This window comes from Physcomitrium patens, chromosome 3, assembly GCF_059467195.1.
Source record: "Physcomitrium patens ecotype Gransden chromosome 3, ASM5946719v1, whole genome shotgun sequence".
Classification (NCBI taxonomy): Eukaryota; Viridiplantae; Streptophyta; class Bryopsida; order Funariales; family Funariaceae; genus Physcomitrium; species Physcomitrium patens.
In genome coordinates this window covers 18,377,234-18,518,661 of record NC_143412.1, presented here as the reverse complement: position 1 = coordinate 18,518,661, position 141,428 = coordinate 18,377,234, and the positions used below count along the sequence as shown (strand labels likewise).

Below are 141,428 nucleotides of genomic sequence, written 5' to 3'. Positions count from 1 at the left end.
TTATGTCTTGCTATATTTAATGCTATCTATATTGTTGTAGATTAACTTACAAAGATGGCATATTTTGTCTCATGTAAAAAGGTAATTTTTAAAGAAGAAATAGTAAGAGGCTTTTTTGATAATATATATCTATATCATGGATTTTTTTATGACATTATGTTTAATTAAGGACCTTAATTTATATCAAAGTTTTTTTTATTTGTTTTTGAGATATTGAAGGTAGATATCAAGCTTTCATCTATCTTCTACCTTCAAACTAATGGTCAAACAAAATAAGTCAGTGAAGTTTTTAAGTAGCATTTACGATATATCATTAATTATCAATAAGATGATTAAACCTTATATTTATCTTTGTTAAAGTTTATTGATAATAATACTCTTTATGATTTAACTCATCAAATACCATTTTATACGAATTATGATTACCATCCAAATCTTCATTTGTTATGTACATTAAAAGATGAAAATCCAACAATTAAAGATCTTGCAAAATAATTATCGCAACTTCAAACAACTTTAAAGCTCCATTTACAAGTAGCTCAAGATTCTTACAAATCATCTTTAAATAAATTTGAAAAAAAATCTTCTACTTTTTAAGTTGAAAATAAAGTCTAGTTTCTTTGATAAAATATTAAGACTAATTGATCTTCAATAAGTTAGACTACTAAAAATTGAGACTATTTTATATTCAAAAGCAACTGAAGAAGATTTGAGAAGAAATCAAATTAGATTCTATTATTAATGCTCTTAAAGCATTGAAGATCAGGATAAAGACTTTATCAAAGCAGAATGAAGAACTATATATGACCATACATAATAGTCAAGGAGCCGGAGTACCTCAACCGCTACATTAAATGGTAATAGAGGTTCCAAATTCTCAAACGACTATGTCTGCTTCAACAAACATGGGAGGTGCATCCACTTAAGATAATGATTTGATAACAATAAGAGTAAAAGAACCAAAGATTAGCCTTTTGAAAAAGATTGATAGCATCCGCTCAAAATTTTACAACTTTGTAAGTCAAGTACGACTAATCACCTTGCTTCAACCTTAACAATATTCCACTGAAGCATCTTATGTTAGTATGGTTAGAACCTTGCTCTGAGGTCAAGCTTTATCTTAGTTTGCTCCATTATTTGAAAAGAATTTTCCTATATTACATAATTTTGAAGCATTTTTGGCAATATTTGCGGAAGCATTTAGTGAATATGATAAGGTTTGTTCTTCAATAATTGAAATTTAAAGTCTTTGATAAAGAACACATTCTGTATGAACATATGCCTCAAATTTTTGACAATTAGTATGTGATATAAATTTTAGAGAAGATGCATTGATGAACCAATTTTATTTGGTACTAAGAGATAATATCAATGACTTATTGTTATCTATGCCAAATCTCCAAATATTCAATAAAGCCATTAATCAAGTTGTAAAGTACAATAATCATTTATTTTAATGACGATAAGATAAACATTCTTCAATTACAGTAAACATATACACCAATTATTCTAAAACTTCTTCTCTTTCTAATTCTAATGAGCATTTGGAAGCAAAAGATATGCAGATTGATGCAATTTATTTCAAACTTCTTTTTGAGCAAAAAAAAAATATATCAAAGGAAACTTGGCCTATGCTTATATTTTGGAAAATCTAGCCATAAGATTGATAATAATTCAAAGAAATACCAACGTATATATTAAATGAAAAGTGAGACTACATCATCAAAAGATTTGTAAGAAAAAAATGGCGTCCAGCCTTAGTAGGGACTGTGCAAGTAGATTCTTTTCTATCACAAATCAAAAAATGTCCTGCACTCTCTATCAGTTCTTTCCATTTTTTTATTATGTCTACATAGTTAAGAGTTACAAAATTAGAGTGTCATATATTATTTAACTCGGGATCCTTTGCATGTTTTATTGACCAAGAATTTTCAGCTTATATAAAATCTGTATGATCAAAAAATCCAAAGCTGTACATATAGAAGTAATAGATGGTCGACATTTATCTTCTAGAGATATCACCTATGAAATGATTCCATTAGAAATAACCTTTGACAACCATAGAAGCCAGATAGTATTCAATGTCATTAGATCACCATCAAGTCCAATCATTTTAGGACTCTCATGGCTTGAAAAATACAATCCACAGATAGATTGGATATCCTAACAAAAAATTTAAAGACATATAAGGATTTTGCAAATGTATTTCAAAAGAAAAATGTGGATATCTTGCCGAAGCATTGCTCTTATGATTATGCAATTGACCTTCAAGAAGGTGCTCAATCTCTGTTTGGACTCATTTATAATTTATTTCAAAATAAGCTTTTAAATCTAAAAAAATACATTGAAAAAAATTTGGCTAAAAATTTTATTCAACATTCTAAGTCGTGAACTAGTGTTTTGATATTATTTATGAAGAAAAAAGATGGATCTTTATAGATGTCTGTTGATTATCACAGACTTAATAAAATCATGGTAAAGAATCAATATCCAATGCCATTGATATCTAGATTTCTTGATCAACTTAGCCAAGCAAAGATCTTTACAAAGATTGATCTACGAGGCTCATATAACTTGTTAGACATTAAAGAGGGAGATGAATCAAAGATAGCATTTTGTATGAGGTATAGACATTTTGAATATAATGTCATGTCTTTTGAACATATCAATGCACTAACCATATTCCAATAATTAATGAATGACATATTTTGCAAGTATCTCCATGAATTTTTTATGATCTATTTAGATGTTATTCTAATATTTTTCAAGAATCCAAAAGACCACAAAAAAATATATTTATCTTGTGTTGGAAAAACTACAAAGTGTTAGACTATATGCAAAACTAGAGAAGTGTATATTTCATGCACCTCAAGTCAAATTTGTTGGATATATTATTTTTAATCAAGGCCTTTTTATGGATCCAAAGAAAGTACAAGCAATCATCAATTGTGCAACGCCAAAAATTATGCATGATGTCCAATGCTTTCTTGAATTTGTAAACTTCTACAAGATTGTTGTTAGGAATTACTTCAAGATTGCTACTCCACTTATGCGGTTGACATGCAAGGATAAATTGGATTGGAGCTCCAAAGCAGAGAAAGCTTTTCAAAGCTTAAAAGATGTTTTTATAATAGCTCTAATTTTGATACATCTAGATTTTAATAAGCTCTACTTTATGGAGATTAATGCCTCAGACTTTGCATTGGAAGTAGTCTTATCACAATATGGAGAAGATGGCAAACTTCATCCAATTGCATTTTATTCTAAAAAATTCTCAGCAATAGAAATTAACTACAAAATCTACAATATAGAATTGCTTGCCATCATTAATTCTTTCCAAGAATGGTGCTACTTTCTTGAAGGCACCTTTCATCAAGTGATTGTATATTCAGATCACAAGAATCTTAAATATTTTATATCAGTCCAAGTTTTAAACTATTGTTAAGTGCATCGAAATATATCTTCATCATGATTTGACTTTTGTATCATGTATTGATCCAAGAGCCAACATAGATTATTAGATATATTATCAAGATATTCCTACCTTGAACCAAAAGAAGGTGAGGCAACATATGATCAAAAATGGACAATCTTATTAAAATGTGAGTAATTTCATCTTCGAGCAACTAATGTATCAATGCCTATGGATTTATCATTTCTTGATTAGGTTTGTAAAGTCTCAACCATAGACACTCTTGTTTTTAATATTAAGTGACTTGCCAACAACCTTTCTAAAAAGTCTTCTAAATTCAAGTATGAAGACAACCTCTTGTTCTTTGAAGTATATTTGTTCATTCCTGAAGGGCCAACTTACCTACACATTCTTCAAACATGTCATGACTTCTATGCAACTAGACATTTTGGATTCAACAAGACCTTAGAACTTTTGTCTAGAGACTTTTGATAGCCTAAAATGTGGAAAAACATTAAAAAATTTGTACTATCATGTGATACTTGCTCAAGGTCAAAGAACCCTCAACATTGGCCATATGGACTTCTTCAACTCTTTCCTATTCTAAGACAACCATGATCATCTATCTCCATGGATTTCATTACAGATCTTCTACCATCAAACTCATTTGATACTATCTTCATAGTTATTGATCAATTGACCAAGATGGCACATTTTATACCTTGTAAGAAGTCAATTACTAGTAAAGAGATAACAAGACTCTTTATTGATAATATCTATCATTACCACGAGTTGTCAAATGACATTATATTGAATCGTGGACCAAAATTTATATCAAGGTTTTGAAAGGCATTCTTCAAGATTCTTAAGGTGGACATCAACCTTTCTTCTACCTCCCACCTTCAAACTCATGGCCAAATGAAGAAGGTTAATCAAATTTTTGAGCAATATTTGAGATGCACCATCAACTATCGAGAAAACGATTGAATTTCCTACTTGTTATTGGTGGAGTTTGTATATAACAACACAATCCATGCATCTACGCAAAAAATATTATTCTACTTAAAGTATGGTCATCATCCAAAGTTGGATATGATAGATCCTTCAAAGTCGACAAATCCAGCAGCAGAAGAGTTTGCTACAAAGATGGCCAAACTTCAAGCAACCATGAAGACTCATCTAGAATGGACTCAATAATGTTATAAGCTATTGGTGGATGAATTGAAGAAGGAACATCTTTTATTCAAAGTTGGTGACAAAGTGTGGCTTCTTTGGTGGAATATAAAAACCAACAAGCCATGTGATAAGTTGGACTATCGAAGCTTGGAACTATTTGTGATTCATAAACAAATCAATAATATAACTTATCACTTATATTTACCTTCATTCGTGTCAGATTCATCCAGTCTTTTATGTTTCACTTTTGAAAAAGTATAAAGAATCGAATATACCAAGTTGAAGACAACCATCACCTCCTATGATTGAAGTCAATAATCATATTGAATTTGAGATAGCACATGTATTAAATTCAAGGATAAGACATAGAAGGCTTGAATATTTTGTCCATTGGCATGGATATGATATCAAAAATCACACATGAGAATTAATTGGCAAACTTGTAAATGTACAAAGAAAGGTTCAAAAGTTCCATCAACGACATCAATCCAGACCAAAAGTGACAAAATGAAGAACAGTAGCTTGGTAAGATGGCTTCACTATGAAGATTCTTAGTTCTTCGCCTCATAAAGAAGGGGAGGAGACAACCTCTAAAGAGACAGTTTTTTCACATGTTTAGAATAGTATAAGTCACTAGTTCGAGTTCACAACCATAGCCTATTTATATTCTTTTAGTCTTGTCTACTTTATGTGATATAGATAGTCAAGAGATAGACACCTTACCAGTCATACCATCTCAACGAAGTAGCTCATAGAGACGATCCCAAAATGAAGAGCCATCTAAACCACAAAGATGTCGAAAGATACCTAGTAATAGGTCATTGGTAATTGTATTTGAGATAGAATCTGCCTATAAAGGACATCTAGAAGGAGTGTTTGCAAGACAATTCTATAACAAAGATACTAAAGTTCATGCTTAGTCACAAGTAGAAGGCTTGGGACACTATCAATGGCTATAGGGGCATATAAACCATTTGCCTCACGAAAAAAAATTAGAATATGTAGCGGACATCATATAACAAATCTTCAATTTCTTGTGCATATACTGATTTGCTGCAACATTGCTTCTTAGAGACCTCAAAGCTAAAAGAGGATGTGATATCACTGACATATAATTGAAGAAGATTTGAGAAGGTTCCAAAAGATTTCAAAAGATTTCAGTCAATTCTAAGAAAGTTCTAAAAGATTCTAAGAAGGTTCTAGAAGGTTCTAATAGATCCTAAGAAAGTTCTAGAATATTATAAGAAAACTTAGAAGGTTTTAGGAGGCTTTAGATGATTTAAGAAATTGCCAAAGAAGGATCTTAGGCTTGCTTTGTTTTCAAGCCTCATGGAAACTTCTCAAGAAGCTTCCTAGAACTTAGTATATATATGAGTCGAGGTTGAGAAGATCCTCAGTCTCGACAACTCACTTCTTATGGTCTAGTTAGGTCCTTCTTGCCTTGTATCCAATTATTGCTCTAATGTCAAATTAACTCCATTTTTTAGTCTAGAATCCTTATCTTGTATATGGTCCTTAATAGTAGATTCTTAAAAAATTTAGAAAGATTAAAAAAGTTGTCCAAGAAGCTTTCTAAGGTTGCTTTGTCTTTAAGCAACATGAAAACTTTTTGAGAAGCTTTGTAAGATTATTTCATCTTTAAGCAACATGGAAATTTCTTGAGAAGCTTCCTAATACCTAATATATATTAGAGTGAAGGCTAAAGGAATCCTAAGTCTCAATAATATATTTCTTGAAATTCTAACTCACCTCTTTTAGTATTGATTTTGTACTCATATGACTTAATCAAATTCTTGTTAATTTTCTTATTGAAAATCCTTTTGTTCAACTTCTTGTTTGATCTCCCATATATTGTATTTGTAACATATATAATAGTAATATAAATGTAAGTAAAATATAATAGAAGAAAGAAGAATAAGTTATATCTTTATACATATATTTTGATCCAATCTTAAAGTAATATATTCTTTTTGAAAGAAATTGAATTAGGTATTTATCTTTGTCTTTTATTAATTCAAGCAAAATATATTATAACATTATGAATTTTTAGGTAGTAGAATAGATAGTATTCTTTTTATACAATTGAAATAATTATAGGATCTTATTCCAAATATATATATGAAATAGTTTAATAAGACAATGTCATAAAATATGTAATTATTTGGTATTTAATCCAAGTACCATAATCCAAGTATTGTAATCTTAGAGATTATTAACTAGTTGTAAATATGAAATTTTGATAAATAATTACATTTGAACATATACATTTGATCAAATAAAGTAATTATAAAAAAATAAGTTTGTCTACTACAACTATCTTACCATCAAATTATTGTTGTGTTAAAAGATATTATTTTGGATTGATAGTCAAATTAGTGGTCAATTTAATAAGTGGTTTTCTAAGTAGATCCATCTTTAAGACTTAGTTTATCTTTTTTGATTTTATAATAGATATGAATAGACCAAACAAAATGTAAAGTAAGAAAGAATGTAACAAAAGTTATCATCTTCTATGTATTATAAAAATTAAAAATAATTAGTTGTAATATAAGTTATTAAAAAAAATCTATAATTCTTATATAATAATAGATATTAATAACAAAGGACACATTAGCATATATTAATTAAAATCAGTAAATAATATATTTTTTTAGTATAATTAAAAATATTCACATGATACATTATTGTTACATTAATGATCATAAACAAGTTCTTTTCTTTTCTTTTCTTTTCTACGAAAGATTTTTTTAAATTGTTAGTTTTTGTATTTATTGTGCATATGCTAATCATTGGAACATTTTATCACAATTGCATAATCTACAACTAGGTATGTCTTTTGGTTGTAGGCAATCAAAATGTCATAGTTTCCAAAGGTGCTACTAATATTCTAATGGAGTATAAGGTAGTTCTTTTTGTGCAACATTTCTTTCTCATGGAGTATAAGATAGTTCTTTAAACTAAAAGTTGGATTAATTAATCAAATTAAAATCTATTATAAATTAATAGTTGCATACATTTTTAAAGACATAAAAATTATTGGCAAACATGAGATATATTGTCATTAAGAACTAATATGAGTCCAAGGAACATTTTCAGACTTCCTCCAAGCTTGTATCTTAGATGGGCTCACATAAAACTCATGTAGAATTACCACAAACCGTGTGGTGAATTTCATAAACCCCATATTGGTCTTGAAGCGATCCACTATGAACATGTGCAGATGGATCAAGAAATTATTAACATTCGCCCAGCTTTTACAGGGCACAAATGTGGGGCATAGGCCCAAACCAAACTAACAATATTTCGACAACCCACTAGATTTGGAAAAGAGGCTACTGAAATCGTCAATAGAATAATTACATGAATAGAAAATTTTATATTTGACATGAAAACTCCCACAGAAACTAAAAGTGTTTATTCGTCAGCGTCAATGGGCATTTCACCGCAGGCATTCACGGAAAAGGGCCTGGAGGCAAGGAATGTCACCCATGAAGAGCAAGCAATACGGGCATAGCATCGCAAATACGGTAGAAGCGAAGAGAAAGAAAAATCACACCATGTGGCTGAAGAGTATGTTAGCTGTTCAAAACAGAGAAGGAAACAGGAAGTGCAGCACATTGTACACGGCTTGGATACCCCCCAATATTCATCACAACGCCGCAGAAGCAGGCATGAAAAAATGTGAAGGAACAGAATCTTAGAAGTCTAAGGCACCCTTTTGCGGTTTCAGAGGTCAGTTCCTGCAGGCTCTCCCAATCCAGCTGCTGGAATGGTGGTGGATGGAAACCGGTTCGCTGGTCCTGCCGGTCTTACAGGAACAGAACCGGGGCCTGGAGGAACTGGCCGACCGGGCGGTACCGCGAGGCTTACATTAGGACGAGGCAAAATTCCAGAAACAGAGCCTAGAACAGATACTCCTACACTCGGAGGCGGAGGGCCTGTCCTGTTACCAAATGAAAGACCAGCTTGGGATGGGGTATATGAATTACTAGATGGATTGTTGGTCTTTGAATGGTTGCCAGGTTGAGACTGTCGCCAAGGTATGTTTGACGCTGCGCCTGGTTGGGGAGGCACATATGCTCTTTGCGTAAAACCAGGTGCGCCTCCAAAAGAAGAATTACTTTGATTGGGATTTCCTGCTGCAGGGGCGACCGTTGATCGCTCCACGACTCTACCAAAAGAAGCAGCTGGTTTTGCAGTAGCATTTGCGCTTAAAGGAGGGCCATGCAAGGGGGGAGCTGAAGATACAGATAAACTGCTCTCTCTTCCGACATTGGCTGTGGTTGTCGGTGGTGTGACCACTACAGCAGGAGCTGGTCCTGTAGAAATATCTGCTTGCTCTGCCCGAGGTGCCTCACCAACTTCCATATTTGATGGTGCCTCAGCCTCGGATCCAGCCTCCACCCTTGGATCCACATCCATTTCAGCGTGCTGTTCAATAAAATAAAATAAAAAGGGGGGATTAATACCAGATCAGGATGGAGTTCTTACACGAGCATAGAAGTACTTCCAAGAATGGATAAGGAAGAATGCTATTGTTTTGGTGCCTTGCTCAAAAACAACACCAGACAAAAATGTAAAAGCCAGCACTACTCACGGTGAGGTCCACTTGAATCAAAATTTGGCATTCCTACAGGATCTCAAAATTGATACAGAGAAGATTCTGAGCTGGTACATGGTTAACACTGACACTAAAGCGCACACCATTTTTTTTCAAAACTGCACTTAAACAAGGGGGGGAAAAAACAAAGAAAACAAAGAAAACAAAAAAAAAAAAGTGACATGGAACAAATTTACTTGATCATAACCATGCTGAGCATTACATTACCTCCTCAGCAGCATCTTTTGAATCCTCGGGACCTTTTCCTGTCTCATCTTCCATTTCAATCTCGTCATCCTGTATGGGGACAAGTAACCAAAACATCTGATTAAAGATAAGGACCAGTGACACAATAAAAGTAAAAGGACTAGTTGACGCTCATAAGATATAAGAGAGGGGATAAGCACTAACCGAAGACATTGCTTCACCAGCATCCTCCTCAGATTTCCCCCTAACTGAACCCAACGGCGGGGGTCTTCTGTGTACAAAGAAAATCAACTTATCAGCCACCTGACTCTTCATGGAAGAGAGTAGAACAACGACGCACCATAGTTTGAGAGTAAAATGATTTTGGACAGCTCGAAATAACTAGGCTTTAACCAAAACAATAATAGTAATGATTGAATGATCTTGACAACCACTATCACTTCACGAGTTATCTAATCAACATGAATGTCAATCATGGAATCAAAAATCCAACATTATCACATAACATGGCTGCGAAGGTGCTGACCTTGCGAATGCTGCCTCACTAGCAACTATACCCTGGCTGCGGCGTCTTAGATCATGCTCTTCAGAGTCAGATTCAGACAGTTCGCCATCCCATGCGCGGCCTTTATCACGAAGCTCCAAATCTTCATCCTCCTGCATTCAATAACGGTTGGTCCATCGATACACAGCGAGTTCTGCAGAGGTCTTAAAAGCTAAAAAAAGCCCATTTTAAACATAAACTGAATCCGAAAGCTACACCTCAGCTAACACACACATACATTTTCAGGGAGTTCAGTATCTGGTGGCCTTTCTGAAAAAGGCACACTCGGAACATGCTGCAATTTGGATAGGTTATCCAATAGTTTCATCCTGCGGACAAAATCACCATGTCAGATTAAAGAAGATTTCCAAATTGTCATAAAAAAAGTCAGCTGCAAGTTAATGATCGCAGAACTTCCGACAACCACAAGCATTACGCTTATACACTGGGTATCAGAGAACGAAAGCTAACCTCAAATTATCAAGATCTTTCTTTGAATTTTGATTAGCCATGTTACTAGGTGCAACATGTAGAGAATAATCAGGCCCAAAGTACTCGTAATATTCATGGTGAGGCAATTTATCGTCCAATTCTTCTCCTACTGCCACAGCTGTCTGTAATGCACCAAACCACGACATTAAATGAAGCAAGAAAAATATTAAGATTCAAGTAAAATAGAGAGACAATACCATTCAGAAGATAACCAACAAACTTGAAAACAAGCTTCTTGTCATTCGAAAGTATGGCCTTTAGTGATTTTAAAACATTTGATTTTATCTTGAACGACCTAGGACTACATGCAGATACAAAAACCCTAGAACAATATAATGGCTTAGATATATTTAAAGCGAATGAAATAGAGAGTTGACAGCGCTCTCAAACAAGTAACAAGTAGAGTTACACTAGCATTAACAGGATCCAGAAGCTAAAATCCAATCTAGGTCATCTCATAGCTCAAATGATCGTTGAAAAAGATATGGGAAATTCCACAGCACCTCGTAGCACCAACAACGAGCAACATTGCGAATCGTGTACCCGCCACCACCCACAAGCAGCAACGGCACGTTGAAAGATCGCATAAATCGAACGCACTCTGCATGGCCTTTCACAGACAAGTTGAAACAGCCAAGTCGATCACCCGACAAAGAGTCGGCCCCACACTGTAGAACCACTGCACCAGGTTGGAATACTTCCATCACCTTCGACATGATGGGCTTAAAAAGCGACTGATAGCTCTCATCATCAATTCCATCGTCCAATGGAACATTCAGCGAATAATACTTTCCCTTCCCATAACCAATGTCTCGAACATCTCCAGTTCCAGGAAAGTAGTCCCCAAACTTGTGAAAAGACACTGTCATCACTCTATCAGTTGTGTAAAACGCCTCCTCCACGCCATCTCCGTGGTGTATGTCGATATCAATATAGAGCACTCGCTGCATGTACAATTTGAGTCCCACCTTATTCAGAACTAGACAGAATAACAACGAGATTGAGTTGGTCTTACAATACTTATATAGAAGACTCAAGCTTCGAGACCCAACTCACCAATACACAACCTAGTTCTCAATAGACCAACCCCTATCAAATAAAATGATTGCCCCCAATAGCCGTAGACACATCTGGTTTTCAAGGAACTTGATATAGTGGACCCAGTAACCTCACTTGGCACCTTGTTTTGTCTGAGAACTTCAAAGGTGCTCCTACTAAGAAAACCTATAAGACTGGAGATCTTGAAAATACATTCATAGGTGGACCATAACAAGTTGCCATAACTGAATTGGAAGGATCGGATGGATAAACACATACTTAATGAGAAAAAAAAAAAAAAAAAAAAAAAAAAAAAAAAAAAAGGGGGGGGGGGTTCGTAACAAGCGCAAAGACAGCAAAAAAAACACTTGAAAATCTCTTAAAGGTAATAACCTAATCCGCGTACAAAACAAGTCAACAACTGAACAGGCAGGAATATAATGCGGAAATGATCAATTTGAACCCAAAGTATACGAATTCGCAATCTTCCACTACTCCAACACCAAAGATGACAGTGAAATATTTTCAGTCTTGCTAAAACTGCTTTGAAAACAGTAAAAACTATACCGCTGACAAGGACACTGCTTGAACTTCACCCAACACACTAACTAGTAAAGATGAACTTCACATCACTGACTTCTTAGAACTAGCACCACAACCTAGACTATAGCACAAGACTTTGATGTTCCGCAATAAATAAATGACAATAACACAAGGTTTTGTGTCAGAATTATTTTTTTGGAAAGAAATTAAAAGGAGAAAGAGCCTAACGTGTAAAATATACTAGCAGGCACCTGGTTGCAATAGTCTATTTTTGCTTGTATATTAAAGAGTAAACTTTAGCAATATGGTGAAAGTTCGCTGGTGACACATCGCTCCTCAAAACCCCAAAAGAACTCATAAGAGTTTGAAAGGAGACTGTAGGTAGAGTCACTGCGATACTTTAGAATCCGGAGCAGGGAAAAATTATACAACAACTCACCCTTTCTGTAACCAAAAAACTATGAACCGTAAAAAAAAATTACGTAGTAGTGCTATGTCGTACCTGATGGTATTTAAGAAGCTCCAAAATAGCCAGCACGATATCGTTAACATAGCAAAACCCGGAAGCCTCGCACTTCTTGGCATGATGCAAGCCTCCCGCCCAGTTGATGGCAATGTCGCTGTGGCCATGGTTCAGCTTCACGGCGCCCCCGACAGAGCCCCCAGCATAGGTTTGGCAGAAATTGTACAGCCCATCAAACACAGGGCAATCTTCGCCCACGTTGAAACGCTTGAGTTGCCTCATCTGGTCGTGCTGCGTCTCCGGCGTAACCTCTTTCAAGAAAGAAACATAATCATCCGCGTGAAAACGACAGAGGTCGCGATCGCGCGCCGGGTAAGGCCGCAGCACCTCCATCCTCGTGTGCAAATTATAGTGCACCAACAGCGAGTGCGCCATCCGAATGCGGTGAGGCTTCATGGGATGTCCCTGTCCATAGTAGTAGTTCCCGACATCAGGATCGTAAAAGTACGACACCCGCCGCTTCCTCCCCTCCGGCCCAGCAACGAGCGAATTACCCCCTTCCATTACTCCACTTTTCTCTCCCCCTCAATCCTAACTCTCGCTCCAACCTCAACCTAGTTCCAGCATCGCCTCCAACATACTCCACACTCTGGCTCCAACTCTGCACAATGTCGTTGCGCCTAAGAAAACGCCTCTGTTTGCACACTTAACAAGGATCAAACAGATACAGAACAGCCTAACAAGCCTCTGACGAGTCTACATCGAAAAATGCAGCCCGACGGAGCTGCAAAACCAAGGAGTAGAGGGTGGCAACAAACTTACGACGCGCTAGACGGGGGGTTTTGCCTCGCGCTGGGAACACTCACAAGAAGAGGGAGGGAGACTGAAGAAGCCGACGACACAAACCCGCTTCGGCCCACCCAGGTCGGTGATTTCCCAGCCCCCTCACAACCGGACTGGACCCATCCATACCCACTCATGACCGGAATGGACCCAATCATACCCGGATCTTATACCCGGTCACCGCCGCTTTCGAACCCATGGTGCTTAAGGTTTTCTGCCCTGGAGTTTCTTTCGTTTACTTCCGGTTATTGTATTTCTTCCACAATGAAATCAACAACGTTGATTACGAGTTTCCTCATCCGTAATGTAGGGTTCTAGTTTCAGTTCCCATCTTTGATTGACGTTTGCACTGCATTCACAACCCCATTGATGCGTGTGTCGTGATTTGAAGGGTGCATAATCCATTTTAGGTCTTCGGAGAATAAGTGCAAGGGATTCGTTTGGGTTATCGAGGGCGTTTAGTGCAATGGAATATCATGAGGAAGCTCTACGGATTTGGGTGGTGACGATAAGGATTAGGTAGGTGTTTAACGTAAGTTGTTTGAATTAATTTGTACGAAAGAAACCCCATCTTGACAGTTTCAAAGGTGGATTTTGGTTGTTCTGGCGAAGTGTTTTTCTAGTGTCAGAGAACATGGCAAGAAAACTAAACCAAATGGTTTGAAACTTGCGACCATTTTTGCATTGTCACTGCATTTTACAAATCCAGCACGGACTACACGACTCGTAAGAAATCGAATTTGTGAAGATTGAAAAAAAAATCGTCATGGCCTACCTGCAAACCAAACCTCTGACCTCAAATACAATACCCTTAATAATATCTGGGCTGTTCTAACTGAATTACCATGGACTTGCGCACATCAGTTTCTTTACTAGTATCACATGGTTAGCTCCGTGGGGTCCTCAATGATTGCTGCAAAGGTTTGCAGAAACACAGCTAGGTCTCCACCATAGATGATTCTGTGGTCAGCGGTCACGTTCACCTGTTCAGTAAACCAAAACAGATCAGACTCTGTTCACCAATTCCGAAACCACATACCCTAATTTTTCAGAAAACATGAATTTTGGTCAATCACAGCACCATCGAAACTTTGTGAACGAGAATGGTTAAGCGCTGGTGGCCCCAACTTCAATAGGAGAAGATGATCACCACAGAAGACATGGAAGGAAAAACGTTACCGTCATTCTATTCTTCACGCCAAATAGCCCATTCCCTGTGGCAACTACCGTGGGAACAGACGCGCCAACTGCCATAATTGCACCCTGTTCAAGGAGAAGTCCGTACTTGGTCAGCTCCACATGAACACGAGTAAATATATTTGACTCTCAACATACTTGAGTAAAGTACACAATGAAGTAACAAAATAGTGCACAAAAAGCTGATTCTGAAAATTTCTAACACAAGTGAAGTATCTTAAAGATATAGAAGCTGCGCAGACAGGAGAGGTTTGACACTGGATAGAGGGCTTCATTTACCATGCCAGGGGGCAATATGGCATCAAACCGGTCTACCCCGAACATTCCAAGGTTCGACAGAACAAATGTGCCTGCAACCGAACATATTGTTATCAGGAACAAGAAGCAAGACATCCATGCTCACTAAGATTGCTACCCTAGAAAAGGGGCATGGAAATGCGCACTATCTGAAGAGAAGATGTCCCAACTCGAACCCACAAAATAGAAGTCATACCTGAATTGTATTCTGCTGGTGAAAGCTGCTTGGCGCGGGCCTTGTCAACAAGATCCTTCCATGAGCGAGACAATGAGTAAATATCCACCTGCAAAATTAGAGCAGCAACTTGTCAAATGCGATGTCCCAATGTTCGTCACGTCACGCTACACCAAGGGACTACATCGCTCAGAGAAGCATTAACTCAAAGCACAAAGACATTGCATAATCCTAGAAAGACCAAATTTAAAACGGAGCTTACGAATACTTCGAATACTCATCAAATACATCGAGTACTGATGACTTGAGGTAATTGATAAGCGTAACATAGCTCATGGCCAATACAGTTTACCTTATCTGCATTCTTCAAGACTGGTGTGAGCAGACCACCGTCCATTGCAACGGCAACGGCAATGTTGATGTCTTCGTTATAAGTGAAACTTTTGCCATCTTTGCAGCAAGCATTGACAACGGGATGCTTCGCCAAGGCAAGGGCAGCAGCCTTAGCAAGAAGTGCAGTCATCGTCACGCCCTTCGACTTGATCTAATGTTCAACAAAACAGCCATACAGAATATTAAATAACAGGATTTTGCAAGAAATAATGCTTTGTGCTTGATGATTGCAAGAAGTCCTAAAATAAAGCCATAACAACAATGTAATCAAAAGTCAACCAGGCAGCACGGTATATACTGACCTTCTTATAGAGGGCGTCAAGCGCATCAGTGGTGATAGTGTAACCAACGCGGAACACAGGGACGGACATGCTGTCCACCATATTACGGGCCACACCAGCCTGCATTGACGTGAATGCTACAGAACCAGCAGGGGCGAGGGCTGCGGCAGGAGTTGGAGCAGCGGAGGGAGCAGCAGCAACCGCAGCCGAAGGTTGGGCCACGGATGGGACGGGAGCAGCAGCAGGGACGGGGGTCTTGCCAGCAGCAGCCTCCACATCCTCGGCAACAATACGACCCGAAGGTCCAGAGCCTGCTATGGTAGCAAGATCAACGCTGTACTGCTTTGCAAGCTTCTTGGCATAAGGGGTTGCTACAATTCTACTCGACCTGGGTTCCTCGGGAGCAGTAGGCTCTGGAGCGACCTGGACAGCTGCTACAGCAGGTGCGGCAGTTGGAGCAGGTGGTGCCACAGCCTTCTCCTCTACAGCTGAGGGTTTCGGAGCAGCAGGAGCTGCTTGCGCGGCTCCTTTGGACTTAGCTTCGGCAATCTCTTCCTCCGTTTCAGCAAGCAGTCCAATGGCAGCTCCAACAGGTGCTGTCTCTCCCTCCCCAATCACAATTTTGGCAAGAAAGCCGTCGTAGAACGTCTCCACATCCATGTCGGCCTTATCAGACTCCACAACCACCACGCTCTCACCTGAAAAAAATAAAATAAAATAAAATAAAAATCCACATCTCCCTACTCCAATCATCAATTCGATCAAGCGTATCACACTCACCAGCCCACCACCCCATAGCTCATCAATCTTAACAACCTATATCAAACATCTCATAAACCCCTGTAAGTCGATAAACCCATTCCGTCATCAAACTGAACACAAGTTTGACTCGACAACAAAAACCATCGCCATTCCACCAATGCGCAAAACAACGAAAAGTCCAAGAAAAGAATTAAACAGAGCAATAAAACGCACGCAATACCTTTGGTAAGCTTCTCGCCCTCGGTCTTATTCCACGTCACAATCTTGCCCTCCGTCATGGTAGAGCTCAGAGCAGGCATAAAAATCTCCCGAATCTTAGCCTCCACTACGAGGTTCGCATTCCTCCTCCCGATCCCGAGCACCACCGATGGGCGACTAAGGCTCCCAGCATTTCCAAAGAACGCCGACGAGCTCCTCAGGGCGGATGCCGGCGCCGAGGCAGCCAACGAAAGATGCAGCGAGGTCGCCATTGCTCAACAGACGCAAAGCCTCGGGGCCTAGCTGAAGCACCACCTCGACAGCAAGCTCACTCACAAGGGGGGGGGGGGGCGCAGTGCAGATGCTGCTGGTGCAAGAGAGAGCTGGTGCTGGTGCTGTGCGAGAATGGCGATGAGGGTGAGAGGAGTCCGATGCTTGTGGAGAGGGCAGGTAGCATTCAACACACACCCCCCCCCCCCCCCCCCCCCCCCCCACGCGAGCGCTTTGGCGGAAGGAAGGGCAGTAGTGATATGCACGAGGTTTGATTGGATCGGTCTAGCCTCGTTTGCATCAATAGACCTTCCTCGTCGTAGGGCTAGAGTAGCGTAGAGTAGAGTAGCCTTGCTTGGACTCGGGTTCGACCAAACTCACCACCTCTCCACCTTTTAGTAAGTTGGTAACTTTTAGTTAACTGCCGCGCTCCCGGGATAGATGCAACGCCCTTTTTATTAGGGTCGGTTTTAGCTCTACCCCTCTCTCACACTGCAACCGAAGATGGATGTAAATGGATGTGGATGGATGTGGAATCGCCTGGTTTCACCCCACGACCGTGTGACTTCTAAAGACAACCGCTGGTGACCCACATCTGAGTCCTTTATTTCAAGCTTACACTAATTTATGGAAAATGTACTACCTGAGACCAAATATCCCCGTACGCTTAGTCTATTCCTTCTATGAATTTTTAGATAATAATTTTGGATGGTTCAACATTAAAATTTACTTAACTCTATTTATAGTTTTTAAAAGAATACATTGGTTGATCAGATAAGAGTTAAGTTATAACCTAATTTTTTCAAAGGTATGTAAAATATAATTGCCAACATGCAAATACTATCTAGATATATTAAGGTGCATTTATGTTTTGTAAATCTAATTTCATTTTCGGGATGAACATACTTGTTACAAGAATTAAACCAAATAAATTCTTATTGCGAATTAAATCATTCATAAACTCGAAATCTCAAACTTTATTTCAGATTTTCTTGCTTTATTAATTCATACCAAAACTTGCCTGCATCAACAATGATTAAATTAAAGGCAATTTTTGAAAAATCCCAAGGTTGAATAAAATTTTGAATGTGTTTAAAGAATATGTACTTAAAACGTATTTTGTTAGTTCTCCAATCATTCAAATTTATTTTGATTTTATTTATATATTTATTGTATATAATTGAATTCATAAAATATTTTAATCAAATATATAATAAATTGGAGCAATTTTTTTAAATCAATATTTACATGTAGATAAACATATATACATGTTTTCAAATAAATACATTCTAAACACGAATTGTACATATTTATTTGAATGTTTGTGACGTCTTCAACTGTTTAGTTTATAAAGAGATAGATATATCTGTAATTATAAATTACTAAATAAAAAATAAAAATTGTGGTTAATCTAATTTGAGTTTATTCTCCCAATTTGTAAGTCTGGTTATCTTCAAAAAAAAATGTAATAGATATCAACTAATAGTTTGAATAGCATAATTTTTTTGAATTCAAATCAACAATTAAATTAATAATTATTGATGTTTGAAATTAGCTAAATAGTTTATTTAGAAGTTTATTAGGATTTATTTAAAGTTTAGGTAGGATTTGATTAGGATTTTTCTAGGATTTACTTAGAATTCAATTAAGATTTGTTTAAGATTTCTTTTAGATTGTCCAGAATTTAGTTAGAATTTCTTTAGGATTTAATTAGAATTGTTATGGATTTTTTGAGATTTATTTTGAGTTGATTAGAATATAATAAGTTATCTCAAGGATTCATTTAAGGTTGATACGATATACTTAGCATGATTAGAAGTTTTCTTAGATTATTCAAGATTGTCACAAATGTGTTTTTTAACACCTTTTGAGTTTTTTTTAGATTATAAATCCAATTTTAAGATAAAATCAAATCCTCTCATAACTAGATATCTAGTGCATTCTTGAGCTAATTTTTACATAACACAACAATGCATTAATGGTGTGTTTTCTTAACTTAGATTGGTTGTTGTTCATTTTCAAGCTCAAGGCTTTTGATGTTTTTGATAGGTTCCACTTTGCACCAAGCTTTTGGCTTTAGGCCTATATATGATGTATTCAAGTATTCATTGAGTACATATTATAAATCATGGGTCCCAATTTTTTCATTGGATGTAATTCATTATGATTGTAATTAAGATGTATATTTATCCTTGAGTTAGAGGCTTAAAAAGGCATAGCCTTAGGGAAGTTTGTTTTACAGATCTTGATTTTGGTTTGTTGCATTTTAACACTAACAATTTTTTTGTAAAAACTACTCAATTGAACTATGTTGTTATACTTAAGGCTTGTTTGTACTATATAATATGTACATATTACACATAAGTGTATTTGTTACAATCAACATTCCTTGCAATATTATTGATATTGAATATATGATATTTTACTATGAAATTTGACTATATGAAATATTACTTTTAGTGGTGCAAATTAGGATCAATAGAACAAATGGATTATAAGCTAAAGTTAATTATAATGAGGTTAAATATAGTAAAGATTGATTAATTATGTATGAATATATATATATATATATAGCAAAAATTTATGATGATCTAAAATAGTTGTAATATTTTAGTTTTTAAATTAAAAATTAACATATTTTAAAGAAATATCAAGTAAATTATATATATAAGTTTATTTTTAATATATATATATATATTAAAAATATAAATATTTATATTTATTTAGTGTTACTGGTAAAGAAAATTTTATTTATTTCAAAAACTAAACGATTTTTTATTTGGAAAAAAGCATTGTAAGAAGGCAAGATACAATTTCAATGATTATTTTAATTATTTGATAAAAAGACTTCTTTGTCTCATTAGCCAATGAGAAGGTTTTATTATTATTATTATTATTATTTTTAGCTTTTTGTCTTATAATTAAGCTTCCTTATTATATGGATGGTATATCTTAATACATAATTATCAGAATTTGTAAGAGTTTATTATTGAAGTTCCAAAACATGTCAAAATAATAATCATCTAAACCAAATAAGTGTTTGCATTGAAAATAGCAAATGCAAAAATAAACTAATGATTAAATCAAAATGTAACCATTTTAACAAAGAAAAAATCATCACTGAATATTGGAATTATTCTTTCAAACAATAATTCAACATTATTCACATCTAAAACCAAACACGACACGTCATGAAGATGGATGGAGATGACTCGGATGAATAGGGGATGGAAGAGCTATGGATGATGACGGTTGATGAATGAAGGCGAGACGAGTCCCATGGATGAAGAGATGCAACGGGAAGGGTGAAGGGGATGCGGGGAACGGGTCCCGGGCGAGGGGAGTGGCGGGGCCGGGTGGGGCGGGGAACGGCAATGGCAGAGGCAGCAGTGGTCCTTCGGAGGAATGAAGATGGGATCTGAGATCTTGATGACGGCCGCTCACGCCGCGCTCACACCTCTGGCCTGGACAGATCCGATCAACGCGAATCGCTCTTCAGGCCTTTCACGCATCGCCAGTTCCTGTTCCAATCACCTGCAAAACGCTCCTCCTCGTGCAGCTTTTCCTCGGGCGGTGACGTAGTTCCAACCGGTAACCGCTGCTTTTCGGGGTGATTTTGAACTACGCGCAAGCAGGGAGAAGAGGGAATAACTTGAAAGGAGCAGTGGGGGCAGAATTGAGAACGAGGTAAAGCGAGAGGACGATTTCGTGGTTGCAGGGAAGAAGCGGAGGATTACCGGCCATTTGGGGGTGAGTGTTCTCGAGAGATCGGAGGCACTGTAGTTGGGTTGGGGATTGCGGAGGAGAATCGTGACCTGAGTGGTGTGGGTTAGGTAAAGCCCTTGTCGGGCTGGAGGTAGTTGGTCATTGTTGTTGACAGGAAGGGAGGAGAAGGAGGAGGAGGAGAAGACGAAGAAGTAGATGGGGAAGAAGGAGATGCTTGGGGAACGAGGACCGACTAGGTATTACCGAATTGCGTATGCTGTTATAATTGGGATGATTATGGGCTTGTTCTGGGCCTATCTTCGACCTAATGGTTTGATGGGGTCTTCAGTGTCATCGACCCGAGGCTTCGAACGCATGCCAGTCGGTGGCTCTGTTAAGAAGGTGGGAAATTCTCACTCGCACGTCAAAAGCTTGTTTGCACTCAATCCTCATATGAATGTAAAAGAAAGAGAGAAAAATAAAAAAAATTCTGCTTGTTTACTAATAGTGATGCTTTCTTGTCGATTATAACTGTGGCTGCTATGAGCTACGTAATTGGTGATCGTTAATTCGATCCTTGGACTGTGGTATGATCGCCGCGTGAACTCGTATAGCCTACATTATTTTAAACTTTAAGAATCAAACAGATGTTGCATGGAAAGCATTAGTGGGTTGCTACTGTTCTTCACAATGAGCTGCGAATATGATTCCATAGTCGGTTTTGACAGGGGGATTGACAGATTGTCACCCATTCAGCTTCTGTAGAGTACCATTTTGGTTGTTTTTAAGTGGTTCTCGTCAGAACAACAGTGAGCCAGGGAAGAAAGTGATTCGTGAATGTTTTGGTTACGTTTCTTCGAACGGTTATGCTCATCATGGTATGCTGTAATGATTTGATGATTGGCCTCTATACGTTTGATTAGAAGGCTGACTTCATGTCCCTGCAAAGTTTTGTCGCATGAGCTCTTCTAGTGGATCCATGACATCCTGAACAGGTATGATGCGTTTGATGGAGATTGAGGCTGGTGTAGTGGTACCATATGATTCTAGGATACTTGATCTTATCTGTATTGGTGAACTTGTCTTAACTGTCATGTAGCTGGACGGAGCCATTTTAAATTTAGAAGCAAAAGTGGCAATGCTCGAAAGAGAGCTCGGGCGACTGGAGAAGGAAAATGCGAAACTAATTAAAATAAAAATAAGGAACGATGTGCTACAGCAAGAGAGAAATGCTGCAATGAAGCAGCTGGAGGCATTATCACCCTCGGGCAAAGTAGGACCTGTTGGTACTGTGAAAAGTGTGCGGACGCAGCAGAAGGTGCAACCGGATGAATCTGTTAATCCCAACCTCGCTGCGCTCCTGAAGAAGATTGCTATCAATGAAGAGTTGATTGTGAGCATCTCCAACAACAATGTCCGAGATATGCTCCAGGTAGTGGTCGGTTAAATCTTTTCGTGACTTTCGCTGCTTCTTAACCTTGCTGCTTTGCACATTTGATGAAAATCAGCTCACAGTCTGCCATGATTTGGCACGTTCGAAGAAGCTGTTGCTGTCTTGATCATGTCTCCGTCACGTGGCTATTGTGTGCATCAGAATACACAAGGTTACGTGATTATCATTTCCTGATTCTTTCTCGTCGCCTAACCTTCTACAGATATGGTTTGAGAGTATCCAACGGGTGGGTGTGACGAATTACTTGGTGGTTGCACTAGACGATGAGATTGCCTCATTTTGTAACGAGCACAATGTGCCTGTCTACAGACGCGACGCAACGATTTCAAAGTCACAGGCTGGAACTGGCTCTAATCATGCTATCTCAGGTCTGCACCTCAATACGTGTATCTCCAGCAGTTTGCGCAATTTAGGTTTGTGCATTCTTATGTTGTCTTTTACCTTTTGATGAGGCTAATCCTAGTTGCCACCGATTTCAGGTTTGAAGTTTCACCTTCTCCGGGAGTTTCTGGTGCTTGGCTACAGTGTGCTGCTCTCTGACGTTGACATTGTTTTCCTCCAAAACCCCTTCAATCATTTGCACAGGGATTGTGATGTGGAGAGTATGTCAGATGGTTTCAATAATATAACAGCCTACGGCTATGATGATGTGTCGGAAGACCCTACTATGGGCTGGTCACGGTTTGCACATACCATGCGGATTTGGGTGTTCAATTCAGGGCTCTTTTATATCCGACCCACGGTTCCCTCAATCGAGTTGCTGGACCGAGTTACTGCAAGATTAAGTAAAGAGAAGGCCTGGGATCAAGCAGTATTCAACGAAGAGTTATTTAACCCTTCACATCCTGGTTATGAGGGGCTTCATGCATCTCGACGAGTCCTTGACTTTTACCTATTTATGAACAGCAAGGTACTGTTCAAACATCTGCGGAAGGAGGCGAATTTCGCTGAGTACAAACCTGTCACTATCCATGTGAATTATCACCCTGACAAATTGGAACGTATGCGTGCCATTGTGGATCACTACGTGAAGGGAAATACAAACGCCTTGCGGCACTTTCCCGATGGTTCTGAACGATGATGAACTTGACTCAGTGTCACCCACCCCACAGGTACTTTTCTGATGTTTCACAGAAGCGGCACAGCAGATTACTAACCAGTTCTAGCTCATGCTCGCTACATTTGGTCAAGCTCTGGAACTGTGAAAACGAAGTAAATCAGTCCGTTTATCTGCGCTTGTTGAAAATCAGTTTGTATCAGTTATCCTCAGTAGGCTGATGGTTATCCCATATCAGGCTTTACTTCTCTAATCTTGTCAAGCAGGTAGAGTCTTGTGGGAAGACGTCATTATGGACCTAGTGTCATCACTAAAGAGATGTCACACTCTTCACGTTTCTTGCTGGTGTAGGCAGGATTTGCAAACAAGCCTGACAATCCTACTGACTCTTAACCTGAATTGTCCTTCCTCTTGCCTTCTGAAAATTCTAACGGATTGAATAGTAACTGCTCCTTGAAAAGAAACATGTTGGTATCCTTATGGTCTGTCTATTATGTACACTGTAATCGAGAGTTAGATGATTTTGTAAGCTCTGTTTGAGTTTGTTGAGGTGTGAATTGTCTCGAATGAGTAGAATAAAATATTATGATTCAATGCAATTCAAGGTTTTTTCTCATGTCTTAAGCCTGTATTTACTTGTTTATTTATTTAATGTATGTGTGCATATTAAAAATGAGAGAATCATTGAAGCTTACGTATGTTGCACTTCGTCCTTCTTTCTATTCAAGTTATTTGATGTATAAGTAGTGCTTGTTGTCTTGTTAATTGAGTGTTGGGAATGTGGAAGATTGAATGTGAAAGATTAAAAAAAATTTGCTCCTAAATTCTAATGTTCACATTATTTTTATGATTCATTATATTACTTTTATTTTGCACAACTACATTTCTTTATTAATCTTGTGTGCATTACCAATAACAGTTATTGTTTTAGACAATAGAAAAAATATAAACAATATTTTGCATAAAATCATATATTTTAAAAATTAGCCTTAAAGCCATTCGACAATATTGTTCATGTTACAATCAAAATCCATAAAACCATTTTTACATAATTTTATTTATACAAATATTTTAGCAAAACATTGTTGGACTAAAATTTTAAAATTTTAATTTATCCTGGAATAGTAAAAGCTAAATTTCACTAATTTCTTTGTTATTAATACCTCAACTTACTGTAGTTCATTTTATTAGAACGAGTGTATCAAATTCTTTTGTAGTGTTGAGAATCTTAAATTCTATCTATTTAATTTAATATTTATTATTTTTATTTAATAAAAAATTATTCATAATTCAATGAGTTTATATAATGTTGTTTATCACAAAATATTTTAGTACTTGCAATATTAACCTGTTTAATTTTAAAATTAAGTTAATTAAATCAAATTGATTAATTGGATTAGCAGCAAAATCATTACTTAAATTTTAATTAACAAAATTGTTGCAATTCCATGTAATATTTAAGTAATAAATACTAAGTAACTTAGTTGTATAGATTTATATTGTATAAAATATCTTTAAGTTTCAATTACAAAACTAAAGTTCTATTTTGCATTTCTTTTTTGTTTATTAAGAATCTTAGATATAATATTCTTACATTAAAATGAATAATATTTAATATTAGATCTTTTATAGAAAATATAAAAGTTAAATTTTATTTATATATATTCATATGCTAGTTGGAAGAATGAAAAGATAATTGTTTGTTTTAATTTTAAAAATATTGTAAATCTTGTAATTTAAGACAAATTTATTTATAATAAAAAAATAATAAAATGAGATATTTTGTGTAAATGTAGAAAAAATGTTAAAATTTTATTAAATTTAACTAATATTAATATAATATTGAATCAAATCTTCATAAAAAAAATAAAGAATATATCAAATTGCATTGCTTTTAAAGTAAGATAGGAATTTTGAGATACATAAATATATACTTTAGCAAAATTGAGAAATTTATATAGAATATTAAAAAATATAGAAAGGAAAAAAAAATATTTGTGATTATTTAGATCTAGTTTGTTATTACATTTTTAGATCATCTTTATTATTCTTTATGATATTACAACAAATAGATATTCTAAATTAAAAATCATAAGTTGTATTTATTGAAGAAAAGAAGTCTAAAAGTTATAAACACATAGCATTAGCAAGGTTTGTATTCTAAGAGAAGTGTGGAGAAAGATATCTCTTACTTCCAACACCTTTTACTTATAGGTGGAGTTTACATCCCAAGTACATAGACTTCATCCAGAGTCACGTTCATCCTTTCAATCTAGATCTAGATTCATCTTAATCTAGCCGCCACCTTAAAACCCTAGCTGCCGCCATAGTAACTTCTTTTAATCCTTTCGTGCCTTTTGACCATTAACAACTTACTATGATTAATCTTCTTGTGGTGGTAACTAAGTAAGAACTTGCTGATCTTCAACAATATTTAATGACATTTAATTCTTTTATTGGCTAGTTTTCAAAAATAAGTTTATTTTTATTCAAATAAAACATTTCTCTAATCTTTTTAAGTTTTAAGATATGACAATAATCCTAAAAAATATTAGTAGAGAATTTATGGATTAATTTCTTCTTAGAACCAATATATAAAAAATTATCATGGTAAAATCTCTAAGGCATTTAACTGTCTTGGATCACTACAGATAGCTTAAAATACATTGAAAAAAAGTTTGAGTAAAATTTTCTTATAATTTATTTTTACTAAAATATAAATCAATTTATCCAAAATTGATGCAATAAGACACTTTTTTCTATGGCAAGTTTCTGCATGGAACGGTCCCAATTTGTTTCTACTCAAGAGCGTGCTAAAAGGTCCTACTTTAAAGGGCTTCTATTACAAAGTTTTCTCAAGTTCTGTACTACTTTGTGTGCTTTACATGAGTGGTTTCCCTATGCTCTTCATGCTTCATGGTAACCTCCTCAAGGCTTTTACTCACCCTAAACCTCCAAACAGACTAAAACCCTTGACAATTCTAATCAATGTTTGCTTGCCTGAGTGGATGGTGATCCTTCTACTGATGATGAACTTCCAACCCATCAGTTGGGTCACGACGTGCAAGCAAATAAAAATGCACCCATTACAGTGCACAATACTTTCAACGCTGAAGAGTTTTTTGTATGTTTCAGAGGAAACTGGAACACTCACACAGGAAACTACACATCAATGATATCAAGCTGCCAGTGTTGGTGCGACCCACCAGCAGTTTCAGCACACATTTGACATGACTGGGTTTTACGTCCTTTGCAACCCTTGCAGATTACAGCTTTGGATTGTCGCTCTCCCTCTCCTTCAACTTTGATGCCGTGGAGTTCCCCTCTCTGAAGCCAACCTGCACTCCAACGTTCCCTATCCTACAAATCCAGACAATTGGTTGAAAAGGAGTCGATATCTCGAACCTCAACAGAGAATTATGGAACTTTGCAAAATGGCCAAACCAGATATTGAAGTGAAATTGAAACAAACACTCTGTTGTTGAAGTTATGGCGTGAAAGGACTCAATAATTATCCTTGTGCTCTTGCCCTAAAATGGATTTGTCTTTTGAAGTAAAGTCGAATGATAAACAAAACAGGAAGTCAAGAGGCCCTATGATTCAAAAGCAACTTTTGAGTAATTTGTGGAGATAGCAACCCTCAGGATTTTCGCATTGATCCAAAGTCGTGTTGTATCATCACATGCTGAGACCATTTCCAGAAACCATTCCTTTCCTGGCCCTCTGCGCTTTGAATATACAAAGAAGTGATGCCGTCCAAGCGTCCTCTCCATCGCAGTCCAGTTAGATCCTTCCCAGATTTAAAATCACATGATTTAAACCTCGTGCCCACCAACTTAAAATCATGAATTGACACACATCTTCAAAGCCATCTGCAATATTCAAGTTCGAGACTGGTGTCCAGAAAGTCGTTCACACCATAAGATAATTGTCTACACTTTGTGCAATCCGCAATTGTGAAAAAGGAGGGACTCACCAACAATTCTAGCTATTGACACCGGATTCCTCCTATGAAAACCCCCTCGTGCAAGACTGCCCTGCCCATCACATATCTCACATTTCACCTCCCCTGAGCCTGAAATCAGTCAACATAGAGTCCATCTCATGATAAATCTTTCACGTAAACATTACAGAGGAACAGTGAGCACTAGAAAGCATTGAAACAAGAGGAAAATCATCTGCAAACTGTCTAATTCAAGAATGGAAAAATAAAAATAGCCCACATGTTTCACAGGTATTTCAATGTAAGAAGGTGGACAACATTGGTCAAGAAAACCTCTAACCTAAACAGAATCTCCCTAGGATCAGTCCAGTATTATGAGAAGTCTGCTCGATACGAACACATATTTCTACCACACACATACCTTTGCAAAACCGGCAAGGAACAACAGAGTAGATATTCGACAGGGGCTTCACAAAGGGGTTATCTTCTTCTTCCCCAATGCGAAGCTCTGATGCACTACTTTCCGACCGCCCAGATGCCCTACAATGCGAAACAACGCACCTTGAGGCACACAATTTCGAATGCATCTCACTCAAGTTGTAGCTCCTGACTTCAAATTCCCCGGTTAGCACATACTTGAAGCTCAGCTTGCCGCATGCCGTCAGTAACGCCATCTTCGACAAACTTTCGCAGAGTTAAAGAAGCATGGCCACTAAGCGACCAAATCTATGAGAAGGATTTACAAAAAAGCAAAATTAACTGACTGAGGAATCTGCCAATCATGAAGCACATTCATAAAAGAATGCGAAACCCACATGGACACTGTAACTAAGTTACTGCACACAACATCTTCAACAGCAAACTTGTCACATTATCTTGCAAAATAGCGATGGAAGTCATCAAGAACCTGTCAACCACACACATGCTATGGCTCACGAGGTCCACCACCCCACTCCGCTCCAGTCAAGAAAATCACCATGTTTCAGCACCAATTCACTGACTACTTGTAAACACAAAAAATTAGGGTCCACCATTTGGCTAGTTGGAATTGATTTGTAATACCGGATTCCCTGTGTTGTTTCTGGAAATATTGTTCACTGAAAACAAACTCGTGGTAAGTTTACATGTGAGGGGAAAGTATACATTAGAAAGAAAGAGAATAACATGCAAGCAAATCATGCACACTTCAGAATAAAATATTCTTCTAACCTCTTTAACATTTGATCTAGTGTATTTTATGTTATTACTCTGAGTTAATGAGAAGCATCACTTTTGTCTTTTTAAATACAAATGTATCTTGGTTGTGCACGTTATGGATTTGCCACAGTGAACACTAGAATTTGATGAGAGTTGCATGTTAGAGAAGAGCTCTTGAATCAAATTTGAAGAACATAGTATAAAAAATTACATATATATATATATATATTTATATATAGTTTATTTACATAGCAGAACCTTGTAATTTATACATTTTAACTAATATTTCTTGTTTATTTGATTATATTTATCAGAATTAGGTTATTTTTAGGTTCTAAACTTATAACAACTTTTTGGACATTTAATAAAAAAAGAGGTAAAATTTTATAATTTGAATGTGGAATTTTTGGCAACAATATGAATTTTCAATACATCTTCTTCCTAGTAAAATCACACAAAACCAAAATCCAAATTATAATTTGATAAAATAAACTAGAATCATGTACATACATGCATAAATTGTTCTAAAGAACTCACTTATCTAAAATTGTGAAGCATCATATTTTACTTTAAGATCTTTTAATATAGTATTTACTTGAATTTTTATTTTTTATTTTTTTATTATTCTTTTATTCAAAGTAAATTATCTTTAACTCATTTCTAATCAAAAGTTGAAATTATTACAAACATCTAATAATTATATTTTAACAATGTCTTAAGAATATTCTATTAATTTAAAAAGAATATAGAAGTTTTTTAGAATATTCTAATAAAAGATTTTAGAAAGTTATCAAAATATTCTAATAGAATATTCTAAAAAATTTCTAAAAGGATCATAAAATATTTTAATAAATTCTAGAAAGTTCTAAAAAAATTAAAGAAGTTGTTCAAGAAGGATTGCTTTGTCTCTAAGCAACATGAAAACTTCTTAAAAAGCTTCTTAATACCTAGTATATATTAGAGTTGAGGCCAAGGAGATCCTTAGTCTTAACAAAAGGTCTCTTGGAATTCTAGCTTGCCTTTCTTAGTATTGATCTTATACTTATTTCATTTAATCAAGTTTATATTAGTTTTTTTTTTGTTGAAATTCATCTATTCAACTTCTTCTTTGGTCTTTTGAGTAGTATATCTATGTTAATTTTTTGAGATTGTGCTCTTATCAATACTGGAGCTTGATCCTTATTGATAGCGAGTATATTATTTCTTTTCTTGAAGGCATCTAAGTACTTTAGATGTTATAGAGTATCTTCCTCTAAATTATTATTGTTTAGAAACTTTAATTTTTTCTTTCAATTTGCCTAGAGGAGAAGATGTTAATATGATTGAGGTTCTTGAGTCTAAGTTAGATGTTATTATGACCATGTTGAATGCTTTATTTTATAGAATTGCTAAAATTGAGGAATTTTGTATAAGATTTCATTATGATACAAGACTTGCACTAGTTCAACATGTAATACAACCACTTTCTAAAGCTACTACATTGAAGTAGGCAATGGCACTTATACCTTAATAAAAAAATTGACCTATTCAACAACATAAAGTTCCTTGAATTAGTCTTTTAGAAAAATTTGATGGGATATGTTCTAAGTTTTGAGGATTTATTAACCAAATTTGATTGATAAATTTTCTACAACTTGAGCACTATCCAATAAATTAGTTGTCAATTGATTTAGTTTGAACATTACTCATAAGACAAGCCTTATCTTTTTTTGATCGTTTATTTAAGAAGAGATGAAATATAACTAGGCTATCTCTAAGATTTAAGATCCTTTGAATCCATAGCAATATAAATCTTATCACAATATAGGACAACATAGATTAGAACAAAATTAAACAAAACTAAATAGAATGGAACATGAAAGGCAAAAAAAAGCAAAAGAAAAAAAAAAAAAAAATTAAACAAAAAAAAATGCAAAACCAATCTTTAGCAAGAGAAAGAAACCAAAGCCATATCTAATCCAGTATCTAAATGGTCTTGGCTAATCTTATTTATACTTTGTGAAACCACCTTAGAACTTTCTATTTTTTTTCTAATTATAGGTCTTATTTAGAAAATAATCATAAGTCCTTTTTAGAATATTCTATGGTGGATCCCACATAAACCACCAACTTAGCTCCAATTCTAAAAACCTCTAAAAACTTCTCAAACATAGCTCCAACTACCTATCTCTATGTATCAATAATACAAATATCTTATCTATATCTCGTTACAATTCATCTCCTTTTATTAATACAAAATATTTTCATTATACTCTCAATACTATCTCCAAATTATTTCTTGATAATAAGTCAGGTTCTGTATAAGTTTCCACATTGCATTGTGAATGGAATAACCTTAACAAAGGACTTTGTACTAAAGTTGTAGATATCCATTATTGCAATAAAGGTAGCAATACTCCAAAATGTTGTCTACTTCATACTTTTATTGGTCATCGACCACAACTAGTAGTGGTGGTGGTGGTAGTAGTTGGTATCAATCCGAAAAGTCCTTTAGCTCAATATAAATTCTTTGAGTTGCAAAACATGGAAGACTAAATGGATCCAAATATATAGTGGAAGCTGAAGATGGTATGCAACATCAAAAATCACTACAGAAATATGAAAAGATCTAAGCTACGAATTTGGATTGAGATAGCAAGTAGAAAGTTGGCATTGGAAAGTAATCATAATCACCCTCTCAAAAGATCTTATATAGCCAGTGATTATTCACATATTACTTCTATTGATTTTGTGCGGTAAGAAGGTAGTGCTGTGTCCCTTCCAAGGCTATTATAAGCTAATATATATATATTCTTCTATTGTCAGATTATTGGTATTAATGATATGATAGAGAATTTTTGCCATAATTGGATGCTAATTAGTATTAAAGAAGAATAGTAAATAACTAATACTTGCTTGAATACTATCATAATAAGTAAATTCCAAGGACATCAAATATTCATCTTAATCAATACTATAAACTGCCACAAATGCATGTAGCATATCTTCCAAGGTTTGATTTGCACATTCCATTTGTCTACCTATTTGAAAATAAAAAGCTATAGACATAGTAAATTATGTGCCAAGTAGCTTGAACAAAGCCTGCCAAAAACTTTTTCTAAAGCATGTATCCCTATCTAAAATGATGACACAAGGTAATTTATGGTGATAAAAGACAGTATTAAAGAAGATCCATGGAAGTACTGGAGCATCAATATTAAAGTGTAAAGCAGCCAAGTGAAGTTGCTTCAAGAGTTGGTCTACAAAGATAGCAACCATGGTGTGATTATGAGGCATTTGTGACAAACACATAATGAGATGCAAAGTGGCTTGCTCCATGTTGGGATTGATTGCAATAATTTAAGAGTAATATGTGAATAACTTGCCATAAGTAGTAGAATTGGTTGCAATAATTTAGAAGATGTTGTATTGCATGCTTTGTTATATTGACATAACTTGTAAGAGTATACAAAGGCTTAAATATTATGATAAAAATCTGTCCAAAATCATGTCATTGAGATTTATTCTAAAATCTTTTGATGGCCTAGATGTTTAGATATTGGAATGTCATGTCTTTCTTGAAGTATATGCATCCAAAGTATAATATCATCAAGTACACAAATTTACTTTTTAAAATAGAGTAAGCCATTATTAAGATCATAATCTTGATATTGCACATTATCTACCTTTAATTGATCAATAATCATCTTGAAATAAGTATTATAATATGTAGCTTTCTTCTATTCCAATCTTTTAGTTAGGTTTGAAATGACACTACTAATGGTAGTAACTTCTGCCTTGTCATTCAATTTGGGCTTCAATTTTGGTCTATATGATAAAGTATCTAACAAGATGTATTGTTGTCTTTATTTATACTTAAGCTAAATGTTGAAGAGCTAAAATTATTCTTCTCAACAATGATGTTGTGATTTCATATTTTTTAGATATAAATCATATAGCACAAGTTGATGATCACTCTAAATAATCATTGGCTTCTCCAACAAATCATTTTGCTACATATTTGTAGCATGTACAATTGTTAGTTACTTTTTATTATGTCCAAAGTAATCTCATTCTATCCTTCTAAGCTTGCATGATTTATATATTGCATATTGAAGGTTCCTACCAAAATTTTGTTGAAAGATCATGCCAATTATAAAGTCAAAAGCATCATTTTCAAGTATACAAAGAAGATTGAGATTATATGATTGAAATATTAAAGGAGTAATGAGTGATTTTATCAACTTATCACATGCCATTTTTTATTCCAGTTTCTATTGAAATGAGGCACTTTTTCTTAATAGGCTTATTAATGAGGCAATAATGTGTACAAATTATTGAAAAAAATGGCAAAAATATCTAGCAAGGCCTACAAATGAACAGACTTCAGAAGCATCTTTGGAGGTTGGCTAATCTTTTACTACTTTCACCTTATCCTACTCTATGTGCATGCCTTTGGAGGACACAATATATTTTAAAAAGGTAACTTTTGACTTCCAAAATTCACACTTTGATTACTTACAATAAAAGCAACTATCTTATAATTTTTACAATACTTTCTATAGATGTTACTCATGCTCCTCAAAGATTATACTATAGACTAAGATTTCATCAATGAAAACAACTACGTACTTGTTCAAAAGGTTCCAAAATAATTTGTTCATGTGATCGATCTATGAAAGAGGTTGGAGCATTCGTGAGACCAAAAGATAAAATAAGCCATTTAAAATGTCCATAGTTTATATAAAATATCATCTTTTTTGTATCCTCTTTTATAATAGATATTTTTCAATAGCTACTTCAAAGATTTAATTTGCTAAAAATGCTTATACCTTAAAATTGGTCAAGAAGATCATCCATTTGTAAAAAAGGATATGTATTTTTGATAGTTTGCTTATTAAGACCTTGATAGTTGATACAAAGCCAAAGTCTACCATTCTTTTTGGATACAAAGAATACAAGTGCTCTTCATAGTAATGAGCTTTTTTGATTGAGATTCTTTTCCAAGAGTTCATCCAATATCTTTCACAATTCTTTGAGTTCATTTGGTACTAGGCAATAAATTAGTCAATTTATGAGTTTGGTCCTACATAATAGTTCTATTTGAAAGGGGGCACCTTAATTAGGTGGCATGCCATTAAGAAAGTCGGTTGAAAAGACATCTTGATATTCACATATAAATTATTTTGCTTGTTTTATTCCTTTGGATGTCTTTTTCACCACTTATACAAGATTTGGAACCACAATATATATTAGTTGCTTATGTTGTATTTTTTTTTTATAAATATAATTCCTACAAATAAGCCTTTAGTCATAGATTGTTTTTCTATTTCATTCAATACAAAGGTACAAAGAATCAACTTCCATCCATCATCTTTGAAAGAGATTGTCCTTGCTAACCAATCAACTTGCTTATTTTCTACCTTAACCATAACATATCAAAGATAATATCATATTCAAGCTTTGTTATTCTAAATTTTTTTAAGGTATAAGTGTCACTCAACCTCAAGGTTTTTTCTTCATATATCTTATTCAATATATTCTTTTGGTTATTTGTTATATATATCTTCTTCCTTTGATGTCTTGATTTTAATTCCAAATCAATAGGCATTCTTAGTTGAAATATAATTTTTTGTGGAATCCAATCTATAAATATTGAATATGTTGTTCCTTAGTTGACATTAGACACACCAATTAATCCTTTTGATTGTTGTCTAAGGCCATGCCATCTATCTCTAAAAGACAACAATTATTTCTAATATTGGCCTTTAATGCCTTTATTAAGAAGCCTTCTTTTTCTACTCCATTTTGTTATCAACTTCATGAATCTTAAGATTGTGAATTCACCTTGATTTGTTGATACTTAAATTTTGATGTTTTGAATAATCTTTGATTTGGTCAGCTAGCTCTCAATAATAGAAACACAATCCCTTTTGTGCTAATATTTGTTATTTTTGTAGTATTAATAATCCTTTTAGGGCATTAATTTCTATCAACATTGGTTGTTGTACCATAGTATTAGATAGCGGCATAAGATTTCACGCTATAGGTCATGCTCATTAGTTTTTGATATCCATAGCATCCACCCTCTCTGCAATCCTAATTGCTTCTTCAAATATTTGTGGATCCCTTAATTCTACCTCTTAGTAGATCATAAGTTTTAATCCTTGTATGAATCAATTTATCAACTTTACCTTTGAAATATTACCAATTTAGAGACATAAAGACTTGAATTGAGAGATATAATCTTGCATTGATTCAAATTGTGTGAAGTTATCTAACTAATCACATGTTATCTTTTTTTCATTGATGGGCCAAAATTGATTCCTAAATTTGGTCTTAAACTCCTAATCACAAAATCTATCTTGAGCTCTTTAGCTTTAAGTTCGAACTCACCACCAAATAGTTGTCGCACCTTTTAAATAGTTGGCTGCATATATAATTCCTTTGGTGGTATTTGTCCCAAATAATTGGAAGTATTTTTGCATGTTGAAGAGCCATTGGCATACATCTTCTTGCTTTGAAGTCTTATAATATGTACCCAACTTACTGAATTTCAACCTAACAGATATCAACTCCCTTGTCTTAGAGACTTTTATTTATCCTTGTAGAGTAGCTATCTAATTTAAAAGATATTGTATTTGAATTTCTATCTAGGATTTTTTTGCTATATATTCTATAATAAAATTTCTTTATTAAACTATGCTAATATTTTACCTTTTTTTCTTCTATTTGACTTCTTAAAAGTAGCTTGTGGTAGTTCCAAAATAATACCTAATGGAACCACAACAATTGATATTTAATTAAACAATGGCTATCAATAGACTATCAAAAAATAGACTAATAGTTGCTCTGATACCAATGAAATGACACTAAACTATTTCTACGATCTAAAATTTATAGCAATGTAAATTTTGTTGTAATATAAGACAATATAGACCAAAACAAAACTGAAAAAAATTAAATACAATAAAACATGAAAGATAAAATAGAGTAATAGAAAATATAAAAAAAATTAAACAAGAAGATGTAAAAGCAATCTTTACCAAATAAAAGGGACCAAAGTTATACTTGATCAAGTACCCAAGTGGCCCCCAACCAATCTTGTTTATACTTTGTAAAATCACACTCGAACTTTCTAAAATTTTTCTAATGGTGGATCCTACCTAATTAACTACTCTAAAGTCCATTTTAAAATATTCTATGGTAGATTCTACATAGACCACCAACTTAGCTTCAATTATAAAAACTTCTAAAAAATTCTCAAATAAGGCTCTAACTACCTATTTCTATCCATTAATAATACAAATATCTTATCCATATCTATGAATCATCAAATCGATTCACTAGTTGTTTTAGAATAAAAAATATATTCAGAGTGCTTTGAACCATAATATATGGTGAATAGTATAGAAATCTTTAGACAAATAGAAAATTAAAAATTTAGTTGTATAATTGGAATCATAATAAGTCTTAGAGGTAATTATCTTGGTTGCTTTAGTATCTTTTATATTTATTATTGAATATTGAAAAATATTTATGAAGGTCAATATTTATATTGGCCTTCTATCTATATATATTATTTATGAAAAAAATTATAAATATTAATTAGTAGTTAGAAGAAGCATGAAAAAGAACCTCATGTCTTTTTGTTTTGTTATATAGAAAGTAGGATTTGTAGTAGATTTAAATTGATTTTATTACTATAAAAATTATCAAGATAGGAAATTATAGTCTTAAATTAATATCAATATTATAGAATTATTATAAAAAAATTTAAAATTTATTTAAAATTTATTTAGAATTTTTTAGAAATTTATAGAGTAATTTCTAAGACTTTGATAAAAATGAGTTTTACCACTTTGAGAGCCATTAGGAAGAAATGGAGGAAGATTTGAAGGCCACAACAAGTTCTTAGGCTAATTGAGTATTTTTAAAGACTATTGTGAAGTCAAAAATATAAAAATATGGATTTCATTAATAAAAAATAGGAGGACCAGCAACTAGTATAGTCTTTGTAAGAAGAGAGGTGCACAAGTCCTATATGGATTGTAGCACCTTGAAGGTAATTAGGAAGATAAGACTTAGGCCTCGTGGCCTCTCTTAGGAACTAATATACACTACTTGTGAGCTTTGTTGAGGCTCGAACTCTTGATCTCTTAAGCAAGTTATCTATGAGGTAAAAATTATTTACTTAACTTTTCATTTATTTACTTGTTATTTTTCAAACCTTCATGACTTATTCATAGTAATTTGGATTTATATATTTCTTACATCTTTGGAAAGATTAAAAAAAATATTCTAAAAAATTATTTTTTATTTTTATCTTTTACTTTTTACTCAATAAAAACTCAATTAACATACTATGATTAGTTTTGTAGTGTACAATTGCTTGATTGCTTTTATTCCACTTATTTTGTGTTTTTTTTCTTTCATTCTTATTCTTTCTACTTTCACTTCATACCACCTATTATAAGAAATTTTTAATTGGGACCATCTTATAATTATGTTGAGAAGTGAGTTTTACACTCACAATACCACATTATAAGAGATCTCTAATCTTAAGTAACTTTGAAGCTTTTTCAATAGTATATGTAGAGGCATTTAATGGGCAACAACAAAGATTTATTTATTATATCAAAGATCATTCTCTACATCAATTTATGCATCTCATTTTAGGCAATTGGCTTTTAACATCAATTGAGATAAGTAAGCTATTATGACTCAATTCTATTCAAAACTAAAAAGTAATATAAAAGATTTATTATTAATATTACTTGATCTTTAATTATTTAGTGAAGCCATTAGCTAAGTTATAAAGTATAATAATCAATTATTTCAAAATCATCAAGATCAATATTTATGGACTTTGATAAAGCAATGCACTAAAAATTTGTACTTCGTTACTTCAACAAATATATTGCTTTCATATTCTAAAGCTGAGGATATACAAATTGATTTAGTATAATTCAAACTTCTTATAATAAAAAAAAAGAAGCATCAATTTGTACAAGATCTATACTTGTATTATAATTAAAGATGCTACAAATCTAAGAATTATCTATCAAGGACATAAATTCTAAAAAAAGAAATCCTCAATATATTCTTATTTCATTCAAAAAGACAAAAAAATCACTCAAAGATGATATAGTATTAAACCAAAATGGTTATTGTAAAGAATAAGAGACTAGAAAGTCTTAAAACAAGACTAAAGAATAGAAAGGTATTGACAAGAGTGAAGAAAGCTTTACTCTTACCTCCATATATACTCTTAATTAGGAGCTACGTAACAACATCCTATAAAAACTTCAAAATGTGTTGACTTTCAAGATACATAACTTAACATATAAAGTAAGTTTTTTATATGTGCACTACATAGTTAGCTTGTTTTGCAAGCTATCAACATGTGGTTAATTTGTTGATCAAATTTCTAGCCTCTCAATCAACTACAAATACATATAAAGTTAAAGCAATATCTATAAAGCTTCTAAAAAGTTTTTTCAAAAAAATATTATGATATAAATTTATTTTTATCTACTTCTAATTAATCATATAGATAAATATTAAAGTAAATATGTATGTCCATAGTATTATCCCTCCTAGGAATAAATTCTACAACGAGTAGTCATCATATGTTGAAGGAATCCAATATGCAACAAATTGTATTTGCTATATACTTTGATCTTTGTTTTCTTTAAAGTTGGTTGATGGATTCTTTCAACTATCAATAATATCTATACCAAGGCAAGTAGACCACCTTATTATTTGATTATTGTTGAAGCTTTTGTAACTCTTTTTAATTAAAATATTTAAAATATTATTAAGAATCTTTTTTATTTTTAATAAAATCATCAAACTTTAAGAGTTCTCTAAATATTTTTTTAATACCAAAAATTTATTATTTTTTATCTTCATTTTAATAGATGTCATTGATAAAAAGCTTCAATTTTCTTTGATGCATTTCTAAGATTCTTTTTTGGCTCCTATGTACATTCACTAATATCATATATATGCTAATAAACAAGATATTCTAATTTGTTTTGGTGCCACCTTAAATTTAAGACTTCTTCTACTTCAAATTCTTGATTATTATCCACTTCTATAGGAGGAGGTGGCATTTGTCTTTTTTCCAAGATATTCATTGTCTTATATGGCTCAAAAAGAGATATATAAAATATGAGATGGATTTTTATAGACTTTAGTAGATATAATTAATAAGCAATAAGATTGACTTATTTATAAATAAAAAAATATCTAAGCTTATAATAGTCCGATTTGTCATAAGATTGAATAGTCTTGATATTACGAAAAAGTAGCCATACCTTATTACTCATGTTGAATTGTGGTTATTTATTGCAATAGGTATCCGCATTAATCTTTTGTTTTTTTGACCTTATTAGGCCTTTATTATTATATGTAACTTTCACAAATGATTTTTTGAATCTTCTATTACGTGATTATTAAATTTTGAAAAGTCAAAAGTATTAAATCATGAATAATAAGCATAATTGGCAAAAAAAGATATTCATTGAATAAAAAAATGTACTAAATTATTGTATGCAAACTTTGCTAATGGCAAAAGAGTTATCTAATCATCTTGATAATAGTTATTGATACACCTAAAATATTGCTCTAGAACTTGATTCATCCATTTTTTTCACCAATTAGTTTTAAGATGGCAAGCCAAAGAAGACTTTATATTCACCTTTAAAATCTTAAAAATGATTCTCTAAAATCTTGATTCATCACAAGCTTAAAGAATATATAATTGTGATTTTTTTTTTTTAGAATATATAATTGTCTTTTAAAATAGAGTAGATTATTCTTAAACTCGAACTTGAAAGTATCATAAGAGTTAAAAGAATTATTCTTGATATCATGAACAAGAAGATCAAAGGACATACTTAATTGAATTTTCTTAATAAAAGGTGAATCAATAATTAATGTTGATTTTATATCTTGAAGATGAAAATACTTTGGCTTTAAGAAAATTAATTTTTGTTGATAAAAAATTACATCTTCTTTTGGTACAAGATGAAAAATTCTAAAAAAGATGTTTAATAAACCTTGTTGTTTTTTGGGTTGATAAATGAACTTCAAATCAAATCCTAATAAAGACATATTCTAAGGGACTTGAAAATAAATCAAAACACATGTCAACATGAAGTACTTGAGGTTCTTGTGAATCATATACATAGTGACTAAATTAGAAGCACCTTCTAAATAATAATACTATTCTAGGAGTTAATCTAAAATTATAAGAAGTTCTCTATTGTAAATCTCATAATTAATCTTGTATCACGGACATAATCATGTAAGCTAGTAATTATATATACAAATAGGTAGAAGTAAGTAAAAATAGATAAAAATAAGTTAATTCTATAATATTTAATATGAAAGCTTCCTAGAAGCTTCATAGACGTTGCTTTGACTTCATAGGTATCTTTAATTGACTTTTTGGATTAGAAACATGGTCAACAAGTTGGCCGTGTGCCACACATGTTGTTAGCTTGAAGATCAAGCTAACTATGTGGTCCTCATGTAGAAAAACTTATCTTGTAAGTCAAGGCATGTGTCCTTCAAAGTCAACACATATTGGAGGTCCTATAGAACGTCGCCACGTAGCACTTAGTTAGATAGTATATATAGAGACAAGAATGAAGGCTTCTTCATTCTTGTCAACTCCTTTCTTGCTTCTAGTTTAGTTTCAAGGGTCTCTAGTTTTCTTGTCTTTTGGCAATAGCCATTCCAGTTTCTCTTTCAATATATATACTTGTTTATATATATTTTGTTACCTCTCTTTGAGTGAAGGCTCACTTGTCTGAATTATTTTTTCATCGAGTTCTTGTCCTTGACAAATTGACAAGACTACACCTACAATATCAGAGCTTTGTCTAATCTTGATTAATAGTGGATTACCCCTTTTTTCTTGATAAGATATAAGCATATTAGAAGTTACGGATTACCCTCTTCTAAACTGATATTGTCCTTATCATTTTCTTTGTTCTCAAGTCCTCTCTTCTATTTGTCTTGAGCGATATTAGACATCTTCTCTCTTCTAAGTGTTATTGTGGCAGAACTTCTTAAAATGAAGAGTGCAATGGCACAAATGCAAGAGCAATTGAGGAAGTTAATGCTTGCGATGCATCAACTCAATTTACCACCACAAGGAGCAACAAGATTGACAGGAAGTAAAGATATAGAAATGGTTGGAACTGCTTCAACATCTGTACCAAACCATATCCTTTCTCATATGGTGAAACGCCCTTCAAATGTTAGAGAACCAAGAATTGCCCTACCCGAGAAGTTTGATGGCACCAGATCTAAGTTTTGAGGATTTATCAATGAAGTGCAACTTGTGATTGAACTTCAATCCCAAAGCTATCCAACTCCAGGATCACAAGTTAGATTCATTGGTACGCTTCATTCAGGTTCAGCACTATCGTGGTTTTCATCTTTTCTTGAATGACAAGATCCAATATTGAATAATCTAGAGGCTTTTTTGGTGGAGTTTCGATCCATGTATGGAAAACATGATGCAATTCATATTGCAACCAATAAGATCCATATTTTACGATAAGGCAATCGATCCGTAACATTATATGCTTCACAATTTTGACAACTTGCAACTGATATCAAGTGGGATGATGCTGCACTTATTAGCCAATTTTTTTACAGATTATAATATGAGGTAAAAAAATTAATGCTCAACTTACCTGATCCTCAAACATTGAGTCAAGCAATTGACTTTGCTATAAAATGCAACAATCGCCTTTTTGAATTTCGATCTAAGAACCATACAAGTGGACCTCAATGTTACTATAATTCAATGGCAACACCAACATCTCTTCAATACATACATTCGGAAGTAGAGGATATGTAAATTGGTGTAGTACGTTTCAAACCTCTTACTGAGCAAGAAAAAACTCGTCGTCGTCAAGAAGGATTATGTTTATATTATGGAGAACCAAAGCACACTGCTCAACATTGTCCAAAGAAACGACGCAATCATAAAATGAGGAGTATGGCTGTGAAAGAAGACTATATGTCGGAAAACGAGTTTGTCCAGCTACAATAGGGACCATGCGGCTGGAACCTTGCACAACTTCTAGTAAAGGTCATATTCTCTCCTCAGAGCCCTCTTCTTGTTTTACATTAAATGTTATTTTAGGACCTAAACATTACAAAGTCTCTACCTTGTTAGATTCAGGAGCCTCAACGTGTTTTTAAGATGATAAATTTACTAAAAGACATAGTATATCTTTAGTAAAGAAAACCAAACCTGTTCATGTAGAAGTCATAGATGGTCGTCCATTGTCTTCTGGAGATATTACTCATGAAACCCTTCCTATAGAAGTAATAATCAATGGTCATAATAGTTTTGTAGTATTTAATATCATTAGATCTCCCTCTAATCCAATCATTTTAGATTTATTGTGGTTAGAAAAATACAACTCTCAAATAGACTGGATTTCCTGAACTCTTACTCTTTCTAAAAGTATAACTAACAGTGTAGTTAAGCAAGTAGAGAGTCATAAGTCCAATTCAATTAATCCCATATTTATAGGTGCAAAAGCTTTCTTGCATGCTGCTATGAAAGAATCACCATACATTATTTATGCTATATCTATTTCTACTGGTGAAAAGACTTCAAGTGGCATTCCAAGCCAATATCAAGAATTTCAAGAAGTATTCGAAAAAAAGAATGCGGATACACTTCCGGAACATCGTCCCTATGATTGCTCAATTGACCTTCAAGAAGGAGCACAACCGCCATTCGGACCAATCTACAGTTTATCACAAAATGAGTTGGCTAAACTCAAGGAGTATATTGAAGAAAATCTAGCCAAGAATTTCATATGCCATTCCAAATCTCTGGCAGGAGCTCCAATTTTATTTGTGAAGAAAAAAGATGGATCATTGCGGATGTGTGTTGATTATCGAGGACTCAACAAGATTACCATCAAAAACATGTATCCACTACCTTTAATATCCGAACTTCTTGATCAGCTGAATCAAGCTAAGATCTATACTAAAATAGAGCTTCGAGGAGCATACAATCTAGTACGCATCAAAGAAGGAGATGAATTGAAGACTACGTTTCGAACTAGGTATGGACATTTTGAATACAACGTCATGCCTTTTGGACTTACAAATGCACCAGCAGCTTTTCAACATCTAATGAATGATATTTTTCGAGAGTTTTTGGACGATTTTGTGGTATGTTATCTAGACGACATCTTGATCTATTCTAAGAATCCAAAAGAACATGAACTTCATGTTCGTCATGTGTTACAAAAATTAAGAGATGTAGGACTCTATGCCAAGATAGAAAAGTATGTGTTTCACACTACTCAAGTCGATTTCTTAGGTTACATCATTTCAAATGATGGACTTATGATGGATCCTAAGAAAGTTCAAACTATTATAGACTGGAAGATCTCAAAAACGGTAAGAGATGTCCAATGTTTTTTGGGATTTGTCAACTACTATCGCATCTTCATCAAAGACTTCTCTCGAGTTGCAGCTCCACTTACACGTTTGACTTGTAAAGACAAACTCCAATGGAATCAAGAAGCAGAAGTTGCTTTTGAATCTTTGAAGACAGCGTTTATTTCTGCACCAATCTTGTATCATGTTGATTTTTTCAAAGCATTCTTTATGGAAACAGATGCATTGGACTTTACTCTAAGTGCGGTTTTATCACAAATGGGAACAAATGACAAACTTCATCTAGTAGCCTTTCATTCAAGAAAATTCTCAACAGCAAAAATCAATTATGAGATCCACGACAAAGAACTTCTTGCAATTGTGGATTCTTTTCAAGAATGGCGTCATTATCTAGAAGGCGCTTCTAGTCCAGTCACCGTGTATACGGATCACAAGAACCACGAATATTTTATGTCAGCACGTGTATTAAATCGTCGCCAAGCTCGTTGGAGCATGTCTTTATCAAGATTCGAATTCATCATCACTTATCGGCCAAAAAAACAACAAGGTTTATCCGATGCCTTGTCTAAACGTTCTTATCTTGCACCAAAAGAAGGAGATGCAGCTTTTGAGCAACAAAGAATGGTTCTCTTGAAGCCAAAATAATTTCACCTTCGAGCAATAAAATCAACATTGACTGTTGATTTAACATTCCTTAAGCAAGTCCAGTTAAGTATGTCTTCAGACCCTCTTGTTCATGATATCAAGAACAATTCTTCTAAATCTCATGATCCATCTAAATTTGAATTCAAGAACAACCTACTCTATTTCGAAGGACGCTTATATGTTCCAGAAGGAGAAGCACGTTTACGTGTTCTTCAAGCTCGTCACGACTTCCCAGCAGCAGGACATTTCGGATATAATAAGACTTTGGAGCTGATATCTAAGGATTATTGGTGGCTTCAAATGTGGAAGGCAATTAAAGACTTTGTACAATCATGTGATGTTTGCTCAAGATCGAAAACTCCTCATCATCGACCTTTTAGACTTCTTCAGCCATTATCCATTCCAAAACAACCATGGTCTTCTGTTTCTATGGACTTCATCACGGATCTTCCAATCTCAGATTCTTATGATTCTATATTCGTGATAGTAGATCGTTTTACCAAGATGGCATATTTTGTATCATGTACAAAATCTATCACAGGTGAAGAAACAGCTAAGCTCTTTCTTGACAATATCTATCGCTATCATGGATTACCTAAGGATATTATATCAGATAGGGGAACTCAATTTGTATCAAGATTTTGGCGGACTCTTTTCAAGATTCTTAAAATAGATATAAAACTATCTTCGGCATTCCATCCTCAAACTGATGGACAAACGGAGCGTGTTAATCAAGTTTTGGAGCAATATTTAAGATGTACCATTAATTACCAACAAGATGATTGGACAACTCTTTTGCCATTGGCAGAGTTTGCTTACAATAACATGGTACACTCTTCTACAAAACAAACCCCTTTCTTTGCTAATTATGGTTATCATCCACAACTTGATACTTTTGAGTTTTCAAAAGTTGATAATCTTTCTGCGAAAGATTTGGCAATTCATTTCTCAGAGCTACATGCAATGATGAAGGCGCAGTTAAAAGAGGCTCAAGAACAACAAAAGGCGAATGTGGATGTCTATCAAAAGGAACAACCATCATTCGTCTTGGGTGATAAGGTATGGCTACTTCATCACAATATCAAGACCACTCGTCTTTGTGACAAGTTGGACTATCGAAAGTTGGAATCATTTTCTATTTCTGCACAAATTAATCCAGTTGGATATCGTTTACATCTACCAGAGTCAATGAAAATCTATCCAGTATTCGACGTGTCTCTTCTTGAACCATAGAAGACAGTGGACATACCAAGAAGATGACAAGCTCCACCTCCTCCTATAGAAGTGGACAATAATGAAGAGTTTGAAGTAGAAGAAGTCTTAGATTCAAGGCGACGCCGAAATAAATTAGAATATCTTGTCCATTGGCGCGGATATGATATTACTGAACGCACATGGGAGCCAATAAAGAATCTTACAAATGCACCAAGGAGGTGGAGGCTTTTCATCGATGACATCCATCAAAATCAAGATGAAAACCTTCTTTATAAAAGAAACAACATCTAGGCAAGATAACATTCTACTTTCAATTCTTGTTCGTAGCTTCGTTGTAGTAGTGGCGCTCAGGAGATGGAGAACCAACAATGAGCGGATTCAACTCAAGAGCCTTCATTTGCTGACCTGCCGGACGAAATATTACGATTGTCATAACCTTCAAGACGACACAATCGAGATGAAGATCTTCAAGAACGATATGTTCTTCCTCGAATAGATGGTGAGATACAACGCGTTTGGTATCACAATTTGGGAAGGGACTCCTGATGTTTGGTGATTTTGCTAGAGGTAGGAATAACTCCTGATGGTGTTTCAAATATTCTATTCGAAGGAAGTTATGAAGGCCTCAACAATGATCAAATAACTGGGTGGTCTTTCCGCCCTGGTATGGGACACTACTGATCGTTGAGAGGCCCTATCAATCATCTTCGAAGAGAACAGAGATCAGAGTATGTGGCGAATACAATTTGTCGCATCATAGATTTTGTCAACATATGATGACTGCTCCTCGTGGAACTCGTCCCTAGAAAGGAGGGTAATGTCACGGCCATAATCATGTAAGCTAATAATTATATATAGAAATAGATAGAAATAAGTAAAAGTAGGTAAAAGTAAGTTAATTCTATAATATTTAATATAGAAGCTTCTTAGAAGCTTCTTAGATGCTGCTTTGACTTCATAGGTGTCTTTAATTGACTTTTTGGATTAGAAACGTGGTCAACAAGTTGGCCATGTGCCACACATGTTGTTAGCTTGAAGATCAAGCTAATTATGTGGCCCACACGTAGAAAAACTTATCTTGTAAGTCAAGGCATGTGTCCTTCAAAGTCAACACATATTGGAGGTCCTATAGAACGTCGCCACGTAGCCCCTAGTTAGATAGTATATATAGAGACAAGAATGAAGGCTTCTTCATTCTTGTCAACTCCTTTCTTGCTTCTAGTTTAGTTTCAAGGGTCTCTAGTTTTCTTGTCTTTTGGCAATAGCCATTCCAGTTTCTCTTTCAATATATATACTTATTTATATATATTTTGTTATCTCTCTTGGAGTGAAGGCTCACTTGTCTGAATTGTTTTTTCATCGAGTTCTTGTCCTTGACACTATTGTAAGCTTGGACCTTTTTCCTATTTATAAATGAATCAATCCAGTTGCTTATTGATTATATCTATTGGAGTCAATGAAGATCCATTTCATATTCCATGTGGCTCTTCTTGAATCTTTTAAGACAATGAACATATTAAAAAGAAAATAAGTACCACCTCTTCTTATAGAAATAAATAATAATAAAGAATTTGAAGTAAAAAAAGTTTTAGATTCAAAGTAGAGCCAAAATATGTTAGAATATCTTATTCATTGATGCAAGTATGATATTAGTGAACAAATATGAGAGCCAATAAAGAATCTTACAAATGCAGCAAAAAAAGTGGAGGCATTTTATCAACATCTATTAAAATCTAGTTGAAGAATAATAAAACTTTGTTATAAAAGAAACAAGATTAAGAGAAGTTATTATTCTATCTTATATCCATGTTTGTAGCTTTTGTATATATTGTAGAACTAAAAACATAGAGAATCAATAAGCAACGGATTCAACTCAAGAACTATTTTTTGTTGACTTATTGAATGAAACATTGCAATTATCTCAACCTTCAAGTCAACATAATCAAAATGAAGATCTTCAAGAATGACATATTCTTCTTCAAATAGATGGCAAGATATAATGTATTTAGTATCACAATCTTCGAAGAAACTCTTAATATTTGATGATTTTATTAGATGTAGATTTATTTACAGTTCTTGATGATATTCCAATAATTTTATTTAAAGGAAGTTATAAAGGCCTCAATAAAAATCAAATAATAAATTAGTCTTTTGAGCCTATTATTAAACATTATCAATAGTTAAAAGGACCTATCGACCAACTTCAAAGAGAACAAAGATTAGAATATATAACAAATATGATTTGTCGCATCTTAAATTTTTACAACATATAATGACTACTCTTCATGGAACTTATTCCTAGAAGAAAAGATAATATGACAAACACATCATCATAAACATACATATTTATTTTATTATTTATCTATATAATTAAAAAAAAAAAGTAGATAAAAATAGATTAATTTTATAATATCTTCTAGACATGATTTTGACTTTACATATATTTATAATTGGCTTTTAGGTTAGAAACTTGGTTAAAAATTTAACTACATATCACACATATGAATAACTTGTGGAACAAGGTAATTATATAGCTTATTCATAAAAAAATTACCTTGTAAGTTAAGACATGTGGCTTACAAAGTTAACATATGTTAGAGGTCCTATAGAGTGTCGCCACATAGCTTTTAAGTGGATAGTATATATAGAAATAAGAGTGAATCTTTCTTCACTCTTGTCAAGTCCTTCTTTATTTTAGTCTAAATTCAAGAGTCTTTAATTTTCTTATTTTTTGGCAATAGCCATTTTAGTTTTTTTTTAATATACATATTTTTTTATTTCTATTTTTTCATATTTCTTTAAAAAAAAGTCTTACTTGATTATTTGCTTTCATTAAGTTCTTATTCTTGACAATATCTTAACTTGAAAGGTAAATTTTTTATATGTATACTATATAATTAGCTTGTTCTACAAGCTACTAATACGTGGTTAATTTTTCTATAAGCTACCAATATGTGGTTAACTTGTTGACCAAGTTTCTAACCTTTTAATCAACTACAAATACGTATAAAGTTGAAGCAACATCTATAAAGCTTCTAAAAAGCTTTTTTTTGAAAATATTATAAATTAAATCTATTTTTACATATTTTTATTTAATAATATATATATATATATATTATAATTATTATATATATTCGTAATCATATCAAAAAAAATATAAAATTAGGACTAAAAATGAAATCACTTAGGAAAATAAAGAGGCTCAACCATAATAAGGATTGTACAACTAGACATTCCAACACCTCAAATTTATTAAGATCTCTTTTTCTCTCTTTATTCAATTTTCTCATTTTTTTACTATACATTTATTTTTTAGCTTCCAAAAACTTTAAAAAAATGTCTTATTAGATTTAAGAGCATTTTCTTATTTTTTGTTTTTGACAAGTTTTTCAAACTTCATAAAATTGCTCTAGAAGTCAAAACTTAAATTTGTAGAAGTAATAGATGGTCGACCTTTATTTTCAAGCAATATTATTTTTGAGACCATATTATTAGAAATATCATATTGATGGCCATAATAGCAAAATAATATTTATTATTATTAGAATTCCATTCAATTATATCATCCTAGAACTTTTGTGGTTAAAAAAATATAATTCATCTATAGATTGGAGGTTTTATAAGATTGAATTTTCTATAGAATTTTTTTAGACATAACTTATCAAAAAGTCGTCAATTACAAAGCTTTTATTTTTTGAAGCAAGGACTTTTACAAAGTCAATTAAAAAAGAAATCTCATTTGTCATTTATACAATTCCAATTTATAAAGAAACAAGCTTGCTAGTAGTTATCTTAAAGCAATATAAGGAGTTTTAAGATGTCTTTAAAAAAAAATATTGACATATTATCAAATCATTAATCATATAATTGATCCATCAATCTTCAAAAAGGGATTCAACTACTATTTGGCCTAATCTACAATCTATTATAAAATAAGATTTTAACATTGAAAGATTACATTGACAAAAATCTTACAAAGAACTTTATTTGATATTTCAAATTTCTAGTCAATGCATCAATACTTTTTGTGAAGAAAAAAGATGGATCTTTGCAAATGTGTATTGATTATTGTGGCTTCAACAAAATATTGGTGAAGAATTGTTATCCATTATTACTGATATGAAGGCTTTTGAAGCAAATTAGTTAAGCTAAGATCTACACCAAAATAGATGTATATTTTATCCCATACAAAAAGATATTTCTTGTAGAAGAAAAAACAAGGCTCTTTTTTGATAATATATATATTGATATCATAGCTTATGTGATGATATTATTTTTGACTAAGGACCTCAATTTCTATTGAAGTTTTGAAAATCCTTTTTTGAAATATTGAAGGTAGATATCAAAATTTTCTCTATCTTTCATCTTAAAACTGATGATTGAATAAAAACTAGTCAATCAAGTTCTAAAGTAGTATTTGTAATATGCCATCAACTATCAACAAGATGATTGGACCTTGTATTTATTTTTAATGAAGTTTGCTTATAATAATATTCTTCATGCTTTGACTCAACAAACACTATTTTATGCCAATTATGATTACTATTCAAAGCTTAATTTATTAGATATATCAAAAGATGAAAATCCAAAAGCTAAAGATCTTGCAAAATAATTGTCACAATTCTAGACAACTTTGAAGCTTCATTTACAAGCAATCCAAGATTTTTATAAAGAATCTTTAGATGAATTAAAAAGAATTCTTTGCTTTTCAAGTTAGAGATAAAATATGACTTTTTCAAATAAATATCAAGATTAATCAACTTTGCTATAAGTTAGACTATTCAAGATTGGAGCCATTTTGTATTCAAAAGCAAATCAATCCAATAGCTTATTAGTTGAAACTATACACATCCATAAAGGTACATACAATCTTTTATGTTTTTTTTCTTAGAGGCTTATATAGAATCAACTATTCCAATAAGAATACAACCATTATTGCCTTGCATTGAAATACATAATCATATGGAATATGAGATAGAAAAAATCCCTGATTCTTGACAAAGAAGAGACAAGTCAAAGTACTTTATTCATTAGCATGGCTACGATATCAATGAATGGTTATGAGAATTAACAAAAAATTAAATTAATGTATTCTAAAAGATATAAGAGTTTCATTGATGCTATCCTCAAAAATCTAAACCTATTTTAGGATGACTTCTCTATTAAGTTTCTACTATGATATATATATATATATATATATATATATATATATATATATATATATATATATAAATAAAAATAAAATAGATATTGGTCATAACAACCTTAGAGTTTAGTATATGTAGTTTATGATCCAATATGTTAAATTAGAGAGTGTTTAGAGAGTCTTTAGATTATGAATCTCAAATAGAGCCAAAGCTAGAGCTTTCCTCATCTCAACTACCAAATTAATCATTCCAACTCTTGCAACCTTCATAAGATCATCCTCAAAATGAAGTTGGACCTTCTCAAGGGAAGAAACGCATATTCTATAATTAACTCAAATAAAATAAAAAATCTAAAATGATGCTTGAGCTTTAATCATTCTATTACAAGTTGATGAATTAGAATCTAATGGAGTTGAAGTCACTTTTTATGGATATTTTGAAGGCCTTAATGCTAACTAAGTTCAATGAATAGGTCTTCCACAAGAAAATAAAGATGGCCATTATTGCTATATGAGTAGACTAGTCTATCTTTTGAGTAGAAATCAATGTGCAACATATATTGCAACTATTATCCAATAAATCCTTAAATTCTTATAGATGTGAAATCGATACTCTTTGTGGAACTCAAAGTTAAAACAAGAGGTGATGTTATGAACATCGAACAAGAAGATTTTAGAAATATTTTTAAAATGTTCTATTGTATTCTTAAAATATTTTAATAAAAGATTCTATAGGTTTTCAAAATGTTTCAATAGAATATTCTAAAAAGATTCTTAGAATACTTTAAAAGATTTAAAAGGATATTAAAATATTCTAGCAAATTCTAAAAAGTTCTAGGAGTATTAAGGAAGTTGTCTAAGAAAGATCCTAAGATTTCTTTGTCTCTAAGCAATATAAAAATTTCTCAAGAAGCTTCCTAATATCTAATATGTATTGGAATAGAGGCTAAGAAGATCTTTCATCTCAATAATACGTATCTTAGAGTTCTAACTTACTTCTCTTGGTGTTGATCTTATACTCATCTAGTTTAATTAAGTTCATGCTAACTTTCTTATTAAAATTCTTCTATTCAATTTCTTGTTTGGTCTTCTATATAGTGTATTGATGAAAAAAATCTCTAATTCAAATTAGAATGGTTTAATTGTCTGTGATGCCAAGTAATTTTTGATTTAGATTCAAGTATTACAATCTTAGATCAATGGCTTCTTTATAATAATTTATGCATATGTATATATATTTTTAATAATTTTTTATTAATTTATATTTTTATTATTAAATTTCAAATGTATATTTAGCTAATTAACATTGATATTGATTATATTTAATAAAATAGAAATCTCATTAAATTTAATTACATATACAAATTTTATTATAAAAAAAAACATAATTAACTTTCTTACATTATTTGGTAATTTTTTCTACAATCTCAATTTAATGCTTTAATTTTTAAATGTCATTTAGCATGTTTATCAATTCAATAGCTTATAACACAAGATTGCTTTTAATGAAAAATACATTTATACTCATTCTTAATTCTTTCTCTTATGTTTGACTTGGATCAATTTAACTAAAGGTACATCTTAATACAATTTTATATGTTGAAATTCCAACTACCATTTATGAACATGATTTTTTTTAACATTTTTGTAGTAAATTCAACAATTTAAATGATATTCTTTCCTATGGCCTTTATTTTTCAAATTATGAAAGAATATATAACTACTTTTTAAGTTCCCAAGCACATTAAATTTTTCAACCATATCTTGTAAACCATTATTTATTTATCTACTACAATTGATAAAAGAAATACTCAATTGTAGTAAAAATTTAACAAATTTTATGTAGTCTTGAAACATGAACAATATTCAAAAGCCATCAGCAACAGAATTGTATTTTTTAAATTTCAATAATTTCCTTTTTTGTTTTGCTTAACACTTTTAAAACCACAACACCGAAGACATTTATAAATAAAATAAATTCTTCTGTTTTGAAGGATCCATAAATGACCAATGAGCTTATAAAAATCAGGCCAAAGATTCTTCAACAATGAAAGAAAGATCCAATGATGTGAAGACCACACCTCATTACTGTTGATAAACATAAAATTCCATATATAGATTTAGAGAGAGAGAGAGAGAGAGAAAGAGCAATGATTCCCACTCATCTTTTATGAATAACCAAGACTAGAATTTGAATACAAAATCACTTCATAAACCATTTATAGTGAAATAAGCCACACATGTTTGCTACTGCAATTGTATCCAAAAGGTTAATTAATTGAAATATAATGGGGGAGAGATAAAGATTCTACCAATGGGAAGATAAAACCACAAACGCCGTTCAACCCTAAATCTAAATCAGGGTTCACACCTGAATTTGAGACAGCGTTTAAGGGTTGGGCAAGAAATTAGGGACTGCACACTCCCAATGCAGCTCCAAACAATATCTTTAGAAAACATTTAATCCCCTGGGTCCACGACTTCATTGTTGAAAAAAGTAGAGTCTTCTCGAGGTTGCCACGCTCATTGAGCTTAAATACAAAGACAAAACCTTCAAGATTTATACTTTAATGACAACGCATGACGACTTAAGTTATATGGTGTACACAAATGTGACTCATATTGATTACGTAACAAAGGACCTCAGGCTTCCCGATATGCCCAGAAAACCGCAATAATCTCAGAATGAGTCGACGTGTATCATATTCGTGAAGCTGAAGAAAATTTTTGCTTTTACTAAAGCCTAAACTGAAGCATATTTATAAAAAAACTCCTTAATAATGTGGCCCAACCTTGGTCGCAGTTTGCCACGTCCACTAGTTTTCCAAGAGGTCAAGCTTCGCCAGGTCAGTCCACTACCACGATAGACCTTTTACATTAACAGCAGAACTACGGGTAGAGTTTAGAAAAGATGGTTGAGCACCGTTGTAAAAGAGATGTGTAATAAGTTGCACCAACTCCTCTGATGTTCTTTTCTCTGCGAACAAAAACAAATGCAACATAGATCTTAGTCTACATAGTAAGGCTATCAATTTCTCTGTGATCTGTAGAAGACTCCTAAGTATTACGCGTTTATTAACAAGTTTTACTTGGGAATATCTGCAATCAGCAAGCTGCTACACACGGGTTGCCTAAAACTGCTACACGTAGTATGTGAAGATGCTTCTTGATTGTAGAGATTTCCAAATCTACAATCAGGAAGAGATCAACTACACAAGCTGACGGAAACGTCTTAAACAGAAAGATCGAACCTTCAGTACAACATCCCCTACGTATTCTATCAAGGGTTTTGAGCATAAAATATACGCAAAGAAGAGTTGAGTGAAAAAAATACCTTCAAGCTTATATAAACCTTTCCCATTCTTGATGAACAAGATTTGTGGACAATCATCTGGTTTAATGTTGAGAGCAGTCCCAAGGTCAACCTCCAAACCAACGTCTATTTTCACAGCCTGCTTGGACATGAACACAACTTTAAGTTAATTAATGAACCAGCAATGACGCACAAAACCAATAACTTCACCTTATATCAAGAAAACACTCTTCCAGCTATAAAAAGCAACAGATGAAGAGAACGGTCATCATAACATTCAGTAGCCTACAACAGCTTGGCCTGCAGGACAGGAAGGTTCCAAATAATCCTTTCAAACATTCCAAATGTTCAAACAAGACATTTTAAACATTACCACCGATTGCAAGTAAAAATGATCTGACAACGAATATCTCTTACTTGGTGTTATGCATTTTGCGACAATAGAAAAACAATAGCTATTTCACTCAAAATATCTGTTTACCACTAAAGGTAAAAGGCCACTTTCCCATAATCGTGTGAATGATAAGTTGTCAAAGCAGGATCAACGAGAATGTACAGAACTTATCCTAAATAATTGACCAACAGAAAACTTCAACGGTTAAAGGAAAGGTTTAGAGGTCACTCACACGGAGAGGAGCTTTGGCCGACTCCCAGATTGACGTCACTGCCTTCTGCAGTTCCGCTAATGTTTTCCAAGAGTCCAGACTCCTAAAAGCCACATAAACTACTTTTTCAATACACTTAAAGAGGCTACAGAGAAGAGAGGGATCATAATAACACTACAATGTCCCACGCTACTATTTGAAAAGCTTAACAGAATACGATGCTCCAGTTTTTACAAGTAAACCTCTGATCAGTTGGCTGCAGAAACTGAACTTGAGCAAGTAATAATAACAAGCTTAAAATAAAGATAAAATAATCTAGTGCATATGCCCATGACAAAAGTGGTCTCCGCGTCCTCAACATCCAATTCTTCCCACTCTCTATATCAAAATAACTTTTAAAACTGAACTCAAAAAGCAGAGGAGAAAGAGATATAACCAACCTGGGGCCATATCTAGCGAACACGTACACTACCAAGGGACTGGGAGTAGCAAAGACATGCATTTCCCACTCAGCGGTAATAATTTCTTTAATAATTCCGTCGTCCATTTCAGCCTCCCAATCAATCTTGTCCTCGTCATCGACGTCGTCATTATCTTCGTCAGTTGAGTTATTCTTAATAGTAACTTTATCAAAAAACTGAGATGTCCTGAAGCCCCATCCATCGTCAGCCTCATCAGGCCATGAAGGATCCTCTTCCTCCATCCACAGTGGTGTTTCTTCGTCATCTTCTTCTGCTTCTGAAAGACCAACCAGTAGTGCATTCAGTCTTGTGTCTTTGATACGAAACTACACCATTCAAACTACACTGCTGTATTTTTATCCCACAAAAGAAGGTTTCATATTTGCAGCCCACATGAGCAAGTGCATATAGACTTCATACTCTGCTCAAGGAAAGATTGCCAGACTTCTTTATGCATCCAGTCTGGTTTCTGCTGATATTTTGGATTGTCCCAATCAATGTCATCGTCGTCTTTGTTTATATCAGCACTCTTGTTCTGTTCTCTTGAATTGCGTTCTTTACTCCCACGTCGACCTCCAATCGAACGGCTAGCTGCCCCTGTCCCCAGAGTAATTCTCGGAGACAATGGGATATTGATGTTGGTACTCCTCATGGTAATGCCCACTGCACAAATATATCATAGAATGTGGCAAAGAAGGATAAAACTCCCATGATCTTCAATTTCGACTGAACACGCAGAATCTTCAATCCCCATGAAACTACGGCTCATAGGTTCACAAACCTCTGTTTTCAAGATGTAACAAAAGCATCTACCTTCGTAATAAGGCAGTGTTAAAGCTACCTCTTTACATTCACTCTATTTCTTGGCTTCATTTCACAAGGCTGGAAATAAAAACCACATGAAATCATCTCCAGAATCTCGTCCACGCCAGTGAAGATAATTAACGAACCTCTGATGTTGTGACCTCATAAATGACCCAACTGTCATAAGATAAATGAAATATATTTGTACATTGTTCAGAAGTAAGTGGTACCTTACCGTCCGAAATGCCTGGCTCAGACATTACTCCCCCAGGTTCATTTAATTCTGGACCACCTTTTGCAATGAGTTCCTCTAGTTCTCCAAAAAAATCCCAGCCCTCCAACTCTTCCTCGTCAGTTCCCTCTTCATGACCACCAGAAGAGCCCTTGCTAATCTTGGCCTTTTTAGAGCGTTTTTTCTTCCGACTAGGTTGGACTGCCGAATCACTTCCATCGGCAGTTGAATCTCCCGATTCCGTGGCCAACGCAACCACAGTCTTCCTTGTGAAGAGAGGCTTTGAAGCCGTCAATTTGAATCCCAAACCATTTCGACAAGGAACTGCTTGAGGTCTCTACGTCCAGGTTTAGGATTACCCAGGTAAGTCAATGTAACAAAACAACTCACATTGTGTCTATAAAGACCCACTTGCCAGTACCAAAGTCAAGCAGGAGAAAAGAAACCCTGAGATTAGAAGACTACCATCAGATGAAATTCAAAAACCTCATTCTCGAAGTATCCAAAACGTTGCACCAAGCATACAGTACGAAAAATCATAGAGCAGAAAATTCGACAGAGAGAATTCAGTTCTGCACGAACTGTAACAAACTTACAAAATCAATTCTTTCGGGACGAGCGGCATGAAAACAAAGGGGATGTCCTCGTGAAACAGCCAAGGATGAGCTGCAGGAAGCCACCGCAGCATCCATAACTCTCACCAACCAATCTACACCACTGCAAAGTACCTAGTGGTATTAGACAATTGTGGTACACAGCGGGAGTAAAACAACAAAAATAAGGTGACCACAGAAGCTCAAAGAGAGACCAGCGGCAGAGTCTCTACTGAAAATGTAGACGTTATAACGAATCGCAAGTGGCAGAGCAATAGTGGGTTCATTGCAATAAAAACAAAAACAAATTTTAAAAAAAAATTAAAAGCGCTGCTACAATGCAAGAATTCCCTCAGGAAAAAACAATGCCAGACTATTCTACAAAGAAAGCAGAATAACTCGGTGTGGAACACTAAATGAAAAAAACCACACAGCAATGTCAAATCGTCAACAAAAGAACAGCAGAAATGCAAAACTGAAATTGAGGCCCTACCAGCTAGAGACGATGACGGTGGATATCAAGCGAAAGCACCACCACCACCACAAACTATGAAGCTGTGTTTCTCTATAAACCCAAAGCAAAGGAACGCTTCACAAGAATCAAAGCTAAACCCATAACGCAAACCCTATTTGCATCAAAAACTGAAACAATGGAAGTGACCAAAATCCACTCCAGCAATCTCAGTAGCGCGAATTCAGCAGGGTTTATGGGGTTTATGGGGCTACGAAAAGGCCTGCTGTTGTTGATAATGGCCGCTGCTTCACGACGGCAGTTAAGCCTGCTGAGGATGTGTTGTGCGTATTCTACGTGTATTTGGGGTGCATCATACTATATGTAATTTATGTATTGTATTTGTATGTATTTGGGTGTAGAGTATTGTATGTAATTTGTAAGTAGTGTTGTGTACATACTTGGGAGGGAGGTGACGATTCTAATGAGATATACCATGAGCTCTTTGTACTTGGAGATGGATGTATAGCATTGATGTACTTTCGTGTGATATTTTTAGGAAATTGTTAAATTGACCCAAGTATTTACTAAATTAATCCAACCATTGTAATAATCATCAAAAAAATCTCCATTGCTAGATTTGCATTGGTTTAAAACCAATGAAAAATGGTTGGATCCTATACCAATGATGATAAGTGCATCAATTTAGTAAATGCCTAGGTTAATCTAACAATTCCTTATTTTTAACAATGTTTTTTATCCCCAAGTTGTGTTGTTTGGTTTGTGCTCTTCAAGTCATGTTTGCCCTAAATCTTAATGACACTTTTTTTTATCATGAGTTAGTGTCTTATTTAAGGATTTTAAAGATTTGGTTTAGGAACTCTTTTGCAATGGATTCCATTTAGCTCTCTCTTTCTCTCACTCTCATGCTTTATTTCTATAGTTTGTTTTTGGAGTTGTGATTCTTTTGTAATAAAAGAGAGAGGGTCTAATTGTGGAGAGGGAGCTAGGAATAGCTAAAGAATATGCATATAGCATAAAATCTTATCTATATATATATATATAATGAAGTAAAGATGATAATCTTTAAAATCTTAAAATATCCAAAATAGCATAAAAAAATAACTCTAAAAAAGTGATAATATCACAATAGAATAATTAAAATAAAATAAAACATATACATAATGACTGACAATTTGGTGTGAATAATATTTTTTGAAAAAATATATTCTTATCATTGTTAGATAATTTTTACTCAAAAAAATATATGTGTATTTATATCAAAATACAAAATCTGTATTTCATTTTAAAATCCATTCTAAATATATAATTTATGGACGTATAAATTCAAGGTTGAACCTGTTTTATAAGAGAATTTTATCAGATTATATTTTGTAAAGCAAAATTTAATCATGTTTCAAGAGTATTACACAAGAAATTTATGTAAACTAAATGTTATTGTATTTTTGAATTATTTTCTTCCCTTTTGATTTTATCTCAAAGTTTTTTACATTCAAACATCAAAGATGTGTTTAGTACATATTATAGATTGTGTATTTTAAATAGAACATTATTATTAGATGATTTTGATTGTTAAATAAAATATATTTTTTAAAAAAACTTACATGTTTTAATTTATTACTTGTAAATAATTTATTAGTTTTTTATGCATAATTTTATATTAGACATATATTTATGTTTTGTTGGAGAAATTATGGTTACTTATATTTTATAGAATTTGGTCAAAATTTTTGTATAAAGACAATCAATAGAAGATAAATCTCTTATCTTTAAGACAATCAAAGTTCTTTTCATGTAAAATTTAATTTATCCTTGGAATAAAAATATTTTTACTATTGTCATTTTTTATTCTTATTATTTTATAATAATGATTTATATGCTGTATTATACTAGCGGATATCCATGCCATTGGGCTCTGTTTTCCATGTCATCTTCTTCACAACCAATTAGAAGATTTCTTTATCTCTTTGTTCTCTTTATCCAAGTTGTCTTATATAATAGATACCATACATATAAATATGCTGAAGAAATAATTTTAAATTTATGTACAATTTTTTTTTTTTTTTTTTTTTTTTTTTGATAGAGACTAGAAGATTGTTTGAAAAAATTATCAATAAACTTCTTGATAAAATTGAAAGATGTCTTTTTAGATTTGCAATTTGACAGTTAGCATTGTACCTTTACATAGTTGAGATAATATACTATCATAATGTATAATAGAGTATAGTTACATGATTAAGCAAAAGATTTAAGAATATGCCAAAATTTTAATTATATTTATTTGTTATTATCATTTTTTGTATATTAGATATCAAGTAATATTAAAAAAAACGAGGTTTCTAACATATGAAAAAGAATATTTTATATAACTGTTTGTTAGTTTGTTTTTTTTGTTTTTATTTAACCAAAAAAAATCTAAATCCAATATTCTTTTACCAAAATATTGATATTAAACGTGATATCTTATTTATTACTAGCACTTGAATTCCATGGCAACATAGTTAAAATAAAAATAAATATTCCCTTATTCCAAAAAAAAAAATCACTTTTAAAACAAACAATCTTATATACTATTCATTCACACTAGTGATTGCTTGCTTGTTAAGATATTTAGGACATTAATACACTTAATTGCTTTGAAAAAGAAAGCAATCACAACAAGCTCTAGTAAACATATATTGATTGCTAAATGCGCCAAGCTTTAGGTACAATGTGAGGCTGTTTTTTTACTTGATAAAATTCGTATGCACAAATATGCACGTGAAATAAAAAAATCATGAACTAAATTTTTTTGCAGAGCAAGTTCGAAAAGGGGCGTGGCAAGCACAGATTCCATGTCGGTGATTTCGTGGTTTCCTTGGCGAATCCGGAAACGATGCGATTCGAGGCACAATCTATGCACAAGTTGAATTTGTGGAATCGTTGTTGGCATTTGCACATTTCCTGTTTGCAACCCATGTTTAGCAAAATCTCATGCACACTCAAAATCCCCTGTTTTGCAGCTTTCTATCATGTCCAAGTTTCTGTCTTGATTCGGTGCAAGCAGAGCCCAACTTGTTAATTTCTGATAAGTTGCGGAGTCGTCTTCGAAGGCCTGTTGTTGTAGTTCATTTCCTTGCGTGATTCAAGAGCCCTTGATGTATACTGTTGGCTGAGAAGAGCTTGTGTTGTTATCCTTATGGATCAGTAAATGTCAATTTGTGAACCTGTTCTGGTTGATAAAGAGGACTTGAGAAACAGGTCGGGCTACCATTTGGAATAGCTTGATAGGATACAGCAATTTTAAAACCCTGAGGAAGGAATCGAGAGAAAGATGCCTTCTGGTGAACCCTTGTCGTCGATCGGCATCAAGGTCCATGTCAGGATACGACCAACTGCAAAGCCCTCTCCAATGTTTCACATCGAAGACCAGACGAATACCGTTCTGATTGATTTGCTGAAGCAGAACGGTGGGGGAGCCCCAGAAAGTTTTGTTGACCAGATTGCTTTCTCTGTAAATAGCATCACTCAGGTCAGGATCTTCATTCCTCCTCCACATTTAGGGTTCTCGTTCAGGGCACAGAATTTTTAGTGGTTATGCTTGTCATGGTAATCCGCCCCCAATTTGACTTACGTCTGTAACTCAAGTCGGGAAGTATCTTCTAAATGACTACAGTAGTCATGTGTAAGGAAATGGGTTTTGTAAACGTCAGAGACATGAAGATTGGTCTTTTACTTGAGATTTAAAACCCATGACCATCTTTGCTGAGATACCTCATGCATAGTGGGACGAGTTTGAGAGGGTTCAACTTTGCTTAGGTATTGACATCACGTATATGTAATTATACTGGAGTCTCGTATTGATGGACTCGAAGGGCTTGGAAGTAGAATAATTAAATGAGCGATCCTACCCGATTAAGCACTCCTGAGTGGGAAGATCCTTTTCACTGATGATCGCAACGCAGAGCGATATGGTGACACACTCGCCACATAATTCGAGAGGAGCGTTCTGATGCTGAAGGATATGAAATCATTGACCTCGGGGACATTATTTCAGACACGGAGTGTTTCGGACCTTTACATGTCCCAAAACGGACCTTAAAGGTGTTCTTTTTGCAGCTCAGTGGTGAGAGTATGCAGCTTATCAATATGACACGCGAGGAGTAGATAGTATTTTAGGAAACAGGTTTAAAATAAGCATCTTGTGGAGATAATTTTTGTTTTGGTGGTGTGGTCTTCAGAGCACAGATCAATCGGAAGTCTACGAGTCATGTGGAAGGGCGCTAGTGAAGGATTTCTTGGAAGGATACAATGCCACGTTTATCGCATATGGTCAAGTTGGGTCTGGGAAGACTTATACAATGGCAGGGGACATGAAGGTAACATCGAAAGTTGATTTGATGCATACTTTGTGTATTCAGGTAGATGTATTGGGGCTCCATTGGTGCTTGTTCACAAAAGCATTTTGATTGAATTTTGTGACACACGGCCAATTTGCATAAATAGGCAGAGAAGTGCTGAATGAAAATTTAATGCCTTTGGCGCAATGTCAGTTGCCGATTACCTTATTCAGTAATTGTTAGAACGTTAGTATGACAAGAGCTTCATTTGTAGTTTGAGGTGAAAAACTCTGCATTTTAGCCCTTGATATGTTTACCATCCGACATCTGGAATGGAAGGTCAATGCACATCGAGGATTCATCGCACGAGCAATTCATCAGATCTTCGAGGAAAAGGAAGCAGATCCTGGTTCTGGCATTGTTTTGTACATAAGTTATTTGGAAATATATCAAGAGGTATATATCTACACGTTCCTGTACTGCTGTTAGGAAACATGAGCATGAAGCCAAAGTCATTAGCCTAGTATTCTAATGGGCAGGTTGAGTCGAGCACTTTGTGTAAACATTATGTCAGAAGTCCGTGCTCGACAAAAGTATAGTGGCTAACCATGAAACAGGAATTGCAAACGTCAGGGCATGTATGACCTTTTGAACCAGAGAAGCAAGGATTTGATGATTATTGAGGAGAGTGGCTATGTATATATCAGAGGTCTTGCTAAAATTCCAGTTGAAACTGAAGCACAGGCACTGATGTGTTTCAGTGAAGGGGAGAAACAAAGGTCTTACGCATGTCACCAAATCAATCAGGTAACTCGGAATTCCAAACTTGTTTTGCTACATTTTGTCTCGTCAAATGTTTGTTGTAGTGGGGGTACAGCACCGAACATCACATAACACTGTGCATAAGACTGCCCAGTTGATGGGAAAAAAACAATGTTCACTCGTTGTTGCATATATTGCGTACCTCATGAAGTTTTGCTTAGAGTTTGTGGTGCTCTTTGTGTGATGTTGTGGACATTATTTCCTCCTCATCGACCCACCGGAAGATTATTTTCGTTCTAGTATTTCATGTTTGATATACAATACTTAATTTTGGACAGGTATCTAGCAGATCTCATACCATATTCACTCTCTGCATGGAGAAAAGAGTGGGAAGATTTAAAACTGAGTACGACACTGTAGTTGCCAAGCTAAATCTGGTGGATTTAGCTGGATTTGAACGCTTGAAGAAGACCAATACAAGCACAGGAGGCCGAATGAGAGTGGAAGCATGTTCCATCAACAAGTCCCTATGTCTCCTCGAGCAGGCATGTATTCATTTTTCCATACTGCACAATGGCACAATTTAACTCCCGGGTCATGCAGTAATTTTCTTTCAACAAGTCGTGTTTGTTCAGAGTTTTTTGTCGCTGACGTCATGAATATCTTGTGGGTTTCAAAATTATTACTTTCAAAGGATCTACTCATGCAATAAGTAGTGAAATTGAAACATTCAGTTTCTGTCACTTGACGCCTGAGTTTGAGCCTGAGTTTTCTCTACAAAAGTTTGAGTTTCCATGTTCAGTCTTCAGTCGAATGGTTCGTTTTGGAAGTCATCAGAGCTCAAAATTGTTTTTCACCTTCATTCAAACGTTTATTTCAAAACTCAGGCAGTGTATGCTATAAAGCAAGGCCAAGAATATGTTCCGTTTCGGCAGAGTAAAATCTCCATAATCCTCAAAGAAGCTTTGAGTGGAAACTGCAGAACAGAGTTGATTCTTTGCTTGTGGCCCGAAGAGTACTTTTTGGATGAGACAGTACGTCGTCAGAACCTTAAAACTCACAGCCGTAAATATTTTGTGCCTCCAATCACCTCCATAGCTTTGAAGAAGATTTCAAGCAATCTTAATTGACAGCCTCTGTAAGCACTTATCACTAAATTGAGATGTTACCCCATCCGTATTCGACTTAAATATCAATGTCGTGGTTGTTGTACAGATCAAAGCATCGAGGTTTGCTCAAAGATTGAAGGTTCTCAGGACATTCTCCATCCACAATAAAAAGATAGATTGTTGTGTTCTAAATGAAAGGTTTTACATCAGAATCCATGGAGATGATGTGCGTCATGCCGTGATTGATGTTCTAATTTTTTCAGTAGCTCAAGTTAGTTCCAGTTTATGTAGCCGAATTTGCACAAATCATGTGGTTACTAACCTTTCTCATTCTGTGCTTGTGCAATTCAACCAGACGGCACGCACAAGAAATTGCCAATCTTCAGCAAGAATTAGCTCTCAAAGATGCTTTGCAGGGACGACCGGGCTTGTCCTTCGATGATCTAACGTAAAGACTTTGTACACTCTCTTGTCCTTCACATCATACTCTTTTCAGTACACTTTGGAAGTATTTAACTTGCATTGGTTGCATGAGTTTTATTTGATGATTTAAGCACATAGTGTCATGTAAGTGGTGCTTTTCAAGACATTTATGTAGAGAATAGGATTCAATTACTCAAACAGGTCAATTGTTGTACATATCACTGCTTATATTATCTACGTTTAATCACAATAAGATTGTACATCATAAAATAAAAACAAAAACAAAACAAAAAAACTTGATATAACATGAGCTTCACCGTGGCCTTATTGGGTTTATTATGAGTAATCTATGTAATCTTGTACGTAATTATCCATAAACAAAGCGATGTAAGGATATAAACATGTGCTATTCCAATTGATAGTCATATCAAGTTTTAATTATTTAACATGATGAGTTTAGGGGAGAAGTGAAGGGTAAACTGAGAGAGACGATTCAAGATTTTTTGCAAAATGATGGAGAACTTGAGAGAATTCCTATTGATAACCAAAAGCAGGTCATTAAATAATATTATAATATACAATATTGTAATGGAACAATTTCAAAGATATCAGCATTGTCATATATACATATGTGTCTACAAACACATACCAACATACAGTTTGTTTACATTTGACTTCATAATCTTTCCTATAACTTGCGTTTTTGTATCAAATATAATTCAGTGTAGTGAATTAACATTCATAAGCAACTTGTGTTGTTTCTTACACAGGTTAGAGAATTATTCTCTCTATTCAAGGAGTCTCAAGTATCTTTGCGAGCTAAAGTAAGTACAGGAAAACATTGTACAATGCAGTTATCCTCAATTGGTCCACTCATCAACTATGTATGTTCAATTCTTTTTCAAACCTGAATACTGTATAATGAATATTAATTGCATGTCTATGTACACGAATATTAAGTAATTACGAAGGCAAAAGCATGCAGCTGGAAAAAGTGCTTAGTGAACATGGATTGGTTGAACCAATTGAAGAACCACAAGAAACAGAATCTGGTGTGGGTGAATTAACTAATCAGGTAAGCAACGCAACTCTCATGGTTTTACAACGAGTGGTCTCTCAAAATCTAGATTCTAAAGATTCAAAACCTTGAAAATTGAACCTTGTAAGGATTTTATAAATTTAAATTTTAAGAATAGTTTTTATAGCTATAATTCTTTTGTTTATTATTATTATTATTATTATTATTATTATTATTATTATTGTTGTTGTTGTTGTTGTATTTATATATATATATATAATCATCAACTGTATGCATTCAAATAATGATATAGCATACAAAATTTAGTATTATGTAATCGAATCTAATAAAGTAATGTATCACAACATCCATACAATAGAATGATAATTTTGTTTAGGGATTTCTACATAATGTACAAATATTGAATCTTGAACAGTTGAAATTATCAAGGATGACACACATATACACACACACCCACCCACACACACACACACATATATATATATATATATATATATATATATATATATATATATATATATATATATATATATATAATTCTTAATTTTTATTTGGTTTGATTTTGATTTTTTAGTTGTGTGTGTGTGTTTGTGTGGATAGGGCTTTCATGTGGGTATTGCACCACCTCATGCAAGGCCTCATAATCCAAGTGCATCAAAGCCAAGTCCTGATGAAATCCACTGCAGTCATTTGATGCTGGATTACAAAGAAGCTGATCCTTCGAATGATGTTTGGGAAACTGGAAGTAGCTTCAGAAACCATGTGAGTTGTAATATTACAATAAGAATAAGTTTTTGTTTATTTATTTGAATTTATTTGAAGCGAAATGATTGTGCATGTATGTATATATATATATATATATATATATATATACATATCATAAACTTAAGTGTGTTTTTTTGTATGTGCATTTATGTATAGTTCTTTTGAAAAACATTACAGAATTTAGGCTTTTTTCTATTAAACCTCAATTTTTTTCATATCATGCATTATATATATATATATACACAGAAGTTTCAGGAATATAAGCATACAACTGTTATGGGCAAACAACAAGACAGCCTAATAAAAAGTAAACAAACAGAATTAAGGTAAATGTTATTATTCAAAGTACCTTTTTTACTTTTTAAGTGCAAAAATAGAATCATTGTGAATTTTCACAGTTTGATAGAATTCCCAGCTATTTTCATTAAAAAATCATTGTATTCATGTGTTCATGTTGATTTTCATATGTTCACAAGCACAAATTTGATGTCCAGGGTGGTCAACTTGATGAAATTATAGTCTAATTGGTAGCATATTTTTATAAAATCATATACACTTACAAAGATAATTCTCTATTAATTCAAAACTTTGCAAGAGTGTTTTATAAACTCATGTATTCTTTTTGCATAAATTACACCAAAATTAGCAAGTGTTGGGGTTCATTGTTCTTACAACAACTACAAACAAGAATAACAATTATAATAAAAAAAGAATTTCTTTGGTCTACTTGATGTATAAAATAGAACTCATTATATATATATATATATATATATATATATATTATTTATAAGCAATGCATATGCCACACTGTGAATTTGTTTCATTGTTAACTTCCAAAAATTGAATTTTGTCATGATAATTGTATAGAACTACAAAATGTCATGTTAAAGATTTATGTGAAATAAGCAACAATTTAAAACAAGATATACACAACATTAAGGTAATCATTGTATTCAAGACTTGATGCTTTATTTTTAAGGTCTTGATAATTTTTATGCAAACATGCATTGTTTGTATACATATGCATATACACACACAGACATGCATTTAAAAAAAACATTTCAAGTTACATTAAAGAGGATGAAATCATTTCTAAATTCCTTGTTACAATATTTAAAATAAAAAAAAAGTTATATTATTTATTCACAAAACCCAGATTTATAACTAAAATTTCAAAATATTACATCATAATATTGAAAAAGGTTCACATGTAAACAAAAATTAAAACTCATGCAAACAGCAACTTAAATTATGTAGTTTTTGGGTCATGTGCATGTTCCTTAAGAAAATATTAAAAGAGCAACATGAAGAGGAATTTGACTCTAATGCAATCAGCAGAAAAGCAGATCTGTATAGCAGGTTTTGTTTTCTTATCCTCAAACTTTCTAACGCTTTTCTTAATTAATCTTCATCAAACCAAACTTATTTGCATTATGTTCATTAGGCCTAATTTTCAATGAAAGCATCAAACATGTATCGTAGGTTTAAAAATAAAAAAAAAAAAAAAAAAAGAAAAAAAAGAAGAAGGTAGACTTACCAACACGAGTTGTTTTTCTATTAAAAAAATGGATACAAATCTCTAGTAAAAGCATAGTTTTATTCATACACCAATATTAAGAATATGATGTTTAAAATAAAGCAATAGAATCTTATTTTAGCATGCATTAAAAATTTAAATAGTATATTATATTAATTTATAAATGAAAAATAAAAGCTTCCGTGTCTTTTTAATTAAATTTTTTGAAAGAGCAGAAAACTGCACAAAACTAAAAATTGCATCATGATATGTAGTTTTACATTTATTGTGGATATACACAAATTTTAAAAGAAAACCGAATGACTAATTGCTTCTTCAGACTAAAATACTTGAAAGTTGATTTTCATAAGAATTATTCACAAATCACTTTTTTCAAAAATGTACTTCAGAAACTCAATCAAGAGGTAATATATTGAAAGATTCCTCGTGAGCAATATAGAAATATTATACTTGTTATGCCCATTAACATGAATATTTTGTTTCTAAGAAATTAAAAAAAAATAAATGTATTATGCACATGTACTAAATGAAATAATTGTGATATTTAGGTTTGACTTAACTTATTTCTATAACTTATTAAATCCCATGTATAGCTTAACTTTTCCAACCAACGGTTCTACTATTACATTTGAATTGTCCTAATAATTTTAGTTTTTGTGTTGATGACATAGAGAATTAATTGTGGAAATTAATGGGTGTAATGGATTAATACAGATTTTTGTTTGTAAAGAAGGCTTTTTAAAATCATTTTATTCTTGGTTTGAAACACATTGTAATCACCCAAACGAAACTTCTGAAGAATACTTGGCTCGCATGGGACAAGTGTAGAATCCTGAAAGGTAGTATGAAAACATGAGAAATAAATGAAATAAAAAGATAAAGAAATAAAACTTTTCAAATATTGTTGAATTTCCAATTATAACATAGTGATTTTGAATCTAGTATAATTTATATGTTATGTTCAATATCTTGGTGATTTTTATAACATTTTTTACAATTATGGAAATTTCAGTTGTGAAATTAAGGCAAAAAATTTGAAAGTAAGTAGAGTTCATTTCGGGATTTAATGCTATTTTTGCTAGTTTTAATCTTTTTTTGTATAACTAGATGAATTGTGAAATGAAAATTTGATACATGTATATTACCTCTTGATTGAGTTTCTCAAGTACATTTTTGAAATTGTGAAATGAAAATTTGATACAATATATTACCTCTTGTACATTTTTGCAACTAAAAATTGACATTGTTTTTTCGGTCAAAAATGTACTTGAAATGAAAACTTGATACAATATATAATTTCAGTAAGAAAATAATATTGATTTAATATCTATAAATAACTGTATTTATATTATATTTTAATATAATAATATTGAATTTCCTTAAATTAACTATTAGATATATATATATATATATATATAAAATCCATCATATATTAAAACTAACAAAATAATGTTATTACAGACTTTAATATTTTGAAAAAATATTATTAAATTTTCAGAAGTTGTGGTGAATTGATAAAATAATAATAACAAAACAGATGTATTGTAGTGAATTTTGACTAATTTTGACCAATAGTGATAAGAGCCACAAATATAATTATAGTCCAAATGGATTTTAAGTAGAAAAGAAGTTGTCACAAATAAGAAATAAGGTGCAAATGCCATATTGATTGAACGGACATACAATGTCTACAATTTTTAATTTTTGAAGATATGAAGAGGAAAAAATTAAGATTTAGTAGTATTATATATGCACCTCCTAGTTTTAAACATATTAATAATATGAATGGGATTAGTTTTTGAACATATTAGTTATATAAAATGTGTATTAGATATTGTCTCAAAATAAACTAGATGATATTATAGAGTGTGTTCTAGTTATTTAATTTAATTTAATTTAGGAAGTTCATTTAATCAATCAAAATATTATAGATGGCATTTAATGCTAATACTATGTGAAAAAATAATTTATTTCTAAAAAAGACCTAAGAAGAAACAAAGACTCTTCCAAAATCTTTATTAATTCTTATATTGTAATTTCCAAAACATTACACTTGCAAAAATACATCATTATTTTTTATTTTGTTGGTGGTATACCAACCATAAAGGTTTTTGAAATGTGTTTACAAATTGTGGAAGTTATAGTAAAGAATTCTACATTAGTAAGTATATTTATCAGAAAAAAAATTCTCTATTTGAGTGCAAATTGGGAAGAAATAATTTGACAAGTCTGACTATTGTCTTTTTATTGATTTTTTTATAGGAATTTGCATGTTTTAAGTATAGAATTGTTTGTTTAAAAAATTAGATGGTAAAATTTATATGGCTCAACATTCACTACAAAAGGAGAGGACTCTAATATACCATTTTTAATTAAAATTATGCATAAACTTAGCTTGGCTTTAGGATTATAGATAAATTAGTCTAGATTTGTAGCTTATTAGCAATGTAAGAAAATAATGAGATTTATATAGATAATGTTTTTAGAATAGACTTGGGCTTCTTCAAATTAATTTGAGTAAATGTTTTGGCACAACTTTTGGCTTATGATTACAAATACATGGTATTGAAAAATTCTTAATTCATGTATTCAAATACAAAACAGACTATTAGTGCCTTATAAAATTTAGTATGGGTAGAAGAGTGATCATTTTTAAAACCATAATTTTTCTTTTGCATCTTTTCTCCTTGTTATATAAATGTGTACCTTAAAAGCCATTTGTGAAATTAAGAGTATGGTAAAAACAATTTCTTAGAGTGAATACACAAACATTGGCATAATCTAAAGTTTTGTAGCTTATGTGTTGCCAAACTAAAGAAAAAAAATGAATTGAAAGTTATAATTTTTGAGGATCCAACTAAATTTTTTTCAGCAAATGAGAATTAAGAAGACTGAAATGTGTATGAAACTTACTTTTTTTAGTAATTTATGGTTTGACTTTAAATAAGTATTGAAAAATAACACCATATAAAACACAAGTTCCAATAATTGGAGCAAAACTAAAAAAATATAGACAACTATGGTATTATTCATTCTACTATTTAATCTAAATTGTTTTTATACTACTTAGAATAGGTTTCTATGGTAGGATCCAATGCTTCTACTTACAAATAAACGTATTGATTGATTTTGCTTTCCTCTACATTCAAAATTGCTAAGAACTGAAAGATTTGTTCAATAAAAAACTTAATCAATAAATTCCATAATTGGCTATTATTAGATGGTGCTTAACAAGCATAAATAATACAGCTTTGTAATATATATTTTTGGATTATCTTTGAATTTAGAAGATATAAAATAATAATTTATATGTTATGTTCAATATCTTTGAGTTTAGAAGATGTTATATTTGCTTATAAAATATATATTTTGGATTATGTTCAGTATAAAGAGGTGGTAGAGAATACATGGTTTTTAAAGTCTAAACCTATCAAAATAAAATTGTGTCAAATAGATGTATAGTTATGAAGATTGTATTATGATAAAATTTATCTATGAACCAAGAACATTCTCATCTAAATAAGCCAAAACATTAAGTAGATGGATTTCAAAAAAATGACTAAAGTAGCTTTAAATTACATTAAGACTACAAAGTCTTAATGTAATTGTAACAAAAATATTAAACTCTTTTTTGGACTTATGAATAAACTTACTTCCAAACCCAATAAATATTATTGGTCCTTAATAACTAAATTTATGACTTATAAAAAAAATATTGATAGATATATGAATAGTAGAAACCAAATTTTTGATTGAGACTTCTCTTTTAATAAATTAGATGTTTGGTTTTTATCTCAAGCATGTATATTAGGTATGTTTCTTTGGATCATATGGCACAAAATTGTAGTTTTAAACAAATAGAAGAGACAAACTAGTCCAAACACGGATGCAAATCTTGTTTTCTTTATTCAACATCAACATGAAACTATTTTCATAGACTTGGAATATGCATATAAGACAAATATATTTAGAAATGGGCTACATTATTCATATATAAACTAATCTCTAGTCTTAAAAAGTAGAGTTCATAGAAAGATTTTATGTAGAAACAAACTATTTTCACACAAGCATTGTCTTTTAGATTTCAAATGTTGTCATTATTAAGAGAATTGTGCATATAGACAATATGCATTTAATAAAAAATATATATTTAAAAATTCAAAATATAGAGTAATTATTATATTAGAATAATAATATAAATGTACAATTTCTACAGAAAATCAAATGTAGTAAGATTAAAATATAACACAAACATAGGGTAATCTTTAAAATAAAATAAAAATAAAATAATACAATTGAGTTTAGATCTTAAATATTTATAAATTGGAAGTCAAGAGTGCCACATAGCGGCTTAATAATGCATGACACAATAGACTACTAATGCAGTTTTTTATTTATTTATACATGCATGATATATTGCTTTCAAATCCACTTGTTAAAAAGTGTTAGGAAGTAAACAATTTTCCTCTACATTCAATCTTCACACAAATCTAAGCATAAAGAAAGGAATCGCACACAGGAATGGAAAGGCAGTCAGTGACATGGCAGTCCACCTCAGCTACAGGCCAAGCCAACATGGCCATGTCACCCCGAGGGACCCCGCCACGTCGGAGCCGCGTGGCCAGGGCGGGAGCGCCCGCGTGGCCCAGTGTCTCCGACAAGCGCCAAGACGAAGCCTGGCCATGGCGGAGTTGCAGAGAGAGCGAGAGTGCGAGGGAGAGAGGCTTCCTTGGAATCAATCTGTGATGGAATCGCCGATCGATGCATGCACACGGACCAGGATACGAAACGTGAGGATTAGGCGATGGTAGCAGGTGAGCCGAAGTTCTTTTCCTCCTTTTTAGGTTTTTAAAATTTTTGTTTTGTTTTTGTTTTTTGTGTTTTTTTGTTTTTCTTTCCGCCATAATTGTTTGTGTATTGCACGTGACGGCCGTGTCCGTTGCTTTTGAGGATCGAGGTCGGCAGCGGACGGACGGATTGTCCGTGTCGCGGGCTTGGCGTCGTCTTCGGGCTTTGTGGCGCCAGTAGTAGCCAGTGGATGCGGGCGTTGAATGTGCTCCATCCACGCGCGGAATGGGGTTTAGTGGTTGGCCCAAGGTTTGGGACGTAGGGGCTGCGTACCTTGCGCGTCGTCGTTCCCGAGTGTTTTAGGGTGATTGTGGACCTTAACACGGGCGGGGAAAGTTGTAGGGTGGACTCTGCCACCACTATCGAAATTGTTTTAGTTGTGCGTTTGGCTTCCCGGCCGATGGAGAGTTGATAGACGAAGGGGCTTCTTGTGGTTTAGGCCGGGCTGGTGCACGGGGGGCATATCGTGTTCTGAGGTATTGTTCGGGTTTTCCCCTGCGATGTTGCTGTGTATGGGGATTCGTCGTCGGACCTTATCACGGTCCTGGTATTTTTAGCTGTGGTGTTTGAGTATGCTGAAGGATGTGCTCTGGCAACGAGATGCATAGTGTGGAAGCGATATCTTTCGGGTGTGAAGGTTTATCATTTCTTTAGTCCAAGGATCGTGTAGCGCTTCTCAAATGTGGACCTGCTGTCGTTCGGTCCGTCGCTTTTGATTGCTGTTGTTTTTATTTCTTTAAATAATCTGTTTTAATTTTAAAAAAGTGATTTAAAGATTAAAAAAAACGATATGGCTTGGTGAATACGACTCGCGTTTGGAAAATTTCTACTCTTCCTTGTTGCTTTCATAGTACAGTCATTTTTCGGATGGGGTGTTGTTGTTAGCAGCCACACAGTTTTTTAGTCGATTGAAATCATTAATTTTAATAGAATGCTCTTGTACAATGCCCCTTAGCAATTTCTAATGTTGGGAATCTTGACCCGAGCTTCCTTTCGAATTTTCTATTTATCAGTTTGCGGACAGTATAGTTTGGTTATGCATGAGGCACGATTTTTTTAAGATCTCCGTCAATTTGTCAGGATTACGGAAGCTTTGTCTTTTTAATTTTATTGCTACTACTACATGTTTTTTTATGTTTAATTTATTTTCACAGCAAAGGCAACGTTTCTTCCATGAGTAGTTCCTCTTGTGGTCATGCTAGCAGTGCTGGAGTTGATTGCGCGACTTACTATGCAAATGTTTTAAATGTAGGTCCAGGCAGTTATTTCTGCTCAAGTTCTCGTGTCCACCGACACTGTAGATTAGCGTTGTAGAAAGAATCTACTTCTTGTGTAGCTGTAGAAAAGGAGTGTAAAACCTAAAAGAATAGAGCTTAATTTTCAGGGGTTGGACTCCAGTGATTTGGGGCTATTTAACAAGGTTTTTATGCTGTTCATGCAGTCACGCGCGAACATCAACATTTGGAATCTTCGTGAGAATTAATCAAGAACTGAGGAATTATCATGGTATTGGTTGAGCACTACAATTGAGAGGACCTGGAGCACAATCCTTGAAATCTCTGCATAAAATATGGAATGAAATCATTTCATGGTAATGCGTTACATCCTTGCTGTCCGCTCTGCTCCGGTGGAAATAGCGAATCAAAATCTTTCGACTCTCTTCAATGAGGCCCCTTGAAACGTAAAACCACTCTAAATGTTCTCATTTAATGCAAGCTTTGTCCATGATGGTGGTGACAACCGGTAGTCGTTGTGATCTGCGAAGTTACTGTCATGGCTCACCTTACAACTCGCTATCAAGTTACGAGAGCCTCAGAGATTTACGGAGGAGCAACTGGTGGTGCATGAGATACTCAGTAAGACTTTCTGGACCTACGGGAACTGGAATCTTTCATGATAACTTCATCGAATTCTTGCACCAAAGGTGTACACCATGCGCCTCTGGGAGTTGCATTGGTGTTTCTGCTTCAAAGTTGGGCATGCCTTGTAGGAAAACGTCGGTTACTTCGAATCCGATGGGTAAATTGGGAAAACGTACTCAAGTAAGTATACATAGATCTCGGGTGAGGTGTTTCGAGTCAGGAAGAGCAAAGGAGATCGTTGGAGTGGACATTGGAAGTCGGGATCGCGGCGCCAAGAATCCGGAACCCGCTGAAGGAGCCGTGCACCTGAAAGATACCTTGTCTTTGGGTACAGGACACGTTGGTGAACAAGTAAGTTCAGGGTTGTTCAGGGAGTCACATGGTAGAGCGCTGGAGAATGAGATATCTAATTCACAATATCAGAGAATTCAGGATCTAAGATTTTCTGGCGATATTTGGGAAGGCGACTCAGGAGCTGAGGTCTTAGATTTACAGGTTGGTTCGCCATATGGCTTGCGTATGGGTGATATGGTGTTTTTATGCTTAAAGAGTCTCTTCTTCTGCGCGTATGGTTTAGTCACTGTCATGAAATGAAGTTTCTCAGCTCGGTGATTCGATTCATCCTTGCACAGTAGTTTGATTATCGAGCGTAATGGTGTTTTTAGGGTTATGGAAGTGGATTGATGTAGAATTAGGGAAATGTCTCTTGAAACTAGGCTGGTGAGCATTTAAGGCTGCCGAAGTCCCTGCTTCCCTACCTTGGATCAGAACAGTATGTGAATATGTTATATTAGTGCACAATGCAACAGAGCTGAGCATACGTGCCCTTCATCTTACAGTTGAATGTTCTGGTAATGAACAGACAGCGTTATACTGGTTCGGTTATCTTTCAAAGCGTACAGAGCTAACTGCGTATGGCTCTTACTCTCGCTCAACCTGCTTATTTGATTCAATTTTTTCAGCTTCAACATTTCTTTGTTTTGTATCGAATCTCTTTTCAAATTAAAAAATCACCTTGAAGATGTACTTCTTATCAGGTACTTTGGACCAGAGACAAAGAGGGCATTGCAGCAGTTCCAAATAGCTCATGGGGTACTAGGCACTGGTGCGTGGGGATCCTCATCTCGGCAAGCTTTGTGGAAGCTACTCGGCGAAGAAGGTTTTTTATTTTATGTGAGCGTTCTCTATCCAGTGGATCATAGTCTGTTATACTGCTTTTGAACTTAGGCGTCCCTGAATTCGCTCTTAATTATCATCAGGATTTTTGTCATGAGCTATGGTTTCCACTTTCACCTTTTGGCAAGCTATGAAATTTCGAGGTTAGCGGGTAAAGTGTTTCGTGATATGTTGCCTCCTATGTTGTGAAACAGCAAATAGCGGCAATTTAACTTAATTACGCTTTTCGCAGGGAGGAAGCAGTGTGCATAGGGACTTGCAGCAACCAGATTCATCTTTGGTGGACAAAGTTGATGTGGGTAGGGCAGACGTTGGCATACGTATGTCAGAGCTTCTAGATAACATGGGTGAACAAAGTCAAGGTTTGTTATCTATTTGAGTAATTTCCCTTCTATGATTATGAGACAATGTTTAAGTAGTCACTTGGATCGTATTGTGTGGACTAGATGGTTAGATTTGAATGATTTTGAAATACTGCTACTCAAGATCTTAAATGACACTTTTTAGTTCTACTCCAAAGTTGTTAGCTGAACACCTTGTTGATAAACAGTAGCAAGATGCAAACATTTTTACTTTTTTACAAATGCTGTCCAAACACAGTATTCCAACAGCACGCTCTTAACTTCTTTTTTTGGCTCTACAGAATTCATTTCATCTATATCCTCTGCTCCATATTGGAGACATTTTCCGACAAATGTACCTAGAAATGCTGCAATGTTTGGACTACTTGTTGGGGTGCTGGTAGCCCTGTTTGGTCTTGGGTACTCTATTGTAGAAATGTTTCATGAGCAACATGGGCAACCCGTGAGACGAAGGATATTAAGAGCACATTGGCGTGATGACATGACCACAAGCTGTACAACCTCTGCAAATTCTAGAAGACATCTCGACATGTTTCCAGGTTTGGATTTTCCTGTCGATGGAGAAGATTTGAAGTATCGTCTTCGCTCGAAATCAAAGCCCAATTCAATGAATGGTTCTCGGCGCTCGGATCGCTTGATTCTATATGAAGGGCTGGTGGTCGTGGGAGATGAGGCACCGAGTTCTGTGTATCCTTTTAAGAACAGCTCACCCTCTCGCCGTGGTTCTGGAAGAGCTTCTCAAGCTACCCCTATGGCTAAGGATTCTTCAATTCCTGTAGATGCTGCAACTGATCAGATCAACTACAAACTTGCGAGCGATGGGAGCATTTCCGGATCAAGTGAGGGAAACCTCCAAGAGAGTCACCTCCCTTTCAAGAGAATAGGCAGTGTACATGCTGGAATTGAAGATCCAAGCATTACAAGAGCGGATTCCGATGCTGTGGCAAGCACATGTAGAATGTCCAGTCAGAACTTGCCTCTTCGTTCGATTCCAATGGAGCAACCATCTGAGAAGCAGCCGAACTTCGTTCGCAGCCTCTTCTCCGTCTTTTTCACTCCCAAAGGATTGGGGAATGTATCTGGATTGGAAAAATACGGAAGGCCCAGGAATGCTTCAATTGCAGCCCAATTGGACGCTAGGAGCAGCGACAAACAAACTCTTGTTGACTTTGAAGTAGAGTCGAAGAAGTCCAGGATGGAGGGAAGCTCGAGGCCGGGTGGCAACGGTTGGCAAGATAAGTATGAGGTGAGAGAGGCGTGACTCTGATGGTGTTTTTCATATCTGAATCTTGGAGAGTTGGGTTGAACAAGATATCTATGTCTTTATTAGGATGTTTACGACTTTATTGAATGTTAATTGTAATACAGTTTTAGAGTGCTTACCGAGTTTTTGTTAGAGAGCTAGTCTTAGTTGTTATTGTCGAGTGTGAGTTATTGTCAGGATGCCAGGTGGTCCTGTGTTGGGGTGTTGATAATGACTCTTTGGTTCATGTAGTATTGAATTTAGTGTATGCTAAGATTAGCCCATATCTTAGAAATTGGACAACACTCCTTTTTCTGACAATCTTCTGGCTTCAATATCTTCATGGAATATAGGAGAGTTTCAAGGATCGTGTGGACGATTTGCGGAAAGCAGTGCAGGCCGCAGAAAAGAATCGACAAGCAGCTATGCGAGCTTTGGCTGAAGAACGCCAACGTAGTCTTGAGTTGCAAGTTAAAATAAGTCGGCAGGTATTATACTTTCTGTCTTCAACTCAGTAACGCGAGCAAGACTAGGAGAAAACCGTTTTGTTGGCGGGGCGAGTCGTTTTCAACTTCAAAGTTGCGTCTCAATAGAGAATGTGATGGAATTGATACAGTTCTATCACGAACAGTCGGGCTTTTAATTCTTTCCAAGTGGTGCTCTTTATGAATGGTTGATTCTTTAAGGAGTAACACGTGGTTTTCCGTCTGATTTCCAGAAAGAAACAGCAGCCGCTCTTGAAGAAGAAGTTCGGGTGTTGAAGGTATGGTCCTTAGATATATTTGGTTACTTGGCGTCTTCTTCTTGCTGAATTCTGTTGGAAACTTTGATGCACCTTTAGACTGTCAAGTTATTGAGAAGATGCTGTCAGTATCATGTCCTGACCTGCATCTCCTGATCAATTATATTGGTGGTTTTATGGTTGAGTGGTAGTCCTGGATTGTTGTCAGTTGTCTCAGTTTCTGTGACGTTCTCACCCGTGACTAATCTTGAATCGTATGTGCTGATCTTTGATAGGGTCCTGATTGCTCCACATTTTTTCTATGACTTCTAGTAGTACCATTCATGAGTAATTATTTGTTTCGTATTCAGGAATCTCACGATGCATTGCTGGCGTCACTGCGGAAGAAGTACAGCTCTTCTGTAGCAGCTCGGGCTGCAGCTGCTCTGCTCTATCAGAACTGGGATGCCGAGTATGAAGAGGGCAGTCCTCAGACCCTATCCTACTAATATCTGCGTTATGCAGGTTAGTAGGAAGTGATCACTTATGGTTACTACACGATTCTTTTTTTTTTCTTTTTTCTTTTTTACTGTGCAAGATCATTAGATAGATCTGTCATTGAGTGCTATTCATGTTAGTTTTATCTATGACTGGCATTTTAATTGTATGTACCATATCCCCATCTGGGTTTTTCAAATCATTTTGTATCCAATATGGCAGTTTTCAGAATAAGTAATAGAGTCTGACTCTGGCTCTAAGGAGAAGTCGAATAAATATATGTTCCATCCCTTTCTGTGGACCTTTGGTTTGGTAGTGCTACCTCATGTTTCTTGTGGTTATTATCTTCTTACAGGACACTAATCGTAGCGTGCATTATCACAGAGTTCCGCACAATGGCATAGCTCGGGAATCCTTCATTGCATGTCTTACGCTTAATTTGATTAATAACTCCGTTGGCGACGATCACTATTTATAATTTAATTTCACGCTTGGATGACGGTGTCTCTGGAGTCGCAGCCGTACTACCTTGTACAGTAGAGCTTCCACATGTTCAATGGTTGTAATAGTGAGAAGCCTGTGCAAGTGCTATGTGTGGAGTGTCTAATAACTGGTTACCAAGGATGAAGTTTTATCCTGTAAATTTAGCAGATGGAATGTAATGCAACATCCTCATTATAGCAATTTTTTCTAGTTTAACCTGGAAAAGACAGTATACAAATACGAATATGATGCCACGTCAACTAGTCAAATGTCAATTCCAGACTGGTTTGTAAGTGAGAACTGATTAGATGGATTTTTTTATGATGTCTTGGGCGATGTATTTGACACACTTGGTTGTCAACTAAAAGAAGTCCAATTGCGGCACTTCTTCGTAAGGTCCATCACGAAGACGCAAAGAATCACCACGTGAACCGCGCTCACCGCACTTATACTGAACATCGTCATTGAAATCGTGTGCAGTCACTCTCATAACGTATAAGTGATTGTTATGTCGCAGAATGCAGTGCGAAGCGTAAGCTACCTCACAGGCATCTACGAAATAAACTCTTCAAGTTTCACTGCAAGAATCATAAAGATTGCTCATGATCCGAAATAGTACACAACTTTGAAAAGCCGTGGGTCTCCCGAGGACCTCCACCTTTAATCGGGTTCGAGACGATCTTTGCACCACGAGGCCCAAGACTTCTGCAGTCATCACGTCAAGATTCGGAAGTCGCGCCAAAAATAAAGTGCCTTCCCATCGAACACAAGAATATCTCATGATGACACCTTTAAAAGCCTCCAAGCTTGTAAAATTATTCTTTCGCTGGCAGTTAATGGAACGAACAGAAGTCGCCGATCTCCACACTTGGCATTATTTTCAGCAGTGCAGAGAAGTCCACTCCCGAAGCAATGGATTAATGTACGCAACCAGCTTCTCAGTTGATGTAACTCATTTCTGCTCATTTCGTTCAGGCAAGCACTGAACTCGAGGAATTGACAGTCTTATCCCAATATGAGAGGAGAGCATTCCAGTCACAATGGTTCTCTAGGCAGACGTTCAATCTTGGATCAGTGATGGTGATAGCCCAGTGCTTGTCTTCTAAGGCTGCAGCCTCAGCTACCCGCCTGTTATGTTCAAGGTACGCCTTTGTACCTGTGGACAGTGAACAAAACTTCTGCAGATTCTCCGGCAACTCATCGTACACCTGTTGCACATTCATAACATCCAACCAGTTACAGTGAGTTACACTGGCGAGGAACAACAGAAAATAGTCTATAGAATGGAATGTCAACGTATGTTCATAGTTTTCTCGGCGCACGATGATACTGATGGAACGACATGGACGAGATACTGGAACAAGTTGAAATAGATAATCTCCAGTGTCCGACTCGTGAAATGCAATCAAAGAACATCATCGTCTTACGGCACGAAGTTCTGTAGGGAAAACAGCTCCATTTCAGTGTCAGAGAAAAAAGAAATTTTGTACCTTGAACCATCGAGCATGGGCTTCATCGCTGGCAAAGTGGTTGTTAGAATTCCAGTTGCAGTCATAGTCTCTAAAGCATTGCCAAGGTTTGTATCCCCAATAGTGGATGGCATACAACTGAGGAGGTTCCGCGGAAAACAGCCTGGACAGAATCAAACCAAAGCCCCATGTGTTAAAATCAGCCAATTGCAAGAGCCAAAGAGGATTCTATGCCAAGTATAACATGTGCTGGGCTTTGAATTAAGAAACTCACTCCTGATAAACCGAAAATGCTTTCAAGTGAGTTTCAATGAATAAAAACCAAAGGGCCACAGACAGATCTAGTTAGGTACTGGTATGAACTAGTGTACATGGACAGGGTAAGGGCAATGAAAACTTGAAAAAGCAACAAATAGTTGCATCTGACTTGATGCATCATTGAAATAAATAAGATTATGTCATTCTACAAGTGACATATTTGTGCAGTAGTTTCAAACATCTACTTGAGTTGTAGAGTATTAAGGCAAGTATGAAGCTTTGAGAACTTGTTCACCTGTTCGAGGAGTCAACCTCACTAGTTCGTGATCTTGTCCAAAAATACTTCAGATAATTCATGTGCTTGGGAATCCGATGCCACCAAGGGAAAATTCTGTTGAAGAAGTCCCAATCACCACCGGTCTCTGATATAATCTTTTCCATCTCATCCATAAGAAGTTGGAAAGTACAGTTGGAAGGCTCGACGACCATCACACCAGAATTGAACAAGGTCTTCGTGCTTCCACTTGCCGAAATTTCAGGCATGCTAAAAAGATGGTCAAGGTTGCGAAGCACAAGGACATCCGCCTCAACGTACACCACCTGAAGCAACAGTGTGCAATCCATTGGTACTTACAACAACCACTTCATGTATTACCTATTCCACAATCATTCATGATCTGTTCTTTTTTTTGAAAATCAAGTGTATTAATTTGATTGACATCAGACCACCCAAAAACTAAACCAATATGTCACTCTGACAATTTGACAAGACGGGTGACCTACCTTATGGTTTGCTGCATTTCAATTACCACTAATCGAATCCCAAACAATGATGTAAATTTGCTCTCAAATCTTCACATAATAAAGTTGCAAAATATTTAAGATTAGCGTCAGCCACATCCGAAGGCTAGGATCAATGATATAAAGGAGTTCAATTAGAGATTAAATTAAGTGAATCTCTAACTTGTGGTCACTTCTAATTGCAACCATTCTAATGGTTGGGGTGTCATTTAAAATATCCCGGAGCACTAAACCCCAGTTAAATTCAGCCATCGTACTTGTTTCCCATTACTTCTCATTTAACTTCCTTTGACTGTAAGCTTCGATCATGATCACAAAGGGCTTGTTATCAAACGAAGAAAGATGCAAAAAGTACATTAAGCACTTAATATACGAGATAATTCAGAATCGTGGGCGGGAGGATAACCTTGTTGTAATCAGTAATCTGCCACAACCGAAATCTGCTGAAGTCTTTCTCACACTGTTTCCCTTCCACTATGTTCGACTTGTATATCCTTTCCAAATCACGCACCTCCCACCCAGCCTCTCCTAGTGCCTGCCTTTGCTCAGGCGAAATACTGCTATCGACGAGGATAACAAGGTCCTTGGTGGAGCCTGTCTTGCGAATACTGTGAGCGGTTACAATTGCTCCACAAACATAATCTGCTCCAGAGTGAAGAATAGTAACATATGCTTCTTTATGCAAGTTCGAAGCTCCCGTATCTAATGAGGTATCTGCATTACGGAACACACATTAAAGTAGAGTATGGATCAATCTTCCAAGATTTCCAAGCCTTCCGAACTTGTGTTAAAGTAGGCCATAGTAGCCACACTTGTGCAGATTAGCAAGGAAATTCCTTAACCACATTACTGCCGTTACACTAGTAGGATTAGTCCGTCTCATTTTGTGCTAGGTAGAATTTCTACAATGTTTGTAATTAAAGCTTGTGTAAGAGTATCACTTCAGCATTCTACGGTTGAGCCAGGAATTTCTATGAATTCTACAAATATAAACATCATCTGAGAACATCTCAAGGAAGATTTTTACACCAATATACGTGATGGATTAAGAGACGTGGGATTTTTGCGTAAAAAGATGACAAACAGCAATATAATACCTTGTCCTCGAAGAGGGATAGAAAGCTGGCACGAACCAACAGACATCGAGGTGCGTTTTTTAAGCTGTTCTACATTCACTTGATAAAGCCAGCCCTGATCACGATGCTCCAGAAGTTCTCCACAAGAGAAGAGATTCACAAGAGGTCGACATTCACTCAAGATGAGCACATAAATACTTCCATTTCCTGCATTCACGGCAAGGCTTGCAGCTCCAAGGAGGACCTGTTGATTTGTAATCGCAGTTCAATGGTATTAATACTTGGCAGCGTTTTTCAATACAAGTGCAATATGAACAAACTGCAATTTTTGTGTTCCTAAACACAACAATCAGATGTAAGAGTAAAAAGAACATTGTGATGTCTCAGAAAATTTCAGGAAAGGTGCTCGTTCAATGTCTAGAAAGTAATAAAATGAAAATAGGAGTGTACTTTGATACCGAAGTAAGCCACTACCACTTGATAGGAACTTTTTTACAGCGTCCAGTCTCGCAAACAGCGGAAAAGGAAAAATTCAAAATGCACACAGTTGTTCATGGTCTAAGTAATACCTGAAGGGAAGCGGGTTGTTTCCAACCTTCTTGGAGAGCAGAGGAAGCGCAAGGGACACGCGCAATCACTACATCAAGCTGTACTTCAGGGCTAATCTTTGGCATAGGGATTGCGGGACATATGGGAGCTCCATATGTCTCTTCCTCGTCTATCCATTCTGGATAAAGTTGATTCCAGTCCACTGCCTCGTTCACTCTCTCGAATGGAATAATAATTGGCCTTTCACCGGCAAGAAATTGCCAGCGCAGAAAATCTGTTGCCTCCATGTTCAACAGTCCGACTCTTAGCGTACCAGATGTAGCTCTCAGTCTCAATGAAGAGATAAGCGCAGATTCTTGAGGCCACTCATCGCTATTCTCTTGCCGAACTTCAGCTTGCAGTTCCTGTTCTTCAGCAGCATCGTCATCAAGTTTTTCACCATCCATCACACCAACTACCTTTATGTCATCTTCATCTTTCATGCTTGTGAAATTGTTGTTAGTTTCCGTAGCATTGACGATTGATTCGCTAGAATTCTCCAGGCTATTACCAGCCTCCCTACTTGATTCGACTACTGTAACTTCAGGGTCACGTCCCTGGATGATCTTCAACTCATTAGAGTTATCGACATTTTCTGTGCTAAGATCCATGGATTTGACTTTTCCAACATTCGCCATTACAACATCAGAATCTCTGCTAGCTGTGCTGGTTTGTGTCTGAATTAGAGTGTTTCCTTCATTGCCTGATAGGATGTTAGTTTGATGTTTATCTTTATCCTCCATTGAGTTAGATTTGAGTAATTCAGATTTACCCTCTTCTACATTCTTGGCAAACATGGGCTTGGTCTGAGGAGTATTATGAGAAGCCTCCATGCCCTCACCAACCGATACGTTTTCTTTGTTTTCTTCAGAATAGAGTCCGAACGAAGCAATTGTACCTTTCCCAGAAGGCTCATCCTCCGCTTCTGAAAGCTTTTGGGAAGCACGGTCAACAACTTCACGAACTTGCACATCAAGCTCTGCAGGTTTGTGAGTGGGTAAGGACTCTGTCACTGAGGCCTCCTCCTGCAGATGAACAGAATGTTTCCCTGCTGTTTTATTGGCTTCACTTGCCAGCTTCAGTACTTCATTGAATGCCTCAGAAAACCCATTGGATAATCCCTCAGAGTCAACGGTGGAATTAGCTCTTAAAGGAGTCATGTTCAACGATTCTTGAGTATCACTTAATGACATAGTTTTTTCCGATAGAACAACTGCATGAGAATCTAACTTGATATCTTGTTCAGTTTCTTTTTCATCGAAGCCAGCTGTACTCTTTTCAAGAGCGCGCTTGATAACTTCTTCGATAATGTTGTAGCGTTTCGACCTGTTTCTTCCTCGCGTTGCAGGTTTCGTTGATATTACTTTGTGCTGCCTCTCATTCTTTCCCGCAAAAATGTTGACCTCCGAATCCAGTATGTAGGCATCATGGCCTCCAGAAACCTCCCTCCCTACTTGACCAGAATTCCACCTGTGCTGCACAGAATCAGAAAGCTTGACGACTTCAGATGTGAGCAATGTCGCAGTCTCCCCTTTAGAAGTAAACTTGTCTTATCCGCTCCTTTTCATGCCTGATACTACTGCCAAGCGTTTAGGTTTGCTTACAGAGATTTCCGATGATTTTTTCCCCTCTTCATAAATAAGATTTTTCTCCTGCGCGAGCTTCATCTTTCGATTAAATGTTTCATCCACCCCTCTGCAGCATATCCCAAATTCCAACATCAAAAAATCGCTAGACAGCGCACTATGCTCACAGCGAAAAGTAATCAGGTTCTCCATGCGCAGGACATCTGGAAAGACATTGACGTCAGAAAACTTACTTTGAAATACAACAGATCCACATTCATGACCAAATCAAATAACACGATACAAGGTAAATACCTTCCTTGATGAAACTGAATGGCCATAGCTCTTTCCAATTCCCAGTCCTCTTGTGGAATGTATGTACTCTGGAACATCAATGGTACGGTCAATGTACAGAGAGCGGCTAACACTAAAAGCAAGTATCCCAAGCGCCCCGAGCGGATACCCGCAACGAATTTCCTCAGCTTTAAATGCTTCTCTAGGCCCTTAGAGTCATACTTCTGCCGAGCTTGGTAAAGCATGTTCTTTCCCGCATTCCTTACAACGGAAGTTTTCCGCCGGGCATGTTCGATGATGTCCTTTCCAACGATTCCTATAATGGACGTTTTAAGAAACGCTTCTATGTCGCTGTCATACAACACCAACACGTTAATCCATCAACAAACAAACGGTAAAGATGTTCTTGAGTGTTACATGTACTGGTAGTTGGAAGCAGAATGTAGTCATTTCTTAAAACTGTTCTTGTTTCAAACTTGGGAAAATTAATCGAAAAAATACTAGAATTTCATAGAGTGCGAACATCCTGCAGGCCGACTGTAAAGCCATACTATCCGAAAATTACAAAAAATGCCTGCACGAAGTGAAGTTCATGCGACAACCCGAATGATGCAGACACACGAGGTTTTCAAAATCACTGTTATTGAAACTATAAGAAGTAAAAGGCGTCAACGTAAGTATCTGTCACGTTTGCCGGTGAGGGTGTGGATTTCCACACTAATGATCATGATGAGCCTTTAGAAAGAGAAAAAAATGAAGAAAGAAGGGGGGGCAAGATAAAGATAAAGCAGAAACATACATAGAAGAAACACGTTGATAAATCTCTGCAATTCGATCTCTTGACCTCTCCCACATTTCCTGCTTCCAATTTTCCTTCATGTTATTTTCCATCTCCATGATTTCCAAACTTTACCCTAGCTGCCCGAACAGGATGAGCACATTCCAGTCTAGAATGACGGTTCCCTTCGCTGTGTGTTGACAATCTTAATTCGATATCGTGTTACTTCCATGAAGTAATAACCCCCTGGACAGTAAGCATTGTAGGCATGCCTTCCCGACTTTCTACCTGCATGCACGGACACACAACTGTGAGAAACAAATTGTCTAAGTGCAAAAGAACTGGTTTTTAAGTTCAGTCGCCCCTAATACAGACTCGCAAAGCACAGCATTGTTAGAGAAAGTGAATCGAAACCCATCTCCACGCACAGTCATAGCATTGCGGCGCCCAGCTCGTAGAATTGTGTGAGTAATACATTTAAACACACCAGGCGGATAATGAGGATGAAAATTATCTGTTTAATTGAAAGAATCCTTCAAACAACTATCCTACCCCAACAATTTTATGAACAATAACTTTTCGTATGTAATTGAAGATTGGCATTGTAATCTAACATTCCAAGCTACTCGTATGCCACAAGAACAGTTGAACAGAAGCAGAAACCATAATGAGTAAGCATTGAGGAATTCCTACGTTTGACTTTAGAGATGCGCGCTAACTACCGACAGAAGCTTCCTCCTATACCAAAATCTTAATGCACATCCCATATAAACAGAAGAAAGCAGCTCCTGACATTTAAACCCGAAAAATAAAATAAAATAAAATAAAAGCTGTTATTAACTAAAAGAACTGAAAACAACGGTACTTTGTCAATAAAGTACGAAGTTCGCGATATAATGTGTACGGACGAGAGATCGCTAAGCCGTCTAAACAGCTACCGCAACAAATAATACCAACGTCGAAACCACTAACCTCCACGCACAAAATCTTCTCGGCAAACCGACAGCTACCGAAACTGTGCAAAATAAAGCCAGCAAAACCTTGAAAACCACCACCACATCCTACTCCTTCTCCACATTTTAAACATACCAACCGAAAACTATAGTGCGGACCACTTCAGCAGACAAGGAACAGAGCTACGATCCAGGAGTACCTCCCATACACACACACATACACACACGCCGCTCCAAGTTAAAGGTCAGTACACACACACACACACACCAGCCAGGGAGCCTAAAGAATCTCGGCTTCCGACTAGAAACTCCAATGAACTCCACTCCACTCCCCTCCACTCCGCACACCGCCAACACTCTCCAGCACGATCACAACAATGCAGCAGCCTGCCTCGCGTGCACAGCGCATATCGGTAGTGGTAGTAGTGAGACTGAGAAAGAGGCGGCTTTGCAGTCGAAGAAGAAAGCATTGCACGTGTGGATGAATGTATGGATGGATGCGTTCACACACATGGTGACGAGCGAGCAAAACCAGAAGGGGGGCTTGGGACCAGGACGGACATTGACAGCCCGACTGTCGCAAGCGTCAGACGGCGTCAGACAGCGTCAACGTCGTCGTATTTAGTACGGTTCTGGATATCTATACTGTTTCCATGTTCGGAACTTTTACCGTATTTATAACTTGGGTTATCCGCAATGAGGCCTCTTCCAATATATCCTAAGTTGTGGGCAGAGCCGCTTTTCAAAACAGACGATTCAGTGCCGTCGGTCGGTAAGTCGGTCGGTCGGTCGGTGTACTTACCGGCCATTTGAAAGCCGCCGTGTGAACGGGGTCTTGGTCGTACAATACTACGGTAGAGCTACAGTAGCTATCTTGTTTGGAATAAGTACACTAGTAATAATATCAAAATTGGAAAAAAAAATCGCTTGAAAATATAATTATTTACTTACAAACTTTTTGTCAAATTTATACATTCTTCAATAAAAAGATTTGCAAGTAGTTAAACTATATGGTTCGAAGCATCATAGAAATAAACTAATGGTTAGACTTTTATTATCATTATTGTAATGCGAGCAACAATTACAGGCGAATATTTACAGCAAAACAAATGTATTCATTTGATGGTCTTGCATGAAAAATGAAATAATTGTGTTATTTTTTAACAGGATTTTTTATAATGTTTTTTTCATGATCTTTTTGTTGTGTTGTTCTTGATGATTCGGTTATGCTCTCAAGACATGATTCTCTCTCACTCATTCCTACATTTTGAGGTCCATGAACTAGATTCCCAAGTGGATAAGAGCCTTTCCTGTTCTTTGTGATATCCTAATCTATGCTTGTTAACTAGATCTTCTATCTCATCTCAAAGTTTATACTATTTCTTGTGTTCTTTGATAAGTTTTTTCTCTTGGATTTTGGTGAGTTTCCCCATCACACGAAACCTCTACCACCACAAATTCCAATCAATGAAGATGTAGAGTACTAAATATTTAAATAAATAAACATTGTGGAATGGAGGTAGTGGAATGTTTTCAATTTGTAATTAGAAAAAATAATAATCAAACAAAATCAATTTCTCACAAATAATGCATTTGGACATGACATACTGGATGGTGTAAAATATTTCGATTTTGTGTCTGTAATGAAGATCAAAATCAGATGAAGAAAATGAGTTGACATGAAACTAGATGTTTCTGAGGATAAGAGTCTGAAAAATAAACTACATAAATCATATTTTTTTCACATCCAAAACACACACACACACACATATGTATAAATATAAATAAAAAATACTATAAACCATAGCAGTTTAGATACATTTTCTTAATGATGAGTGCATACATATAAATGGTGAGATGATTAGCAACTTCCTAACTTCAATATATATATATATATATATAATAAATAAAAATACATAAATGAAAAAATACTTCAAGATTAATATGTTCTGTAGGCCTCTGGGTAAGAAACTATTGGGCTGTCTCATAATTAAAGGGGGGATATTCCATTTGTTTTGATAAACAATATTAATATGAATTTGTTGTTTCTTTAAAAACAACTGAAGTGGAAAAAAGGCTTGCAATAACAACAGTTCCTATGGGTCAGCAGAAGCCATGCAGGCAAGGGAATTAGAAGGATATACCCACCCCACTATTGTCACAATTTTTGACACCACTATCAACTCTTGGGTAAAGTTTTCAAATTATACATTTTTGTTGTTATTAGCCTTTTAACTATAAGTATACAAAGCATGCTGTAGTTTTCTTGTTGTCAAAGTCTTTGAGTTTTTAATAATTACATTACTATGAAGTATCCAACAAGGTGAAGCATAAAATATATCACCATGTAGATTGTGTCAAATTTAACTTCCAGTTACTCACAGATTCCACATAACATGTATGTATAGTTTCAAACAATCATAAAAATAAATGAAAATGGATATCTATATATATATATATATATATATTGAGAGAGAGAGAGAGAGAGAGAGAGAGAGAGAGTATAGTTTAATTGGTCAAAGTAATTTGTATGTCCCTGTTCACATTCTTATGGTAAATATTCATATTATGTTTATTATCATATGCATTGTTTATATATAGATTAATACTTCATCCTGAAATAATCATTTTTAGAATGTTGTTTAAATTTGTTTTGTAATTGATTTTGATGAAATAAAAACAAACACACATATATATTTAGTTTTTTACAGAATGCATATTAACGGTATGGCAGTGGCTAAACCACTAAAGACGAAAACGTGCCACATGTCTAAAATAAAGATAAATTTCAGCCACAATAGATTCACGTGTCAGATTGCCATGAAAATATTACACCATCTAATTCTAAAATCATGTCTGATGGTGAGCACTATAGGTCTGGAGCTACTAAATCTGGAGCCATATTCCTCAAACAAAAAGCTGAATTGCTATTTTCTACACATCGTGAGTGTATGTGCTATAATGAAGGGCCCATACAATGCACGTCTCATATATTTTAATGGTGAAGCAGGTTTCCAGTTCGGTACACTGGCATCTAAGTATAAATAGAAGGCCAGACAGAGTTTCGACTTTTAGGATACCGGGGAGGGCCATATACAGGGCACGGTAAAACGGTGAACTAGAGTGGAGGATTATACCGGGATTATAGCGGGGCGTTGTTGTCCGTGGTCCCTTCATCTTCCGCAGTGAGTGTGTGTGTGTGAGAGAGAGAGTGTGTGTGAGTATGTGCGTTACTTCTTGTTTAGCGCTGCATTTTGCAACGGTGCTCCGCGTCTGCTTCGAAGGTGATTGGTCGTCTCATGTGGTGAATAATTGCATGAGGCATTTATATTTTGTGCTACTTCAGGGATCCTTTTATATAATAAGATTTTTCGACAGTTGTGGGGAATAGATTTGGAGCCATTCCGGGGTTTTGGTAATGGTGGCACCGCGCGGAAGGTTTGCGTGAGGTTTTTGCAGAGGATGCCAAATTCAATTTTACTATCTTGGTCTTCGGCAATTGGTAGCGCCCGCTTTGCCTGTCGTCCTGTTCGTTGTGTGTCACACAAAAGATCCTAAACATTCCCAAATTGGTTATATTCTAAAAATAATATTACATTTATCCTTTTTCATTCACCAGGTAAGCTTTCCATTCATTTCCGCATACATGGAGATCAACTGCGAAATTCAGCCCGTAAGGTTCAAACAATTGATTTTGAACCTGTTTTTCATGCGCTTGGTGGTATGATTTAGTCACCTGAATTCCAATTGAGGTTCGACAATGACAGGCTCACTCCTGTTTTTGTTGTATTTTTCTTCATTCGATGGACGTTGTAGGTGGTGAAGGGTTCGAATTAGAGGGGAGGTGGTACAATTGAAGATCAGTGGGAGTCATTCGGTCTCACCATGTGGAGCTTCCTTACGAGTGTCATTTAGGGTTTTGAGCGTAGTTTCACTTGAAGAAACCGTTTTATGGACTCATCTGAACGAGTCTTGATGATAAAGCACTTGTTTCAATTAATCGTATCTTGAATTTTTCATTATGTTTTCTGCTGGAGGGGGTGGGGGTCGATCTCCCGCATTGTGAATGAGCAAATGTTTGACGTCTTCAGCAATCTATCTCTAATGAATCAGAGCAGTTCCCCTCATCAGAATTGCTATAAATGAGGAGTTCGTAATCGTTCTATTTCGATTTTTTACATCTCTCTCTCTCTCTCTCTCTCTCTCTCTCTCTCTCTCTTCTTATTTTATTTTATTTATTTCTTCAGCCGATCTTAATTTTTAACAGAGGGTGTTTATACTTTCTGATATCAATATTTTCAGCCACGATATTTTTTTTATGATTTTGTTCTCTTTATGGTTCTTGGCGTAGACTGCAGTAAAATTTAAATGGTGGTGTGCTTCCTTTTGGCGGAAGAGTCGCTACAATGATGATACTCCTCGAAAGTGTCATCCTCTTAGCGATTGTCATTAACAGTCAAAAGGATTCATTCAGTCCATGCGGGGAGAGACGAGGAATATATCTATCATGGATTATTTGCTTACATATCTGGAAACTTATGCAGGGCCTCATCCATGTGGAAGTTGAACCTGTAAAACATGTGGTATTATAAATCACTCAGTTCACGTGAACTGAAAAAGAAGAACTTGTGGTGCTGACAAACAAACAGGACTCAAGGCTCCGCCACAACTCTTCATCACCAGCAGCTGATCAGGTTTGTGAAGTTGTTGCAGGTTAGGGGACCTGTGTGAAGTATAAGCCTCTTGATTTATTTGTGCCGTGAGGTTTGAAGTTGACCTTCTTCAGTTCTGGCTACACTACCGAGACCTGAGATTGAGTGTAGGTGAAATTACCTCGGGATAGAGGTATAGTAAAGCGCGGAGTTAGGAATGCCATTTTTCATATTCCTTACTGTATTCCAGGAATAATGAAATTGTGTGCTTCTCTAGTGAGTATACGCCGAGCATTGGCCCGTTGCAAGGTCTGGTAAACGTACTCCAGAGTACCCAGAATCTCGTACGTCAACTGGTTTAATAGGCTTGCTATTCCTAGGTAGGATAAGGTTTCGATTCAGAAGTTAGCAGAGGGTCCTCTCTATCATCTTCTCTGATACGTTAGTGTGCTAGACCTACTGGTCAAATATGATCGTCGAGTTGCAGGGGTCAATGGAACTGAATTTTTACCAGTTTGTTGAGACTTGATGTTAATTTCTTGTCTGGCGAATGTGGAGTTCTTGATCGTTGTGTGATCCTTGGCTTTGGATGTGTTGAAGTGGCATTTCTTGACAGGGTGATTAGTGGATGTCGTAGCATATGGCATCTTTGATTCTGGTATGAAAAGAATTGGATGCAGTCAGTATTTTTGTAGTTGATTTGAAATTTCATAGAAATTGTTAAGCATAATTGATGTAGTGTTGATTTCATCATACTTTCCCACTTGAGAATTTTCTTTCAGCATCAATCTACCTCACGTCCTTTTTGGTTGATTTAGATTCTCTTTGAAATGTTTACGTAGAAAATAAGATGTGTATTTGAATTTTTTTTCCCTTGTGAAGATGGGCAGATGGTATGAGATTGGCATGTGAATATTGAGATTCTACGAGATATTGTATTGGCCTAGTTGTCAACCATCACGAGGATGTCCATCATCATGTTATATCACAAATGGAAACTTTAGATTAGCCTTCTTGCTATTATTGAGCTTGAGTTGATTCGGATTAGGTGGTGAATTTGACTCTCAATCCTTTCAAGGTCGGTATTCTAGTCCAATCATTACAATGGATCATAACAGAAGTAGTTTTCAAGCTGGAAAAAGGGCTGGAGGCTTTCAATACTTCTATTCTAATCAGAGATTCTTGTATCATGCTCTTAGTATTAACAGATCTTGTTGCTTATCGAGGTTTCCTATACCTGCATCATGACAGCGTATGAGGAAAGACCATGGCCGTGAAGAACACACCTTGATGCAAGCACAGGATTCAACATGTTTACTGGACAACGTTCCTTGTCGAACAATAACGAAGTAGCGTCAAGTACATCTTTACAAACAAACAACATGCAAGGAGCTGTTCGAGGAGACGGGAACGGAGAAAGGACTTGGAGTAATGTACCTTCCGCCACGGATTTCAATATCTATAACAATATTCGAAATTCCTTGGCTACTGATGAGTATGCTTCTCTTGGAATTCCGTTGAATCGAGAGGGGAATTATGTACCTGCGGGCGATATCACCACACACAGGCAAACGTCTGGAAGATTCCCCCTGGATCCTTTACTCATCCCTCGAGCAAGTCCAATGTCCTCCCAAGCAAATTCTTTGGTTTTTGAAGGAAATGTTCCTGTCGCAGCTAGAAGTCGGTCCTCAATGCTCTGGGCGCCTACGAATAATCAAACGCGAATGGCTAACTCGTTTACTCCCACATCTATTGGTCCTTCTTCATTGGTTACGTGGAGGCGAGCATCCGCGCCCTCCCCGTCAAATCACAACAATTTATCACGAATGGGGAATTTGCAGCCCCGCATACCAGCCTCTACTAAAACAAGCCCTTGGCATGGTAGGAGTTTGATTGATTCATCTGTTTCGAATCCTCGAGCGCCACCAACTTCATCCGATCAACATTCGATCAGTTCTTTCCGACACGGTGCCTACGGAAGTTCATCACATCAAGTGCTCTTCTGACCTCTGTGTTCGTTCTCATGTTTCTAGGAATATTGTCTTAAATACACATGATGTAGTGAAGTAACTCTTCCTTCTTGCGGCATTCTGTGCAGTTTGATAAAATCGAGTGCATATTTCATTTTTCATGCACGCTGCGTATACCCGATAAAATATTTTCTTTGTCGTCTTTATTTTGACCATTTGTAACTTGAGTTTGTAGGCACCAATATGGCCGGAAGGATCTTCCAACGGATCCCTGCTTGATAGTTCGATTGCAAGATCTGCTACCCACAGGAATAACAGCTTTGGCGCCGATTCTGAACAGATGATGCACTCCCCGATGCGCGCACCAAATCCACTGAGTCGTAGAAACACATTTCCCAACCATTTTTCAGGCAAGATTGGCAATCTTTGAACGTGAATCTGATTGTGAGTTAGTGCATTGTAACCCGATGGAGGTTTCTAACTTGGCTGTGTCGTGGTCTGTGAGGACTAACTCATCCTTGTTTATCTACTCACATGATTGAAGTGGTTGCTTGTTTTACTTACGCAATTGTTGCTATTACCCATTGATCTGAAGGCTAGGCATACTTCAGATAATCTTTGGACTCTCTGTTCCATATTGTTGACATTGAATCGCTAGTGCAGATGTCCCAGAGGCGATGCATAATATAGCAGCTGTATATCGGTCAAGGAGTGTACCTCCCAGTCCAGGGATGCAGTTGCCATCTACGCCGGGGTTTGGCAAAATGGAGCAGGCGACATCTTCTCCCATAACATTTGGACGCTTAGAATCAAACTATGCAAGACGAGGCAACTTTGTTGGAGATGCAGGAAGTTTTGGAGCGGAATCTACAGGTAAGAAACATACGTTATTACTCTTTTGTGACAGTATATTGATAGAAACCTCACTGCATAAGTGTCAGTCAACATTTAAGATCTCTGGGGAAATTGTGTTTTATTTCCTTAAAGTGACCAGAATGGGAATTGAGCAGGACTACTTCAACAAACTGTATCCGTCATAATTGCTAGTTACAATCACATTCCGACAAAAAGTTCAAGTGGCTGAGCGTAGCAATTTCGAACCCCGCAGCTTGGTGAAAGATTACCAAGTCAAATTGCAGATTATTCAGAATCACAGCCACTGTTTGTATCGTTGCACTGGGGAGCTGCATAGTAGAATCATACTCATACCAAAAAGTATTTCTCTCCATGTAGTATTCGTGCGTCGAATTATATCCTTTCTTTTGCACGCCTGGTTTTAGGTGTTCCTGGCTCAGGGGTACTGGAGGATGCCATTAGAGCGCAGAACTTGGAGCGAGTGCTAGCGATTCTAGAACAGGGTTTCAGTCCTAATGGTGAGCGAGGCTCTTCAGAGGTGGGTGGCTTGTTCTAAAGTCATAATTCTAGTGTGTATTTAATTGGGTCAAGAATTGATTATGAACGTGTCAACCTTTTACTTCGTTACAATCGTGTTCTTGTAGTGTCTATTACACTTGTCTGTTTGTTTACTGCAATCTAAAATATGTATGTATAGCTTCATAGTAAGTGTATTCTTGGAAAACTCTTACCAACACACGTGCACTTTTAGCAATCCCAATCGTTACCGTACCTATGATTGTCAGTAAATATATACATTATACCCTATTCTTAAGACCCTTCGACATAAGTCCCATGTTGTGTTTAAGGTGCTTGTACTCTCATGCATAGTTCTGTTTATGAGCTATGTGAATATTTGAGGATCAAGCGCTGAGGAGTGTTTATTGATCATGCTGAGACCTATCGCTTGATCATCAGACTCCGCCATTGTTATTAGCGGTTGGTACGGGCAGTGAGACACTTGTGAAGTTGCTCCTTGAAGCTGGGGCTAACGTCAATGCTTGTGACGGTCGACAATACACTGCTCTGCATTATGCCGTAGCCTCAGGAAACCGGTAATGCTTTCTACGCTGAATTCACCAAACTTCTGTTACAAAGTGATATGTATCCAATGAACGAAGCTAGTGGTTCTGCTTCTGTATGTTAGAATTTAGCGGATCGTCTTCTTTGAAACGTAAAATATTTTGTCTTTGAGTGCTAGCTTGTGTAATCCTATAGTCACATGAGCATACGGTCGAGTATGCAAGTGACATCATCCATAATCGGACTTTTATATGTCTTGTGTTATTGCATTTCTGTCCTATCCGAGAATTGTGTGTACACGGTCTAATCAGGTTGACTTCATGTTACAATCAGGGGCATTGTGAATATCCTGCTCTATGCTGGTGCAAACATATACGCAAAATCGGATAGTGATCTTTTGCCTGTTCAGTTGGCTACCGACCCAGCAATTAGTGAGCATTTGGGTGCACGAATGAAATCGGATATAGAAGGTCGAATGAGTCCAAGACCAACTTTGGCACACTCAAGCATCCATATGCCTGATCTGTATCAGTGGAGAAAGAACTCACTGTTTTCGAATAACAGATCTACGAGCTTTTCAGAAGCTGGAGAGTTTGATAGGTCAATGCGGGAAGGTCACGAAAGAAATATGACTTCAGGGATGGACGTAAATACAGGTAGTTCCCAAGATCATGAGGTAGCGGGCACTATCCAAGGTTATAGAGAAGATGCTAGCATACAGCCAGAGAAATGGGGAGCCAATAGGCAAATTTCTCAGAATACTGCTGGCCAAGCTGTTGGATCCAGTCCGATGGACTGGGAAATTGTAAGAAATCCATCATTTGAGGTTTTTCGTCAAGGATTAGTTCACAGGGCTTTTTCCAATCAGAGCTCAAACATCACTTCAAATGAAAATAGTATCTACTCACCCAACAAAGGGATGGATACATGGATGCAGGATGGAACCTCTTCCTTCAAAGGCTCACTCACGAGGTCATTGCCTGAACGGGTTTTGCACGAAAGGCATGGCTTTTTCTAGTAATCATTTCCCTTTGCTTTTATTGACTCGGTGAAATGGAAGAAATAAGTACAAATATTTTCTGTTGCAATGACCTTATTTTCTATGAGGATAACGAGATACTCTCAAGTGTGAATGAAGACGTGGAACATTATTGTTAAACATTGCATTCTATTTATTTATTTATTTATTTTTTTTTGTAGGTTACCTCTTCAACGGGTACCAAGTATTAAAGCTGCTCCAAAGCATAATTTGAATGCACCTCAGGAGGAGTTGCTACGCCAAAGCATCGATCCTACTGAACAGGCAAGCTCTTCTCCTCTTGTGACTGTGGTGTCCAGGGCCCTTAGTGCACCAGCAGGTTTTGTGCAGGAGGTCGATGATCACAAGAACTGGTTGCTGAAGTGTAATTCTCTGCCCGCAGGCAACTTACTCAGATGTAAAAAGTACAGCTGCGATTAATTCTGAAGAGGCCGAATCTGATCCTTCAGATAGAAACTCTTCCCGAGGATTTGAGGATAACAAGATTAACGGAGTCAATGAGGAAGTGGATTCTGGATTGAGTAGTTCTCAAGAGCGTACTGCCGAGATGCGAAAGAGATTTGCACGTGCTTGTGATAGTATGGCTCCTTCTATGATGGAGAAGTTCAGAGCAGCAGCCTTACCTGGGCACAAACTCGAAGTTCATGAGAATGAGGAATACCTCTCTGAAAAGTCATCAGGAACCCCACAAGCACCTGAAACTCCGCGGCAAGAAGGTGAATCCATAGGAAGTTTAACAGATTAATTGAAAAGTATTCTAAATTGGCCATTGATAGTTGATGACTGGATCTTCCATTATTAATTTGCTGCAATTCATCTATACGTAATTTGTTGTGATTACGATCTCAGGGCTAGGTTTTTTCTTTAAAACAAACAAACAAACAAAATTAATTATTTATATATTTTGGTGCTGATGGGATTAAGAAAAACCTGAAACGCGTGTCCTTGACAACCCCCAAAGAGCCTCTAGCATACCCAATGAGAAGGCAGATTCTGCGGATGTTCGTCCAGCCTCTGTCTTGAAAGGAGATGCAAGAAAGATGAAAGAAAAGAAGAAAACAGTGACTTTTGCTGTTGCGGAACAACCTACTGATGTAAACCTTGCTCTTATTCGAGAGGATTGGCATGAAGCAGCACGATCAGGTGAAGAGTAGTTCTTAAGTAATAACTATGGTGTTCACGATGTAGATTTTATGACGAAACTTAGAATTTAATAATCATTTAATGCTTTGCTACAATTCGTAAGAGTTGAATGCTATAGTTTAGTAAATGGAGAGTCTTCTGCCGGCAATTTCACTTCGGGTGACTCAAATTTAATTTGATTTTAGAATGCCATAATTTAAACCTGTGGTCTTGTCATCTATTCTTTGATACGCATTGCGGGAAATATATTTCAGTCTTTTGTTATTTAACAGTTCTATGGTAACCAGCTCCACGTACAAAAAATTATGTGAGTTTATTTACCGTTGTCTTCTGAGGGCTTAATTCTGGCCGAAGGCGTCAGTACTGTACATTGTATTCAGGGATCATTGTCTGAAAATTAACTTGGACCTTCTTTTGTTTTGGAATAAAATAAAATGAAATATCAATATGAGGGTAAATATACAAACATGTGCCTGAAACAAACTTTAGTTCCCGAAGGTAGTCATTTATGTCGAGAAGTTCCAGTCTCCAGGTTGAATCAACCATGACCAACAGGAATACCGAAATCATTAGATCATGATGCAGGTTGTGTGGGTTGCGGCAAACCAGGGTGTGAAGGACGATGTATTGCTCCGGATAAGCAATCATCTGCCTCCACTAGTGAAATTGCTTCTTGCAGCAGCAGCCAAACCGTTCCAGACAAATTTTCAACCAATGTGCAACCTACTCGCACAGGATCTGTTCGCTGGACAAGAGGAGAGTTGCTTGGTGAGGGTGCATATGGAAAGGTTGTACTTCTCTATGGTCTCATATTTTAGTCCAATTTTTATTTAACGTCAACAAAGGTTTCACTGAAGGAGAGCCCTTAGAAAGCTTCTGAAATTCTAGCATGCCATCTCTACTTAGCTGCATGCTCTGAAGCGATTGTGCATGTCAAACCAGTAGCTTTCAATTGAAGTTTTTGATCTTTCAATTCCACTTTTTTGATGTTTCCAGGCATAACATTGTCTAGACAAATAAAACTTACACCCATCTTGCAGGTTTATGCTGGACTTAACCAAGATACAGGTGAGCTGATGGCTGTGAAACAGCTGAAATTAAACATAGCAGCTGAGGGGCAGGAAAGGCAATTCTACTTGGCAGCATTAGAACGCGAAATTGCTTTATATAAGATCATGAGACACAAGCACATTGTAGGCTATATTGATATGGAGCAAGATACCGAGACTGGCAGTCTCTATGTCTTCTTAGAGTATGTCTCCGGTGGCTCCATTCAAAGGTAGAACATACTCCCGAATTTACTATGAATATGATCTGTTTCAGCTTCATCATCTGAAATTTGTGTCAAGCTCTAGGTTTGAATTTATTTTTTTAACTTACGTATCTCTAGATGCCTCTTCTTTTCTTATGGGATTCTTTTGTTCTACGAAATTAGTGTTGCATGCTAAAGTTGCATGAAGGTTTTCCTATTCCTTTCTACAGCTGCATATGGTATTTGAGCAGTGTTTTGAAAAAAGCGTTGCAGTTTCCTTTAATTCTTGCTGGCATATTTGTCTGTGGTTGCTAACCGGGTAGACCAATTTTTTCCTGCCTGACAAGAACTGTGCAACATTCAAATTTGTGTTGTCTTGCTCGGCTTGTGTTTTTTCTCCAATATGCTCGCTCTCTCCCATTGCTTGACTTTTGAATTCTGGCTGATGTTATATTATTTTCTAGCAATTACCTATGCAGGGCCTTGTTGACTTGGCTTACTTTTGTAGTATGCTGGAGAGATTCGGACGATTCAGTGAGCCGTTGGTAAGGGTTTACACTCGACAACTGCTTCTTGGACTGGAGTACCTACATGGAAAAAAAATAGTACATCGAGACATCAAAGGTGGCAATGTGCTTGTGGATGCTGATGGGGTTATCAAATTAGCCGATTTTGGTGCCTCAAAGGTATTGGAACTCTTTCAAGCACCTAATTATGCTGGCTTATTGTCATCCGAGTGATTCCTGTTTTTTGGCAAATTGACTTTTCTTAGGCAGTGTACGTCCTCTTTGTATCTTGCAGAGTAGATTCTAGTGCTACATGGCTTATGAATTTTTAGAGGTAGTAATGTATGATGCATTAGACCCTATTGAAACGTTTTTATGCATTGAAATGAGACACTCAGCGTCCCAATTATACAGTAAAGCTGAATCCAAACTTCAGCAATCGACATTGTAACCATGCAGTGTGTATTTATCAAGTTGGTATTGAGCAGTGTGGCTTTAATTGTTTGATAGGAGGGAAGCTAATTCATATCAAATATCACACACGGCTATACAAAGTCACGTCCACATTCAGTTCCTCTAATTGGCTCCTGTGATAAGTCCATTATTGAAAAATTGAATCTTGTTGCTGTATTCAAATGATCAGACCAGCCAATCTCTAGAGGAATTTTCGTGTTTGCAGGCATTTCATGACCCGACACAAACTGATGGGTTCAAGTCAATCAGAGGGTCTGTGTTCTGGATGGCACCGGAGGTCATCAAAGGTGATGGCTACGGCCGCAGAGCTGATATTTGGAGCGTTGGTTGCACTGTGGTTGAAATGCTCACGGCTGAGTAAGAGTCAGCTTTTTCACTTTCATCAATGTGATAGAAATTTCGTCAAGATCATGACTTTCTTCTCAGCATATGTATGCGCTTTGAGACAAATTTGAGATCAGTCACTTAAACCTGAAGTTTTTTATGTCCTTCCAATTTCGATGGTGCCAAAGTTTGTCAAGGCTGTTTCTAATCCTGGTTGAGTAGAGAACTAATGTATATTCTACACCCCAGTTCAGAATTGCTGGTACTTTGTTATATGACAGGCACCCCTGGCCAGAGATGGACAACACATGGACAGCCATATTTCACATTGCGAAGGCAAGTAGCGGCCCCCCTATACCAGAAGGAGTCTCCGATGTTGTCAAAGATTTTTTGTCACAGTGTTTTCAGCTTGAAGCAAGGAGACGGCCAACATCAACTGAGGTAAGCTCTATCAACTTGTAGGTTCTTGGTCGCTTTTTGCATGAACAATACTGCATGCTAGTTACTTCAACCCGTATAGAGAGAAAGAAATTGTATGTCTTTTGTCCTTGTAATATATGTTGATATATTGTGCTAAGCCAAGGACTTCGGTGGAGCAGCTTCTTCAGCACCCGTTTGTTGCGGAGATTCCAACCCAGACATAATGAATGATTCAAAACTTGCCTTGAAGACCAAAATGATTATCAGTTACATTATCTTGCAGAGAATTGTGCTAACCCTCCTGGGCATAAGGTCTAAAAAGGAACAGGAAGAAGTGGTGTTGATCAACACAAAGATGTGTTGCTTCGATTAATGTTATGCATCATGAGTCCAACTTTCAATTAATAAGCTGTGTGGAGACGGATGAAAACATAGATCTCTATCGTTATTCAAACACTTTGGTTCAGAGAATGAGGAGGAATCTATCAATTTAAACTTCCATATGCTCACCCTAGTTTCGCCACTTAGTGATGAAGTTTCCGAACTTTTCTTTTTACCTTCTCTGCTAGTGAAATTTGTCTACAAAAAGTTAAAAGTTACCAGATATAGATTTTGCTGTGTGAAAGAGGTTTAATCTCTACATTCGACGACGATCTCAAAACTGTGTTTGTCTAATCCTCAAGGTCTAATGTCAAGCATCATTCATCTTTTTGAACCTGTTTCAAGGTTTATCGTAAAATGTTTTCAATTATGGAATAGTATTTTGAATCAACTTAGTGTATCCATTACTTTTCAAAAATACAGGAAAGTTACCACTATAATTCATAAGTAATAGCAAAATATGTGTTGAAGAATAGGTAGTTTAAAGCAAATTCACATGTGCTTAGTATCTTTGCAAACATTTGGCTAACTTTTGTAAAATTTAATTAATTTTTAGTTGCATTTTTAATAAAAATATTATTACTTAAGAAAATATCATAATTCTTTCTTTCTTATACTAATAAAATAAAATTTAGAAAAAATAAAATAAAATAGCATACTTATCAAAATAGATAATATAAAATTATTTGAAGAATCTAGTGATAATTTTTTTGATAGATTATTACTTTATGATGTTATAATTGGGTATTATTAACTTATAAAATAAAGATATTTAAATACCAATAGATTTAATTAAATGATATTATTACACTATAATATGCTATAATATATATATATATATATATATATATATATGACAATTAATTTATACTTGATTTAGATATGGAGTTGTTAAAGCTACACCTCTTTTTGCCATCTTATAATTGATTCCATCCATACCCCATCTTTGTCTCTTGTTCTTAGTTCTATATCCATGTTCTCTTCCTTCATTTCCTATCTCTTGTCCAAAACCTCCCTATCCCCATATCTCCCTCCCCCTCACCCTCCCTCATTCATGTCCTTCTTTCCATTTGATGTTCACAATCCTTTATTCTCATTTCGATCCCTCGTTCTTTGTACTCTATTCCAAACTCTTCCTCGTCCCCATTCTTCTCCCTCGTTCCTTATCTTCCAATGTTTTTTGCAAGCAATCAATATAAACTAACATACTTCATCTTCAATTCTTTCAAATTCCATGTATCATAATGTATTAACTAATTCTATTTTCATATTCCAACCTAGGATGTTATGACTTCTTGGTGCACACTATGAATATGTTCCACACCCCATCCAAGTTTATCAAAAATTCCACTTGAGCTTGCAATATCTAAATAAAGTATAAAATAATTATCATATAGTTGGCACTAAGAATGAAGGACGAAAACAAGAATGGAGAGGAATTTGGGATAGGAAACATGGAACAAGAGAGGGAAATAAGGGATGGAGAGAAGGAATGGATGGAATCAATCATGAGATGGCAAAAGGAGATTAAGCTTTAATAAATTCCTTTAAATGATAGATTATATTAGTTATAACTATTTTATAGGATTCTTGGAAATATTGCATATGTAGACATTAATTATAAATAATGCATATATTATCATATAATATTTTTTTAAATTAAATTTTTTCTATATATAATATTAAAAATAAATAAAATATTTTAATGATTTATGATTGCACCTATATAACACTATTTAATAACAATTTCAATACAATATATTTAAATCTTAGATTTATAAATTTAAAAACTATTGTCTTTCTATTAAACTTATTTTTGACATAAGTAATATTTTTTAATTTATAAATTTAAAATTATTTTCTTATCTATGCATTAATGACTTATTCAAGTTGCATATATTTTATTATATTTATTTAAAATTATTTTTATATTTATGGATAAAAAATATTTATTTAAAGATTGTAGTATTGATTGTCTTTACACATAATCCTATCTTATATTATTTGTTATAATTGATTCTAAAACAAACTTGTTACAATTATAATTTACATAGTTGGTATATTTTTGATTTTAAACTAAGAATTTACTTAAATAGATATAAATTTTTTATTATTTCAAAACATAATTATATATGAATAAATAATAAAAATTAAAGAATACTATATTTATTATCATTTTTTGATGTAAATTAATAAGTCCATAACATAATTTCTTTAGCAACACAATTAAGATAAAGTTTACCTTAATTTATAGGTACAATAATAGTTTTTAAAATTTTATTGGATTATTTAGATACTATATATGCTATTTTATTTTATTGTATATTGCAGCTTGTCAAAAATACCATGAAGAATTTTGATATAAGTAATAATCTACAAGGCCATTTTGATTTGAAATAAAAAAAGTTTTATAATTCATGCTTTATAATAATTGTAATTTTTAAAACCAAAGTATAAAAACACTCTATCTAGATAACATCAAAGAAACAAAATAACTTCAAAAGTGAACTTGAAACAATTCCATTATTAAATAGAGTATACAAAATATTCTGTTTATTTTATTCTTATTGCAAATAGAATGAAGGATTTTTTCGTTTTTGTGGAAGCAATATTCAAAAACCTATGAATTATCCACATTGGGTCCTTAAATTTCAAAAGAGGTATTATTAAAAACCTTATCAGCTAGAAGGATATTAAATTCTTCTAATAAATTAAGTCCAATTCCTTTGTAGTGGATAAGGTTTTTTCCATTCCATTTCCACAGGTTTTTTCAGTTTTAATGACCTCATAGAAAATCAGCTTCAGGTTTAAAGATTTGGGGATATGTAGTATTGTAAAATCAACCCAAGAGATCCTTTCTCTGTCGCAATCGTTTAGCATCAAGATTCCCAAGAAAAAAACTCAGTTGTACATGATATAACGCAAGAACTACACCCTGGTATTCTAACTTTTTGGATTAAAAAAATACATACATTGTCGTTTCAATGATAAAAGTCCATGGGTCAGAAACAAAACCCTTTTTATGTGATAAATGTGCACACGGTAGCTTCTGTTTGCTCTTATACGTAAACACGACCCTTCCCTGTTGTGTTAACAGAAAAACAAACCTGCGTCTGTGAATGGCAACAACAAAGAAATATGTATCGGCAATGTAAAGTCAAGTGAGAAAGTTGCGAAAGAACCCAAGTTGAGCTAAAGAAAACAAAAGCTCTGCCAAAATTATGCAAGGAAATGAGTGAGAAACAACATGAAATCATCATACAACTGGCAATTCGTGGCGAATGATTTAGAGTCGGCATGGGAAGGCATCTCTCTAGCAGCTAGAATAGCTGTTTGGGTATACAAAAATTGAAGTCAATGAACATGGTCAAGCCTTTTAAAACAACGAATCATCTTTAGGACTCTTCCTCCTGCCATCGAATTTGGGCCTTTGTTGTCGCTCTTGATACCTAGCCCATGCCCAGCGTCCCACTAAGTAAGCAGCCATTAGGTACACCTGCAAACTCACACAACACCCGGTCAGGCTTTGTGAACATTGTAAATGTATCAACAATTCAATGTTCTTGCCCATCCCGACCTAGTCCTAGAGCAACATAACCTAGGCCCATCCAACTTATGTACAGCACAAGATTGTCCTTGCATACGTCCTCAGACTTTCTCGACGCTATGAATTGATCAAAGGCTTTGATGTACAATTTGAAGTAAAATTAGCAGAAGATGAGAATGAGAAAAGAAGCACAGTGAGATAAGCTCTAAAATACGTATCTCTTTTCTGGAACCTGTTGCCAGTTGGTGGCATGCAAGTAGGTTTAAAGTGCAGAAACACAAACAGGAACAAGTAACAACCTCAAGCGCCACGCACTCTGCTCGTGGGCTGTTCATCTCATTGAAGCAGGGTATATTTAGAAAACACGACGCTGATCACTACAGAAAACAATTACAAAGAAAAACCAACTAAGATTGCAGCAATAGAGTTGTGAAGCACCATCTCCATGACACAAGGGTTATTAGGGCACAGAATTGCGTCCCACCTGTATCATGTTGCGCGCTGGTTTACTCTCAACCTCCGGCACCTCAGACTCCAGCTTCACAGGCTCCACCACAGGAGATTGCCTCGGGAATCTTGCAATGAGGGGTCCTTTCTTCAGCACCTCATCCCCACCTTCCTCTGACCTCAGCTGCTCAACAGACTCCATTTTTCTCCTAAACCCCAAACCCTAACAGAGTTCAAATTGTCTGAGAATCAATCCACCACCTATCAGACCCTCAAAACCCACACCAAAATGCTCCTTCTGACCCAAAATTTGTGCTCGCAATCAGCTCCTCGGATGGTCAATGAAGCCCAAACCAGGGAATTGAATCCCTCAGAAACTTGCTCGGCACCCACATCCACGGTGATGGGACAGCTGATGAACCCTCTCGGTGTTGGGGCGCGATCCTCCTTCTTAATTTTTTCCTTTTTTTGCAAATTGTTGCTGCTTCGCGGAGCTTTAGTTGCATCATTCTCGGTGTCTCTCATTTCGAATTAGTCAATTTTTCGTTTGGGTTTATCACGCATTTTATTTCCGTCCGCCTTTTATTTTGCTGTGTTGGACTTTTTGGCCGTTGGTAACTACAATTTTTGTCTATTTCTTTTCAGGTGAGTAATGGTTTTTGTCTATTCATTTTGAGGTTTGGCGTCTGTTGCTTTCCCTTCGATTGCTGGCTTCAGAATTTTGCTGTTGAATGTTGACGAAACAGTTTGTGCTAAGTTCTGTGGTTTCAGAAGGTTCTGTTTTTATGTGTGTTGCACTCGCGGGAGTAGTGTTAATTACTCTGGTGTTCGTTGGGCTGGCGACGAAGTAGTGAACACAATGAATTAGGTGAAGATTTTGGTGTCTGTGTTGACGGGCACTTTGTTGCTAGCTTTTGTCGTCTAATCGTGTGCATGAATGTTGTCTAGCTTTAACTTAACATCTGAAGCATTCTATTCAGGTGGTTGTAGTCTGTCCCGTGAGAAGAGGAGCCTTAATATTTATAGCAGAAGGAGAATTCTGAAGTGTGCTCTCTAGTTTTGCTTTCGTAAATATGGCCGACGATGATTCGGGACAGCCTAAGAACCGCCACTTGCCCCAGTCGAATGCGGACGAGAAGAACGGCGATATTGCAAATCCTATCAAGGTAAACAAAATGCATGAGGTAGCCCCAGGGTTTTTCTTTTTCGATTGCATGTTTTACGGATTCCTTTGATTTTTTATTATAGGTGAATCAATTCTGGGCAGCTGATTGCTTTCGGTATTTGTCTCCGTATTGCTAGTGCAAAATACCTTGCAGACGGGATTGCTATGCTTTTTAGGTTTCGGTTGCATTAGAGTTTTTACGGCTTTATTCCATGCTTGTGAGTGACAGTGCTCATTTTCAAGGAGAGACATGTTCCTTGTCTGTATGTTTATACTATCGTGAGGAGCTTTCTTGAAAGGTTCTGTCGGGTCATATTGAGGAATTTCGTGTATTCATTTTAGCCCTAACTTTTTCCTTGATATATAGAACGAACTGGGTCAGCTTTGGTTATTTCTACAGCTATGCAATTTATAACATTTGATTATTCCTTCGCAGGAACAGCAACCAACTGTGGGTGCAAGGCTTACTCAAGGGCGAACAGGTGGGCTTGGTGTGGGTCATTTGGGAGTGAAGATGCTAAGATCCGGAGAGAATCCTACGAAGGACGATGATGGCGACGACGACGACGACGACGACGCAGACGACGACGTTAGTTTGATCCCACTTGTCACCTTCTTTGTACATTTTTACGATCGTTCATTTATTTATTAGCACACAACATGAACCTTGCATTGCATTGCGGCGAGCTAGATGAAGAGCTGGGTGACGATGTCGAGGTAGGCGGGTGCCTGAGGTGGATGGAGTTGCAGTGTATATTTAGAAGCACTTGAGGAGCTCTTGCAAAGTTCGTGATGGATTCTAAATTGTGGTACGGATCTAATGTCGAACAGGAAATAGAAGGAGCGGCTGATGAATTGCCTGGCGATGAAGCAGATATACACGATGGTCTGCGTACTCATTTTCCTCTTTCGTTCGGGAAGCAAGAAGCAAAAGCCGTACCGCTGGAGTCCATTCATTCGAAGACCAAGCGCGGGGAGGTCGTTGCTGAGCGTTTGCTCTTGGTGAGTACACAACATCCATCGATGTGATTGAGCTGGCATATCAAGTTGTTACAGACTTTTCTAAACTAGAGGTTTCTTTACTTCACTTTAGATTAAGTTGGAATCGGTATTTCGTGCTAGTTGTCACAGGATTGTTGGACTAGATGAGGTGGCTTAAATCGAACTTTCACGCATATTCTCTCCTATTTCTGGTTCTGCAGGACATATTGATTCTTATGAATTGCACCTAAAACATGTTTGTTTATGTGCAGAAATCTGCAAACAAATTGAAAAGTGAGGCTTCACGAAGATCTGGCCAAATCCAGTTTGCATCTGCAGGGAGTCAATTCTATGGACCTCCGCGACCTCCGGCAGCTAGGGCTGATGAAGACATTGTGGGACCTCCTCGTCCGGAGACAATCGTGAATGATGAAGACGTGGTTGGACCTCCCCGACCTCCAGCTACAGTTGAGGATGAAGACATAGTAGGACCACCACATAGGCCGGGGACAAGTAGCACTGAGGATGAAGACGGTGGTGAGGACGAGGCAGATGAAGACGACGATGAGTATCGCTTTCCTCTCAGTAATGAGATCGTACTCAAAGGCCACACCAAGGCACGCCACCTTCTGCTCGCTTGCTTTTAGAGGTTGGTTCATACATGGGTTGAACGATCTAAGTTGAACGTCTACATGCTGATGGATTCTGAAAGAGAAAAAGCAAATTAATCTAGTCATACTATTTACGAATATAAAAATGAAGGATATTTCATACCCAAAGATTTTCAGAAGTCACTATAAGAATCATGATTATTAGGAAATGTTTCGCAGGGTTTGTTTCATACCCATGCCCTCGCGCTTATTAATTATTGTACCCGATTCCTATTATCTTATCAACAGGTGGTGACAGCTATTGCAGTGGATCCAACAGGGTCGAGGGTTCTGACTGGAGGCTACGATTACTCTGTAAGGATGTATGATTTTCAAGGGATGAATGCCCAGCTTCGCTCCTTCCGTCAGATCGAACCCAGTGAAGGTCATCAGCTTCGTGCTCTCAGCTGGTCTCCCACAGCAGATCAGTTTATTGCTGTAACCGGTTCTGCAACAGCGAAAATATATGACAGAGATGGGTTTACACAAGGAGAATTTGTAAAGGGAGATATGTATATACGGGATCTAAAGAATACCAAAGGTCACATTTCTGGCCTTACTGGTGGGCACTGGCATCCAAAAGAACGTCAAACTGCGCTTACTTCATCTGAGGATGGATCATTAAGAATCTGGGATGTGACAAACTTCAAAACTCAAAAACAGGTAACTTGCGCACCTCCTTGATTTCTATATGTCACTTAGTCCTGCATCCTTAAAGTGCTTTATGAAATTGTTTCATGTATTTTTGCTTTGGTATTCAAAAGGCACCTCTCACAATAAGCGTCTATGTAACATGAGTGATAACATCCTGTTGTCTCGCATATCTAGTCATCCATATCGTAGAAGATATTTTTTTAAAACTCAATTGCTACGGTTTGTATTGTTTGCACAGGTCGTAAAGCCAAAGCTTGCAAGACCAGGGAGAGTTTCAGTCACAGCTTGCGCGTGGGGCCTGAATGGCAACTGTGTGGCGGGTGGTCTTGCTGATGGATCTATTCAGGTCAGCTTTTAGTAAAGCCTTGTTAAAAAATCTTTTGTTCTCGCTTTCATAGACATTTAATTTAAAACTTTCAAATTGACCAATTTTTAATATCATTTCAATCGACTTTTCAGATTTGGAATGTAAAAGCTGGTTGGGGGAGCCGCCCCGACATTTATATTAGCAACGCCCATGAAAATGGCGATGATGTTACAAGTCTCTGTTTTTCTGGAGATGGGAATACCCTTCTTTCTCGTAGCACAGATTCTACTGTTAAGGTATATTTTCCTCCCTCATGTATTTGAGTGGGGACACCTGAATATGCTTGGAACTCGTTTTGCGTAGGAGGCGATCGACTTGGCTCTTCAAAGATGTTTCAAATTCAAAGATAATCACTTAGCATTATATCAGCATCCTCACAACTCGATTTAACGTGGAACTTGCTTTTCCCAGGTGTGGGATGTGCGAAAACCGAAGGCACCATTAAAGACTTTTGGTGATTTGCCGAACTCATACGCTCAAACTACCGTCTCCTTCAGCCCTGATGAGCGTCTGATTATGACTGGGACATCAACTGAAAAAGAAGGAAACAAAGGAGGATTGCTCGTCTTCTTCGATAGGCAGCGATTGGAGTTTGTTAGGAGAGTCGGCGTTTCTGCCGATCAAAGCGTAGTATGCTCTCTTTGGCACCCCAAACTTAACCAGGTACAAACTCCACTCGTAGTTCGAACTTGTCTTCTCGACTTTTGAAAGTTACAAAGTCTATGGTATATATGCTTATTCAAACTATATGGTTTGCCGCTCAAGTCTTTCATATATGTCCTTCTAACACCAGAAAATCAGCTTGACATATGTTAATCCTCTTCACGACCCTGTGAAACACATAAAACAACTGGTTTGAATTTCTGGAGTAGTCGAGAAACCTGATCATAGCGATGCTTTGCTGATATGTGAGTTTTTTTCGCAGATTTTTGCAACAACAGGAGATAAAAAGCGAGGTGGAACCCATGTATTGTACGACCCAGCTATTAGCGAGAAGGGGGCTCTAGTTTGTGTTGCTCGTGCTCCTCGTAAGAAATCCATTGAAGACATGGAGGCAAAGCCTGTGGTACATAATCCACACGCATTGCCTCTCTTCAGAGATGCTCCCAGCAGAAAGAGAGCCCGTGAGAAAGCTCGTAATGATCCCATCAAGTCCAAGAGACCAGATTTGCCGATGAGTGGACCTGGATTTGGTGGTCGTGTTGGTACAACCAAGGGCAGCTTACTTACACAATATCTCATGCGGGTTAGTAGATGCTCCTTGATTAATTTCTTGTTTTATGTTTATGGTCATTGGTCCTGCAGTACCATGTTTTCTGTCATCCAATACACCAGTTACACCTGAGTGGAGAGTCTGCTGATAAGAATGAACAACGCGAGGGTCGTGCAGGAAGGAGGCATGATAAAAGAGACGTGGATGGACGAGGACCCACGCGAAGCAATCTTGAAACATGCAGATGCAGCTGCCAAGGATCCCACATTTTTTGGACCTGCATATGCTGAAACCCAGCCCCAAACTATATTCCATGAGTCCGATGAGGAGGAAGAGGATGGTAAGTAATTCGAAGGCATAGTGCTTTTCTTTGAAATAGTAAAATGCAAAGTTATCGGTAGTAAATTACAAGCTGGAGTATCGGCTTAAACAATGAACCAAGAGCATAAATCTTGTGTATGTGGTAACAATTATCTCAGATATCATATGGTTCTGAACTTTTAAGCAGTTATCCAATACAGCTGAATGAAAGTTGAATGAGTAAATTGGCAATTGGTTACTAATATTCCTGCAAACTATTGTTTATGGGCTATAGATATCTCTAAACTATAAACAAAACATTTTTTCTCTCTTCATTTGTTACTTTATTCATTACGAGAATCTTTCCAGAGGTGGGATAAGTGTTTATTAGATGGGACGATCGTAGGAAAACTCAACAGTCAATCTAACAATGTGAGCAGTAAAGCCATTATTCCCCACCAAGTCCTTTCAAAGTGATAAAATTCCGCAGTCGGTGATCGAAACCAGCCGTGAAGACCCACTACTGATACCCTAATATTTTCACCTAGCACTTTCACAACCACCAACATCTCCTGCCATGCTCCACATTTCTCCTTCCATTTGCAGCATTGCAGTACCATCTGCGTCGCTGCTCACAAACATCACCCCCTTCACAACCACCACACCAACATTCCCCTCCGCTCTCACATTCCACACTCGCCCACCCCCTCAACTTCACACACCACTTCGCACCTCAAGTTCAAGAAGAAATATGAATGCCCACAAGGGACGCGTTTACGAAACAAACTGAACATAACTGTGCATTCGTATTTCGTGACACCCGCTTGCATCACTCCTACCACGCTGCACATTGTAAACTCCGCAGCTACATACGTCCAAAGCTTCAGCTATATGTCTACGTCCTACTCTCCACCAGTTACATACGTATATACAGGTCCTTCACCCGCTTGGATGCAACCTACTCATCCCCCTCCTCTCCCCCTGCGGACCCCCCCCTGAGAACCTACAACTTCTTCTTAGCCGGGGCTCTAGGAATCTTCTGTAGCACTGCGTTATCGATCTTCTTATACTGGACGCTCGCCGTGTCCGCTGCCTTCCGTGCATGGTGATCGATCACGTCCTCGTACTTGTCGAAGATGAACGGAACCACGTGCAGCAACACGATGCCTGTCACACAACCACCGTCACGTCAACGCCTGCACACCGCAACCCCCTCCTCCCTCATCCATCCACCATACACGACTTCGCCGCGTCATCAATCAAACTACTCCACTTCCTCACCCAACTCGCAAACCTCACATACCATCCCAACTTCCACTGCACCTCCTTCCATGTCCACAGCAAGCAAACACGTAAACAAACCACCACGCCATTGCTTCACGCTTGCTCACACAAGGCACCCCACTTACCGATCCATATGCAAGTCAGGAAGTTGAACCACGAGGTCACTGTCGACACCACATACAAGAAAGCAATCACCTGCACATCACAACAACCATTCCTTCAACTCGTCAAACTCCCATCACTGCCTCTGGAAACACGTCACACCAACATGTATTCCCAACCCACGGATTCGGTCAGTTGCCCACGCCTTCATCACATACTCAATGCCCAGGCACGCATTCTACAACGCACTCCAGCCCCATCAGCCGACCAGGCTCCACCGGCAAGTTTAGACAGATGAAAGCACACAAGCGTTCAAACTCAACGACCACGGTAAAGATCCACACATGCAAAGCTCCTCAAACTCAAAAGGTCAAGTCAGTGATAACATGCCCAAAACACTTACAATGAAAAATAGCTTGAAGTCCTTGCCAAGAGCAACAGTACGAGCAGCACTCAAAGCCTTGTTCACTTCATTCCGGAAAACACTCGCCGTGCTCAGAACAAAATCCTCCGAGAGAGACAGCTCTGGAACCGGTGGGCCAGGCCTGACCAGATTCACAGCAAAACCACGTTATTAAGAAAGTAGCAGTCATGAACGAAATACTGAGGCCCCCGACAAAGAGAGAAAAATCCCAAAAGTGAACTATAGCACTGTAAATGATACACAAAATATTAAACGCGGTTATTTTCAATGTAGAAGTTTTAACAATATAATTTGGACCAAGAATAAGGCTGAAATTACTACACTGGCAGGAACGATTTTGACACCATGTATATACTGTACGACTATACTTCGAAGGCAATACAAGGAACTAATTGACTTTTTTTGTATACAGGAGTAGAGCAAGACCTCTTCAATAGAGCGGCAACGTTCGACCAGACAAAGAGAACGACAGTGATGAGCATGAGGATATTGCATATCAGTGTCGTAATTGTGTAGCCAGATTTTTCTACTAAGAACCAGATGAGGGTAGATCCACCCAAAGTTCCAGCAGAAAGGTACTTGTCCCTCCAAAGAGCCGAATCGGCAGCTGCATTTAAAAAAGCAAGGAATTAATCCATCAAACAGTTGAGAATGAACTGATTATGAAAGGACGAACACAAAATGATTAGAATGCAAATCGGAGCTAAAGGAGCCAACGGCACATATACTGGTAGAAATCGTGTTCGAGGAAGAAATGCTTCGTAGAACTAAAAGGCACATGAACTCCAACTCAAAGTCAATGCCAAACAATCTTGCATAAAGATTGTTTACCACGTCACCTAACATATTCTGGACAAATGAATACAGAATAACGTGAAGCTCATTGATCATCGAAGTCTCTGAAAGGAAGACGTAGGATAACATAGTAAACCCAAATCGAAGAACTTGACGACACTGTCCGTTACAGCTAACCAGCGGAAAACACATCCACAATCCATAATCCAGAGAGACAAAGGGGACGCCTTTAGAACCCCGAGACTTGTATGTCTGGATGAATCATAGCGACTTGCTAAACGATCAACCAGACCTACAAAACATAGAAAGGAATTTTCACAAAACGGCCTGTTGAGTACGAGTCAGGGAAAAGTTTCACACAATCGGTTGGCTACTGTAGATACTGGTGATGCCTTCGTAAGGCAATAGAATATATAGATTCTATATTAAACGTCCTCTTATATACTGAAACTGAAAATTCGGTCCCTTGAGACTGAACCATATCAAGAGAGGAAAAGAAATCAAACAATGAAACACATACACAAATAGAAGCAAGTACATATTAAATTATCCAAGAACATGAACTTAATCCTTTATAGAGTAAAGAATCGTTCTATAAATAAAAAGGTTCAGTGTAAGCTTTTTAAGGAGCACATATAAATTATTTAACGTCTCGAACATGACAAAAACGTTGAGCTGCTAAATCAAGAAGAAGTAAGACATCACCACAAAAACTAACAACTCACAGGACAAGGCCCCAAACATGAAAAAACACAAAAAACTGAAATAACAAAAAGGGAAACATGAAACTAAAGTCAGATTAGAGTGATTTGAAAACTGCAAATTTAATTACAGAAGCACTCTGCATCAACATAACTGAGACACACCAATTACAAGATCAAGGTTATACTGATCGCAAACAAAAAAACATATTACGGTAGAGTGAACACGATTCTGGGTTCTCAAGCTACAGCTTCCTAGTCCCTGTCAGACTGCTCTCAATCAGGAGTTTGACTACATGCTAAAATTGCTGGCTTCGTGACTCAGGCCAATATCTCGACATACACCAAACCAAATAAAAATTCCAGGCACGCCCAAATTTCGCCCAAAACGGCTACTCTGAATGACCAGGTGAAAATGTATAATGAATCCTTTGAATATATTAAACATACCTCGGCCTCCGCCTAGAAGCTGATGAACAGACTTATCCTTCGTCAAGAACCGATTGCGAGGCGCGTACTCTGATGTAGGAGCAGTGTCAGAAGCAGGCATCCTGTTGAAATTGTCCATCACAGGGTTTGGGCCACCCTGCGACACATCACTTTGTTCTGACATGGTGCTTGATTCGTATTGAATGTATACACCTCAGATCTGCAAAATTCAATACGAATCGAAATTTATTCTCTTGAAGTCGAATCGGAGCGACAAGCTTCAGGCGTGGATAAGAAAAACTGTAAAGATCACCAGACAATGCATCAGATGAACAACCAGGAAGCAACATGCAAACAAAAATAATAATAAAAAAAAAAAACTAGAGTAAGCCGAAGACCATAGAGCTAGCACCTACTGTTAGAATTCAACACAGCCAAGAAGAGGATCATCCTCAACCTTGAAGCATCTCAACAAACAGCAGTCTAACCATGCTAATCTGTTGAAAAATGACGTGGCATGTTTTTCTCCACAGGAAATCCAAAATTCCACACCATGTACGCAAATGACAATCAGGAAATAAGCGGAGGACCTAAAACACCATCAAGCACGGCTAGAATAGTCCGCCTTCGATTCCACCGGGTTTTCCGGTAAGACAACGGAACACACCCGAATCATCCCCCACCCCCTAGAATCTGATCCTCTCCATCTCCCGAAAAATGCATGCACATCAACTCCTGAAACCCAAATGCCATTCCACGTCCAAGACCACCAATACCACCATGCCTCTCCGGTACCGTAACCCCGCCAAGAGCAAAAATCTCACAAACACCGAAAAAAACCCCACCACTGTACAACACCGCTACATCGAACCCCTTCAATTCCAGCAATTAGGCCTAGATCTTCCGACTACGACAAACGCCCCGACCCCGCAATCTTCCATCCCCGCTCAATTCCGACCCCCACTGCGACCTAATCCCACACCACCGCATCCTCGAAACAAAACCTTACCTAAGCTGAAGCAACGTGAGGGCCTGCAAGAGAGAATTCGCTCTCAGCTCTCACACAGAACAACGATGGAGATGCACGAGCAACAATTTTTTTTTCGCAGAACATGAGGCAGTCCGAACAAAAGAGCGTCTCGAGAGGAGGACGGTCGGTGCGTGGGTCCGCAGGTCGGTCAAAATGGCGGTCGGTCGGTGGAGTTTCGTGAACGGACCATGACACATTCCGCCCACACCAGACCTCGCGGTCGCAAATCTACGTGGCACCTTGCATGCTCAGTCAGCAGGTCTACGTGGCAGATCAAGCTCGTGCCACATTGAACTCTCCTCGTAGGGTCCAATTTGCTGCTGGGGTAATAGCTTCAGGGTGCTGCCACATCTCTCTCTCTCCTTATTGCCTTGTCTTTTAGTTGTAGATTCTTAACAAGGTTGAAGGAAGGAAGGAGTCCCTGCATTCCAATCGGAGTCTGGACAAAAGCGGGCCCCAAATATCAACCCCTCCCATGCCTGCCTCCGCATTTATTATCCTTCACTATTTGGAATTAATAAGTAGATAAATCAACGAATGAGACACACAACTTTTTGGCACTTGGGAATATCACACCATAGTTGGTGCATGTAACCTATGATATGATTTATTTTTTTAATTTTTTGTTGATAGGATGATGTGTGTGCAATGGCTACTTGTGTAGACCAATATATTGAGCAACAGCCGCTTGTCCTGTCTCTGATACACCATAATTGCTGGCTTTATGGCTCATCCACCCTTGGTATCTTATGAGTTGTGTTTTTCCAATTGGGTGGTGAATTATTTCAGCAAATCTTGACTTTGGGTGTGGTTAAATAATGACCATTTTGTTGTTCTATGTGTAATCATTTTGAATTTCTTCAACATACTTTTATGGATGATCTTCATCCATATGAAAGGAATGTGGGGACAGAGGTCATGGAATTGAAATAGTAAACATATAAACATAAAAATCCAAAAATTTACACTTATCAGGATATTTTGGACGTTCACAATCCATTTTGACAAAAACCTTGAGATGTATAAAAAGGTTTCCAAAAATAATTTTGATTTAAAATTTTAGAATATACTGATATTGGTTGCTTTAATAGTTTACAAATCTCAGAAGTCTTTAAAGGTGAAGAATCAAATAGTATATCAATTTAAGATTTGTAATATATATATATATATATATATATATTCATTGTTAAGACAATCAATTCAATTCTATAGGTTAAATCATTGAATAACTGTAGAATGGGTAGAAATTCGTTTTTATAAGTTATGGATAAAGTAGATTAATCAGTCCTAGAGTTGTCAATTCAGTAGGTGGAATGATTGAATTAGTTGTAAAAAAATAATTAAGTAGGGAATAATGGTTAGAATCTAAAATTTCAGAAGTAAAGCATAAATAAGTTGAAGAAGATATTGGAAGAGATAGACTGTGATAGTCATAAGCCAAGGTAAGCTTGGTGCTACCTCTTTGTTCTCTTTGTTTTCTTTGAACGTTGAAGAGTAATAGATAGTTTCTGAATACTATGAAGTGAATCTGTGGAATAAATCAGAGATTGATTTATGAGATATTGAGTATGTAATTGGAGTATTGTGTGATTGAATTATTATGAGAAGATATTAAAAATTTGTTATCAAATTTTGTGGGGAATTGATTTTGGATGGAAGATTATAATTGTTGTTAATTGAGAATTGTGTGTATTTCAATAGAAGAAGTCTGTGATTACAGAAATTGTGTGAAGCAAGATTGGTTGGAATAGAAGACTGTTATTTTTGGTGTTGGATGGAATTTGTGTGTTTTGAGTGGTCTTTTGAGAGCGAACAATTGCGCATTGTTGTTATCAATTGATGAAGAAATATTGTTAGTAGGAGAAAATATTGTAGTATGCTTTGGTGTTGTAGTGGTTCAAAATATGGTTAATTATGTTACTCTAATATGTAAACTCATGTAATTAATCTTTTCCTATGTTCGAATCTCCTTTTATAGGTTTATTTTGAAAGAAATTTGTAGAATAAGTAAAATGACAACCACATTTTGGCATCGCTACCGAGGATCAATAATTGTATTGAGTGTTAGGAATTAGCTGCTAAACGAGTAGTTTTGGATGTTGCACAAAGATGTTATAAAATTGAATTGATTCGAAAGTGAAGAAAAAAGGTAATTGGATGGGAGTTAAGAAGCAAATTCAGTAGTATATACTGAAAGATTGTGGTTATTAAAAATGAGAACATTGTAGTAAAAAAAACATGCAAGTGGAAAGAAAGACAAGAGAAAATGCAAGCAAGAAAATTGTTACAAAACGAGCAAAAATATAAGCAAAAAAATTATTACGAAACATGCAAGAATGCAAGTTAAAAAAGAAGCATCGACAAAGTTGGATAAAGCCATGGTTGCATGTCTATCGACATATTTGAGCATGTTCAGAAGCTGACTGACCTCTAATATTTCAGACATATATACCTTTAAGAAAATTGCTAAAAATACTCGTAAAATTTTTTGTCAATAGTCTAGCGTATCTCTTAAGCTCGTTAACTACAAGTAGAGAAAATATAGAAAAATTGGGTACTCCATTGGATACTTTTCCAATAGCAAAAACTGCCAATTCTATCAAAATTGATTCCGTAGAATGGCATAAATTGCTTGCCAATAAGGACCAATTTAGTGTGTGTCAAAATCCATCATTTTCACCTCCAATTCAACCAATACACTTATTTAGGGATAATAATAGTAAATTGAGGAGGTTAGAAAGTTCAAAAAAGATATTTGGAGAAGGAAGTGGTTATTTTAATAAGAGATTAAGCGACACATTGTCCTCTTCAATGACGACAAGTGGTCAAGCAGTTCCAATAGCACTCCAAATGGGAGACGTGGGCGATCACATAATTAGCATGGCTCCATTATCTACTTTTAGAGGCTTTCTAGATGTAGATCAAGATCAACACTTGTCTTAGTTCTTAACGACATGTGTAACCAATAATGATAAAACTGAAGATATTTGGTTGCAATAGCTATCAACAATCTTAAAAGACACGACGTTTGAATGGTATAACTGCAAACTTATGGATCAATTTTCTAATTAGAAGGCATTGAAGAATGCATTTTGAATCCATTTTTGGCCAATTAGTTTTGAGAATCGATTTTGAGAAAGATTAATGAATAGCAAAATGAGTCTAGGAGAGGCAATAGAATCATACTATGGCCATGTGGCAGATATACTCCACAAGTGGGTGAATCATCAAATGCAAGAGGCTTTTGTATTGTCCATATTAATCAACGGATTGTACATACCCGAACTAAAAATGTTTGTAAAAGAGACTCAACCAAATATGGTAACTGCATCTCTTAATCGAGCCAAGGTTTGGGAAGAATGCCATTATGACCAATTTTTAACTACAAGAGCTACTATGATTCTAGTTCAAGGAAATTATCAAATCCCAGCATGGAATGGAGCAGTGGTTAGTTATCCCAAAGTGTTTGATACAAGTACCAATTCAAGTATTAATACACATAGAACAGTTAATGTCACCCCATTGCAAGCTATACCACCAAACATAGCTATGTCGTAGTCCCCATACTTCTCTTATCAACAGCAATCATTGTCTATAATAGAGTTGCTAATAGTATCAGCTCAGAAGGATTCTAACGAAACCTTGTTAAATTTGACTAAGAAAATGGAGGAAATAGTAGTCAATATGACGAAGAATAAACAAATAAGGTAAAAACCTACTAATACTAGGCCCAATATATGGTACAGTAATTGTAAGGGCCAAGATCATTTGGTGACAAAATGCCCCTCTCCTCCACAAATGATTGTGCAATGTACATTCTATAGAAGAAACCATTTGGGAGCTAATTGTTGAAATTAAAAAATACAACAATAGTTTAGTAACGAGACCATGATCTCACCCTCTCAGTGGAATATCAATCAAGTTCAAATGGGAAATATATTTGACTGGAACACAAATCGTTCAAATAGGCAAAATCAAGCCTTTAATAACTTTCAAGGTCCAAATTATAACTCGAGTTTTGTATCAAATTTCCATAACAATGTGAAGGAACAACCAAGATATCAGCAATATTCTCCATCACCGCAATCGATTTCAATTACCTCCATATCAACAGGACAACCAAGATCATTTACCAATTCAACTTGGAATAGACATAGTTAGTATATATCGGTGGAGACACCCAATATGCCTCATGGAGGTGGAAGAAGACCACTTTGTTGTTATTGTTGCAAGCAGATTGATCATTATGCTAGTGAATGTCCTAATCCAAGAGTTAGTGATGACTATGCTTTAGTTTGTGGCAATTGTAAACATTTGGAGCATACATATGAGTAGTGTAATGCTCTATTCAATTTCAACAACCATGATCAACAGATCCAGCTACAAAGTAAGATCGAGGATAATAATTGAGGTCTCCAAGTTCCTCGATAAATTGAGTGGAATGTGTCCAAGCAGTACTTACTAGGAGGCAAAAGGAAAAAAGACCAATTCAACATTTGGATGAATTTATTGCAAAAGACCAATTTAATTCAATTATGGGAACATCAAATCTAGTTCTGGGCATCTTATCAATGATGAAACTTGGCTCATCTATGCAAATCAATAAGGTCCCAACCACCAAGTTTTTGGCTCAGTCTAAACCAGTTCTGTCCTTTGTGTAGTTCTAAGAGACATCTTACTTATTAAAAGATCTTTTTGTAGATGGACATTTCGAGAAAGTTCTTCCAGCTGTTCAAAGTCCGAGTTTAGGAAAGAAAAATATATTATCTCAAGGAGTAAAGCTGAAACAAATGAAAAGAAAGAGGGCATTGGAAATTTCTTTAAACATGGAGCCTTATGATATTTTGAAAGATTTGGGTGCTATTCAACCTTCTATTTTGATAAAGCAACTTCTAGCAGTCGCACCGGAGTATCGTTCTATATTAAATTTATTGTTCACATGACGTAGACAATGGAACAAAGAAGTTCTTGAGGTCAATTTGAACCCTGATTTAGGTGCGCCAACCATTGACGTATCGATAGATGACATTATGATTTCTAAAGTGTAAGTAGATGGTGGCTCCAACATCAATTTAATGAATGCAAATACAATAGATGCTTTAGACTTAGTACATTTAGTACCCATGACATTGATATTATGGATATCAGATCATAGTTGGGTTAAACCAATGAGTATCTTGTGAAATATTCAAACCATAATTGTCGATATTAAATACAAAATAGACTATATCATTTTTTCATTACAACATTCAACTTTATTATATTTAATTTTATTGGAATGATCGTAGCTTTATCAAGCGAAAGCCAAGAACGATTGGAGTTATGGTACTTTGACGATCAAGAGAGGCGAAGATAAGATGGTTTTACAAATGTACCTAGTACACTATCATAGGGAATCTCAAATGCCAACATTTGAATTGACATCTGATAATGAGCTCAATTCTGATGAAGATGTCGTCGTACTAAAAGAGGGAGCCTCCTTGAAGACAGCTTAGTACCATGGGGTGGTATATCAATGTAGAGGACTAAGAGAATATTTGATATATGTGTCGAATATGAAAAATTTTGATCACGTTATTACAGATTGGATGAAAAATATGATGTGCATTGCATCAGTGCACTGGAATCAAAATTGAGTACTTCTAATATATCAAACTTGACGAATGGATTAGAACCTGCGAAGGAGCTGAAATAGGAAAAGACAATTGAACATAATTTGACAATTGGCAAAGACATAAATTATGTCAAATTATTAACTTAGCAACAAATAAAATACCTCGAACAATTAAAATTTACAAAGACATTCAGGATCAAGAGTTGACATGTTGGAAAGCATTTTTCATTCACCATAAATTTCCTTTTGCTTTGACTTATGCTCATTTGAAAGGCATTCCCTCAAAAGTCTACGAGCATTGGATCATTTTGGAGAAAGATGCTAAACCTATCTTTCAAAGGCAACATCGGCTTAATCTAAAATATTCCCTAATAGTGAAGGAGGAATTAGACAAGCTTATTGAGGTTGGTTTTATTTATCTAGTACCAAATAGTGAGTAGATTTTTTCAATTGTGATGGTACCAAAGAAGAATAGAAAAATCAGAATTTATCGGGACGTTTAGAAATTAAATGCGGCTACTAAGAAAGATTACTTTCTATTACCTTTTACGAATAATATATTAGACACCGTAGTAGGGCATGAATGTTATTCTTTCCTAGATGGATTTTTTAGTTTTAATCAAGTTAAAATTATTATTAAAGATTACCTAAAGTCTACTTTCACTACAGATTGGAGAACATTTGCTTATTACATTATGCTGTTTGGATTATGTAATGCTCCAACCACGTTTCAAAGAGTGATGACTCAGGCATTTCAAGATTACTTATGAATATTTATGGAGATATTTTTAGATGAATTTTGTACTTTCAGTACAAAACATGATCATCTAAAATGCTTAAGCAAATATTTGGATCAATATACTATATACAAAATATCGTTGAACTTTAATAAATGCCAATTTGGTGTTCCGTCTAGAAAATTCTTGGGACACATAGTCTCCAAATGTGGTATTGCCACTAATTCAGATAAAGTTCAGCACATAATGAACCTGCCAAGATTAGAGACAATATCGAGTGTTTATGGTTTTGTCAGTTATATCAGTTATTATTGCTGATTTATTCATTCTTTTGCAGTCATCTATCAACCTTTGACTAATCTTTTAAAGAATCTTCTATCGAATGGAACCAGTCTAGTTTGGACCAAAGAGTGTACAATGGCATTTAAAGAATTGAAGCAAAAATTCGTATCTACACCAGTATTAGTGGCCCCTTATTGAACAAAGCCATTTCATGTATATGTTGATGCATCCAATATTGCTATTGGATCTCTGTTAAGTTAGAAGGATGAAAAGGACTTAGATCATCTAATATATTATACTAGATGACAATTGGTGGCTGTTGAATGAAATTACACTACTACTGAACGGGAAATTTTGGGCATGATATATTTGGTTCAAAAATTTTGGCATTATTTGCTCGGTTATCCATTTATGTTTTATGTAGATTATGATGCCCTAAAATACATAATTAATAAGCTTGAATTCAATGGATGTATTGTTAGATGGATATTACTACTACAGGAATTCAATTTTAATATTATCATAAGATATGGGAAGAACCATGCAAACGTTGACCATTTATCCCGGCTATCGAATATCCTGGGCAATGAACTTGTTCTTGATGTATTTTTTGATGTTGATTTATTTATTATGGATGTGATTTCACCAAAGCATAGTGAAATAATTCAGTTTTTGACATTCCAAATATTTCTACCTACATTTAGCGAGAAACTTAAGAAACGCTTAATTTTAAAAAATACATCGTATACAATGATTGGTGATGCTTTGTATAAGCAAGGAAAGGATGGCATTTTATAATGCTGTTTCTTTCAAAGTGAAGTATAATCGATATTGGATGGTTGCTATTTGGATAGTTATAGTGGGTATTTTTTTTGTGATAGTATTGCTCAGAAAGCTTTAATGGCCGGATATTGGTGGCCAACAATATTTTCAAATATACACCAATATGTTCACCAATGTGATTTATATCAAAGAATTGGTCAATCAACTAATACTTCTGCCATGCCGTTAATACCAATTTTGGGCCAAGCACCATTTGAAAAGTAAGAAATTGATTTTGTTGGACCAATTGCATCAACATTGAGACATGGATAGAAACAATATATTTTAGTCGCCATGAATTATGTAACTAAATGGACAGAGGCTATTGCTACACGACATGATAATGCAAACATTGTCACCACATTTCTATATGAGAATATTATCACTCTGTTTGGATGTCATAATGAATTAATTAGTGATCGTGAAAATCATTTCATTAATTCTACAATTGCAACTTTGATGGACATGTACGAGATCAAGCATAGGAAAACAATTCCATATCATCATAGAGCCAATGGGCAAACAGAAAAGACTAATGATATTTTATGCAAGATATTAATCAAGACTATTTTGGAGGCAGGCACGGATTGAGATATTAAATTATTTGTAGCCTTATGGATATATTGTACAACATATAAAGTGACAATCAATTCCACTCCATTCAAATTGATTTACAAGCAAGAAGCGATCATACTTATCAAATTAGAAATCCAAAGTTTATAGATTGTAGTGGATGAACGAATCAGTGATAAAGAGTTTGTATATTATCAGTTGGCAAAATTGGAAGAATTGGATGAAATTTGGACTACTTCTCTTTTAATGATGGAAACTATCCAGAAACAACAGAAGAGTTACTACAATAATAAACTCCGACTTAAAAGCTTTATGTCCAATGATTTGGTCTTCCTTTATGATAGTCGTTTTAATAATTTTCCAAGAAAATTTTAAGTCCAATGGCACGGTCCATATTGGGTGGTTGAAGGATTTTCCAATAAATTAGTCTAATTAGAAGATTTTATGGGCCTTCAATTCAATACACATATTAACGAGAATCATTTAAGGCTATATTATACTTAAAACTCGGGACGGATTTCAATATTAGTATAGGTCGACTAGGATGTAGAGGTGGTTGAAAGGATAGTTAGAGATGTAATTAATAGTAGGTCAGATGAGACGACAGGAGAAATGGATAATATGGATATTATGTTGTCATTATCACTACTACGTAAAGGAATAGAAGTGGGGTACCTATTCAAGGTCATTCTGTGATATCACATTCTATTGTTGTTTTTTTGTGTTACAATTTCTCATTCTTTGGGAGTACTTGAGAGTAGTATTGACAGTTAGAGGTTGAAAGGGTGTACGACATGGCGATTGAAAGTGCAAAGAGAACTACGGATATAGAGAAAAGTGGATGAAATATGAAAACTAAATGCAATTTGGGACCACCATCCATAGTAATCATTACTGATATCAAGCCCATGAAATTAGAGATCTGCTGGATGCCAAGAATATAAGATTTTTAAAATGTGCAAATGTTTTAGTTCTTGTGATGGTGAGATAGCTTGCCTTCAATTAATGTGAGATTAGTGGAAGAATACATCGCAAATTATGACCCAGAGGATGAATCAAGGCCACATTATCGATATTGATGAGAAGATCTTAGAAAAGGTGTTGTATCTTTCAATTAGAGAGCTTGTGGTGGGGGTCGAAGAATCAAGAAATTTCAATCCAGGAAGATTTTTCAAAGGTGGAATGTCATCATTTGAAAAGAATCAAGGTTGGCAAATGGCTATGGCAATTACATTAGAGCTCATGGAATGGTTGCTCTTTATATTAAGGTATTTAGGCTTGTACCGACATGCCACGTATATGTCAGTATGTTTATTGTTTGTAGCGATAGAGACGCTTGAAGAGTTGGTGTTCAATTGAGCAACTTATGTAGCAACCCGTATTCATACAATATTGGGAGCCAAGTGTAAAATAGGGAAATTTACAACGTTGCTTTGTTCCAACTATGTATATGCAGTGATTATATTTACATTGAATCAAGCAATACAAATAGCAGAGAGAAATGTACCCTTGCTACTACCTTAACAAAGTGAACGGAATTTATTGGCACTGACTGCCAATTCAGGGGATGTAGTACACAAAATTAGAGAATCCAGTCGTACATTGGCATAGGAGGCAATTCTAGAAGTTTCACCAGAATCGGTTGCAATTCGTGTGGCGATGGAAGAAGAGAATGAAGTCCTGATTTTGTTATATAACAATCAGTTGGCATTCCCACAGGGCCGACTACCAAAAGGCATACACCTTAAGAATGTTTTATTGAAGTATATTTTGTAAATATATTGCATGATACGAGCATTAGATATAGAGAGCAAAATATTAATCAAAAATTGGAGGCAAGTAAAAAGGTGATATCAGAGCAAAACCAAAGAATTGCAAAAAAAGAACATATCATCTAAGAGAATGCAGAGTCCAAGTTGATATTGGAGTGGAAGCTTTTACAAAAACAAGAAGCTTGGACGAAAGAAAAAGAACACATCTTATAGATCGTGGAAGGTCAACGGGAAGAATTTCTCCAAAATTACTGAACATAGAATTTGGAATGAAAGAAAGTCAAGTGCCAGTTGTAAGCAGAATGGGAAAAGGTAGAGTTATTACTGTAAGAAAAAATGATATTGAGTAACCAATACATATGTAAAATAGAGCAATTGAGGGCTGAAATTGAGGCCTTCAACATTGAGGTGATAAAATTAGTAGATGATTTAGTCAATAGTGGTTAGTCACAAGTATTGATATTATCAATTTTCAAAGTTTCAGAAGGGATGAATTAGTGTGAGCACCAATTGTAATTAAGAGATGCCCAGATTTTGAAATTAGAGGCTCAAGTCCATAAATTAGGAGAATACAATGAAGACCTTTCAGCCTAGTTGAGAAAGAAGCCGATGGAAGGATTGTAGAAGGATGAGGATTTTCATTTGGAACTAGAATCGATGGAACCAACAATAGATAATGCGGAAATTGAACAATTAGGTGGATGAGAGGGATAGCAATTTTTTAGAGTTTTATTAAGTAGTTTTTTTAGATATGTATTAATTCTATATTTGCGAGGATGTTGCACAGTTAGGAGTGGGACTATGTAGAATGGATAGAAATTCGTTTTCATAAGTTATGGATAAAGTAGATTAATCAGTCCTAGGGTTGTTAATTCAATAGGTCGAATGATTGAATTAGTTGAAAAAAAATGGTTAAGTAGAGAATAATGGTTAGAATCTAAAATTTTAGAAGTAAAGCATAAATAAGTTGAAGAAGATATTAGAAGAGATAGACTATAATAGTCATGAGCCAGGGTAAGCTTAGTGCTACCTCTTTGTTCTCTTTGTTTTCTTTGTAGTTGAAGAGTAATAGATAGCTTCTGAATACTATGAAGTGAATCTGTGGAATAAATCAGAGATTGATTTATGAGATATTGAGTATGTAATTAGAATATTGTGTGATTGAATTATTATGAGAAGACATTGAAAATTTGTTATCTGATTTTGTGGGGAATTGATTTTGGATGGAAGATTATGATTGTTGTTAATTGAAAATTGTGTATATTTCGATAGAAGAAGTTTGTGATTATAGAAATTGTGTGAAGCAAGATTGGTTGGAATAGAAGACTGTTATTTCTAGTGTTGGATGGAATTTGTGTGTTTTGAACAGTCTTTTAAGAGCGGAAGATTGCTTATTGTTGTTATCAATTGATGAAGAAGTATTGTTGGTAGGAGAAAATATTATAGTATTCTTTGGTATTTTAGTGGTTCAAAATATGATTAATTATGTGACCTTAATATGTAAGCTCATGTAGTTAGTCTTTTCTTATGTTCGAATCTCCTTCTATAGGTTTATTTTGAAAAGAATTTGTAGAATAAGTAAAAGTACAACCACAATAACTATTACTTGAAATATATATTTTTTGGATTTTTGCTAATTCCATCATAGTTTTTATTCTTGCCATCACCCACTTGTCATAATTTTTAAGTTTTTTTTCTTTTTTTTTAATTTTATTCCAATAGAAAATTCCATTAATATTTTCTATTTTTTCTATTTTTTTAAAGAACACAAAAAATAATTTTAATTTTAATAAGAATAATCTTTTAAATCAAAGGTTGTATCAACAATAGTAAAAATTATTGTAGAATAAAAAAAATCTTATATATATTTATGTATATATATAAATAAGTATATATATATGCATTCATATTCATGTATATAATTGGTATTTTTTATGTTGGAGAAAAAAAATAATTGTCTTCATGGATGTATAACTTTATATTTAATGTGTTATATTTAATTTTCTATTTAAAAAATTCAACCAATGTTTTAAGAAACAAATTCTTCAAGTTTTGCATATGCTTTTATTATGTGATGCACAATGGTTCAAATATACAATTATTTTGATAAAAACTATACATTACATGTTCAATTCATGTTTAATTTTTAGAATTTAGAAATTTATTTTTATACTTTATAAAAGCCAATATTTAAATTAAAAAACCATAATTTATATACATGTATTTGAGGTGTTTCATATAAGTACATAAATCCAATCAATTGACTTTGAAAAAATCAAATTAAATATAAATAATAATAATAATAACATAGAAACAAAAATTGGAGCTAATAAATAAGTTATTTTTAGAATCATGTTAAATTCTTAATTTTAATTATTTAAATCAACAAAGTATTTCTAAATAAATTTTATAAAATTTTAAATAAGCTATTATATGTATAAATTTTATGTATATTTTTTGGAATAATTTTTAATTAATTAAAATAATTAACTAAACAATTTTAATGCAAATTTCTTATCAAATAATATTAATTTATTATATATTTGCTAATACATGCATTATACAATTGTATTGACTAAATGTAAACTTTTTCCTTATTTGAGATCATTGTTGTTGCTACAAGACATACAATGTTCAAACGTTTGCATTCTTATGTCTTTGTATTTAACTTCATGAGCATCAAAAGTTTCATGATCTTTGTAATAAAACGAACTAATCGTCAAACAATTTATTCATCAAGTCATTAAATTTGAGGTGCTAATATGAGAGAAGTTTGGCCATATTCTATTCATTTCTAAAATTACATTGACTACCTACATGTTGTATGATTGTATTTACTAAATACAACCAAATATTTTATATAATTATATAAAGAATAAAAAAATTATGTATAATCATCCAATAGAAAATTCTAGCTATTTTTTCATTATAAAAGTTTTTTTATTATAAACCAAATTGCATATTAATTCAATATCCTCTTTTTTACTCCTTTCTATTAAATCTTTCATATTTTTTAATGCCGTTGTATAAAAAATGTAACATATAAATATTTTTAGAAGAAGATATTTTTTACAAAATAGTTCTTTATATACTTCATTGCCTACCTTTGGAATTTTTTTATTATCATTGCATAAGCCACATATAATAATAGTTATTTCTAACTTAGAAAATAAAAAAGACTAGAATTTATAATAATTAGTATGATTTTGGAAAATAATACAATGTAGGCAAAAAAAAAAATTTCGTTAGCACCTTAGCTTTAATGACTCAATTGGTGAATTTTTTGATAGTTAATTGAGTTCTATTAGATAGACCATTAGTCAAATTAAGATAATATAAAAAGATTATAAGAGTGCCAACCTTTAGCGTAAACTTAAACAATGGCCACTCGCTTACATGTTGCATGTTTATATTTCTTTTGGAACCATCTTTGTATTTTTCACATTGTTGATCTTGTTGAATTCAAAGAAATACTAACTTTCTTCCAATATTGCTTCTAATATTTTTCCTAATATTTCTTTGTCTATTATACAAATTCATCAATGTAAGTACCTAAAATAACATGTTTTCTTAGAAATTCCTTATTTACTAAGTTAATTTGTATTCTAAGATATGTCTTGTCAATTAAGTTTAATATGTCTTGATAGTCTAAAGCATTCTTAGTAGATAAAAAAAACTTAATACCCTTTGATAAAGAAGAATTTATTTTTAATAAAAAAAGAAATCAATCCACAAATGTCATATCTCTAAGTTTAATATATATTATTTGGGCTTTCAAGATTATAAGCAAGCACAAAACAAGCCCTTGCAAGACTAATCATGAAACATATAATAATCAAAAAGAAACAAGGCGTAGTTTATTAATCAATTGAAATCATTTAATTTTTGGCCCAACACTATTTAACTTGTAGTGCTACTACTAAGGATCCATTAAGTACTATGCTAATTCTCAACTATCTCATTATTCTTTTCTGACATTTAAATATCTGTCTACTTTATTGTGTCCTTATTAATCTTAGTAACTTTGTAATAGCACCTTATCTCCTTCTTTACTACTCTTTTGATGTCGTACCATTAGGATACTTTGGTAGATATTATTTGCAAGAAAATACATGCTCCTCAAAAAAGTGACACCATTGTAAGAAGGTATAGTTATTTTTGATAAATAACAATATACATAACATACATGGAAATTATATACATATTTTTTAGCAAACAAAGAATGTAAACACCCTTCAAGGATTGGATACAATTATTGAAGTTTAGACAATCTCAAATTTAATCTCTCTTTGAATCACTAGGAAGACTTATAAGAAATCATCTAACATCACAAAAATTAGGCTTCCAAATGATCTATTTTTTTTTATTATATTTCAAAATATTATATCTACCACTTCAAATACCAATTTGTTTATAATTGAATCTTTTTTCTAAATTATTAATCTCACTTGCTGTAAAAATTCTATTAGATCAAAGTGCCTAAGAGTATTACAAACCAATGTGAAATCCAATTCAATTGGCATTTTGAATTTAAAGTGTTATAACCTATCTTTTTACAATAATAAAATGGTAATCTCTAAAGAAACAATTGTAAGGGTAATTTCATCATTAAAGCATATTATTTTAAAAAACATATCTAAGTATGTTTTTATTTGTTTTCTTAGGACCATTGATTAAAAGAAACCTTGAATGCTTTTGTTATTATTTGATATGTGTTATACTAGTTATTATTTAAAAGTTGAACTTCTTATTGTCTATTTTTAAATAATTGCACTACATTATTATGAAGCTATTCATAGATAAGCATATTGATTTGTGAATTTTTAACAACTAAAAGCAAAAGAAAGTAAGAAAAATTCAACATTTTTTTAAATCCTCTCAATTTTTCATTTAAAAGTAATAATGCAAGTCTTTTTTTTTTTTCTTGAATTGAGTGCTTAAACCTATCTTGATGTAACTTATACTTGTAATTACTTGATAGGATTTTTATATAAAGGCATAAGAATTTGAAAGAATCTATTAGTACTTTATATATCAAAATTGTAACAAAAATAAAATAAAATTATACTCTTATTTGTAATTCATCTTCTTTAATTAGATAATATTTATATTCATTATTTGTATCATGTTGGACATGAACTACACATGCAACTTTAAATATTTCATAGAATGATTATCAACAATTCGAAGTTTTTAAAATGATATGGCTCCTTTAACTATTATTAGAAGTATTTAGAGGAAGTATTATTTTTTTCCTAAGAGACAAATAAAATATAATTAACCGACTATAGTATCTTATTAATTTTTTTTTGTAACTTGTACTTGTTATCCTATATAAATTATATTAAAAAATATCCATGGAGTACTTCTTGGTCTTTTAATATCACTTTATTTGTCTAAAATATTCAATCAATGTTTTTTTTTTTGTGTCTTAGAATTTAAAATTTATCAATTATTTATATTCATATTAATTGTTGATTTGATAAGTAGACATATAATTGTATAACAGATAGGAATTTGCTATGTATTCTAAAAATATTTAAGTACTATATTGCTTCAAATGCAAAGCCAAAGAGAGCATTAAGATATTGTTCAATTTCATCACAATTCTTAAGAATAATAGTGATACCATTAGAATTATTTCATATGTATTGAAGAAAAATACTTAATTATAAGAAAAAAAAAATGTATTTAAGAGAAGAAAGAAATTAATAAAGATATACAAAAAAATAAAGCTAGATCCAAAATGTTATATATTGTATTCAAAAATGACTATTTGTTTGACTTGCACATTAATGATTACATTATATTTTATAATCAAATAAAAATTATGTAGCATAATTTAATGATTGCTTATCCTATGCTTTTTGGATCTTCAAAAAAAACAACTATCATTGCATTGTTATTATATTAGATATCTATTTTCATTATACTATATTTTTATATTGAAATCATAAGAAAATACTTTATGTACTTTATATTTTCTATACAAAGGGAATTTAGATTATTAACATTGCAAGGGCTTTAAATTAAACAACCAATTCATTTTGTATGTTTTAAGATGTTTATTCAAGTTTAAAAACTTAAAATAAACCATCAAGTTGTATTCCTCTAAAACATACATCTTGTATGTCTCTTTTATAATGATAAAAATATGTACATGTAACTAACTATTTTTTTGAAATTTGATCATCTAAAATTTTAGAACATCAAATCTAAGAATCTTATAATAAATCTATATTAAAATCTTAGTTACAAAATTTGACCCTTATTTTGCAACATACATGAAAACTCTCACACCTACTAATAAAGATTTGGACATATTGGAATTATGGATTTTTATTTGATTAGTAAAACCTTTCATTAAACTACAAAAAAAAAAAAATCAAGATTACAAGAAATCTAGTCTTTTTAAAGATTATATTTTTTTTAATAATAATAATCCTAAAATAATTGGATTAGAAGGAGATTTAATTACATTAAATGTTAATAAGCTATTATGACCACAAATTACTACATTTAAAGGAAAAATTTCATAGGAGACATCTCCAAATGATGATGAACGACCATCTATTATTTTTAAATGTACACATTTGGTTTTTTTAATAAGAAATATTTCTTATTTTTTAACAAAGTCTTTGTCTATAAAACAAGTTGAGGTTCTCGACTCTAAGGGTAAGACATTGTGATTTCTATTGTATTTATATTGTAAAAGAAGGTGAAGGATCTGAAAAGAGGATAAAACCTTTACTAAGTATTGTACAAGATTTCAGCTGTATGATCCTTATTATAGCTAAAAAAATTGGTTTTTCTATACATTGTCTTCTTTGGCAACTATGCTCCTCGTTTTGTGGTTGCATTATTTTTTTAGACAATATTGAGCAATGTGCTTAGATTTTCCTTAATACAAAGATAACCCTTCTTGATGGTATCAAATCTTTTCTTGATTAGTAAGAATTTTGAAACTTACCATATCAATTTGCATAGGTTTCGATCTTGATGAATAAACTTTTGTAAACTTAGAAGTTGTTGCTATTACTTGATTTATATCTCTCCAACTAAATCTTTGTTCTTGGTATCTTTCAAAGAGTTGATTATTGTATGCAATGGTTTGAATAATAAATTAACGATGCTACTCTTAGCATCATTAATAGTAAATTTTTTATTTTATCTTTTAATTCATTTCAAAATTGATTGATAAGGGCCTTGTCATTTCAATCTATGTAAGAAGCAAGGTTTTGGAATTCAATAGCATATATGGTGGTTGAATGTGATTCTTGTTATAAAGAGATGAATTTGATTTCTACTACCCTTTTTTAATTACTTTCTCAAAATATAGCCATAAAGACTTCTAAGAATGAATTTAAATCATAGATTAGTCATGAATTCTTTTCCATCAAAGGTGCAAACCAAGAAAGAACATTCATAGAAAGAAGTGCATCTATAAATCCAACTTGAGTAAATCTATCAAAGTAATGAGAATGATGCAATCTTAGATTAAGCTTTATTTATTGTAGAAATCCTCAAAACTTTGATCTTATTCCATCAAACTTCTTAGACATACTTATCATTTCTTCCTTTACACTTATAGTAGCAAGACTTTTTAGATTTAGTTGTAAACTTGATCTACTTACTTCTCTCAATTGCACAACTTCTTGGCATAGAATTTGAACTATATTGTTGACTTCTTCCATAGACATTGGAATATTATCTCTATGATTGACATTAGAGATGTGTGGGATTTCTACCCTAAAAGTGTCAACAAGCTCATAAAGATTTACAATGGTTACAAATCTATTCTACCTTTTGCCAAGAGTAGCATCCATAATTTTTTTTTTATAGACAAAAAAAAATTTATAAGTCAAATTAGAAAAGGATAATCTGTAATTTCTAATATCAATTGAAAAATTTCCAAAAAGAGGGATAGTCCACTCTCTTTAAGAAAAAAATCATTATGATGGAGCTAAAATATTAGATTAAAGGTAGGTAGTCTGCAACCTTCAAAATATAACAATAGAAGTGAGGTAGTTTATTCACTTCTGAAAATAAGACAAGAATAATGAATTAGCATTCTTGTCAAATTGTCAAAAGTACGAATCTTGAAGAACCAAAAACTCAACATACTTTTATATAACTCAAAATGAATAGATATTCACTCAAAACTAATATAGTATTGAAACAAGAATAGCTATTACCAAAAACAAGAAGATTAGAAAGTCTTGAAACTAGACTAAGGACTAAAAAGACATTAAAAAGAGTGAAAAAGGCTTCACTTTTGCCTCCATATACACTATCTAAGTAGAAGTTGCATGATGATATTCTATAGGACCTCTAACACATGTCTAATTTGCAAGATATATGTTTTAACTTGCAAGGCAAGTTTCCTATATGTGCACCACATCTTTAGCTTGTACCACGAGCTATCAATATGTGCAACAAGTACTAATAGCTTTGTGAAACTTGTTCCTAGAAGAAAGGATAATATCACAGACTTACATATTTACCTAAATAAGAAGTTTTAAAAAAAAATTAAAGATAAATAGATTTGATATTATGTAGTGGCAAAGCTTTTTAATAGCTTTGTGGGCATGTATTTGACTTTAAATGTGTTTATAGTTGATTGGTAGATTAGAAACTTGGCCAAGAAGTTTTTCATAGATCTTAAGTACTAATAGCTTGAAAAACAAGCTAATTATGTGGTACACATATAAAAATTTTATCTTATAAGTTAGACACATGTTTTGCAAGTTGGACACATGTTGTAGGTCTTACAAAACATCACTATGTAGCTTCTAGTTAGATAATATATATGGAGGCAAAAGTGAAACCTTCTTCACTCTTATCAATGTCTTTCTAGTCCTTAGTCTTGTTTCAAGACTTTCTAATCTTTTTGTCTTTAGCAATAGCCATTTTAATATTAATACTATATTAATTTTGAGTAAATATCTATTCATTTTGAATTACATAAAAGTGTGTTGAGTTTTTGGTTCTTCAAGATTCATGTCCTTAACAAAGAGTCATTCTTCCATTGGCACACCACATATTAAACGACAGATTTATTTGCAAAGTACTAAATACACATATCTTTATTTAATAAAAGATTCAACAATGGCTGCACGAATTGGTGGTCTTGCCAATTGATTGACAAAGATTACCTATTTATTTATTGAACCGACAATGTATATGAAGAATGTCGTATATTATATTCCAAAATTCACCTATAATTCTTATTTATATTGTGCCCTTGTGTAAGATTTGCAACATATAATAGCTTGCATAAGGTCTATTTCAAAAACTTATGCACATTGTATCTCATTTGCAACAATATGTTGCATACCCTCATATGCAACATGCAAAAATCTTACGTTCTTGCTAAGACAATGTGTATGCCACATGTTATTCTTTAACTACTTGTTCTAATATTATTCAATGTTTCTATGGTTAAAAATTAAAAAAAACAATGAGTTTTTTAACATAATATCAAGGAAGATTTCACTCCCTATGCATTTAAAGCATGTAAATGTAAAATTACAATTGAATTACATACCTAAAACCAACTCAATTTGCAACATCTTCATCCTAAAGTGTTTTATTAGAGAAAGACAATTATAATATATTATAAATTATTAAAACTTTAAACTCGTTTTCCTCTTGTTCATTCATTTTCTTATAAATATATATTCTTATCAATAAAAACTACAGCAAAATTATTCCAATATATACATCTGTAATTCCTGCAACCAATAAGATCTACATTTAGCTAAACCCTGGTCACCCTCATTTCAATAATGCCATTGTGTAGAATCATTATCATGGTTAAAAGGTTTGTACTATTTATTGAATGACTCCTTAACATACAAATGATGGATGGTTGGAAATACTTAGTTCCATGTTTTTTTTATTGGAATGTTTTAATATTAACTTTTTTTTTCGATTTGTGGTCCTGAAGCACCAAGACTCTCATGTTGTAAACAAATGATTTATAGGTTTTCGAATGATGTGTGGTGGGCTTCCCACGAAGACTTTCGTCATCGCCAAAACAATCCCCTGTTTTCAAACGGTTATCGTTGTTTGAATTTGTCACTGCTCGATTCGTCTCGTTGCTTAAGATCGCGCAATGAGCAGACAGCTGGTTTGGGTAATTCCCTTGTGTAGAGATCCGAACATTCGTGGTGTACAAGGCACAGCAGTAAGAGTTAACCCTATTTCTGATTGCGAGCTCTTGTTCAAACCATGGATCATCAAATCCTGCTCTGCCCTCGCAATCACGAGGCAAGATGCAGAAGGGCTTGAAGGAAATCACGTCTGTAGCACACGAGAATTCATTCGAGAAGGTTTGGATTGTGAACAGCTCGCGCGTCACTCGCCGGTCGATGTGTAGCCGCTGCGACCTGAATTCCGGAGGCCGGTTGGGGAAGCGCCGCAACGACAAGGTAGGATTAGGGCGAGATCGAAAACCACCTTTCTTCGCTTGGAATAATCTAAATGACCTGTCCTATAAAAAAAAATCCTAAGATTAATTTTAGAATTTTCAAATCTAAAGGTAAAAAGGATACCACCCTACAAGTAAATAGTAGAATCAATTGACAATACAAATATTTACAGAAAAGAGTGTACATGAAGATATAACGTAACTATAAAAAGGAAATAAAACCCCACATGACGATTACTGTTAATACGATGACCCGAGACGTAGTAGGTAGTACGAATACTTACTACCACGGAAAGTTCCAGATGAAACCAGTTTGTCCGTCATGTGTATCACGAGTTTTCTGTTTTTTTCTTTGGTTTATTCTTAAAAATAAAATTCCAACATGCCCCTGTTGTGAATTAAACTCTTGAGGCGTCCTTGTTCCACACATCACAAGGAACAAGACAGCCCTTATTACAATGGATATGCACAGGCATATGATGAACCGTAGGTAAAAGTGTTGATCTGCACAAACGGTGTCATGACATAAGCCGCACAACCTTTGGCTAAATGTTAGCCACTAAATTCATCTGTCTGCTGGAGACACTCCGTCACTTACTAGGCCCCTCCGTCAGAACAATGCATTGGCGTGGTTCAACATGAAAAGTTTCCCTGTGCCTTAGTACTAATAGCACAAATTGCGTCGTAGGGCACAAAAAAGAAACCAAGAGGACAAAAACCTTGCCATATTGAAGTGATTTATAACAGATCCTAACAAAAAAACGAATCATAAATTTCAAACAGCAGGCACAATCTAAAGACTGCAGCCAGAGATGAAGTACAACGTGCTTTGTGATATCCCTTACCAATGGTACGCCGGCCATAGAAAAGCCATGAACTTCGAGCAGTTCGGTGCAAATACCAGCACAGCATTACCGAACCATACAAGTGCCATGAAAAGAAAAACCTCGTCAAATGAACCGGTTCATGGTTATTCTCGCTATCTATGTACAAGTTCAAAGCCAAAAGCCACACCAGCCATCTGGAGAATGTGCTGTATCGGAGATTCCGGAATAAGTTACAGCATGAAACTTGGAGTGGACAACTGAAGATTCGACACTTACCTCTATGCAAGAAGAAGAAACATCATACATAGTCAACGACCAAGATAAAATATAGCAACATTAATTCAGGTGTTGCGTTACAATTCCGTCGCAGAGTGCGAGCAAGTAAAAAATTATTAAACACTTCAATAAATTTAAACATAGTTACTGGCGAAGAGAAAAGAAAAAAGAACCATAACAGTGTAAGTTACCAGCAGGTATACAGAAAAACATAGCAGCGACTAGGCGAGACCCCACATGTCCACATGAAACTTCAAGAAAGATTTCACGGAGGTATGCCAAAAAAGATGAGAAACTAAATAAAAAGCAGCAAGCAATACTGGAGCTTTTCATACCTACTTTATTTTAGAGGAAACAAGTATGTTGACAGCAGCTGGGTTGTCATGATTTCACTTGCTTCCTATGATGTGTCAGATGCTTTGCTGTCTGCCACTGGAAGAAACGCCTTAAAATTACTACCAGATACGACAGTCTCCACCCGATTCTCAGCTCCCACAGCAGTCCAAACAGAGCTTCGTGGAGCACTCCCAGAATCGTCTACCTTCACCATCTTTGGAAGCCAAAGTGAACTCTCCACCCTATCTAGGTCTGGCCGATCTCGTGGGTGTTTATTCAGCACCGGACGAATAGGTAACCTGCTCTGAACAGGGGGAAAGCCGCTTCCAGACATAGGAGCTGAAGCAGTCTGAAAGGAAGCCGATGCTGATGCTGCCGCAGCAGCTGCTGCTGCGTCCGGGCCCCAAGGTATGGGCCAACCCCCACCCCATCCAGGCGACATCCAAGGCGGCCCAGGCATCCCCGTGGGCATCCCTGGAATGAGAGTTGATCCCCAGCAGATTCCTGACCAAATACCATTCGGAGGTGACGACCATGTAACTGCAGGCTGGCAGGAAACTAAGGTGCCTCCAGGCGGACAAATTGGAGGGCCTGGGGCGCCTGGGGCTGGACCACTCCACCCAACGTTGTAGCCATAAGGCCACGAACCATTGAAAAGTCCAAAAGGAGAGGGCGCCGCAGTCCAGACTGACCCGTCCAAAATTCCTACTGGTCGAACAACACCCCCACAAACAGGAATAAGTGTCGTGGGAGGACCTCTCAGCATCGATTGCGCTTCTTGAGTAGGCGGTGTTACATTCGTTCGAGAAGGAGAACCAGTTGCCGAACTTGTACAGGCCTCCACGCAGTCATCCTTCTCAGCCTCACAAGCTAATACAGGTTCGCAACCGTCGCTGTGTTCAGCATGGAGCAACCTGTTCCCAGAATCACTAGCAATATTCACCTGAGATTCTGCTGAAAGAGAATACAAAATGAAACATGTCAAAGAATTGCAATACAAAAAATGAAGTGCATCCAACCTCTCGCTCCCACAAAGGAAAATCGCTGAGAAACAACTGGTAAAACATCAACGTAAACAAAGATTGACATATTCCAACCATAAGCAGCGACAACAATAAGCGAAACAAGACAAAAGAAAACTGAAAGAAATTGCTTGAGACAAGTCTGCACCAACAGGTGTGTTACCTGAAATGTAATGTCTTCTCACGGCCTCAGCAACATGCATGGACCTGGTTTGAGTAATAGCTTCAGAGGAGCCCCTCTCTTGCCTATTGAGAAGGCTATTGAGATTACTGGGACTGCTGGCATTACAGGTAAGCAGGGGAGAAACTTGGTGTGGAACAGACGATCCCCGTGAAAGACAGGGCCTCAGCTGCGCCATATCTAAGGAGTCTAGCCTTACCGCAGGAATATCAGGCACCGCTCCATGGCGTGGATGCGAGCTGCTGTGTTTGATTTTCCTTCTCCCTGCTCCCACGGGAACATTCCGTAAGATACCTCCGGCTGTCCAATATCTTTGACAATTCTTGCAGAAATGGCGTGGTTGATTGACGTTATAATTGTTGTAGTAGCAAAATTTTGTGTCTAAACTGTCGCATCTCGGACACGGAGCCAGTTTATCAGGCTTCTTCAAAGTAGGCTTCTGTTTCTGACCCTTCCCTTGCTTGGGAGACGGTACTACCGTGGCTTCATCAGCTGCCGCTGGAGGTCGGGGAGGTCCAGCTGTATCTGCATCATCCCCAGGTGCATGTGATGGAGGAGGACCGACGGTAGCGTCTTCATCTCCAACTGCCTGAGACAACGGAGGTCCATTTCTTTCTGTCGTTTCAGATGCAATTTGCACTGACGCAGATGCTCCGGAAGCTTCGTTCTTTGAATTGTTTGCCGATTTCTGTAATTAAAATAAAGATTTTCAGTATAGTTCAAAAATCATCACCCTGCCATGGACAAGCAAGAATCTCTTCAATTATTGTGACTCAAGACCATGTATCATGGTCGACAGCAAGATGTCAACCACCACATCCAGCCTGATATGGCCACCAAAGCAAAAGCACTTCTAGTAAACAACTTCACGGCATAGACGATTGAACTGAAAATAAATGCAGCACTCACCAAAGCTGAACCATCAGCAATAATCTCCACGCCCTTGGCCTTTGAATGAATGGACTCCAAGGGTACAACTTTTGCCTCTTGCCTCCCAAATGGAAGAGGTGAACATGAGCTCACATTTGCTTCATCGCCTGGTAACTCATCAGCAGCTCCGCCTTTCCCCTGTTTGACATGGGACCTGTGCCACAATTTAGGGAGCCATCATGAACTTGAAACAAATTCTTTAGGTGCTTCAAGACACACCCGCCGTAATCAACATCTTCGAGTCGGCATCTCAGATCACCATAGTTTAATGCAAAATTCATATGTTGTACTAATAAATATGTAAGTCTCGATAATAAACGCAGAAAGTGAAAGTCGGATCAAACTAACATCATCCTCATGGTTTCCTTCTTCGTCGCGCTTAATGGGATTTTCTCCAGATATGTGCGCACCCACCCCTGACGGGCCTCCTCCAAACCCTGCTACTCGCCCTTCAACATCTCTGGCGTGCAAGCTCGGCTGTAGCTCCTGCAAAAAAATACGAGTAAATTGTAGACCAATTACATTCATGTACTAAACAAAAGCATGCAGAAAACATGCTACCTCTCCATGAACATTCGGCTCTGTCGAAGCACTTCCTAGCAATAGCTTTGTCCTCTTTAATAGTTTTGACTAATAACCGAAGATTTTCCGAAGTGAGATCTGACCATGATATGAGCCGAAAGAAGTCGAGCACATGCAAATATTCGATTAAACTGAATCGGAATCCAGTAGTTACCTCTCGCCTTTCGTTTAGATTGATGTGATCTGCGAATGCCCCTTCTTTCCTATTCAGTTGTGTTCCGTGCAAGCTGTAGTCCTTCTGTGGACCCGAACCACCGTTTGCCATGTTGACATGAGCAGGTCCAGATTGGCCACGAAATCCAGCCCCTTCACCACTTGAACCCAACCCTCGCGATAAAAGAGTGGCAGATTTCAAAACCCTAGGCTTGTCCCCCCCGGTGTCTGCAGAAGAGCTATCCATTTTTCATATCCTCTTTCCCCAAGGTCTTCTGTTCGTAATTGATTGTACTAAAATTAATGCATTCTACGATGGTCCATCCTGAAACAGAATATTGCGATGGAAAGCACACAATGAGAAGTAAGAACTTGTGGCACACGTCCTATAGGCAAATAAAGAGTACTAGTAGAGGCCGATGAGAGCCCAAGTGATGAAACAGATGTTCGAAGGGGATCTGCTCACAGTTATTTCTCTTTCCCTTCTAGAGAGCGATAAGCAAAAGCCCTTACCTTAGAGAGAGACAATATGAACAAACAAAATCAGGGAGAGAAGGGCCCAAAATAAATTCATCCAGCCTCCAAATGACGCTAAAATGTCTCCACAAGGAAAGCGGTAGTGCACTGCCCTGGCCACCCCTCCCAAGGCACAACACAAACCGCCACAACTGGCTCAAAAAATTCAGACGACCTCCAAACTAGCATGCCTGAACATAACTACGGCCGCCAAGGACGACCGTTTCAAAATCAAAATCGGAGATAGGCCGCCTTTTGCAAATGCGCATAAAAACCACCGCAACTTATAACCGCAACCATTATCAGGAATATAACACTCAAATTTCACGAATCCCTTGCGCACCCTAAGAGCTCCGATCCAAATCGTCCTTTTCAGAGTACTTACAAGAAGTTGACCTTTCTCACTCGGCTACTCTGCAAAGCGCTTGATCTATCAGCACCTTGTGCTACCTTCCATCTCACAACCAAACTCCACACGCGCGTTGAATCGTAATTCCTGAGGATGAATTTTCACACCATCGTATCAAATTGCTTGGTCACATCCCCTATCATTCTCACTTACATCAACTCTTGTTGCACTCCTCTCCTTCGAATATTTCAGTTAATTCCAACGCACGATCTCGGTCCGAGTCCTACCAGCGCTGTGTGCTCTGCTGCTCTTAACTCTGCCCCGACAATTAACGTTTAACTGATCCATTACAGCGATAAGTTGCGAGGGTGTTGAAAACTGTGAAGAAGAATCCAGAGGTGAGCGAGGGGAGGGAAGGCGAGATGTGATGGGAGACGACGGCTCATCTGGCCCACATCAAGTGGCAACCCGTGACGGGACGGGGCAAGTGCATGGCTTAGAGCTCTCCCAAGAGAATTGCGTGGACCTCCGCAACCGAAGGTCACCATTTCCGATCAAGACTTGTGGTGGAACAGCGTCCTCGCTCAGTGGGCTCCGCCACCTTCCTGGCTTATGCACCTTTTCTAATCTCTCTCCGTCCGCGGTTTCGACGGCGATCCTCGTCCGAGCTGGACTCCATAGCAGGATGGAGCGATCGCCGTGCTGCTGCTTGCTGTCTGACTCATTGGCCGCGCCAAAGTCGAATTCATCGCTTTTGATTGTTAAAGCCAAAGCCAAAAGAACATCTCGACTTCATCCCCTGCGTCGTCCTTGGAAAAACACTTCCCCTCCTCTATGCGTGCTCTCATCCAAAAGCACAATCCCATCTCCATACGCCAGCCACTATTGGAACAGCTTCATCAGCCGCACAGAAATACAAACCTGCGCATTCTCGCCTTGCAGATATTCCGATGCTGCCGCACGATAACGATCCAACGCCTTAGCTGATTGCTTCCGGATTCCAGGAGGTAGACCAAAGCTTCAACCCTAAGAAAATACAAAAAGAAAAGAAAAGAAAAGGAAAAGGAAAAAAAAAAAAAAAAAAAAAAAACACACACACATACACACACACATACGAACACACAACCACAACAACCTTGGAAATTGTGGATACTGAAGTGGTTAGAATTTCAAAATGGTTGATCATATCATGTGGGCAAGAAAAGTTGTTGAGCAAAAGCGACGGCCACTTTATTTGGTCCTAGAGCTTCTTCGACTTTTTGCTTTTGCTTTTTGCAGATTCTGAAGAAATGCCGTGCCGGCCATGGTTACATGCCGGTGACCGGTGGGGTGTCTGCGTACCACCGCGTCCTCTGTCAGCCACATACACAATTTGAGGTGTTGCGGACACTTTCGTGTGTGCCAGTGTTTTTTTTGGGTCATGCAGAGTCATGGTTGGGGTGCACTGTCGTGGCATCCACATTGAATACTTCATTAAAAATTAATACTAAGTGTTGTTGAGTGTTGTGCAAATTTCTTTTTTTATTTTTTCTTTCTCATGCTGATTATATTTTTACTACACAATGTTTTGTTACTTTTAGTGATCAAACTTTCTTTGGATCATCAACAAGTTAGGGCCTCCTTCCATGCTCAATGGATGGGCAATGTTATAATTGGACTTTGCCCGAATCCCATGAGCTGTGCAGTGCAAAATCTATTCAATTTCAAAATTTGCATTTTCATGTGTAAGGGAGTGAAGCACTTTATGACCTTTCATAGGAAGGCATCTAAAGACCAAATTACTTCCTGTTGCCATCAAGAGTCCATCAATTGATTGATTTACCAATGAATTGTTCCACCCACCTTTTTTGCTCTCCAAAATTAGTGAAGGATGAGTTATCTGTTCCATTTTAGAAATTTAGGTAATAAGAAACTTTAGGTTAAACCAATAAAATGTATTTATTTCTAAAAATTAATAAAAATATATTAAATATAGCTAATATATATACTATTTTTTATTCAAAAAAATATTTTATAAAATAAATTTTGGATTGGATTTTTCTACTTATAAATTCTAAATCCACAACAACAAAAATTGAAGAATAAATTTATTTTTACAAGAATATATGCTAAAAGTTTAAAAAAAAAAATTAAAAAATATGCCAAATTGCTTATAAATTAAAAAAAATAAAAAAGTGAAAGAAATCCATTGTTTCATAATAATTAATAAATATATAAAAACAAATTGCCTAGTTTTGTATCAATTGTATTTAGAACCACTAATTTATATCAACAAAATTTCATAAAAATAAGTAATATTAAAACTAAATTAAACTTAAAATTAAAATCAAAACTAAGTTACTAATTCTGTGACTTAATGATAGGTACATATAGGCATGTGAAAATTGTTAGACGATTTGTTTGAATATATATATATATATATATATATATATAAGGAAAAGTTAAATAGATTTAAGCTTTTATTAAATTGACCTATCTATGATGAAGAATATGGTTATCATCATAAATGTAATTGATTTTTCATTGGTTTTTATTAAAGAAATGAATCTAGAGTTTTTTTTTTTTTTTTTTTTTTCATAATGGTTAGGATAGGTGGAACAATTTAATAAAAGTTTGGATCTATTTAATATTTTCTTATTTATATATAATTGATCTTCTATTTTTTGATATAATCAATTGACTATTGATTATATAGGATATTAGAGGATATTGAATTATAGAAGAATAGGCTATGATTAGTTGATGTGTGTAAAGCTCTAATTGACC

The 141,428-nt window shown here is 35.4% G+C and overlaps 12 protein-coding genes and 1 long non-coding RNA gene across 77 annotated transcripts; 5 read left to right on the top strand and 8 right to left on the bottom strand.

Moving 5' to 3' along the window:
- Nucleotides 1-8,128: 8,128 nt before the first annotated feature.
- On the bottom strand, nt 8,129-13,385 carry LOC112279805 (histone deacetylase 19). Of its 3 annotated transcripts, XM_024514526.3 has the most exons (9): nt 13,298-13,385; nt 12,515-13,136; nt 10,935-11,375; nt 10,411-10,553; nt 10,178-10,268; nt 9,922-10,052; nt 9,600-9,666; nt 9,417-9,485; nt 8,129-9,019 (listed from the first exon to the last, which is right to left on the bottom strand). In XM_024514526.3, the coding sequence occupies exons 2-9, from the start codon at nt 13,037-13,039 to the stop codon at nt 8,315-8,317; spliced, it is 2,172 nt and encodes a 723-aa protein (XP_024370294.1). In that variant the 5' UTR covers nt 13,040-13,136; nt 13,298-13,385; the 3' UTR covers nt 8,129-8,314. The 3 variants fall into 3 exon arrangements, with proteins under 3 accessions (XP_024370294.1, XP_024370293.1, XP_024370295.1); XM_024514525.3 differs by having other exon boundaries at nt 12,515-13,371; XM_024514527.3 differs by having other exon boundaries at nt 9,600-9,663; nt 12,515-13,370.
- Nucleotides 13,386-13,974: 589 nt separating this feature from the next.
- Nucleotides 13,975-17,019, bottom strand: LOC112279806 (dihydrolipoyllysine-residue acetyltransferase component 5 of pyruvate dehydrogenase complex, chloroplastic). Its single transcript, XM_024514528.3, has 7 exons — nt 16,644-17,019; nt 15,683-16,359; nt 15,340-15,531; nt 15,009-15,096; nt 14,795-14,865; nt 14,498-14,581; nt 13,975-14,301 (listed from the first exon to the last, which is right to left on the bottom strand). The coding sequence occupies exons 1-7, from the start codon at nt 16,891-16,893 to the stop codon at nt 14,197-14,199; spliced, it is 1,467 nt and encodes a 488-aa protein (XP_024370296.1). The 5' UTR covers nt 16,894-17,019; the 3' UTR covers nt 13,975-14,196.
- A 3,301-nt stretch (nt 17,020-20,320) lies between these two features.
- Nucleotides 20,321-23,722, top strand: LOC112280508 (arabinosyltransferase RRA2). Its single transcript, XM_024516062.3, has 4 exons — nt 20,321-20,998; nt 21,696-22,028; nt 22,252-22,417; nt 22,529-23,722. Exons 1-4 carry the CDS (start codon nt 20,813-20,815, stop codon nt 23,128-23,130), a joined length of 1,287 nt encoding a protein of 428 aa, XP_024371830.1. The 5' UTR covers nt 20,321-20,812; the 3' UTR covers nt 23,131-23,722.
- Nucleotides 23,723-25,783: 2,061 nt separating this feature from the next.
- On the bottom strand, nt 25,784-28,120 carry LOC112279469 (uncharacterized). Of its 7 annotated transcripts, none has more exons than XM_024513936.3 (5): nt 27,972-28,120; nt 27,471-27,775; nt 27,083-27,181; nt 26,745-26,896; nt 25,784-26,466 (listed from the first exon to the last, which is right to left on the bottom strand). In XM_024513936.3, exons 2-5 carry the CDS (start codon nt 27,721-27,723, stop codon nt 26,269-26,271), a joined length of 702 nt encoding a protein of 233 aa, XP_024369704.1. In that variant the 5' UTR covers nt 27,724-27,775; nt 27,972-28,120; the 3' UTR covers nt 25,784-26,268. The 7 variants fall into 7 exon arrangements, with proteins under 7 accessions (XP_024369704.1, XP_024369702.1, XP_090105236.1 ...); XM_024513934.3 differs by having other exon boundaries at nt 27,957-28,106; XM_090249110.1 differs by having other exon boundaries at nt 27,083-27,175; nt 27,471-27,589; nt 27,957-28,105.
- A 24,088-nt stretch (nt 28,121-52,208) lies between these two features.
- Nucleotides 52,209-56,441, bottom strand: LOC112279387 (uncharacterized). The gene is made up of 8 exons (XM_024513777.3): nt 56,184-56,441; nt 55,694-55,814; nt 55,101-55,434; nt 54,482-54,724; nt 54,041-54,338; nt 53,622-53,703; nt 53,017-53,134; nt 52,209-52,659 (listed from the first exon to the last, which is right to left on the bottom strand). The coding sequence occupies exons 2-8, from the start codon at nt 55,787-55,789 to the stop codon at nt 52,538-52,540; spliced, it is 1,293 nt and encodes a 430-aa protein (XP_024369545.1). The 5' UTR covers nt 55,790-55,814; nt 56,184-56,441; the 3' UTR covers nt 52,209-52,537.
- Nucleotides 56,442-58,560: 2,119 nt separating this feature from the next.
- Nucleotides 58,561-67,160, top strand: LOC112279429 (kinesin-like protein KLP1). Of its 11 annotated transcripts, XM_073532419.2 has the most exons (19): nt 58,561-58,867; nt 58,960-59,049; nt 59,165-59,673; nt 60,383-60,520; nt 60,821-60,937; nt 61,115-61,288; nt 61,582-61,792; nt 62,135-62,277; nt 62,459-62,550; nt 62,708-62,800; nt 63,236-63,329; nt 63,546-63,659; nt 63,761-63,850; nt 64,415-64,576; nt 64,826-64,905; nt 65,447-65,519; nt 65,865-65,938; nt 66,436-66,520; nt 66,831-67,160. In XM_073532419.2, the coding sequence occupies exons 3-19, from the start codon at nt 59,476-59,478 to the stop codon at nt 66,942-66,944; spliced, it is 2,052 nt and encodes a 683-aa protein (XP_073388520.1). In that variant the 5' UTR covers nt 58,561-58,867; nt 58,960-59,049; nt 59,165-59,475; the 3' UTR covers nt 66,945-67,160. The 11 variants fall into 11 exon arrangements, with proteins under 11 accessions (XP_073388520.1, XP_073388529.1, XP_073388522.1 ...); XM_073532428.2 differs by lacking the exons at nt 58,561-58,867; nt 58,960-59,049 and having other exon boundaries at nt 59,056-59,673; nt 61,243-61,288; nt 61,593-61,792; XM_073532421.1 differs by lacking the exons at nt 58,561-58,867; nt 58,960-59,049 and having other exon boundaries at nt 59,056-59,673; nt 63,546-63,599.
- A 3,640-nt stretch (nt 67,161-70,800) lies between these two features.
- LOC112279473 (uncharacterized) lies at nt 70,801-77,127 on the top strand. 4 transcript variants are annotated; one of them, XM_090249106.1, is made up of 9 exons: nt 70,801-70,930; nt 72,406-73,321; nt 73,689-73,738; nt 73,864-73,999; nt 74,235-74,364; nt 74,646-75,610; nt 75,961-76,095; nt 76,326-76,370; nt 76,700-77,127. In XM_090249106.1, the coding sequence occupies exons 2-9, from the start codon at nt 72,674-72,676 to the stop codon at nt 76,835-76,837; spliced, it is 2,247 nt and encodes a 748-aa protein (XP_090105232.1). In that variant the 5' UTR covers nt 70,801-70,930; nt 72,406-72,673; the 3' UTR covers nt 76,838-77,127. The 4 variants fall into 4 exon arrangements, with proteins under 4 accessions (XP_090105232.1, XP_024369709.1, XP_024369713.1 ...); XM_024513941.3 differs by lacking the exon at nt 70,801-70,930 and adding an exon at nt 71,082-71,440; XM_024513945.3 differs by lacking the exon at nt 70,801-70,930 and adding an exon at nt 71,293-71,440 and having other exon boundaries at nt 72,406-73,177.
- A 374-nt stretch (nt 77,128-77,501) lies between these two features.
- On the bottom strand, nt 77,502-85,513 carry LOC112279472 (uncharacterized). Its single transcript, XM_024513940.3, has 10 exons — nt 85,360-85,513; nt 84,160-84,426; nt 83,382-83,711; nt 83,106-83,196; nt 81,483-82,976; nt 80,935-81,157; nt 80,244-80,551; nt 79,332-79,636; nt 78,800-78,941; nt 77,502-78,517 (listed from the first exon to the last, which is right to left on the bottom strand). Exons 2-10 carry the CDS (start codon nt 84,255-84,257, stop codon nt 78,281-78,283), a joined length of 3,228 nt encoding a protein of 1,075 aa, XP_024369708.1. The 5' UTR covers nt 84,258-84,426; nt 85,360-85,513; the 3' UTR covers nt 77,502-78,280.
- A 2,679-nt stretch (nt 85,514-88,192) lies between these two features.
- Nucleotides 88,193-99,517, top strand: LOC112280062 (uncharacterized). Of its 11 annotated transcripts, none has more exons than XM_090249105.1 (18): nt 88,195-88,593; nt 89,636-89,785; nt 90,995-91,737; nt 91,949-92,123; nt 92,377-92,586; nt 92,994-93,106; nt 93,526-93,662; nt 93,964-94,435; nt 94,568-94,602; nt 94,831-94,938; nt 95,057-95,385; nt 95,594-95,812; nt 96,398-96,600; nt 96,853-97,091; nt 97,573-97,750; nt 98,250-98,401; nt 98,650-98,809; nt 98,968-99,517. In XM_090249105.1, the coding sequence occupies exons 3-18, from the start codon at nt 91,054-91,056 to the stop codon at nt 99,010-99,012; spliced, it is 3,459 nt and encodes a 1,152-aa protein (XP_090105231.1). In that variant the 5' UTR covers nt 88,195-88,593; nt 89,636-89,785; nt 90,995-91,053; the 3' UTR covers nt 99,013-99,517. The 11 variants fall into 11 exon arrangements, with proteins under 11 accessions (XP_090105228.1, XP_090105229.1, XP_090105231.1 ...); XM_090249098.1 differs by adding an exon at nt 90,626-90,821 and having other exon boundaries at nt 93,964-94,632; XM_090249104.1 differs by having other exon boundaries at nt 88,196-88,593; nt 94,568-94,632.
- A 2,937-nt stretch (nt 99,518-102,454) lies between these two features.
- Nucleotides 102,455-103,492, bottom strand: LOC141045200 (uncharacterized). The gene is made up of 2 exons (XR_012217191.2): nt 103,201-103,492; nt 102,455-102,665 (listed from the first exon to the last, which is right to left on the bottom strand). It is a non-coding gene; the product is annotated as an uncharacterized LOC141045200 (long non-coding RNA).
- Nucleotides 103,493-103,628: 136 nt separating this feature from the next.
- On the top strand, nt 103,629-108,756 carry LOC112279907 (uncharacterized). Of its 2 annotated transcripts, none has more exons than XM_024514654.3 (11): nt 103,629-103,808; nt 104,144-104,329; nt 104,765-104,917; nt 105,160-105,330; nt 105,582-105,926; nt 106,209-106,622; nt 106,852-106,959; nt 107,073-107,216; nt 107,392-107,643; nt 107,906-108,226; nt 108,371-108,756. In XM_024514654.3, the coding sequence occupies exons 2-11, from the start codon at nt 104,237-104,239 to the stop codon at nt 108,539-108,541; spliced, it is 2,172 nt and encodes a 723-aa protein (XP_024370422.1). In that variant the 5' UTR covers nt 103,629-103,808; nt 104,144-104,236; the 3' UTR covers nt 108,542-108,756. The 2 variants fall into 2 exon arrangements, with proteins under 2 accessions (XP_024370422.1, XP_024370423.1); XM_024514655.3 differs by having other exon boundaries at nt 103,669-103,808; nt 104,771-104,917.
- A 475-nt stretch (nt 108,757-109,231) lies between these two features.
- Nucleotides 109,232-113,319, bottom strand: LOC112279908 (reticulon-like protein B5). Of its 2 annotated transcripts, none has more exons than XM_024514657.3 (6): nt 113,238-113,319; nt 112,250-112,528; nt 110,730-110,910; nt 110,283-110,424; nt 109,903-109,972; nt 109,232-109,660 (listed from the first exon to the last, which is right to left on the bottom strand). In XM_024514657.3, exons 2-6 carry the CDS (start codon nt 112,410-112,412, stop codon nt 109,497-109,499), a joined length of 720 nt encoding a protein of 239 aa, XP_024370425.1. In that variant the 5' UTR covers nt 112,413-112,528; nt 113,238-113,319; the 3' UTR covers nt 109,232-109,496. The 2 variants fall into 2 exon arrangements, with proteins under 2 accessions (XP_024370425.1, XP_024370424.1); XM_024514656.3 differs by having other exon boundaries at nt 112,250-112,448.
- Nucleotides 113,320-132,865: 19,546 nt separating this feature from the next.
- Nucleotides 132,866-139,122, bottom strand: LOC112280065 (uncharacterized). 32 transcript variants are annotated; one of them, XR_016502215.1, is made up of 9 exons: nt 138,311-139,075; nt 137,799-138,122; nt 137,411-137,548; nt 137,042-137,200; nt 136,115-136,820; nt 134,929-135,883; nt 134,336-134,523; nt 133,775-133,994; nt 132,866-133,553 (listed from the first exon to the last, which is right to left on the bottom strand). XR_016502215.1 is itself a non-coding variant. In XM_024515042.3 (7 exons), exons 4-7 carry the CDS (start codon nt 137,419-137,421, stop codon nt 134,994-134,996), a joined length of 1,782 nt encoding a protein of 593 aa, XP_024370810.1. In that variant the 5' UTR covers nt 137,422-137,548; nt 137,799-138,122; nt 138,311-138,426; nt 138,699-139,120; the 3' UTR covers nt 134,666-134,993. The 32 variants fall into 32 exon arrangements, 10 of the variants coding, with proteins under 10 accessions (XP_024370810.1, XP_024370803.1, XP_090105219.1 ...); XR_016502216.1 differs by having other exon boundaries at nt 132,866-133,548; XR_002969199.3 differs by having other exon boundaries at nt 134,336-134,367.
- Between the last annotated feature and the right edge of the window lie 2,306 nt (nt 139,123-141,428).

Excerpts from the sequence above, each read along its gene's own strand:
- LOC112279429 (XM_073532419.2), top strand. The coding sequence starts at position 59,476 with ATGCCTTCTGGTGAACCCTTGTCGTCGATCGGCATCAAGGTCCATGTC. Across the intron at positions 63,330-63,545 it reads CTATTGATAACCAAAAGCAG|GTTAGAGAATTATTCTCTCT; the intron begins GTCATTAAATAA and ends TTTCTTACACAG. Across the intron at positions 66,521-66,830 it reads TTCAGAAACTCAATCAAGAG|ATTTTTGTTTGTAAAGAAGG; the intron begins GTAATATATTGA and ends GGATTAATACAG.
- LOC112279908 (XM_024514657.3), bottom strand. The coding sequence starts at position 112,412 with ATGTCAGAACAAAGTGATGTGTCGCAGGGTGGCCCAAACCCTGTGATG. Across the intron at positions 110,425-110,729 it reads GTTGCCGCTCTATTGAAGAG|GCCTGGCCCACCGGTTCCAG; the intron begins GTCTTGCTCTAC and ends GAATCTGGTCAG. Across the intron at positions 109,661-109,902 it reads CCTGACTTGCATATGGATCG|GCATCGTGTTGCTGCACGTG; the intron begins GTAAGTGGGGTG and ends GTTGTGTGACAG.
- LOC112279387 (XM_024513777.3), bottom strand. The coding sequence starts at position 55,789 with ATGGATGCTGCGGTGGCTTCCTGCAGCTCATCCTTGGCTGTTTCACGA. Across the intron at positions 55,435-55,693 it reads GTCCCGAAAGAATTGATTTT|AGACCTCAAGCAGTTCCTTG; the intron begins GTAAGTTTGTTA and ends ACCTGGACGTAG. Across the intron at positions 52,660-53,016 it reads AGGTTTATATAAGCTTGAAG|AGAAAAGAACATCAGAGGAG; the intron begins GTATTTTTTTCA and ends TTTTGTTCGCAG.
- LOC112279806 (XM_024514528.3), bottom strand. The coding sequence starts at position 16,893 with ATGGCGACCTCGCTGCATCTTTCGTTGGCTGCCTCGGCGCCGGCATCC. Across the intron at positions 16,360-16,643 it reads GGGCGAGAAGCTTACCAAAG|GTGAGAGCGTGGTGGTTGTG; the intron begins GTATTGCGTGCG and ends TATTTTTTTCAG. Across the intron at positions 14,302-14,497 it reads GCGTGAAGAATAGAATGACG|GTGAACGTGACCGCTGACCA; the intron begins GTAACGTTTTTC and ends TTTACTGAACAG.
- LOC112279469 (XM_024513936.3), bottom strand. The coding sequence starts at position 27,723 with ATGGCGTTACTGACGGCATGCGGCAAGCTGAGCTTCAAGTATGTGCTA. Across the intron at positions 26,897-27,082 it reads GTCAATAGCTAGAATTGTTG|GATCTAACTGGACTGCGATG; the intron begins GTGAGTCCCTCC and ends AAATCTGGGAAG. Across the intron at positions 26,467-26,744 it reads TCAATGCGAAAATCCTGAGG|GATAGGGAACGTTGGAGTGC; the intron begins GTTGCTATCTCC and ends CTGGATTTGTAG.
- LOC112280065 (XM_090249091.1), bottom strand. The coding sequence starts at position 138,044 with ATGGATAGCTCTTCTGCAGACACCGGGGGGGACAAGCCTAGGGTTTTG. Across the intron at positions 137,201-137,410 it reads AAGGAAACCATGAGGATGAT|GGGAAAGGCGGAGCTGCTGA; the intron begins GTTAGTTTGATC and ends CATGTCAAACAG. Across the intron at positions 136,821-137,041 it reads TTGCTGATGGTTCAGCTTTG|AAATCGGCAAACAATTCAAA; the intron begins GTGAGTGCTGCA and ends TTTTAATTACAG.
- LOC112279805 (XM_024514526.3), bottom strand. The coding sequence starts at position 13,039 with ATGGAAGGGGGTAATTCGCTCGTTGCTGGGCCGGAGGGGAGGAAGCGG. Across the intron at positions 9,667-9,921 it reads AGTGAGGCAGCATTCGCAAG|AAGACCCCCGCCGTTGGGTT; the intron begins GTCAGCACCTTC and ends CTTTGTACACAG. Across the intron at positions 9,486-9,599 it reads CTGGTGAAGCAATGTCTTCG|GATGACGAGATTGAAATGGA; the intron begins GTTAGTGCTTAT and ends GTCCCCATACAG.
- LOC112279907 (XM_024514654.3), top strand. The coding sequence starts at position 104,237 with ATGGCCGACGATGATTCGGGACAGCCTAAGAACCGCCACTTGCCCCAG. Across the intron at positions 104,330-104,764 it reads ATATTGCAAATCCTATCAAG|GAACAGCAACCAACTGTGGG; the intron begins GTAAACAAAATG and ends ATTCCTTCGCAG. Across the intron at positions 105,331-105,581 it reads TTGCTGAGCGTTTGCTCTTG|AAATCTGCAAACAAATTGAA; the intron begins GTGAGTACACAA and ends GTTTATGTGCAG.
- LOC112279473 (XM_090249106.1), top strand. The coding sequence starts at position 72,674 with ATGCAAGCTTTGTCCATGATGGTGGTGACAACCGGTAGTCGTTGTGAT. Across the intron at positions 73,322-73,688 it reads CTGAGGTCTTAGATTTACAG|ACAGCGTTATACTGGTTCGG; the intron begins GTTGGTTCGCCA and ends GGTAATGAACAG. Across the intron at positions 74,365-74,645 it reads CATGGGTGAACAAAGTCAAG|AATTCATTTCATCTATATCC; the intron begins GTTTGTTATCTA and ends TTGGCTCTACAG.
- LOC112280062 (XM_090249101.1), top strand. The coding sequence starts at position 91,054 with ATGTTTACTGGACAACGTTCCTTGTCGAACAATAACGAAGTAGCGTCA. Across the intron at positions 94,939-95,056 it reads GATCCTACTGAACAGGCAAG|TTACTCAGATGTAAAAAGTA; the intron begins CTCTTCTCCTCT and ends CCCGCAGGCAAC. Across the intron at positions 97,751-98,249 it reads CCGATTTTGGTGCCTCAAAG|GCATTTCATGACCCGACACA; the intron begins GTATTGGAACTC and ends TCGTGTTTGCAG.
- LOC112279472 (XM_024513940.3), bottom strand. The coding sequence starts at position 84,257 with ATGGAGATGGAAAATAACATGAAGGAAAATTGGAAGCAGGAAATGTGG. Across the intron at positions 83,197-83,381 it reads ATTCAGTTTCATCAAGGAAG|AGGGGTGGATGAAACATTTA; the intron begins GTATTTACCTTG and ends GATATGCTGCAG. Across the intron at positions 78,518-78,799 it reads CCCATGCTCGATGGTTCAAG|GTGTACGATGAGTTGCCGGA; the intron begins GTACAAAATTTC and ends AATGTGCAACAG.
- LOC112280508 (XM_024516062.3), top strand. The coding sequence starts at position 20,813 with ATGGGGAAGAAGGAGATGCTTGGGGAACGAGGACCGACTAGGTATTAC. Across the intron at positions 22,029-22,251 it reads ATGTCCGAGATATGCTCCAG|ATATGGTTTGAGAGTATCCA; the intron begins GTAGTGGTCGGT and ends AACCTTCTACAG. Across the intron at positions 22,418-22,528 it reads CTCTAATCATGCTATCTCAG|GTTTGAAGTTTCACCTTCTC; the intron begins GTCTGCACCTCA and ends CACCGATTTCAG.